Source organism: Hemicordylus capensis, chromosome 4, assembly GCF_027244095.1.
Source record: "Hemicordylus capensis ecotype Gifberg chromosome 4, rHemCap1.1.pri, whole genome shotgun sequence".
NCBI classification, from domain to species: domain Eukaryota; kingdom Metazoa; phylum Chordata; class Lepidosauria; order Squamata; family Cordylidae; genus Hemicordylus; species Hemicordylus capensis.
In genome coordinates this window covers 79,943,332-80,085,667 of record NC_069660.1, presented here as the reverse complement: position 1 = coordinate 80,085,667, position 142,336 = coordinate 79,943,332, and the positions used below count along the sequence as shown (strand labels likewise).

At 45.2% G+C, this 142,336-nt stretch overlaps 5 protein-coding genes across 9 annotated transcripts; 1 reads left to right on the top strand and 4 right to left on the bottom strand.

Moving 5' to 3' along the window:
* Positions 1-685: 685 nt before the first annotated feature.
* Positions 686-36,991, top strand: EPS8L3 (EPS8 like 3). Its single transcript, XM_053248300.1, has 20 exons — positions 686-791; positions 4,624-4,681; positions 5,823-5,887; positions 6,913-6,977; positions 9,051-9,209; positions 10,112-10,261; positions 10,900-10,976; positions 11,421-11,614; positions 17,290-17,378; positions 19,991-20,111; positions 23,255-23,319; positions 26,229-26,303; positions 27,359-27,507; positions 29,601-29,703; positions 30,658-30,692; positions 31,106-31,199; positions 31,834-31,956; positions 33,127-33,212; positions 34,879-35,010; positions 36,620-36,991. Exons 2-19 carry the CDS (start codon positions 4,641-4,643, stop codon positions 34,994-34,996), a joined length of 1,809 nt encoding a protein of 602 aa, XP_053104275.1. The 5' UTR covers positions 686-791; positions 4,624-4,640; the 3' UTR covers positions 34,997-35,010; positions 36,620-36,991.
* A 2,640-nt stretch (positions 36,992-39,631) lies between these two features.
* On the bottom strand, positions 39,632-52,048 carry LOC128324538 (glutathione S-transferase Mu 5-like). The gene is made up of 8 exons (XM_053249226.1): positions 51,892-52,048; positions 46,965-47,040; positions 44,389-44,453; positions 44,069-44,150; positions 43,876-43,976; positions 41,374-41,469; positions 41,175-41,285; positions 39,632-39,886 (listed from the first exon to the last, which is right to left on the bottom strand). The coding sequence occupies exons 1-8, from the start codon at positions 51,925-51,927 to the stop codon at positions 39,791-39,793; spliced, it is 663 nt and encodes a 220-aa protein (XP_053105201.1). The 5' UTR covers positions 51,928-52,048; the 3' UTR covers positions 39,632-39,790.
* Positions 52,049-59,031: 6,983 nt separating this feature from the next.
* LOC128322972 (glutathione S-transferase Mu 1-like) lies at positions 59,032-72,338 on the bottom strand. 2 transcript variants are annotated; one of them, XM_053245356.1, is made up of 8 exons: positions 72,182-72,338; positions 70,754-70,829; positions 64,355-64,419; positions 64,035-64,116; positions 63,842-63,942; positions 62,955-63,050; positions 62,756-62,866; positions 59,032-59,528 (listed from the first exon to the last, which is right to left on the bottom strand). In XM_053245356.1, the coding sequence occupies exons 1-8, from the start codon at positions 72,215-72,217 to the stop codon at positions 59,433-59,435; spliced, it is 663 nt and encodes a 220-aa protein (XP_053101331.1). In that variant the 5' UTR covers positions 72,218-72,338; the 3' UTR covers positions 59,032-59,432. The 2 variants fall into 2 exon arrangements, with proteins under 2 accessions (XP_053101331.1, XP_053101333.1); XM_053245358.1 differs by having other exon boundaries at positions 64,355-64,413.
* A 4,701-nt stretch (positions 72,339-77,039) lies between these two features.
* Positions 77,040-91,645, bottom strand: LOC128322973 (glutathione S-transferase Mu 4-like). Its single transcript, XM_053245359.1, has 8 exons — positions 91,498-91,645; positions 90,239-90,314; positions 86,747-86,811; positions 86,427-86,508; positions 86,234-86,334; positions 85,336-85,431; positions 85,148-85,258; positions 77,040-77,983 (listed from the first exon to the last, which is right to left on the bottom strand). Exons 1-8 carry the CDS (start codon positions 91,531-91,533, stop codon positions 77,888-77,890), a joined length of 663 nt encoding a protein of 220 aa, XP_053101334.1. The 5' UTR covers positions 91,534-91,645; the 3' UTR covers positions 77,040-77,887.
* A 2,550-nt stretch (positions 91,646-94,195) lies between these two features.
* Positions 94,196-125,979, bottom strand: LOC128323394 (glutathione S-transferase 2-like). Of its 4 annotated transcripts, XM_053246433.1 has the most exons (10): positions 122,871-122,980; positions 122,047-122,089; positions 116,871-116,946; positions 115,264-115,318; positions 113,348-113,412; positions 103,834-103,915; positions 103,624-103,724; positions 103,236-103,331; positions 103,026-103,136; positions 94,196-99,245 (listed from the first exon to the last, which is right to left on the bottom strand). In XM_053246433.1, exons 3-10 carry the CDS (start codon positions 116,898-116,900, stop codon positions 99,150-99,152), a joined length of 636 nt encoding a protein of 211 aa, XP_053102408.1. In that variant the 5' UTR covers positions 116,901-116,946; positions 122,047-122,089; positions 122,871-122,980; the 3' UTR covers positions 94,196-99,149. The 4 variants fall into 4 exon arrangements, with proteins under 4 accessions (XP_053102408.1, XP_053102409.1, XP_053102407.1 ...); XM_053246434.1 differs by lacking the exons at positions 122,047-122,089; positions 122,871-122,980 and adding an exon at positions 125,863-125,979; XM_053246432.1 differs by lacking the exon at positions 122,047-122,089 and having other exon boundaries at positions 122,871-123,024.
* Positions 125,980-142,336: the final 16,357 nt, after the last annotated feature.

Below are 142,336 nucleotides of genomic sequence, written 5' to 3'. Positions count from 1 at the left end.
GCTAGATCGGTGGCACGAGGGGCAGGGCTGGTGCTCAGAGAGGTGGCCAGCAAGAATTGCTACAGCCCTGGAGTGGCTGTGATCCCCGCTGCATCTGCACCACTGCCTCTATGATTGTGTTTTGAAAACTGGCACTAAACTGTGGTTATGGCGGCCTCAGCAGTGCACCTTTGTGCCAAGTGAAGTTTCAACTGAGTTTGGTGAGGCAAACTGCAGGTTGCTTTTGCCACAAAACGACACTTTCATGAATTCAGACATACTGGAGTTCCAACCTCTGCCATGTTTAACTCCAGTTTCGTGCGATGTCTGAATTTGGCTGAAGAGTGCAGTGCTCAAACTCCTGTGTCTGAGCCTAGAGGAACAATGCAGGGTAACTAATGGAACACTAGTCTTTCCAAAGACGGTGCGGTTCTAGCATAAGCAGGGTGCGTATCTGTGGAACTGTAATGGTTTGAGGTGCCTGTAGGTTAAGTGAAGTATGTGGCACCGGCGGCACTGAAAGTGGATGGATCATTTCTTTGTGCTAGGAAAGAGCAAAGAGCAAAAGGTGTGGTCGCTGCATCACGCAGCATTTAGGCTCTGATGAATATTAATTGCCCCATGTCTTTCAGACCACCTCCCTTCTGTTTGCTTATTAAAGCTTCCTTGAGCAGAGGGGGCAAAGTCTGGACTTGGAGCTGTGTATCAGACACAGGCACAGCTAGTTCCTTGGCCTTCATTCTAACCCTGGGCCCATTAGAGGATGGGCCTGTAACTGTCTGACAGAAGCTATCGCCACCACAACTCGGAAGGTAAGTTGCTTCTCCATTTCCTAGCCCCCAGCTGATGGAAACTTAGCACTGCTCTTCCAGACCTGCCAGTTCATAAATAATCCAGCAGCCAAGCCCAGTTCCAGGGCATTCTGGCCTCTACAATGATTTCATTCTTCGGCAGCAAACTCTTCAGGAAGTGGGGTAAAAATGAGAGGGTGGGAGGGAAGAGATGAGGACATTTGTATTCAGGGGCGCAAAACTGGAATATTCAGGGAGGTGGGACTTAAAATTATGTTCACATAACAAAGAGAGCTCCTGGTGGCTCAGAAATGGGATAAATGACACTTTAAAAACATAATTCAACTCCTGGGTGCTTTCCAGACTGTGAGCTTGAGTGAGGGAGAAAGTGGTATAAAATCCTACACTAACACTAACTGGCTACAAAACAATAAACTGATTGTGGCCTGAGATTTCTGAGGCTTTGAGGGGAGAGAGCAAGAGAAAGGAGGAGTGAAGGAAACAACCTCTAAATGTGAAGCAAATCAGAGAGGGAGATTGCAAAAGCTGAGGAGTTGTGGTGGGGTGGCAGGGGGAGAAGAGAATGAGGGGGGGAGGGGAGAGAATGGGTGACATGACAGCTTTCCCACGCCTCCTTTTTTGTTTTTCTCCATGAATTTGTGGTCTCCCTGGCCATCGCCAACATCCCTCTCCTGAAAAAGGCATCCACCTTGGAGAACTTGGGGACTGCCCCTTCTTCTGCTGCCCCTTTGGCAGGGTTCATGGCTGGGCTCGGGCAGAAGGAGGTGGCTCAGCAGCAGCAGCAGCAGGAGTGGTTGGGTAGTAGAGAGTGTTGGGGAGGAGATGAAGGAAAAGCAAGAGAGAGGCGAGTGGCGAGAGAGAAGGAGACACACACACACATCACGAGGAGGGAGAGAGGGAAAGGGTGTGTTGGGAAGCTGAGAGGCAGAGATTGCGGGGGAACGAATCAAGCCTACAAAGAAACAGCTAGTATTTCCTCATGTTTTATCATTGTTAAAACCTTTACGTTTTAAACCTGAAATGTCAAGATAAGATCCGATTCAGGCTGTGGCTGTGCGAATGTTCCTGGATGCAAGACAGTATCAAAACCCAGATCGTACAAATGCACACCAAGCCTATGCTCTGCAAAGTAATTTTAAGCTGTCTGGAAAGCAACCTGGTGCAAAAAGCTTTCTGGTTGAATACACTTTAAATATTGCCATTTCTTTGTGCTATTATTACTTTAAGATTACATCCCTGTTATCTGAAATATAGGGAAGAAACCAGGGCCGAGTCGGAGGCACTGAGAGGGCGGTGGAATGTATGTGAGGTACCAGGTTTTGAGCAGATTGGGTCATTAAGGGTGAGAGTATTCACTCCTGCCGAGTGCAGCGGGGCACACCGGGAATATTCCCTGTTGCCCTGTGGGCCAGTCCAAGCCTGGAAGAAACTAAAGGCTTAGCTCAGAAGAGCAGCACTGATTGCTAAAAGCTATTGTATAAATGGGAAGATGCAGTTTTATTAAACAGACAAGTGAATTTTAGCCCGTTGAAAAACGGGCGCTAGTAATGCTTTCGGCCCCCGCCGCCGAACCTCCCAGCTGCCCGATCCCACCATTTGTACAGGAAAGAGGAGCTCGCCAGCAGAGCTCCTCTTTCTGCAAAGGCTCTTCTCAAACTGGCGCTTTGAGTGGAAAGGACGCCCTTTCCGCTCAAAGCGCCAGTTTGAGAAGAGCCTTTGCAGAAAGAGGAGCTCTGCTAGCGAGCTCCTCTTTCCTGTACAAATGGTGGGATCGGGCAGCTGGGAGGGCGGTTTGGCGGCGGCATTTTTCAGGGCCAATTTGGCCCTTAGTAATTTGGCGGGGGGACGGGAATGGTGGGATCGGGCCCCAAGGTTCCCCCCCCCGCCCGGCTTTACTGGCGGCGCCAGGCCTCGGCGGCGGCTCCGCCGCCACCTCGGCCAGCTTCCCCGCCACCTCTTCCCCCGGCGCCTCTCTCCTTTATTTGCGGCGGCCGCTTCTGGCCCCGCCGCCGCCTCACCCGCACTCCCGCCGCCAGTTGCCCCGTCGCGGCCACCGCCACCTCTGGCCGTGGCCACGGCTGCGCCGCCGCCTCTCCCGCACTCTCCTCCTGGCGTAGGCGGCGGCCACTTCTCCTTCTCCCGGCCCCAACATGGCCGCCGGGTCCTGCCGTTCGTGCCTCCCTTGCCCTGTTCTGGGCATGCCCAGAACAGGCCAGGCACGAACGCACGCTTGGTGTCCGTCCACGGACGGACACCAAGCGTTTTATTAGAGAGGATATATTTGGACATTTGACAAGTTCGTCTGATACATCAGGCACAAGATGGGACCCTAAAGACTAACACATTTATTATGACAGTGAGTTTGTGTCTTAATCAGATGCATGATGTGTTGTCCACAGGTGGTATGTGTATATATGAGAAAGAGAGAGAGAGAGAGAGAGAGAGAGAGAGAAACAGAGTGTGTGTATATCAAAGTAAATCATGAGGCCAAAAGGCCAAGCACAATCTATAACATTTATCTGCAAAGCTCCAATTCATATAATTCATATCACTTAGTGTCTAAGGAAGATGTGGCACATAGCAGTCAAGGTATAAAAGGGCGGGATAAAGACATATGGAGACATTTATAAGCATATATGTGCAGCATAAAAAGAAGGCAGGATTGAGAACAATCTGATGATGTTTGTGTTTCTCCCCTTGCCAACTTTTTAATTTTATTTCATTTATTTAATTTTCTGTTCCCCTGTCCTCTCTCTTTTCAAAAATTGATTGTTTGTGTGTGAGTGTGTAGTTGAATTTGTAAAGGATTCACAACAAGAGTAGAAAAACTTTAGCAGAGAGGAAATGGTAAGGACAATGTGGGAGGTCAGGAGGGAGTTTGAGGAATTAAAAGGGGAGAGGGACAAGTGTGGTTGGGCACCTGCCAAGCCCCACGACAAAGGGCCCATTGCTGACCAGAACCCTCCCTGCTGCTCTTCCTCTTTGCCATGGCCATCCATGTGTGAGCCATCTGCAACACTGGACAGGAGGAAAAAAGAGGTCAGCAACCATTCACCTCCCGTTCTCCTTATGGGTGGTTGTGGAGACTAGTCCAGACTCGGCTGAATCTCCACTGCCATCCAGAGATATAGGCAAATGAGCAGACAGTGGAGGCAACCGCTAGCATTCACTCATGGACCTGGCAACCTCCCTCTGGGTGACAGTGAGAAATGGACCCTGTCAGGACTGGGTGAGGCAAGGGAGCTGGTGGCAGCAGCTGCTGCTTCTCCTCTCTGTCACCACAGTTGCTACTTGCTCACCCACCCACCCTCTCCAATGCTGAGTGAGCAACAACAGCTCACAATAATAGCAACGAGAAATAGTAGTAACAGCAGCAGGGAGGGGGAGCAGCCACATGCTTGCTTCTTGCTAGTTGTCCTGAGGCCCCATTGACTTACTCTTCACAGTCCAACTTCAAGGATCCACTCATCTTCAATCTAATATAGGTCACTATAAATATAGTGTAAGTATAAACAAGAGCAACAACAACAAATATTTATATACCACTTTTTAACAAAAGCGTCCGAAGCGGTTTACATAGAAAATTAATTAATTAATTAATTAGGTGGATCCCTGTCCACAAAGGGCTCACAGTCTATAAAGTAACATAAGATAGACACCAGCAACAGTCACTGGAGGGATGCTATGCTGGTGGTGGATAAGGCCAGTTACTCTCCCCCTGCTAAATAAAGAGAATCGCCACATTTAAACATACACACCAATGAAATGTTTGATTGTGTGGGCATGAGTGTTGTTTACCTCTCTGGAAAGTTGATGAATATGTAATTTACAGGATCTGGACTCAGGAAGATGGCAGATCTCTTTGGCCGGAGAGATAACATTTATCACAAGTGAGTCCCCATATCTCTTTGCAACAATCTGATACCCTCAGAGGTCTCTGTTGCCATAATACATGGTTAGCCTTTCTTTATCTGAAAATTAGAATTCTGTAAGCCCCAGTCCTTTGAGATTTTCCCATGATTTTGCTCACATTTCAGTGAGCAGCAAAAGATACGTCATTTTTTCAACCATATATGTGTGTGCATGTTTGCTTTTATTACCAGTAAGAGTAAGTTATTGGCATTTGGAGCTCTATGTTAAGCAAGACTGGTGCTACTGTAAGCAATGTTCTTCTTAGGGAGATATAATAACCGATAATACAAAATTTGGGTTTTGTCATTTCAGAAGTTCCTTTCATAAACTGTTTTCCAGCATTGTGCGTTCTATTAGAATGTACTTGCTTCTCTGCAAGGTTTGTTCTTGTAATGATGAGAATAAACTTATGCATTTTATGGATATAAAGAATAGCCACATTCATCTAAATGTGGTGCAGCAAAAACAGCAGTCTTGTAGCACCTTAAAGATGACTAGCCATATTGTGGCATGAACTTTTGTAAGCAAAGCTCTCCTCTTACACAGCAGACCCTCACTTACTTTTAAGCTCTGTCCAGAATCAGCTAGGTACTACAGAACTCTGTGTTAGTTTTGAATATCAAATCATGTTTTTAAAATGGTGCTTGAGCTATGGCATGTGAGAATATTTACCTGTGAGGACCATGGTGAGAGCATCATCTGCTCATAATATCACACTGCCTAAGCAGAAAGGTTTTAAAAGATAGCTTCAAACCCAGGCCATAAAGAGATTCCATGTTTTACTCAGGACTGTGAATACAAAGTATTACATAGTTCCTATGGCAGAGTTCTTTATCTTTTCAGCATTATTAGTGGTTAATGTTTTGTTTAAAAAGCAATGTTAAAGCCACCAAAAGCCCCCCTCCATCAAGAGGTCCTGATGCTGCTTCTGTATCATGTCTGAAACCTGATTTAGATTGATAAGGCCACCCTACCTAATGAAAACCATGCTTAGTCCCCAAGGCTGTAAGGAGCAGCACTGAGGGGCTGAGGGGATTTATGGTGAGGGGTGAATGACTTAAGGAATGTTGAAAACTGGGAGGCAATTTGGGCCCATGAATCTCTTTGCTTTCTTCGCAGTGAAACTGAGACCACCATCCCCAGAGCCAACAGTATGTCCAGGCCAAGTGGAAAGGCCATCTACCGTAAGGACAGCCTGAAAAGCCTGCTCTACACTCTTTCAACATCTCCAGCATAGCCAGATGACTTATTTGGAATCCTCATCCCAGACTCTGGCAACTCTCAGTTTGTGCTCAGACCTCTCAGATTTGTGGATGGGTTGGTGCAGGGAGAAAACCCCAGACGTAGTTGCCACCTGCACCGTCTCTCCTCTGTCTCTCACAGTGGCTCCATAAGCCACCTTACTTCAAGAAAATGCCTCAGAGGAATAGAGTTGCCACATTCCTTCCAGATAGTTTCCCTTTCTCACTCCAGGCAGCAATGCCAATGAACCTGAACATATTAGAGATGTGCACAAAATGAATTTTTCAATTCATTTTGAATTCGGATCAGAGTCAAATTCAGTCTGAAAATTCAATTAGAATTTGAATCGATTCAAGCCTGTTTTGGTGCCTTTTTAATCAATTAGGGGCCTGAATGGTTTTTTTAAAGTGCCAAATGGCTTTCAAATCAAACTCAAATTGAATCTCAAAAATTTGTTTCAAATTTGAATCAAATTGCCCTTTTAAGGAGTGATTCGATTTGAATTCAAATCACTCGAATCACCCCGATTTGCGTCTAAATGATTCAAATTTGAATTGATTTGCACATCCCTAGAACATAGCATCTCTCCTTCACACATAAACTAGTTTAGCTGAGTAGAATGTCCAACCCCCTTCCCTGTTGTCTTTATTCTCCCTCCTTGAAAGAAAGGAAAAAAACCCTCAGGAATTCTCCCTCATTTACACAGCAAACCACCCATGATTAGAACAGCAACAGCAGAACAGTGGACTCTTGTTCTCCCACTTCTGTGCTTGCCAAGCTGAAGTCCTAATGAATTTTTGGAGCCAAAGCTAGAATGAACCTGCATTTTTTTAATATTTGCATACAAGGATCCAAAAGTTATCTTACAGAGGTCTTTGGTTCTTGCAGCTATGAAACTGTTATTGCCCATCTGGCCACACTGAATATCCCTCCTTCACTCTCTCTGCTTTCTTTCTCTCTCTGACAGGCCAGCGGAAGGAATATGCTGAACTGATGGCAAAGCAGCAAAATGAATTCCAGTACCGGGTGGAGGTGGGAGAGGCCTGAGGGGGAACCAGAGAGTGTTCAATTCCATCCCATCTCATCCAACCAGCAGCCGAGTATTTAGAGTGCATGTGGTAGAATAACACATGGGAAGCTTTCCTACAGTCAGTGTATCCCATGCAAGGATCCATCAGCCCAGTAATGTTGTGTGCACACAACTTATGTAGATTAGACAGATGACATTGCACAAGAGCAAGCCCACTGGAAAACAAGGGACTTACTCTTGTGTAACATCATTTGTGCAATTTTTGCATTTGCCCAACTTGCATAATTTGCACAACTTACATGCGAGCAACATTCCTGGGCTGACATCCCCTTGCATGGCATGTTAGCCATAGCCTGCCTTCACATTCCCCTGCCAGACTGCTGTCCACTGGTGGCTTCAAACACTCCCACGGGACATCTGGGCAAAGATCTCACCACCATGTCCTACTCTTCCATACTTGAAAGTAACTCTGAGACCCAGCATTTGGAGACTATGGCTGACAAGATGTGCAAGGGTAACAGAGCCTGAAGACATCGGCTTCATTGCTGTTGCATACATGGAAGCAACAGCTCTGCTGTCTTGACTGGTGGTTCAACAGGCTGCCCCCCGCCCAGGGTATCCCCCATTCACTACAATGGGAGAAATGGCTGAGATGCAGGTTGCACATCCACCAGTTGGGAGAGCAGCAACACTGTGCTGCTGATGTCTTCTGGCTCTGTATTCCTTGCGCATCATGTGAGTCCCTATCTGTCAACTGATTTAAAGAATCTTTAGTAGATTGTGCATTTATTTATTTAACATATTTTTATACTGCCCAAAACATAGGTCTCTGTGCGGTTTACGTTTAACCTCGGAATAGGGATTTTACACTGATTAAAGCTATTCAGCTAGCTTTTCAGGTAGCTTTTGTTTTTAATAGGCATGTTATCAATCATTGTAAGAAGAAAAGGCCATCTTAAGTCTTTTCATTTTTCATGCATATTCATTTTAAAAATGTATAATTTATTCTTTCATTTTAAGAAAATGATTTCACTTTTACTTTTTTTTTGAAAGCTTGAGGCAGCTTACAAAAAAAAGTGATCAACTGAAACAATAAAAGAACAATTAAACAATACAAGGCATATCAAGAACAGACATGGGGACAAGTAACAGTCTAACTTGCAATATCAAACAGCCAGCACCTAGAGTCCTAGAGGGCAAATGCCTGTTTTAAAAGGAAGGCTTTTGCCTGGTGGTGTTTGTAATAATACCATTATTAATTTGTAATAATAATAGTGACAGTGGGAGACCAACAAAAGTTCATGGCAAGTCTCCCTTGGAGAATTCCGCAGCCAAGGCATGGCGTTCTGACCCCAATGAAACAGCCCAGTAGGACATGGACAAAGGCCTCCATTAAAATCTTAACAGGCAGGCAGGCTCCTATGGGAGAAGGTGGTTCCCTACAGTAGGAACATAGGAAGCTGCCTTATACCAAGTCAGACCATTGCTCCATCTAGCTCTGAATTGTCCATGCTGATTGGAAGCGGCTTCTCCAGGGGTTCAGGCAGGAATCTCTCCCATCCCTACCTGGAGATGCCAGGGAGCGAAGCTGGGACCTCCAGCATGCAAAACAGATGCTCTGCCATAACACATAACCGTGTCAATAAGAATTGCCCCTTGCTGATTAAAATTTCCTCCGCCAGTTAATCAGCTGACGTTTTGGTTGCTTCATCTACTGATTAAACCAATACAAGTTTGCTGCCCTTATGAAGACCCTTACCATTTCATGAGAATGCTACAGTTTAACACACCTCAACACAGCAGATAAGTGTTATGGTCTGAAGGCATATGATGAAGCAGCTTTGCTGAAACTAAGTAGGTCTCTGTCTGGTCAGTGCCTGGATGGAACTACCTGGGGTCTTATGCATGCTGTCGTGAGTCCCATGATGAAAGAAAGATAGGGTATAAATGTACTGAAATACATAAAAAGAAATGAAAGTATGCTGCATTTCCTGTCCCTGTGCTTCTTGGGGAGGCCTAGGCGGAGGGGCTCAGTTTACTTGCTATGTCTGCTGAACACTGTCTTCTCTCCCCAGCACCTTTTTACTGGCTATGTGGATGGCAAGGACATTTGCAACACAGAGAGCTGTATTAGTCAGCTAAAGATGATGGATGCCCAAGGCCAGGTGTGGGGCCAAGATATGCTTTTGAATGTGAAAAATCACAAGTTGCTGCTGACTGACACTGAAGCAGAGGTGAGCAGAGCTGTATTGCTCATTTTGCACTCTGCTTATGCCCATGGAGTGACATGGGGTGACATGACTGTGATTTTTTAAAATCATAAAAATATGATAGATAGAGAGATAGATAGATAGATAGATAGATAGAATGATGGATAGATAGAATGATGGATAGAGTAGCTAGACACACCTCTTGATTGGACCCTTTGGTTCTAAACATGTTTTATGTGTTGTCAAGGAGGTCATAATGAATCTTCCCCTCATTGGTTGACTCCATCCCATCCTGTTCAGATATGAGCCCTGCAGGGGTGATTCTATCATGAGGCAAAGGGAGGCGACAGCTTCAGGCGGAGAGTGTGCTGTGGGGCAATGAGTCTGGGCATCACCCCACCTGCCTGTTGCAGGTGCACTGCTGCCACCCCTCCTCCTCTCCACTGCCCCTCTTCCTGGCTCTTTCTCCCCACACCCTCCTCCCAAGGCATGTACTGCCCACCTCACCAGCCTTGACTCCTGGGCCAGAGTCTGCAGACTCTACCCACCCGCTTCCCTCCTCCTTTTCTCTTGCCACCCCTATTTCTCTCCCTCCCCCCCCGCCACCACCCAGTTCCTGCCATTTTGCCTGTTGCCGGGGCTGTTGTCGCCACTGCTCAAGGAGCACTAGACCACTCATTGGCTTGCCGTCCATCCATTGCTTTCTCTGTGCATCTCCCCAGTGCTGCAGCTCTCCACTTAATCTCCTCCATTTAAGCATCCCACAGAAGAGTCATTTCCTTAAAGGGGGAAAAAAGTGCAAGCATCTTTCATGTTTGCACTTCCTCCGGGGGGTGGGGGGGAGGTACTTGAATGGAGGAGAAGCAGACAGCTGTGGTGGCCCACCTACCTCTCGGCCCCCTGCTGATTACTTTCTTTCCCTACAGGAGGAGCTGGATTGCTATCCCCTGGAATCCATCCAAGAATGCACCTGCATCCTTGACAGCTGCATCTACAACTCCATCTTGGCCATCACTGTGAAAGAAATGAGACCACACCGGACTAGCATCATGCTCTTTCAGTGCGAGCAGATTGGAGTAAGGGACTCTACCCCTCCCCTGGAAACTCCTCCAGAAGGGGCGAGGCAGGGAGCTCTTGTGGGAGGCTTCTTGTGTGGTGGGGGGAGCAAATATGAGAATTACAGCATTATTTCAGACTGCTGTAGTCAGAATGACTCAGATATGCATCTCACAGCCTGTACAGCTCATAGGAGCAGGGCTGGCATCAGGGGTCAGAATCACTGGGCAGCTGTCGAGGGCCAGGCCTTCAGAAAGGCTCACAGTTGATCTTGGCACCAGCTCCATAGCCTGCATGTGGGTGGAGTGACTCTCTTGAGTCCTACCCAGGAAGGTGAGGGCCTAGAGAGGGTAATTTGCCAAGCCCCCACCCCCATCCCGAAACCTGGAGCTGGTCCTGCCAGTGAGCTTCTGTAACTCTGCTCCTCCTCCCAAGAAGATGAAATGTGTGGGTGATCAGGAGAAAGCATCCATTCTTGCTCTCTTCGAAATGGAGGGTGTTCTGTGTACGGTACAGGAACAGGGTGCTTGACTGACTATTCCCATCTTGGAGTGTGCCTGAGGCTGGGGACAGAAAGGCCTTTGCTGGGGAATATGGGTAGAACTTGATGAATAGAAGGGAAAGGGGAAAGACCTGCAGTACCTTTACTTTCCTCTAGGCAGAGCTGTTGAAAACCAAAGTGGAGAAGGCCATTGAGGAGTGGAGAGGCGAACAGCAGAGTCAGGATTTCTTCAGGTAATAGGATAATTAGGAGCCTGTTCTACTGACACTCTTTCTCCTAAGGAGACCTCACTGATTTGAATGCATACATAATGCTTCCCATCCCAGTGCAGAATTCCTGGGTGCAGAGAGACTTCTCCAGTCCTGAAGTCTCATGAAGAACTAATATGCTCAACCACAGAGGATGGCTTACTTTCTGCTTGCTGCCACCTTGAAATTCTCCCTCTCTTGAATCCCCCCCCCAAACTCTTCTTTGATAAAGCATGTCAGGACATGGCATCTCTCTCTCTCTCTCTCTCTCTCTTCACCACATCTTCAATCTAGCCAAATTCTTCAAAATAAAACCCACACTGTTGTGCTCTCCTAGTCCTGCTAGGTTAAAGTTTAGAGCTGGCTTAACTCAAGGGGTTCCCTCTATTAAAACTGGATTAAAGCTCTTATTCTTGATTCCCTGGTCAGGAACAACCTGGAGAATATGTTGTCTCAGCACAGCAGGCCATCAATCAATGGTAAACCTCCACGGCTTTCCCAGGACAGAAGGGCTCCAGGGCCAATGGGAATGGACCATGCTCCCTCTCCAGCACCAGCACCTTGGCAGCAGCAGGAAGAGCATCCTTGGAAAGCTAGCCCAGTCCCCCTGGACTACAGAAGAGGTGACCAAATATTTGCCTTACGGTTCCCCTTGGTAAAGTACCAATGTGTTCTCTTTTTCCTGCATATCCCATTGGGATGGGGCATTGGGAAAGTCAGGGTCCCAAGATACTCTGTATCTCCTCAAGCAGGGGCAATGTCAGCACTGCTCAGGACACCATGCAGATGCTGCCACATTGGTTGCATCTGTCTGCAGCCTGGATCTCACAGCAGCACTGGTTGCATGTGTCGGCTGGAACGCAGACCAAACTGCTGCACTGGTAGTAGTACCTGCATAGTGTGTGACTTTAAAGCCAGATGGCCTCATTGCCCAAGGTGTGAGCCTGCTTTGGCATCACTTAGGCAGAGGTGATTCAACTTATGCTGGCTATAGCCGCCAATCCAGATGGGTGTATACTTCCATCAGAATCAGGTGCTAGGGAGCCCCAGGGCAAGAGGGGGCAGTGTCCTTCTGTTCCCCATGAGCTTTCCCAGACAGCAGGCTTACCGCACGTTTGCTGTGAGAATTTACTGAAAGTTCGAATTTGCCCCCAAAAAAACTCAGCACAAAAAGTATATATATATTTTTACCCCAGACAGGGGTAATCTCCAACAGGCAATGAAAAACCCAAATAACATGTGAAGTGCTTCCCCAATATCTCACATGGACTTTGACGTGAATCTGGCTGATATGCGGACGCACACTCTCCATTCTGAGCTAAAAGCCCCATCTGGGGAAGCTCCATGTGTGGGCTTCCCAAGTGCACCTAGTTGGCTGCTGTGTAAGGCAGAATGCTGGACTGGATGGGCCTTTAGCCTGATCTAGCAGGGCTTTTCTCGTGTCCTTATGGTTCATCTACTCAGCTAAAAGGGATTGTTGCAGGACCAACCATTGCATCTTCATGGCTGGCTTCCTGTGCCCATCATGGAGCTTAGGAAATACCTTTTCTGGTGCTTCCAGTTCTGCACCGCAGTGCCAAACTGGGAGCTGAAGAAGCTGTCACATAATAAAAATCAATCAATCAATCAATCAGTCATCAATCATCAGTCATCATCATCATCTGTTAGCTGCCCCATAACAAATTGTTCACATATAGTGGACTCACTCTTGAGAGTATTGCACAAGGAAGGAAGAGTGCAGAATTGCGGTTACTAATTGAGGTCTGACTGTTTGAGGTCTACTACTGTATTGAGGTTACTATTTGAGGTCTGACTATATGGAATTGCTGTTCCATAAGTTCCTTTTCCTAAAATGATTATTATTTGTTTATATTATTATTCACATTGACATTTCTTCCTATGAGGAGCTCATGACAGCACACATAGACAATATCCCATATTTATCTTCATAACAACTTTGTAAGGCAGGCTAGTGTAGAATCCAGAGGAAAGAGTTGTGGTATGCAAGGACAAGACAGTGGAGTTGAATCAGGAATATTAACGGTTTAATGAGACATATATTATCTACAGGGAGGCAAGTGCTGTCTGCCTTCGGTGCTCTTGCTTTGTTAGCCCTGGCTCTATTCCAGAACTGGAATAAAAGTAACTAAAGCACCATTCAAAAGCTGGCCTGGATCAAGGAATGGATTAACCAAAAACACCACAGCTAGGATGAAAGGGTGAGTGGGCCAACATCACCCAGTGAGCTTCATAGCTCAGTGGGGGTTTGAACCCAGTTCTCCTTGGTCTATGTCCAGCTCACTAACCAATGCATCACACTAGCTGTTTGGGTTCTGGTGATTCTTTGTGACTCTTAGTACCAAAAGTAGATAAAGGGCCAGAAGACCTCAGGATAGATGGGGCTAGAAAATGGCAGCGCATTCATACAAGGATGTTGGATTGCGGCCAAACCCATTCTACACAGAAGACTTATCACTAATCTTGAGAGTGGCTTTTTCAAAACTGAAATGTAACTGGGGAGCAGGGGCAGAGCCACCATTGGGCGAACGGGTTCAAAGAACCCGAACCACCACCAATCAGGGGCCATGAGTGCAGCCTCAGACACGCCTTCCGCATCTGACGTCAGATGTGGGAGCGTTATTACGGACTCGTTGGGAGCTGAAATCGGCCCACATGGCATTGGCAGCATGGCCGGAGTGACTTTCCCTGCCTTAAAGGCAGGGAGAGCCACGCCTGGTCTCGCTGCCAACGCAGTGGGGCCGATTGATCTCCCTCACAAATGGAGCCGTGCGGCCCCATTTAGGAGAGACATCGGTCCACGCTGCATTGACAGCGTGGCCGGAACAGACAGCATCGCTCCGGCCCACGCTTCTCAATGCAGCGCAGGCCGATCTCCTCTCCAAACAGGGTCGTGCAGCCCCGTTTGGAAGGGAGACCACACCACCACATCAGATGCAGGGGTGTGGCTAGCCTGGCCCCTGAGTCTGATGTTACATGTTAGGGGCGGGGCCAGGGGGCCGTGGTGGCAGCCGCACATGGGCCACAGTTAGCCTCGCTCTGCTCCTGCTGGGGAGGGATGATGGTCAATTTGTTAGGCACAGTTGTGGGGCAGGTGATTAACTTCCACTCCCCCGCTGCCATTTTCCTTATCAAAGTGCCCCCACCCTGCTGTAGGTCATAGAAAGGTAAAGTATTTTCCCTCTACAGGGCAAACAGCAGCTTGAGAACAGTGTGGGGAAGAGAGGGGCTCCATACACTTTTCGTGCTACTGGCACAAACCAGGAGATGGGGCCATAATCCAGTGGTAGAGCATCTGCTTTGCATACAACTTCCATCCCTAGCATCTCCAGGAGGCTTTACAGACAGGACTTTTATTTCAAATCCACTCCAGATTGCAGTGTGCCGGTCCACATATTAGCTGGATTTAGCCCAAAGTCCCTGCAGGCTATCAGGGACCAGGACAGACAGGACTTTGTCCCCCCCCCCCAAATGGAGGCTGCACATTCTGGCTTAGTCCAGAGTATGTCCAGCTTTTTAAAAAATCCTCTAGTTTCAGAGGCTTGGGGTGGGTGGGGGAAACTGGTGTTTTTGTTTTGCCCCGTAGTTTCTCTGTTATATGTGGGGTGGTCATACCAGTAAACCAGCATTTTTCAAAACTTCGTGAAGGGGAGTTTGTCGGCTGTTTGGGGTATGGTTTGCTCTAAGTGATTTGCAATTGCAAGTGCTGGCAGGGGTGGGGGAGGTGTTGTTGCAGATTGGTGATACTCTGTTGAGGGAGACTAGAAGGGGAGGGGAGAGGAGAAATCCCTGAGTTAAACACAAGTGCAAACTGCAGAATGTGTGTCTTCCTATATTTCACAAAGGCTTTAGATATGCAGAATGGATGTAACCTGAACCCCTTTTTTGTCTGAGCTGATTCTGTTAGGTGGGGGGGGGGGACCATGAGGTGATGAAGGCAGCCACTCACAAAGGCAAGGGTTAAGCATCCTGCTGTTTGATCCAGTTGGCAACTCATCATGCTGTCTTTCCACTCTTAGCTGTCAAACTAAAACAAAAAAACCACCACTCTCTTACCTCTTCCTTTGTGGTGTGATTTGTGATTGGTTGGAGAAAAAATCCAGAGCAAGTAGGTGGGAATGCACAGGGGAAAGATCTGCCAGGGAGTGCGGGGAGGAGCCGATGGCTATGTGAACTGTCCAGTTAATCTCCCAAATTAAACATCTTGCGAATCTGCTGCGAAGCAGATTCGCTCTTCAGTTACCCCGCAGCATGAAGCCATATGTGAATTATTCCCAGGTAGGGCTGGGAGAGACTCCTGCCTGAAACACTGAAGAGACGCTGCCGGTCAGTGTGAAGTATAATTCTTTGGTCAGTGTGGAGTATAAGTGGATAAACAGTCACAGCTCTCCTGAATAATGTGGAGTCTGGCCTTGATACAGTATCAGTGTAATAGATACTGGCCCTTTGTGAAGTTTTGATACTAAGAATCACTATGGATCTCCCACATAAACTGTAGTGTAGTCCAAATCCAAGGCTGAACATATAATTACCCTTTTATCTGACCATCTTGTCCTACAACTTCTAATTTGCACTGGATTTGAAGTACCCTGTATTTTGTTTTTTTACACAGTAGTGAGCTCTCTTGGAGGGAGGGAGATGGGGAAGGCTGACACCAGGCTGGGTGGGCAGATGTGCATTTCTGCACCCTTTTGGTTTAATCCCGAAAGGAAAACCAGGCAGAAAGGAGGCTTGCCTCGTACTATGAGCACTGGGGAGCACTGGGAAGAAAATCTGCGGGACAGCACCAAGGCGCTTTCCAGATTAGACCCTGCAACGGGGTCACATTGTATCTTGGAAGTGTGCTTCCACACTTCCTCAGTCGTGACACCACAGCCCGTACATGGACAGCAGAGTGCTGTTTACATTTCCAGTGCCTTGTCTTGAATTTAATCACTGAGAAATAGAGCTAGGAGCCTGGAAAAGCAAGCCTGATTTGAGTAGAAGAAATTGTTCAGCCTCTAACGGACCAAATTGATTGTACTTTTAGGCTCCATGTTGGCAAAGAGTTCTGGCTTGCTTATATCCCACAGATTTCAGCAGGACCAAAGTAACCGTAACTGTGCACTGGGTTGGGCCTGCTTGCAAACTCCAGCTCTGCTGATTCCTACACCATCTCCCATGTAATCACAAGCAATTTAATTGTGATTAAATTGCCATCATTGACACTGACCTGCAGTAAGCTAGGACTATGGATAAAAGATAAAGATAAAATTGCATGATAACATGAATGTTCATTGTTCCATGACTGCAGCATGATGATTTCCATGCTTAAAACAAAGCTTGTCATATAACTGCCCTAATGAGCTTTCCTATCACTTCATCACACACACCATACTTTTCTCTGCTGATCATTCATATATTGGGCTGCAAGTTATCAAGTGGTAAGTCCCAAAGCAATGTACATTTGCCACCGGATGACTCATCAACAGAGCCACATCAATCTAGTGTTATCCAGTTTTATCTCTGCCTACTGCAAAAAAAAAAAGGTTTTAATTTGTGGATGATTTTTAAACAGTTAAATTGTTTTAAGTTTTTGTATATATTTTAACTTGTTTTATGCTATTGTTAACCGCCCAGAGATGAAAGTTTGGGGCGGTGAACAAATGTGATAGATAGATAGATAGATAGATAGATAGATAGATAGATAGATAGATAGATAGATAGATGTGCCAGTCATCAAGATTTATATATCCACTCTCTCTGCCCCCCAAATCAATAGTTTGTGCTCACACAGTGGTGGGGCATACAAGAAAGTGAAAGCAGTACTCAGCCACCATTGAGTGCAACCCAACTAGAAGAAAGCAGGGCTTTGCTAGTAATGGCATGGCAAACCTTCCCTGCCCGCCCACCCCTAGTAGTTGCAGTATTGCCTTCAGGGCCCTCTCACATGTTGGCTGACAGACTGTGCAATGTTCCATCTGCCTGGTAATGAAATGCAGGTGCAGTTTCACAAGAGCACAGTTGTGCCATATGCAAGCACTGTGCAAACGCAATTGTGCCATGGACAGCCATTATTTGTGCAATTCTTGCATCACTGCACAAGTGCTCTTGCACATCTGCCCACATGTTCCATTACAAGGCAGACGGAACATTGCAGAGTATGTCAGCGCCACTGCCACTGTTTGGACTTTGGGCTCAGAGCCAACTGGATCATGTACCAATGAGGCAGGGAGTTCTAATGGAAACCCTTGCTTGTGTGGCATAACCGATACTGATCTCGGTGCTTTGATCATTGCAGAAACTGAACAGGCGCTTGGTCGGCAGCAGAAAGATGAGCCCGCAAGGGAGGAGTCTGAGCTTCAAATGAAGCAGGACGAAAGGAATGTTGTAAGTGTTTTGGTTGCTTTGCAGAGGCCAGCATTTACTAGCCCCAAATCAAGCACCTTTCCCTATTGTGTTTCTAAACTATGGGAGCCAAGAGTCCCAAAGCAAAAGGCTCAGCATTTGAAGGAGTAGGGCAGGAAAGCAGCATGGTTTGGGAGGCTGGCTGGGGGATGTAAAGTAATGCTTATTGGGTGCAGTCATGAATGCAGCTACTTTGAAGACCATGCATGTGGAGGAGTCAGCTCAAAAGGTGATTTGGAAGAGATAAAGGCCAAACTATACAATGAGGCTATTCACATGTGCAAGCAAAACTGGGCTAAGGGAGCCCAACCCAGTTTTGCACGCCCAGGTGAACCGCTGGGATCAGGCCTGATCCTAGTGGCTACACAGCGGCAAACCCGCCTAAGTAGCCTCCCTTTAAAATGAGGTTAAAGGAGCAAGCACTCCCTTAACCTCATTTATTTGCTCGTGTGTCAGCTGCAGTTGCTTGCAGCCGCGGCTGGCACACTCGGTGGGGGTGTGTGTGTCCCAATAAAGCACCGCACACTTGCTCCAGGGGGCAGAGCAACACATGGTGGCGCATCCCAGGCTGGCACCCTGACCCTCAGAGCTGCAGTGCAGGGAGCAGCCGCCAGTCGTCTGGGTGGGTGATCCGCCCACCCAGGGAAGGAAGGACGATCATCTGCAGGGAGAGTAAGGGTAACCCACTCTCTTTGCAGACCACCCCAGAGTTCTTCTCACTGATCATGAGAATAGCTCCAATACGTTGCAGCCATCATTAGCATGGACTAGCTTAATTTTTCTTTTTTAAATAAGCAGCCAGATCAAGGCCTTGGTAGGAATAATGGCTTTAACTCCACCCTTCTACCATAGTCTAGATCAGGGCTGCATAACTTCAGCCCTCCAGCCTATCTTGGACTACAGCTCCCATAATCCCCAAACACAGGGGCTAATACGATGATGGGAGTTGTAGTTCAACTTCTACTATGGCGACTACTAAGGACATTTATATAACGCTCTTCAACCAAAGTTCTCAAAACAGTTTACATAGAAAAATAAATAATACATCAAGAAGATGGTCCCCTGTCCCCAAAAGGCTCACAATCTGAGAAGAAACATAGGGCAGATACCAGCAACAGCCACTGGAGGGATGCTGTGCTGTGGTTGGATAGAACCAGTTGCTCTCCCCCTGTGAAATATAAGAGAATCACCACTTTAAAATGTGTCTCTCTGCTTGGTTAGCAGGGGTAATCTGCAGGCAGGCCAAAGTTGTGCAGCCCTGGTCTAGATCAAGGCCATGCGGCTACAAGTTGACATGGAAAAAAGAGCTCCAATTGATATTAATGGAAGCTGCCTCCCCAAGTAGTCCCTTCGCTCTCTTGCCAAGTAGTGGCTGCAGCAGAATGGGGGAAGTGAATCCAGAATGGGAGCAGAGCAGGGGCAGAATTAAAGCCCTCTCCCACCCACCCACCTCTGTTCCAGTATAGCTGCTATTTTCAAAAGAAGAGTCAAGTGCCAAAGCATGAATGACAGGCTGGAAGTAGCACATCGTTTAGCCCTAAGACAACCAGGAAGACGGGCAGTTAGGAGCCAAACGTACAGATACACAGAACTGTGTAAGGACTGCTAGAAACCCTTTGGTCTATGGACTACTCCTGAAACTGGAGCAGTGATGAGCAACATCCTAGCAAGGTCTCTGTAATACTGGCTTACCTGTCACCTCCTTGAGACAGGCTGGAGAGCAAATGAAGCAAAAGGGACAGCAGATCAGCCAGTAGAAAACACTGGCTTACAGTACATACTGTGCAGCATCCTGCCCATGGAAGACCAGGGCGCACATGCTGGTTCTGTGCTGCTGCAAAGCTCATCGATGCTGATGCTACTACTATTACCATCAATATTTATGTACTGCTTATGCCAAAAGTTCCCCAAGTGGTTCACACATAAGAATAAATAAAACAATGTGGTCCCCTGTCCCCAAAGGGCTCACCATCTAAAAGGGATGACAAGGTAGAAACCACAGGTAGGATACTGTGCTGGGGGTGAATTGGGCCATTTGCTCCCCCCCCTCCGTTAAATATAAGAGAATCAGGGGCATAGCTAGGGGAGAGGGGACCCGTGTTCACCTCTCTCCCTTATGGCCCCTCAGAGTGAGGGAGATAATGAAGAAAATAGGGAGGGGTGGAGTTGGGGGGCCCCTCTACAGCTCGGGTTCTTTGAACCCATCCACTCAATTATAGCTACACCCCTGATGAGAACCATCACTTTAAAAGGTGCCCTTTTTTGCTCAGTTAGCATTGGGACCGATGGGCAAATGAGTGTTGCAGCTCTGACACAATCCTTAGGAGCCACGGAGGCTCTCCATGCTTGCTAGCAGCCTCAACAGGCTTTGCAGCTGTGCAGAATGAACCCGCTTGTGTGGCCCATTCTTCCACGGCAGGGTGTTGCACAGTATGCCAGCCATCTGCATCTGCAATGCTACATCCCTTTTGCTGGCTGATGGAAAATGAATTCCAACCCAGCCTCTGCAGAGGTTCCTTCAGAAGGGCCTTGAGCAAGACACCCTTGATGCAGTGGCTGATTCTGTATCGATTATATTCTTCTCGCTGGCACAGGAGATCCTGAACCATGTTCTGAGTGACATTGAAGTCTTTGCGGAGAAGGTGCAGAGGGCCAGTGGCTCCCTGAGTAACAAGAAGAAAAAGAATCAGAAGAAGAAAAATCAGGGGAATGAGGGTGAGTCAGGGTGGGGTAGAGGCCATCCTGGCTTCTGAAGGGGAGCCTCTTGGAGAACAGTTGGAACTGGCCTTAGGGAGCTGCCCGAGGCCTGCTGTTGATCCGTGTGCCCAGGTCACTCCTCCCAGCCATTCCACCTGCAAATAGACATTTCCCTCAAAGGCTCTGCCATCAGTTTCAGGGGCCTCTGGGAGGAAAGTCCCACTTGAGGATGGGAAGGGTGCCTGGAGAAGAAGAAGGAGGACTCTCTGGTGCTCTGGTGCTGCAATAGGGGCATGGAGGAAGAGCTTTGCTGCCACCGCTGCTTATGATGGTTGGGGAGATCTCCGGTCCTCCACCACCAAGGGAACCCACAAATCTAGGCGGCATTGAGCACAGAGGACACTTTGCCAAGGGCCACCTCAGGCCTAAGGCTGACTCACAGGACAGTCTCATCGAGGACTACCAGGAGAAGGGGAGTGCTGCATGGGATGGACATGAAAGGACAATCTAGAGCTAGGTTTCCCAACCTTGGTTCCCCAGACATTCTTGGATCACAATTTCCATCATCTCCAGCTACCATGGCAGTGGGCTGTTGTGGCTAGGGATGATGGAAGTTGTAGTACAACAACATCTGGGGACCTTAGGTTTGGGCCTTTGCTCTAGAGGAAGAAGTTGAGGCTGTTCTTGATGAAGTTCTCCAAGGCAAGGGCATGTACATGAGATCAGGGCATTTCCTGCAACCTGAGACTAGTATGGGCAGTTGCTGGAGGTGATTGTAGCAGGCATGGGGTGGATCAGCTTTTACAGCATCATGAGCCAGAGGCCCGTTGCTAAGCTACACTCTGCCTTATCCACATTTTGCAACATTTACAGACCTTGATTGTATCAGCTAATGAGTGGGTGGCCTCCCTGTACCAGGCACACTTGGAGGAGTGAGATGGATGCTGGATGAATTTCATAGACTTGTAGATAACTGGATTTTTAAGCAGGATTGATAGCCTTGCTAGTTTGTTTATCCTAGGATTAATCATATGGATTTCGGAGCATTTGAAAAATGGACATTTCAGTAGTAAAATGGCCTAGCCATTCTCCTCTCTTCTCTTCCAGCCTAGTTCCAGGGGCGTATCTAGGGTAGGGCAGGCAGGGCACGTGCCCCAGGCGCCACTTGAAGGAAGGCACCATTTTTGAAAATTAAAAAATAAATAAATAAATAAAAAACAGCCACCAAAAACAAAATGGCCACCGTGCATGCTCAAATGGCCTCTGTGAGGCCCTAGGCCATGCCAGGACTCGCAGAAGCCATTTGAGCATGTGTGGAGGCCATCTTGTTTTCAGCGGCCATTTTTTTAAAAAAAGTTATTTTTAAAAATGGCCACCGCACATGCTCAAATGGTCCCTGTGAGGCCCTAGAGGCCAGTGGCGGGAGGGGGAACCTTTGCAGACCCCCTCACGGCCCTTAGGAAGCCCCCCAAAGGGGCTACAGGTTTAAAAAAATTAAAAAAATTTAATATAATATAAGTCACTGTACACATATTCAGATTGGCACTATGTACAGAGAATCCAGGCTTGTGAATACTGAGCTGAAGCTTATGAGCTAGGATTGTATTCATTTGCTCTTATTTTGCTTCTTGTGATAAATGAATTAAATGTGATGTCTTAATAATATGGCTATTAATGGTGAGTTTGTCTTTGAATCAGTATGAAATCCTTAGTATTAAGCCCCACTGGGAGTTTCTTGCTCTCTTTCTCTCATTTTAACTGTCTTTCTGAAAGACTAGAATATATTCCAAGCAGTGACACAGTTTACTCTGCATATCCTTTAATTATTTTCAGAGTATCTGGGAAAAGTCAAATTCTCCATTTATTTTTAAAACTTATGTAATAGTGATGCTACAATGCATAGTAGAGAATTAGACAGGCACTTCTGTTTAGTTTTCCAAGTACACCTCCACAGAGTATTTGGGTATTTCATGAGCCCCAGCATACTGAAATTTGTAGTTTCCCAGCATTTTTTTGGTCTGGCTACATCCACTGCTAAATAGTTTTTGAAAGATTAAAAGATTGACGAGCTTGACTTGTATTTTTCAGCTGATATTATGGTAAAGTTATCTGAAAGATGGGTGTCAGAAGTTTGGACAGGGGGCGCAATTTCAGTGCTTGCCCTAGGCTCTATTTTCCCTAGATACGCCTCTGCCTAGTTCCATTGGCTGCTGACAACATCCTGACTGATGAAGCTGCACATAAGGAGAGACTGTGGAGATGCACCAGCTCCCTGTGTGCATACTGAGAGAGTTGCACAAGGGCTCCCTCCTGGCACACACCCAAAGTCCCTCCTTATTTGCAGCTTCCTTAGTCAGAATGTCAGCTTCTTATTTGGTCTTGGCCAACTTACATCGGATAACCCAAGCCACAAAGCAGAAGCCTCTCAGATCCATTCTGGACATCGGTAGGGATGTGCACCGAACCAGCCATGGCCGGTTCGATGGTGGGTGGGTTACCTTTAAGGAGCAAGGAGAGTGCTCTCTCCACCCCCTCCACCCACATTTCTGCCGGCACTGTGCTGATGGTCATTCAAAAACGGCTAGAGGGCCAGGTTTGCCCACCCCTAGTCTAAGGGCACACAATACAGCCACCTTGTAGAAGTTAAGCAGGACTTAGTGTGGTGAGTGCTTGGATGGCAGACATGTGTATTCTAACTTGAGGGTGGGGGCCAAAGCTCAGTGGCAGAACATCTGCTTTGCATGCAGAAGGCCCCTGATTCAGTCCCTGGCATCTCCAGGTAAGGCTGGGGGGGGGGGGAGGGACAGAAAACCTGGAGAAGCTGCTGCCAGTCAGTGTACAGTAGACAATACTGAGCTGGATGGACCAATGATCTGACTCTGTATAACACAGCTTCCTTCCTATGTTCCTATGGCTGGAACTGACTTTCAAACTTGCTTTGTGGCTTGCTCCAAGGATAGCAGAAATACCTATGAAACTGCTAAGACAATTGGTTTTTAAGCCACATGAATTTGAGATTTCTATTCTTGATACTGAGACCCAAACAGAGTCTCTGCACAACAGTGTTATCAGCTGACAGGATGAGCTAACCTATCTGCATTCCTTTTGTCTATCTGGGCAAGCTGATAGGCTGACATCTAACCTTCTCTCTGGTTCTGCAGCACTGCCTCTACAGCCTGAATTCAAGGAGTGCTTCCAGAAAATCAAATACAGCTTCAATCTGCTGGTAGGTCTGCGACTTGTGCCACCACATTGGCAGACAATTCTTTGGCCCCAGCAGAGCTGGCTGCATTTCTGAGAGGAAAGACCCTCCTCAGTCTCCATTGCACAGAACATCTAGGACAGCAGGATACAGGGCTCTATTGTGTCCAGCTGCAACTGCTCATTTATCATGGAGCGGCTAATGAGTTGGGTTTGGAAATATTTTGGCTCATGCCAAAATAATCAGAGCTGGAGAGGGAATGTGAGGGCAGAGAAAGTGCATCATGCAGTGTACTTGCATGTGAATGACACATGGAACTGAATGAAGGATCTAATGCAGTCTTTTTGTTTATGTGTTTCTTATATTTTTATCTCACCTTTCAGACAAAAATTATCTCTCATAGCAACTGACAGCTGTTCACATTCAATATTCAAGTACTCAAAGTGTTATATATGAAATAAAATAAGATGCACCCACCCCTGCCAAGTTTACAGTCTAAGGTTTGAAAAACACACACACTTTAGAGCAGTTGCCTAGGCTGCAGCCTCTGACAAGAGACTGGCAGGGCATCTCAGTCCTTTTCTTTCTGTTGATCTTCCACCTCCAAAAGAACTGGGGGCCCTTTGAAGGGAGAAAGCCAGTCAAGAGGAAAGGCCCCTCTTCTCTCCACCCTTGCTACACGGGCACTGCAACCTGGGCAGGTTTCTAAAGGAAGGAAGGAAGTGTCAAGAGAAAACTATACATGCTAGGCATCAAGTGTAATTTTAAACTTTAAAAACCTCAAGACACACAAGGGATGAGAGGTGGAAGGGGAAAGCAGAGGAGGGAGACCAGTTGGCCAATGCAAGAACAGAGAGAGGAGTTCTTGACAGGCATCGATTGTGGTTCTGAAAGGATGTACCTTGCTCTGGGGTCATTGATAAAGGGCAGTATAGAGATGCAAAACTAAATAACAGAGGCGATTCTCATGATCACCCAAAAGCGGGCTAAGGGAGCCTTGCCCGCTTCTGGGTGATCGTGTGCTGCAACGGGGGCCACGCAGCTCCCGGAAGCTAACCACCCTAAATACCCCTCCCCTAAGATGAGGTTAACGGAGCGAGCGCTCAATTAACCTCCTCTTTTTGCTCATGTGTTGCTGCGCCATATGGCAACACATGAGTAGACCCCCGACCGCGGGCTCAAGGGTCTCTCCAGAAGGCCCCGCACACTCACGCGGGACATCCTGAAACTTACTGGGGCTGCGCGGCCCCTGATCCCCGCAGCCCTCGCTAGTTCTGTGATGGAGCTGGCAGTTGTGTGTGGGGCCGTTTGGGCCACCCAGGGCTGCAGGCTTGATCGACTGCGGGGAGAGCGGGCCTGCTCTCTCTGCAGACCTGACTTAAGCTCTTCTCACTGATCGTGAGAAGAGCTTCATAATGCTTTAACTAGGATTGTGCAAATCAGCCCTCATTCAATTGAAGGGGTGCTTTGGAGTAGCCCTCAATTTAATCTAAGGCTTAGGACTGGCAAAGCTGTTCAGTTTGGGCTGAACCACTTCAGCCAGCTTCGGCAGCCTTCCCCCAAGTTCCTCTCCCAGCCCCTTTACTTACAGGCAGGAGACAAGCACAGCTGCAGTGACACAGTTTCAGTCTGGAAAAGGCAGCCAAAGGAGCTCTTTCTTTCCTCTCCCACAGTCCTAGGAAAGGCACAAGGCATTTGGGCAACAGGCACAGCACTGGAAGAGACTACAGTTCCCTCCACGCCTTGCCCTTTTCAAACTGAAACTGTGCCTGTCTCCTGCCTGTAAGCAAAAGGGGTCAGTGGGGAGGACTCCAAAGCAGCCTGGAGGGAAGTGGGCTCAATTTGATCCACATTGGCCAGTGGTGTGATTTGGGTCAAGAAATTGGACTCAGCCAAAGCTTGCCACTTTATTTTATTTATTTATTTATTTATTTATTTATTTATTTATTTATTGAATTTATATACCGCCTTGAGCATATAAATTGGCTTTAGATAGGCAACCTTGGCTCTCCAGCCATTGCTGAACTGAAATTCCCATCATCCCCAGCTGTAATGTATTGTGGCTGGGGATGGTGGGAGTTGTAGTTTGGCAGCAGCTGGAGGAAAGCCAAGGTTGCCTATCCCTGCTTTAGAGCCATATACTGGCCCAAAGCTTTGCAGAGCATTTATGAGGCCAGGCTGATCTTTCCTTGCTGGGATGGAGATTGTACAACTGCCTAGAAGCCCTGGGCCCTCTGGCCGTTGGCAAGGGCTGGAGTGCCCTTCCCATTTGTCATGTGACTGCAGCTGACAGCTGGAACAGGTTTCCTGCAGCTGTTCAGTCTCTGGTCAATGACTGGGACCAGACTGATCATCTAGCTAGCTAGCTATCAAATTTGTATGCTGCCTCAAACTTCCATGTCTGGGCGGCTCTCTTCTGTGAGAATCAGACACATGGTCAGCCCCAAGCACCGCCATGGTTGGGCACAGGGCCATAGGTTTTTGGAAGACTCACCAAACTGAAGAGCAATTCCTAATCTGCCTCCCCTGCTGCTCTGCTGCAGAAGGTGGATTAAGGTTAATAGAATTCAGTAAACCGCATGCACTTGTGGGAGGGGCAAATCTTTTACCAGGGCAGGGGTGAGATCACTACAGGTCTGCTGCTCAGGAACTAGCCAAAACATAGCTCTATCCCCTACTTCCCAACCCCTCAAACTGGCCTAAGTAATGTAGCCATAGGTTCTTGGGCAGTTTGCTTCCCTACCTCATCTGTGCATTAATTACAACTACCTGGGCTGGGCACAGAACATCTACGCCTGCGGCTGGGCCACCAACCATTAGTGCCTTCCCCCCACCCCCACTGGCCTGCCCAATAGCAGGATTCTTGCTATCCTGTAGGGAGGCTGAGCCAAGACAGAGAACAGCAGTGGCTTTACTCCTTGTTTTCCCTGCAGGCGAAGCTCGAACATACCATGCAACAGCCAAGTGCTCCTGAAATGATCCATCTCATCTTTTCTACATTGTCCACTGTGAGTATTCTGACCAAGCAAGGACTTCTGGAGATCTGAGTTTGGTGATACGCTCTCTCTCTCTCTCTCTCTCTCTCTCTCTCTCTCTCTCTCTCTCCTTTGCTTTGTGCTATCATATTATAAAAGCAAAAATACAGGGGACCCTAATTATCCATGGTTTCACAGATCGCAGTTTCATATATCCACGGATGAGTTGCAGAGACATAGTTTCTTTATCTGCAGCATGAAATATAGGCAATTTTTGCCTGTCCTCATTTCCTGAGTGGCCAGAAATGACTTCTGAGGTTATTTCCGGCCACCATTTTAAAGTGCAGAACCAATTTGTGACTCATTGTTTTTTTAAAATTAAAACAAAAAATAAGAGGATTTGGGGGATTTAGGAGGCATACCTGGAGAATGCTACTATGCTTTTCTACCCTTATTTCTGCCCCTCCCTGATTTTTTAGTGTTTTTTTTTAAGCTCAAGGAACCTAACTCCACCCCCAGTCCTCATTGGGTTAAGGTCTCTTTATTCACAATTTCATTATATGCGGGAATTGGCGGGAACAGAACCCACGTGATAATGAGGGCTACCTGTACTCATTTTTTCCACAAGAGTATATACTCCTAAAGATGAAGCTCAGAAAATCCCCTAGCAATCCAACTCCCCAAAGTTCTGAGGTTCAGGCTGCATGCATTTCATTTCTGGCTTTGCTCCTACTTAATCTGTGACTGATCACGGCAGTATACCGCACTTTCTTCATATGTGAAATAGAAGGGGGCAATCAAAGGGCAGTTGTGAAGAAAATTCCTAAAAATCTTGAGATAAGGCATGAGAGAGACGAGTAGTGTTACCATTAGTCATCTCTCTACAGCCAGATTTCAGTACTGAAGTGAGTGCTGGTTCCAGCAAAAATAGAAATTTGCATTGAGAGCAATGGCTGTGAGCTGTTCTGCGACCTATAAGCCAGATCCTGGTGACCAAAGGGTAGGCTGCCTTCCTGAAGGCTTGACTACAGTGGGCTGGGATGAAGAAGTGGTTGGTTGGGGTTGAACTGTGCTCTGTTGATCTGCAGATTTTGTCCAATTGCCCTTGGGCTGAACTGGCACCTGCGGTGGCCTTACCTTTGCTGATTCCTTCAGCTATTGACCTGCTAAGCCGCTCCTTGGATTCAGCTGAGCAGCTTACTTGGAGGAGCTTGGGAGCTGCTTGGAATCTGTCTAGGTAAGGATGATGCCTGCCAGGAAGATAACAATAAAAAAGATGACAAGGGAATGGATGCAAATGAGTTCAGAACAGTAGAGAGGAAATGGTTTTTTTCAGTCGCATACCTTGGTGCAATATGCAACTGGTATTCAAGAGAGACTGGTCTTTGAGCTAACGTCACAATGGAGCATGGTCTTCTTGTTCAAGAGTCAAGGGCACTTGCCCTTCTTACAAACATCACTCAACTCAGGTCAGAAGTGAACAGGGAGTAAAAGAACTTGGGTCTCCCAACTGTATTTAGCAGTTGACCAGAGGTGGGTAGCTAGTTGCAATTCTAAATTTTGTGTTGATGGCAGCAGAAGGGGTCTTCTGCTTACTTAAAATGGCAGCAGTGCTTTATCCAACAGATAAGAAGGGCACTTTTCCAGGCAGTGCGGATTTTCAAGAGTTCATCCATTCATGACGCCCACAAGTTTCACAGGCACAGTTATCAGGACCATTAGGAGTCAAACAGGAGCACAATTCAAGAGACAGTAGCAGAACAAAACCACACTAGTAGATATCTCTGTCTTGAAGTACTTTCCCCCACCTCCACTTATAACCACGTCAATAAATTGAGTGGCTACTGTGACATTTCAATCACACAGCCTCAAACTAAGCTTGCTTTTATCTGCCTGGGCGCTTTCCAGACCAGCTGCTCATTAGCAGCAAAATGCCTCTGTTCAGGCAAGTCACATTTGGGCTGTAAACCGCAGGGGGAGCAGTCTCGCAGCGATTAACAACCCGAAAAAACAGCAACTTTTTCATGCTGGATTGTATATGCAATGTCCTTGCTCTGTATCTCAGCGATTAAATTCACAAGGCATTGGAAATGTGAACGGCACCCTGTTGTCTGCGTAGGGACTGCGGTGTCACGACACAGGATGTGTGGAAGCACACTTCTGAGATCTGTCCTGACCCCATTGTAGGCTCTAGTCTGGAAAGTGCCCTGGTAATCAGGCCCTGTGGTTCTGCTTCAGAATGACCAGACTATTTGCTATGAGCTATAAGAAAATCCATAGAACTCTTCGCAGGTGCACCGGTGATTTGTGCTTATGTTGTGATGAAGCACTGATTGGCAGATCCACCAAACCAGCTCACTATGTATCGTCAGTCTAGACAGATGTACAGCGGCATATATAGGACACTGGAAAGTGGCTGTGAGCCTCTTTTGCATCATTTATGTCCTGTTTGAATGTTGTTAGTGCAGTAGAAGACACTTAGTGCAGTAGAAAAATAGAATGGATTCTGACAAGCGTAGATTTGACATTTACATTATGAACTTTTAAAAAGGCATGTATAAAAGCATCCAAAATTGGAATAGCCTGAGAAACAAACCCTTTAGTGGCTCTTGGCCATGACAGCTAAACACCTCTGGCTATCTAGATGCTGGGGACCAAGCAGCCTGAAAGGGCTGTTGCTTTTCTGTTTGTAAATTTCCCAGGATCATCTGGCTGGCCATGTTTCGAAACAGAATGCTGGGCCTTTGGTCTGACCTATCAAGGTCAAGATGTTCTTGCTTTGCAGTTGTATTATGTTGGTTTTTTAAAAAAATCAACACAAAGATTACTTGGTGCTTCCTCCCTGGGTAGCCCAAGGTGTTTTTTTTAAGTCAGGCTTTTACCTGGGTAAAGGGGTGCACATGTGCCCTTTTTATCCAGGTCTGGGGTCGTGTGTCTGCTTGGGCTGCAGGCAGCTGGAGCAAATACAGAGCCAGGTGCCTAGACATGGTGCATTAAGAGATCTCTGGAGGCTGGACTTCATTTTCCCGGCCTCCAGAGATCCATGCTGCTCATAGCAGTGCGGATCGTGTGGGCACGTGAGTCATGTGCCACCCAGTGCATCAGTGATTGTCTGGAGAAAATTGTCTGGAGGGAAGGCAGGTTCAACTCTGCCTGCCCGCCCCAGTCTGAAAGGGAAACAGGAAAGTTTGAAGAAGTCATGGTGAATACATCCTACAATCCTAAAGATGTCATTCATTCTACATGGACATCTAGATGTGCTAGATGCAGCTAGACCCATCTCTTCATTTTGGAAGCCCTGTACTATAAAATGCTCTTGTTTCCTCTCAGGGCAGAGCATCCAGATGGACAATCCATCCCTCCATATAAACCCACATTCTCAGATGGATGGGTACTTCCTGAGCCCATTCAGAAGCATAATTCCATGGATCTGGTGAGTCTCTCCTGAAAGGCAGACAGCCACCACAAGAGCAGAAGCAGACCCCACTATAGCATTCAACCTAACTATGGACAGCAGGTTTCTGGCCAAGGGTTTCTGAAGCCAAATCGACACCTTGCATGTTCCACTTAGGGGAAAGACAGAGACTACTAGAGACACAATTCTTACACTGTTTCATCAATTATCTAAGGACAATGCTAATTCTCCTGGAAGTACTCATTTAGGGCCATTAAGAGAATAGCAAACTACCCCACATGAAAAAAGGGGATTACAGTGGTTCTACTCCATAATGCTACTGAGAGAGAAAAGCTGTTGCCCCCATGGTTTACCAAAGGGAAATAGTGGTCTTTCTGCACAGCTAGCAATTACAAATATTACTCTTGTCTTATTACCAAAGGTGCAAAACCCATTGCCACACAAGTGCATGCACCTGTCTCTAGAATAACACAGAACAATCTCCAACGGTAAAATCCCCATGCCGAATGCATGTAGATGTTTGTGGTGGGGACTTTACTACAGTTGCCAAAGAGAAAAGTCCTATTCACACATTATGTTTGTACACTCTGTGCACAGTAGCCACAGGTTATATGCAGGTACAGTTATCCACATGCTGTGTTGAACGTAGACACAGTAGCATACTTCCTATCTGTATCTTGCATTTCAGGAGGCCTATACTCAGATTCATTTTTTAAAGGAATGCATGTACAGTCATTCACACAAAAACGTGTGCATGTACAGACATCTGAATGCAGGTACAACACAATGTCTCAACATGGCTAGAGATTCTTGTGTCATTCAGAAATGTAGGTCTGGAGTTCCAAATCATTGTATATCAAAGATACACATGGCACAGCATGTAAGCCATGGATTTCTTTCAGTATTAGTATCAATGGTTTTCACATTCACAGTAATCTTTTGTGCCAATGCATATATTGTTTTTTCTTACAGACCTACAGTGGAAACCAGAATACCTTCTCAGACAGGTGTGTTCTCTTAGACTGGCTCAACTTAGTCCTAATGTGACAGCAAATATTCCTAGAGGATGAAGTTTATACAAAATCCCATTAAATCCAGCTGCAAAATGACACATCCAAAAAGCTCCATGCTCTGCAGTGGAGTCAGGCTATCATGCTCCACATAGTCATATCTCAGTTGCACACTCAGTTTATACTAGTATAAATGAAAGTTAAGAATATCCACCAACTTTCAGGAGGAAGTTTAACAAGATCTACATAGAAGTGTTGTTGACCAAACTGCTGTTATGTCTTTATGTGGAAGCAAAGTGAGAGTTGCTACTCAGGTTCTACGCAGCATGCTTGCTGGGAATCTGCAAAAGAGAGCAGGCCAGAGGTTTCCCAATCTCCTGCTAGCATGTGTGATCTCTTCCCTTTTTCAGGGCATCTGATCCTCCCCAGGTCATGCAAGCCATGTATGAGTTTCATGCAAGAAATTCTAGGGAGCTCACTGTAAGGAAAGGAGATCTGTTGGAGGTAAGACAGAAACGTTTTAACTTTTGGCAAGTCAAACAATACGTTATGTTACAGATATACTTGATGCAACATTTAATTTGACCCCAACTCTTGGTCAGAAGAGCACTCACTTCAAGACCAAACCATCAACAAATGTTTTGCTGTGCGTGTATGCTCATACATCAACTCTTTCCCTGTGTTAGGAATTCCTGTACCAAAAGCATTCCCCAACAGATGTCTGTCCAGCACTTTCTGAAAGTTGCTAACAGTGTTCCCTCTAACTGGAATTCCCAGATGTTGTTGACTACAACTCCCAACATCCCCGGCTGCAATAGCCTTTGCTTGGGGATTATTGGAGTTGTAGTCAACATCTAGGAATCCCTCTTAGAGGGAACACTGGTTGCCAATGGTATCTTATTCTGTTGTAGAATCCTTTTAGGTAGGCTTTTTTCTAGCATCAAACCTTCTGTACTGCCATATAAAATAAGAATCTGAAATGTAGGTAGGACAGCTTTTGGCATACAAATGTCACTGATATATCTTCTTTTGTGATGATATACCACATTACTAGAACTCTGGTTATGGATCCGTATCAATTTTTCATAGTGCTTTAGAGCCATCAGGTTGTCACAAAACATGCACTCTCTTTGTTTAGGTTTTGGACCAACGGAAAAAATGGTGGCTTGCTAGGAATACCTCAGGGGAGAAGGGCTATATCCCTAACAACATCCTGGAACCTCTGGAGCAGAAACCGCCCAAGGGAGATGCCATGGAGCAAGTAGGTCCAACTCTTTACCGGAACAGGCAGAACTGCAGAGGCACAGACACTGGATGATAGGAGGCTGTCAAATTCTGCAGTACATTAGTTGGGCACTATAACTTAGGGATTAGACACATTCATAGAATATATTGCAGATCTATCAATGGTTATTACCCATCACAGCTGTATAAGAACCTCCATGTTCAGAGGCAGCATACTTCTGAATAGTTGCTCCCCAGCGAGGGGCTCTTGCTTTAATGTCCTGCTTGTAGGCTCCCCAAAGGCATCTGGTTAGGCATAGTGGTGGGGAACAGGACGCTGAACAAAATGCACTGGTAACTGGGTTTGTTTGCACAACTGAAAGCACAAAGAGTGTTCCAGAGAAAAGGCAGCTAACTTCTCTGGTTCTGAGATATTTCTGCATGCACTGCTGGAAGCTGGCTAGGCATCAGCCTCCACTATTCTCAACCAGCCATGCACATCAGTGAGGGAAGAGTAACACTAAATCCTCAGTAGTGTATCCCAATTGTGGGCAGAGCTTGAGTTCTGCACAGTCAAATTATGGAAGTTCAGCATACTTGCATGCATTTACTTGCTTTTCATAATAGTGCTCCTGTGGCTTATAGGGAGGCATAAAGAGTTACACAGGACATCGAAGTCTTGTCACTTAACCACTACCTGTTCCTTCCCAACTTCTGATATTTTGCCAGACGTCAGCCACAAACCTAATGACTAGCCGTTTGGCAGGGGATGGGGTTAAACGAAGGTAGAGGTTCTCAGGCTGCTGGATTCTGTGTCTGTGGGGGAATAGGCTTAGCACTCATTGGGGGTAATCAGAAATGCTGAAACAGCACAAGCACATGAGATCAATCTGCAGGTGCTTTTAGCTAGTTAGTAATCAGTTTGGTAGGCATTAGAGCAAGGACTGTCTGGACTTCATCCTCCCCGCAAGTGAACCACAAGATCTCCCTCTCTCTCTTCATGGTCTTCTCAGGTTGTGGGTGGCAAGGTGGCCAGCAAAAACCATAGACTGCAGTACACAGAATTGTGGATGACAAGATAAAAACCCAATTACTGAAGCTTACAGCCACACATGAGTTTGAAACTCTGGTCACCGGCTAAGAGGGTGATTTACTTGGTATCCTCATTTACACAAAACATCTTTCCCCCTGGTGTCTCTATATTCAGGTCTCAAGAGGCTTTCCTGATCTCCAGCCAAGTTCCACACCAGCAGAGGTCACACTTTGGCTCAGATCAAAAGGTTTCTCCAAGATGTATGTATTATACTTACGGACCTAGGAAACCTTCCCTCCACTCTTTGCCCTACCCCCAAACATTGTACTAGCTGCTTGACAACCTGTGTGCACTGTCTTCAAATACATTGACTTCCTATCCATTTGTAAGATCATAATGGTATGATGGTGGGCTGTAGCTCATTGTCAGTTTCTCTTGTTTCTTTATTGGCCTGCCCTTTTCACAGCTGTCATGCATGTATGCCTTAGTCATCCTGTTGTCTGCTATACTATGCAATTTTTTTTTTAAATTCCAAACTCCATAACAGATAACCCAGCCCTTGAAATCAAGTAGGCAACTGTTTACCTGCTCTTGCTTGTCTTGCACAAATTATTCTGCATCCAAATATAGGAATTTTTGGCAAGTAGCAAAACAGAAGGGGAGTATGGAGATAAGTGGATTGTAGACCTGAAAGCATCACCATGGGAGAAAGAGCTGTGCAAAGCTATGAAGCTCTATCCTTCTGCCAGCTCTGCTCAGCTTCCACAGAGTTTCTGAACATAGGGAACTACCTTTATCAGACCACTGGCCTATGTAGCTTAGCACTGACTGACAGTAGCCCTCCAGCGTCCAGGATTTCAGACAAGGTTCTTTCCCACTCCTAGCTAGAAGTACTAGGGATTGACCTAGCATGCAAAGAAACCTGATTAGGGATTGACCTAGTATTATTATTATTATTATTTAGCATTAGCAATAGCAATAGCACTTACATTTATATACCGCTTTATAGCCGGAGCTCTCTAAGCAGTTTACAATGATTTAGCATATTGCCCCCAACATTCTGGGTACTCATTTTACCGACCTCGGAAGGATGGAAGGCTGAGTCAACCTTGAGCCCCTGGTCAGGATCGAACTTGTAACATTCTGGTTACAGGGCGGCAGTTTTACCACTGCGCCACCAGGGGCTCATTTAGTTGGGATTTCTGACTACAGACAGACAAACATCTGCCACACAGTACACCAGATATAACTGTAGTCGGGAAGAAAGAAAAACAAGTTAAAATAATCGGCATAGCAATACCAAGGGATAGCAGAATAGAAGAAACAGAAATAGAAAAAACAACAAAATACAAAGATCTACAAATTGAAATTGAAAAGCTGTGGCAGAAGAAGACCAAAATAATCCCAGTGGTAATTGGTACCCTAGGTACAATTCCATAACAACCTGAAGAGCACCTCAATACCATAGCAGCCACAGAAATCACCATCAGCCAATTACAAAAAGCAACTTTACTGGTAACAGACTATATTCTGCAACAATATCTATAATAATAACAGCAACAACACTGACAATAAAATTCAGCCATCCCAGGTCCTTGGGAAGGACTCGATGTCTGTATAAAACAAACCAGTCAATAACACCTATCTTCCTGTGTCAACAACAACAACAATAATAATAATAGTATAGGGTCTGCTATTGAGCTACAGCCTCTTCTATAGCCTAAAGTTTGAGCAAACAGTATTAAAATGATCCTAGAACTTTAAAAAAATGAAATGAAATAAAAGGTTACTGCAGTGTTAAGCTCCATATGAAATAGTAGATCCTATGCTTGGGCAGACAGGCAAAGACAAGAGTACAGGATGTCAAACTTGTGCCAGATACTTCATCCACACTGTCTTCCTCCCCCCACCCCCTGCCCCAAACAGCACAGTTAAGTCTCTTGGCATCCTTAACGGAAGACAGCTTCTATCAATGAGCCAAGAAGAGTTGAAAACAGTCTGCCCAGAAGAAGGGAGAAGAGTTTTTCTCATGCTTATGACATGAAAGCAACACTAGAGGTAAGATGCTTTTAGAACGAATAATTCTGCATGTCATAAGAGTAAGGAACTGCTAGAGGGGATCTTGGACTGGATGAAGAGCCACACTGCATGCTTGACTCTTTCATAGGCTAGTCTGCCTCCCCCAATCTCCATGGTATGAATGGATGTGGGTACTGCGAAGTATGAAACTTACACTGAATATTGCACTGGCCTGAGTCCAGCTACTGTAGGCATAGCTTTACTGGATTCTTGCATTAGCTTGACAAAACACAAGAACCCACATGTATATATCTGTCTAAATAATAATATTTAGAAATATATCTATAACATACCCATAATAAAATACATTTTATTATGGTTATGTTATGGGTATTATCTCTTAAATGTACCCATCACTAATCCCATGTGTGGCAGCTCTCATGAGAGTTCACCAGCCAGATAGTGACGGGGACAAATGGGCTGGCTGTGGGGAGAAACCAGTGACGGGGGTGGGTAGGCAGGCGGGCAGGCGAGAAGGGCCAGCCACTGATGGGAAAAAGTGGTGGCGGCGGGCAGGAAGAAAATGGCGGCTGGGGAGGAACCAGTGATGGGGTGCAGGTGGGGGAGAAAACAGTAACAGGGGTGGGTGGGCAGCCAGTGGGGGAAGAAGATAGAGGCTGTAGCAAACTAGAGGCGCAGCTGCTCTGCATCCAGCCCAGCTAGTTTCTAAATAATGTTTTTATACATGTGGGTTGTTTTGTCTTGGTATATGTAAACCCTGTCACAGGTCTTCTTGCATTAGCATCTCACTCACTGTCCAAGCCAACAGAGGCTTCCTGCAAGGATCAATAATCCATTCACATAGTGAGCAGGCTGTATACAAGCTTGCCCCACTCAGAATCCAGAGCTTGACAAGTCCTAGGAGCCATAGTGCCTAGAAATTCAACCTTGGTGTCTAGACTAGGATATGCAGAAGCAGAATTATTTAAAAAAATCTTTATTTGTCCCAGGAAGCCCTATTTTTGTTCTAAGTATATTATTCATACAGGGGATAAAGAGAAGTCCATTTATGCTCCATAAAGCCCATCACAAATTCTGGATCATTTTGACAAGTGACCATTGTCTGGTTCCTAAATTTTTGGGCTGGCTCCTAGATCCGAAGAAAACTTGTACACATCACAAACAGCCCACATCATCCCCTGCTAGTTTAACAAGAGCAGACTTTTATAGGATTTTTGGAGGTTGTCATTCTGCAGTTAAATTGGAGGACTATTACTTGCCACCATTATAAAGATGCCTAGGTAGTACACCTCAACACACAACCTACAGAAATGCACATGGACACAACAGCTAGACTTGGAGCAGAGTTCAGATTCCCCACTCAAGTATGATATTCACTGTATTTACCTGAGTCCAAGACTAGGTTTTTTCCAAGTTCTTTAATGTTAGAAATCAGAGGGTCATCTTAATCTGTCAATTTCTAAATACAGAATTGGTACCCTTGAGCAAGTCACTCTTAAGCCCAATCATTATAAGGTCACTGTGAGAATTAATGCCCCAGTTGATATGTTACCCTTCTTGGTGGATACAAGTATGAAAATAATTAGTACAGTTTAACCTAAACTCAGTTACTTCTCTTTCCCCCCAGTATGGTCCTCTGGAGTAACCTGCTGAAAGTTGGCTATATAGCAGCTAAGAGATCACAGCACAATGGGTGGCTATTTAAAATCCAAACTGCTTCAAGAACATATCACCCAATGCATTGTATCCATGGTGAATATTTGTACACACAGAAGGAAGTTGTACATAGTGGAGCCAGAAGACCATGAAATGCAAGAAGTATGCAACGTTCAGATGTACACAAGTCCAGTGGCAATTTACAACAGCAGTAACTGATAATAAATCTTTCTAGTTTTAGTATGCCAGCTGTAAACACTTGTGTAAGAGGACTTCGGTCTCAATTAGAAATCAATAAATTGATTTCTGATTTCTTGCCAATAAACTCCTATTCAGCAATTTCACACAAGCCTCTTGAGTTTGTGGAAGAAGGACCACATCAGAGAGTACCAGATGATCAGCAGCAGAATATCCTGGGAACTGGTTTCTGAACATTGCCCTTTTTGTCAGGCTTGTGTCTGCTAGAACCATCTAAGATGTCATAAGACTCTTGTTTTTGCGTTAACATGAGTAATACAGCTAAGGAGGCTGTTTTCACACATGCAGCCTAACCTAGGCTAGGGAAGCCAGCCTGGGTTAAGCTGTGCATGAGAAATGCCAGGATTGGGCCTGATCCTGGTGGGGCAGTGCCACCTAGCCCAGCTTTTAGCCTGGGTTAATAGCATTAGCATGCTGTTAATCCAGGCTCTGGGGCAGTGTGCCTCCTCAGGCTAAACACAGAGATGGGTGCCTAGAATGCCTATCTCCTGGGGAAATCCTGCAATGCACTGTGCTGAGGGCACAGTGCCTTGTGGGATACCCAAAGGCCAGGATGTGTCATCCCAGCCTCTGGAGCTCCATGCTACCTGGGGTAGCAGCAGACCGTCTGGGAGCATGGTCCACACTCCCAGTAACATTTAATGGATTGGGGAGCTAAGATTTCCACGCCCTTCTCTCCACCCGTGTGAATGGCCCAAAAGATTTGTCAAGATCATTTGAGTACATATATCATCCTTTGCTCCTCTGCTAAGACCCCAAAGGTTTCTGGTAGGGCTGTGCAGTCATATTGGTCCAACAAGAATCTCAGGCTGATATATCCACTACTGGCATTACTGGAAGTATTTCCAATAAGACAGCAGGGAGCCCCAATAGAATTCCAACTAAAACTCCTGTTATCCTATCAGATATCCTACTTCCAATAGCAATATTAGAACAAAACTGGCCTGGGATTTGGAGAATGTGTCTCCAAGCCAGTTCCCAAACTGGGTTTTTAATTACTGCACCCCTGAAATTGAAGGGAAGAGGCAAAAAACAGTTGGGCCAGTAGATGCTTTCTGGAGGGTGAACTTCCCTCCCATCCCTTGATTTGGGGGTACAGTTCTTAAAGACCAAGTCTGCAGCTGGCTTGGAGTCAATTAGGATTATTGGTAAAATATTGAGTCAATGAAACTCAATACTGATAGTGTTAGAGGCCATTGTTGCCTCCCTGATTTTGCAAGTAGTTTGGTGGTGCACAGCCCTAATTTCTTGTATATATAGAAAACCATAGGCATGGTCTGCTGCTTAAGGTCTCCATTATAGCATTAGCACTGTTTTCCAAAAGGTATGAGCTTCTTCCACATCCAACAGCTTTGTAATACTCCAGGCAGAGAACTGGTAACGGCTCTCCAAGCTCTTCCCAGTGCTTTAGCTAAAGCCACTGCAACAGAACCAAGGCCCTTTTGCATGGGAGGCCTGTGCTTGACCACTGGATGCCTCAGGACTAGCTTGTCTAGGGTCACTTCTGTCTCTGCTATTTGCGTTTTGGAAAAGAGCTACTACTCCAGCCCTGCCCATGATTAGATACATGTATTAGTTAAGACACAGGGGTTCCCAGCCTTTAATAAGTGTACTCCTTCTGTCAAACTGTCAGCTCAGGTACCACACAGAGCTTTTCCCAAGGGATTACCCAAGCATGTGCGTGCAAATGCTACAGTTTGCTACAGTTCTAAGACAGGCTATTCTAGCCACTGGCTTATAGTCAGACTAAAGTTACTCATGAGTACTTACACATTTACTTGTACCTATTCATTTCAATGGAAGTACCAAGTGCTAGCTTTCTGAAGCCTCTCAGTCAGGCTGAGCAGGGAGGAGTATGCCAAACTTCAGCACATAGCCAGCCAATCAGAAACAGAGGAGGGCCTTTACTCTCTTCCTCCCTCTCCCCTTTTGCAGCAGACACGTGGCTGAGGATAAGTCAGCTTCAAGCTGATGAGCCTCCTATGGGAAACAAGTAGGGTGGACCCCGAGTACTCCTTGGGAGCCCCCTGTTGGGAACCCTTTCTTCCCCATCTAAAAAGGTCATTTATTCCATGAATCTGGGCATGAAAAGATGTAGAGTTTTTAGGTGCTTCTCTGTTCATGTTTAAGTAGCAGCTTTTACAATGCAACACTGTTTTATGTATAAAAGAAGTGGGAGAGCCACCTCTAGACAAGATTTGAGTCCACGAAAGGGGATGTGGAGCATGGCAGTAAACTAGTTTAAGTGTAAAGTTAATCTAAGTTACTCAGTGATAGACCACAAATGATCAAAGGGATGTTAATTTAGGAGAAATTCTCAAAATGCAAATGGATCTTTGCTTGACATATCAAAAGATGTGTTAACTGCACAAGTCAAATTTGTGCTTCCACGAGACAGAATGAATTCTACTAAATGTGTTGTAAAGCAGTCAACTGGCAACAGAAGGACATGTTATGAAGTACTAGAGAACCATCAATCCTTTCACACTTGTGGCCTGTAAAAATGAGAAATTCAGATGTCTGGAAAGTGGCTGGAGCAATATGGGAGATATGGAGAGAGAGAAATAAGTAGTTAGCTGCCAGGATTTCCCCGACTAGAACACCACTGTTATTGAGGCCAATAGCAACTCAACCCTAAGAATCATCTGAAGTCTCATATAACCACTTTTGATTCAACAATAAAGGCAACACTCATGAGCCAAACGTGATAGAATGTACACAGTCATGATTCCAAGATTCTTTATTGGCTACTGAAGCCTTCAAGCAAGATACAGAAACCTTAATAATCATTCTACAGAAAGAACAGAGACTAGAAAATAGTCTTTAATCTACCCATCCAATTCCAGCTAAGGCAGCCACCAACAAGGCTTTTTTTATCCTTCCTCTATTCTTTCTTGTTGTTCCATTTGGCCATCTTGTTATTGATGGGAGTCTTCATAAAGCGGCTAGAGCGCATGTAGGCAGCAATCTTCTCCAGAGCCTGAGGACACAGAGAAGGAGGTATACAGAGGGAGCTCTGTGAAAATGGTTACAACCATTCTAACCAGATTCTTAGGAACCTAGAAACCTGCCATATGCCGAGTCAGACCATTGGTCTATCTAGCTCAGTACTGTCTTTACAGACTGGCAGTGGCTTCTCCAAGGTTACAGGCAGGAATCTCTCTCAACCCTATCTTGGAGATGCCAGGTAGGGAACCTGAAACCTTCTGCTCTTCCCAGAGAGACTCCATGCTCTAAGGGGAATATCTTACAGTGCTCACACTTCTAGTCTCCCTTTCATAGGCAACCAGGGCAGACCCTGCTTAGTTAAGGGGACAAGTCATGCTTGCTACCACAAGACCAGCTCTCCTCTCCAATTAGAGTTGCTGATTTTTTGCCAATGCCAAGTTATGGCCTATGGTTTCCATTTCAAGTTGTTCCTTTGTTCAATCTCTCATTGATGGTAGACCAGAAGTTATGTTTTGTTTGCTGCTTGTCCTATCCTCTGCTTTCACTACCTCTATAGATATCCTTAGAGGTTCAGCAGCTGACATGGCTGGGCCTTCTCTGTAGCTGCCCCAAGGCTTTGGAATGCACTCCTTGTTAAAATAAGAGCTTCTCCATCTCCAATTGCTTTTAGAAAGACACTTAAGACAAATTTTCTCAGGCTTTAAATTAAACTTGAAACTGTTTAACACAATTTCACAGAGTAAAATGTTGTTTAATAAAGATGTGAGCATATCCTTTTAAGAGCCAAGGCAGCAACAGTCATTCTCTACCTATTGGGCAGGTCTGTTCCCAGCCATGTCACACACAAAATAATGTCCTCCAAGCAACCTGGCCAAGGCTGACCCACCCAGTGCAGAAAAGAGAAGACTCTACAGAATGCCCTCTTATTTCCTATAGAAAAGGCCACCTGCCATATCTGTAAAGCAGCATGGGGAGAAGTAAGGGCCAGCAGTTTTAGAGGGGCAGGGGCCAAGAACATAGGCATCCACATATACCAGCCAAGGTTTTACAACTGGCAGTATAACTAGTAAATCCCTGCCCTGCCAGCAAGCACTTTGTAGTAGAGAGAACAGTGACCCAATGACCTTAAAGCAAAGCCAACATCAGCATTTTGGACACTTCAAAGAGATCATGCTTCTCATGTATTCTTATCTGGCTGGTTTAGCCAGTTTGGAACCTTGGAGTCGGTTATGTGGCTTCTTGCCAGAAATTAATGAGCCAAGTCAAAAGGTCTTTACACAAGGAGCTGCAAGTCAGCACATCCCCAGACTACTACAAACCTCAAAGCGGGCAAGGAAATCCTGGAGATTCTTGAACTGATCGAGACACTTCGGTTCAAACATGCGGTTTTGGTCGAGGACATCATACATGAGGAAGTCTACAAATGTGATCTGGAAAGAGGGGGGGAAACCCCTGAACAATGAGACTACCAAGATGAGGGCTGCCCCTACCCACCCAAATATGCAACTATGCTTGTACCTTGTCCCCAACAAACCACTTTCTCTCCCCTAAGAACTGGGAGAACTGCTTCAGCTTTGCTGGTAGCTGCTCCAGGTACCCCGGCTTTAGTTTCTCCTGAAAAAGAGAGAAGAGTCTGTTGTAATCACGGCTAGAGTTCACCAGCACAATGGAGTTCAGTGCTGTCAGTACAACAGCAGACACACATTACGCTGCAACTGCCAAAACATCATCATGCCCCAAGGCAGTGCTAATATAGCAGATGTACCAAATAGCTTCCCTCAAGACTGACACAGACAAGCAGTTGCTAGGCCTGACCTAGGACAGCCTTGTGTCACAAAAGAATCCTGATTTAAACTTTTCACCACTATAGTAACATGCAGCAAATGATCTCCCATGGGTAGCTCCATATATACACATACAACACACTCATTTGTGCATACCGGGGCATTTCAGGAAGCAAAACAAGAAGTTGATGACATACAGGTGAAACTCGAAAAATTAGAATATCGTGCAAAAGTTCATTAATTTCAGTAATGCAAATTAAAAGGTGAAACTGATATATGAGACAGACACATTACATGCAAAGTGAGATAAGTCAAGCCTTAATTTGTTATAATTGTGATGATCATGGCGTACAGCTCATGAGAACCCCAAATCCACAATCCCAGAAAATTAGAATATTGTGAAAAGGTTCAACAGTCTAGGCTCCAGGTGTCCCACTCCAATCAGCTAATCAATCCATAACACCTGCAAAGCGTTCCTGAGCCTTTAAATGGTCTCTCAGTCTGGTTCATTAGGAATCACAATCATGGGAAAGACTGCTGACTTGACAGTTGTGCAGAAAACCATCATTGACACCCTCCATGAGGAGGGAAAGCCTCAAAAGGTAATTGCAAAAGAAGTTGGATGTTCCCAAAGTGCTGTATCAAAGCACATTAATAGAAAGTTATGTGGAAGGGGAAAGTGTGGAAGAAAAAGGTGCACAAGCAGCAGGGATGACCGCAGCCTGGGGAGGACTGTCAGGAAAAGGCCATTCAAAAGTGTTGGGGACTTTCACAAGGAGTGGACTGAGGCTGGAGTTAGTGCATCAAGAGCCACCACACACAGACGGATCCTGGACATGGGCTTCAAATGTCGTATTCCTCTTGTCAAGCCGCTCCTGAACAACAAACAACGTCAGAAGCGTCTTACCTGGGCTCAAGAAAAAAAAGAACTGGTCTGTTGCTCAGTGGTCCAAAGTCCTCTTTTCTGATGAGAGCAACTTTTGCATCTCATTTGGAAACCAAGGACCCAGAGTCTGGAGGAAGAATGGAGAGGCACACAATGCAAGATGCTTGAAGTCCAGTGTGAAGTTTCCACAGTCTGTGTTGATTTGGGGAGCCATGTCATCTGCTGGTGTTGGTCCACTGTGCTTCATTAAGTCCAGGGTCAACGCAGCCGTCTATCAGGAGATTTTGGAGCACTTCATGCTTCCTTCTGCAGACGAGCTGTATGGGGATGCTGACTTCATTTTCCAGCAGGACTTGGCACCTGCCCACACTGCCAAAAGTACCAAAACCTGGTTCAATGACCATGGGATTACTGTGCTTGATTGGCCAGCAAACTCGCCTGACCTGAACCCCATGAGAATCTACGGGGCATTGCCAAGAGAAGGATGAGAGACATGAGACCAAACATTGCAGAAGAGCTGAAGGCCGCTATTGAAGCATCCTGGTCTTCCATAACACCTCAGCAGTGCCACAGGCTGATAGCATCCATGCCACGCCACACTGAGGCAGTAATTGCTGCAAAAGGGGCCCAAACCAAGTACTGAATACATATGCATGCTTATACTTTTCAGAGGTCCGATATTGTTCTATTTACAATCCTTGTTTTATTGGTTTCAGGTAATATTCTAATTTTCTGGGATTGTGGATTTGGGGTTCTCATGAGCTGTACGCCATGATCATCACAATTATAACAAATTAAGGCTTGACTTCTCGCTTTGCATGTAATGCCTCTATCTCATATATCAGTTTCACCTTTTAATTTGCATTACTGAAATTAATGAACTTTTGCACGATATTCTAATTTTTCAAGTTTCACCTGTACAGGAACACCTGAGTACTCCAAGAATCTTGATCCAATCAGGTCAACAACAATCAAGCACTGAATGTCATCCACATGTTTACCCAGTAGGCTTGATTCAAGAGTATACACTAAGGCTCCTTACAGAGTGTGGTGTAGTAGTTAGAGTGCCTGACTAGGACTGGGGAGTCTGATTCAAATCCCACATGGCCAGGAAGCTCACTGAGTGGCCTTGGACCAGTCATGCTATCTCACAGGGTTGTTGTGAGACTAAGGGGAAAGACCACCACGTGCACCAACCTAAGTTGGAGGAAGGGCATGATACAAGTGAAGAGTTGCTGTCATTTTGTGACCTCTGGATATCTCAACCCCAAACCTCCACTAGGCCAAGCTGACAGAAGGTGGGAATAAGGCAATTTCATGGATCTTCGAGGAGGAGGAAGACGAACTCACAAAGTCAGGATTGTAGCAGACCATCACAAGACTCATGCGGAAGTCCATCACCTGATTCTCTAGCATATCCACTCTGATAATCTCCTCCTCAGTCTCTCCACCTGAAACCAATGCATGAGAAATCCTGGGCACATAGAAGTAACTCAACAACCAGACAGCCAACCCAGGCCTAGAAGAGCTCAGGAATACTCACACATCTTGTGCTTGCGTGCAATGTACCGGAGAATGGCATTGCTCTGTGTAAACTTGGTCTTGCCATCAATTAGGTAAGGAAGCTGAAAAGGACACAAGATGCCAGCCACTTAAGGCCAAGTCTGTCTTGCAACTTCATGTTATTCCAATTGTCCTAGTCATTACCCACAGAACTGCTCCTCAGCCATTACGTCTCACCCCATATCCCACAAATGAATACTTCCAAGAGGAGCATGTTTGGCCACATTCCCAATACACATGAGCCACCTAAATACATTATTCTCCCCACCCACCATACTCTGGAGAAAGACTGTTACATACATTAGGGAAATCCAGTCCCAACTTCTCCTTTTCACTGATCCATTGGCTCTTATCATAGTCAGGAGCTTGAAAAGAAGAACAGAAGTTTAGTTTCATGCACAAAATATAGGCTCGACCAAAATTAGCTCTCTTGTCACCCTGGCAATCATGTGTGTCCAAATCCCCATGCCTTTTTTCTAGACAATACTGCATTCCTAAGGCCCAATGAATTCAGTGAGATGCACAACTGAGTAAGCCTGGTCAGACTTTGACAAATACAGGGAGAGATGTTTGCAGCCAAGCTGTGAATGAAATCTTGACCCTGCTGTTGAGTTACAATGAGCACCATTGAAACCAATGCCACAGGTTTATGTGAGCTTTCTCGACCTTGTTAAGCAGCAAAGTAATTATTTTCCTATTACAGTGTCACCTCGGCACATTGCATTCAGAGGCACATCCCTAGGGTATTTGGAGATGTTAAGTAGCCCTATTTTGTATCTAACACTCCAGGGGCATTCCACAGCTTTCAAAAGATTGCTTGGCAAGATGAATACATATGAAGAAGCATTAGACAGGCAAAATCAGAACTGTGACAATTATGGACAAAGCCTCCATTGTGCTCTCTCCATTGTCCCCTCCATTTGGGGCTTTTCTGGACAATAGTCTTTAGCAGATTTTTAGATGCTGTCCTTCAAGACAGTGTTTCTGCTACACCGCCATCTTGCTTTCTCAGACTCTAGTGTTTTACTGTTGGAGAGATGTTACCCTACTCCACAGAATCCAAAGGCCACAAGGAATGTGGCTATCACAGGTTATGACAACTACCGACAGCCTCTGCCAGCATGCAGTTCATACTTTAGTTACCACTGGGGACTCTGCACTCCCGTGGTGTTCTACAAGAGTGAATTAAAGAGAAGCACCAGGACTCTCTAGCCCCCTCCTGATTCTTCCTGGCATGTCAAGAACCTTTAAAATGAACTGGGGCAACTTGTAACAAACAGTGTGCTAGTTGTTCCTTCCCACACTGTGCAAAGCAACCTTGTTGCACTTTTGCAAGAGGTCCTTTTTGAAGCCCTCATCTAACAAAGCACTCATTGTCTTGCAAAGCCGCTATGGTTCCACTGTTAAACAGTTCCTAGAGTTAGGAAGTTCCTCCCAGCATCCAGCTTGAAGCCACTTCCTTGGCTGACCCTGCAGCAAAGCCTGAAGTTTCTGCCAGCCAAGACCCTGCCTCTTTCTGGGTACTTGCCAGAGAGAAGGGACGTCCAAGGAGATATGCATAGGATAGCACTGTCGGGCCTTGACCTTCCACTGCACTACACATAAGATCAGAGACAACCCCCTGCGCCACTCCCATAGCTACGGGTCTGGAGCTGGAAAGAAAGGCTGGTGGGTTCGCACTGGGTTTTCAAGGATCTCTGAAGCCCCATGCTGTTGCGGTGCCGAAACAAGCCCCTGCCTGTCCCCTTCTCCAGTTCCAAGCCTGGAGATGTACGAGGGGTGCAGAGGCTTGATTTGGTCCAGTTAAGGTGCCTGGAGTACCTCTGCAGCCCAGCACCCAGATGGCCGACCCCAGCCTTCTTCTCCAGAGTGGCTTGTTCTGGCACAGCGTTGGAAAGGCATTCCAGGTAACTCTACTGGCACTGGGCAGCAGAGGCACCTGGGATGCCTTGTCCTCTCTGTGCCAAGACAAGCCCAGTGCCATGACAGAAAGTCCCAGCTTCTCTCCCACTGGCCCACAGCCACAGGGATCCACCAGTTACACTGCACTCTCCAAAGCCCAGTCCCACTTCAGGGGCTGGCTCCCTGCATCACCCTCAGAAAGGACTGCATGCCTCACCTTGTTTATGAGACACTAAGAAAATACTGCCCCCGCTCTTCTCTTCACAACCTTCTGTGATATATTTTAACCCCACTTCTCTTTCCAGGAGCTCAGGCTGACCCCTCACCCACTGCAACCACAGGAGGTAGGAGCCATTGGCCAAAGGTCACCATGGAGTTTGATGGCTACAGAATTGGCTTCCCCCATCCTTCTCTTACACTCACTGCTAACTCTACACCAGAGTGCCTCCAAATGTTCCTGAACTACAACCCCCAGCATCCCCCGCCAATTAGTTGTAGCTGGGGATGACGGGAGTTGTAGATCATACACATCTGGAAGGCCACAGGTGGGGAAGCCCTGCTCTACACCATATTGGCTACAAGTTTGCTTTTCTTTCTAAAAATGGGAAAGATTCCACCAGAGATTCTTAGTATTTATGAATTCTGCTCTCTCCCTGCTCTCATCAGGACATTCCCTTTCAAACACCAACACTTAGCTTCCAAGTGGCATGTATCTCTGTTGTAGGGAGGTGTAGAACCCACCTACTGCAGCTTTCCCATAGCTGCAGGAGCCATCAGTACACAATATGGATTCCTAGAGCAAACTTTGGACATTATAACCAAATGGGGCAAAATAAAACACAGGGAAAATGCTTTATTGACCTACACTTCTTTAGAACGTGTCAAGATTGCTGATGGATTGGAGGCATCCTAGCAGCATTTAAGCAACCTGTGTTCATAAAGAAGAAGAATTGTGCATGTATTGAAGTGCCCACCTTCACCACAGCTGTAGAGCTTCTCTTCATAAGGTGTTCCTGTATATTCCAGTAGTAATCGGATGCTGTGAGCAAGCTGAGAAGAAAGGGATTGTTAGACCGAAAAAGGAAACCAGTCTCATTGGGATTGTTTCACACCTGTCTTCTGCACAAGACCACAGGTTGAGAACCAGTTTTAGTTGAAGCCATTCCATTCTTCTTATAACCCTGTTCTTATCCTATTCTTATCCTCCTTGCTAACTGAGCAAAGAGGCATCTTTTCAAAATAGTGATTCTCTTTATTTAGTAGGGGGAGAGCCAGGGACGTAGCAAGGTTGTATTGGGCCCAGAGACAAGAATTTAAAATGCCCCCCCCCCTCACTGAAGCTCAGCTCATAGAGTAAAGAAATCTTAAATGAGGCTGAATAGTGGTAACAAAAAGCATAGTAAAATGTCATTTAATGGTACTAGAGAAGGACATGCTGTTCTGGTAACTCCAGGTCTTCACACTCACATCAATTTTGGAGGATGAATACAAGTGAAGGAAGCCCGGGCGGGTGCGCGGCTGGGGGAGTCAGTCATGTGACTTGCCTCGGGGGGGGGCCAAGGCAGTGGGCCCCCAGACAACTGTCTCCCCTTGCCCTATTATAGTTACACCCCTGGGGAGAGCAACTGGCCCTATCCAACCCTAGCACAGCATCTCTCCAGTGGCTGTTGCCGATTGTCATAGTTCATGCCTGTGAACTGCTTCACAGAAGCAGTTTCACATCTTTGATAACTGAAGGCAAGTTTCACAACAATTTGCAAACATACAATGTTTAATACCCATGAATGCAGGTGAGTTGTCAAGTCTGGTGCTTAAACAGTTATGGAAACTTCAGTAAACAGAACCAACAGCATGATAAGCCAGGGAGTTTTTCACACAATGCTTTTAAACCTCTTTAGCTCGCATCTCCTCCAAAATGGAGGTTGTGCATTCACATATCGGGCAGATTAATTGTCCCTGCAAGCTATCGGGGAGCACTTCACACACAATTCAGATCTTTCACTGTGTGTTAGAGAGCAGCTCGATTTATGTCCTGGGTTTAAAAAAAAAATCCACTTTTTGCTTTGTGGTTATGTGTGTTTTTTTGGGGGGGAGGGGTTGGACAACTTTGAGTTAACAGTGAAGCCTCACAGAAAACCCACAGTAAAGCCTGTTGTGTGAAGAACTCCATGGCCCAATACAATAAATGAGGCATTCTAAACCAGGACAAATATACACCAATGTTTACTCGAGTGATTATTTTACTTCTCCGTTTTAAATTGAGTAAAGTCTTACCAAGTTAAGGACAACTAGCCGACCCAGCACAGAGCATCTGTGCACTCTTTGGGGCTGGCGGTTACTTCTCCCCCCACCCTTCTACCCCAGTCTCTGCTTCCGGGCCCAGCCACCTCTCCTCCCCACTGCCACTTCTGCCCCCCTGCCACTTTCTCCCCCCCCACCCCCGGGCCTTGCCTCCCCGGTCGGGCCTGCAACCTCTGGCCTCCATGGCTGGGCCGCCGCCACGGCAACCAATCCTCCTGGGTGCGCCTCAGCCAATCAGGCACGTCTGCCGCCCAGCCAATCAGCTGGGCTCTGGGACGCACATTCCAAGGCATACCCAGGAGAATTAATATAATAGTAGATATATAGATAGAATTGCTTTTTAAAATAAAAAATTAAAAAATCCAATACATAATATCTTTTCCACCATTACTGTACTTCTTGTAATAAGTGTCAAAACAACAAAGTGGTATATCAACAGGTTCTCTCCACTGTGATGACTACTTTTGTTCAAGTCTCTAGATTAACTGAAGAACAAGCTGCCTTATATTCCCCATGCCTGGGTCACCAAGAAGTGACAGAGGAAAGGAGATTAGTCATTATAGTAAAGAGAACTTGGTTCATGGAGTGACAACTGATGCTAACCAAAAAACAGGAGGTGTGCACTGTGTAATCTATAGACTCCAACTCAACTCATTTATTGAGCCACTGGTTAAGTTTGGGAGAGGTTGTACTGCATCTGGTCAATAATCTATCACCAACAAACTGTTCACTTGTACTCTGGATGCGCAATTTCTTCTTTCCTTTATTAGCAATTTTCAGGTCTTTTATTTGCATATTCTCCATTGCGGATTTCTTTTTAAAAAACCACTCCATTGTCATTTGCTGATATTTTACTGATCTCTGATGTTTTAAGTTATCGCTTAAATAAATATTGTATATAATTTGTTCCCATTTAAAGTGCTTTGAAACTTCAATGTACAACAAAGCAAAGACATGCTGGCTTCATGGAATCATACTGCCAGTTACTCATTGCAGTATATGCTTTTTTCCACCAAGAAGTTAACATGCCAAAAGCAAATGCTAACAAGTTCTTATGGACAGACAAAATAGTGATATTTAGAGTTATTTTACAAAGCTTGATAACTATAAGCTATGCAAGTTTGTTTTCAGGTTAGTTTCCCAAACTTCTCAAAGAATCCACTATTTCCTCTTATACCCACAGCTAGTGTGCTTGGTGTCGCTCTTCGTTATCCAAGTTACTGCAACATATTCACTAGGTTTCCCTCATGTAATTTCCCCTATCACTTCAAATGCTTCTGGCCAAGTTACTCCCCCTTTTCTCTACTGTAAGAACCACCATGCTGCTTTCCCTCCTAAAACCCACTACACACTGCCTCTCCATTCTACTCCAACTTTAGGGCACACAGAGAGTCACCTCCCATGTAAACTTCTTCGGGGTGCCAGGGCTCACACCCTACTCCAGATTTCCGGGGGGGGGAGGCAATGCCCCCCACTTGACTGCCAGGTAGCATCAGCAAGTTATCATGTTCAAGTTCATCAGTCACTTGAACAACACTGACTGTGTTGCCTTTGTAGCAACTCAGCAAGTTCTCAGGAGGCACAGCTGTCTCTCAGGGCCCTTTCATTCTATAATCCTCTGATTAGAAGTAGTATAACAAGGAGAAAAGCTAGTGCTGCTCTATGCATGCAGGTGTTCTGCTCAGAGTGACCCCATCCCCTAAGGGGAATATCTGACTGTGCTCACATGTAACAGTCTCCCATTCAAATGCAAATTAGGGTTGACTCTCTAAGAAAAGGAGAGAATTCATGCTTGCTACTACAAGATCTCTCCTCCCATATGCCCTATCCCCCTCCCCAGAAACTGAGAAGTCTACACCCCTGCCCCCCACACCCACCACTGAATTTCTATTACCACACATCCATGGGCCAGGAAAAGCATAATCAGATGCCTAATGCACCAAGAACTGGACACTCCATCTGCAATTCACTCAGCTGGCAGGAAGGAAACATCTGAGAAATCAGGATAAGCCCTCCTTTTTCAGAATGCATCCTCCAGTTTTGCTTACACAGATCAACACACACCTGAAACACCTGTCTCCACTGTGCATATCCTCAAGACAGCCACAGTTAGGACCTCCTTTTTGAAAACAAAGGTGCTATTTAGTTTGCAGAAGTTATGCCAAGTTCTGTTAAGGAGACATTCCCAACCTTGAGCCCCCAGTTGCTGTTTGTCTACAACTCCCATCAGCCACAGCAGATCTTTGCCCTAGGGCTATCACAAAGAACTAGGTTACAGAAACTCTGTTAGGCAGTCCACTTTTCCCTCAACAGACAGCATCTCTCCCCTTCTAGACAAGAAGGCTCACATTCACTCCCTAGTTTTCATCCACACACTCTTTGTAAGGACTTTGAAAAAGGCAGCGAGCCCACTGAGATGCTCCAAAAAGGTACATTTTCCCATCATCCTACGTAAGTATGGGGGCGGGGGGAGAGAGAGATAATCACAAGCTTGCACAACCTTTAGCCAAATAAACCCTAGTTAAAATTTGAAAGCCATTAGAATCGCCATTCCAGGGATATGAACAGAGAGAGAGGGAGCCGTGATCTACCTCCAGTTATTCCAGTCTATGAAAAAAACAACGGTTAAGTGCAGTGACTTGCACGACATCGCCTACATCAAAGCAGCAGCCAGAATTACTGCAAAAGGAGGAAATGCGCGCACAGTCCAGGGCATGATTACTCTGGAGCAGGGATTCTCAACGTTGGGTCCCCAGATGTTATTGGACTTCAACTCCCATAATCCCCAACCAAAGGCCTCTGGGGTTGGGGATTATGGGAGTTGAAGGCCAATAACATCTGGGGACCCAACATTGAGAATCCCTGCTCTGGAGGACCAGAGTCCCACTGCATTCAGTGAAGTTCACTCCCGCTCATGGGTCTGCTGCAACCTAGAAGTGCAAGTCTGGAGAGCGAGCAGGAGGCCGGAGCTGGCAGCCACTGCAAGCCGGAAAGCAGCGGGGTTGCAGCGCACAGTCAGCTCCAAGCGCAGCAGCTTAGAGCCTGGCGCTTGGCTGGAGAAGGGAGTACCATGGGAACATAACGGCTTATTGTTCCTAGATAGAAGCCCAGTGCACCAGCGGCGCCGCGAAGGGAACCTGAGGAGCAGGAGGAGGCCCGCTAGAGTTCGCGGGCACCGCTCCGGACAGGTTGAAGTGGCCTCCGCAAACACCGCAAGCTGAAGACTGCGAGTAGAGACAGACCCTGCTCCGAGCACGAGGAGCAGCCCACACGGAGACAGAGACGATCTCGGATCCCAGCCGAGCCGCCCGCTCTCGAGCTCTCCAGGGAAGAGCTTTGGCGAACTTCTCCCTCGCCTTGCAAGCCCCTCCCGCGCACGCCCCAGGCCCACGCAAGCCAGAGCGCTACACTCTTCCCCGCGGCCGGAGACCGAGACAAGAGGGGGACTTTGCACATGGCCATTGGCCGCCTTGCGGGCGCCTCTCGGCACGACTCCACCCTCGAAGCCCAGAGAGCAGATCGAGCCCAAGTTGGGACCCCGGAGAAGGCAGAAGCCCGCGTCCGGCGAGGCAAGAGACTCCTCCTTCGTGACGGACTCACCCCTCTAATATCCCAGTAGCCCAAAATCATCGTCATGTTGTCGCCCTGCACTCCGTCTCTTCTCTCGCCACCTCGTTCTCCTTCACGCCCACTAGCCTCTTGGGAGGAAGCGAGGGACAAATAAAGCCTAGCCGAGGGGCGTCTGTTTCTCTCCAGTCCTTAAAGGCGCAGTGCTGATTTTGCAAGGAGGAAGCAGAATGCAGGAACGGGCCTTTCAGCGTTGCATTTATTAACACGCAGGGCTGATCATCGGCAAACGACACAACGGGGAGATATTTCTGTTTCCATTTTTGGCCAGTTGGAAAGACACTTAGAATCTCTAGAATCATAAAACTTCAATCGGACTGGGGAAGTACTGGATTCGGACGATCAAGAAGCACCAAAGTGGAACTTTGATTCTCTTTCGTTCTCTCTTTCTTATCAAAATCGATCAAGCAATTAAACAAGATGCATTTGTGGTGACATTAAATGTCTCTTAAGTTGTTAAAACACCAAGAGAAGAGAACACTTTGGAAGCCACTAACTAGATACAGGAGACTGAGGATAGGGCTCCACCACTTTCCAGATTAACCCCTACCACAGTGTCACTACGGATCTCCTAAGTGTGCTTCCATACTTCCTGTGGACTTGTGACACCACAGTCCCTGCGGTGACAGCAAGGTGCCATTCACATTTCCGATGCTTTATTGTGGATGTAATCTTTGCGATATAGTGCTACAACACTGCAAGTCTGTTTCAGACACTAGCTGCTCAACAGCAGCAAAAAGCCTCCGTTCAGGCAAGTCGCATTCGAAACATAGACAGCAGGGGGAGCACTCTCGGAAACTAACAACCAGAAAAAACAGCAACTTACTTTCGCTGGATATACAACATCCTACCTCTATTAGATTGTGAGCCCCTTGGGGATAGGGATTCATCTTATTTTATTTATTATGTGTAAACTGCCCTGAGCCATTTTTGGAAGGGAAATTGAAATAGAAATTGAAATAATAATAATAATAAAATAATAATAATATCGCAGAAATTAAATTCGAAACAAGGCATTGGAAATGTGAACCGCACCCTGCTGTCCGTGTAGGGACTGCAGTGTCACAATGCAGGAATTGTGGAGTGGAAGCACAATTCCAAGATACGGCGTGACTCCGTTGCATGGTCTAATCTGGAAAGCACCTACGTAGAGATTCTGGGGATCATTTTCAATATGATCCTGCGAAGTTGAAGAATTTTACCCGTTTAGTGTGTAATTTGGAAAGCACCATGCAATTTAAGAAGTATTGGCGCCCTGGGCCTCAGTTGCATTTGGGCCAAACACTTTACAAAATCCAAAGGGGAAAATGTGATTCCTCAGAAAGGGTGTGTGTGTGTGTGTGTGTGCACTGGCACTTACTCCAGATAAAGCAGCTGGAGCATCACTTAATCATCACATGATCCCTTCAATTAAGCCTGGCTAGTGACCACAGAGGTACTGGTGGTATCAAGTGAAAATCAAGTACATGGTTCAGAGTTCCCAACTGACTGAAGCGTTTCCTGAGATTCCCTCCCTCCAGCATTTTCCAGTATTTCTCATAATATCCATCCATTAAAATCTCATGGACTGCTTTCAGTAGTCCCTTAGAAATGGCTGCTGATTCTTTAAAAGTCCAGGCCAAACCTGGAATGGTGGCAGCTTTAGGATCAGTAGAGGAGTTTTACTGCTATGGATGGGACCAAAGCATTTTTAAATGAGGGGGGCTTACAGAATCCTCCCTATCCAAGATTCTTTCCAACTTTTTGTGGCTCCCAGTGTCTTTGGTCTTGTTTGTTGGCAGAGCAGCAGCAATTTGTTAAGCAATTCCTGTTCTTCCACTTTTTATTTCTGAACTTTGTACAGAACAGTGAGCACATGCAGTTTGCTACCAATAATCTGAAAACAAAAAGGCACATGAATTTGTTGTATTTGTTGTATTGTTTTTATGCCTTTTTAAATATGTTTTTATACTTTTAACATGATGTTTTAATTGTCTTTTTATTGTATGTTTTTAACTTTTGTAAACCGCCTTGGGGTTATCTTTTTAACGAAAGGCGGTATATAAATGCAAAAATAAATAAATAAATAAATAAAAATAAACAAAACACTTTGCCTAGCCATGCATGCACCACTTTCACCAACTGCATAATCTGAAACAGTTTCACCAATTTCATAATTAACTGTAGGAAATTTCCAGGTTAAACTGGAAGGGAGGCAAAACAGAATGCAGGGCGTGGAGAATTCATGGAACGGATACATTAGCTTTCAGGCCATGTTTTCTCAAAATCTTTTGTTTTTTCCAGGTAAATCTGTCAGTCACATAAGGAATTTTAAGTATAGGTTAAGCAAGCCAGATGTTGCAGGTCTAATCCCTGTTGGTATGTTTCCCAGACTATGGGAAACACCTATATTGGGCAGCAGCGATATAGGAAGATGTTGAAAGGTATCATCTCATACTGCACGGGAGATGGCAGTGGTAAACTCCTCCTGTATTCTACCAAAGACAACCATGGCGGTCTGTGGTCGCCAGGAGTCAACACTGACTTGATGGCACACTTTACTTTGCTTTTACCCTTCCTCAAATTTTGTTCTTTTGAATTGCTCCTTTGGGAGTTTATAATTGTTTCTTCTAACTAATTCTTCAGCTTTCCTCCTAGAAAACTCTACCTGTTAAAAAGGTATAAGGTATATCTGGCAGACATGCAACATAATAAAAACTGATTGAAACCCTGGGCATGGGCAAAGCATATGAAAGAAAATCATGAGGGAAGAATTTTACAAAGATGTTTATTTTGGCTATTGAAGGGAATACAGTAAAGTGTTAAAAGAGGCCCTGTGTATTGAATAGCTGCAACCAACCATTAATGTTAGGGAAGAAATGAAAAAGGCAATGAAATTTATTGGTCTGTAAAAGGGTTAAAATTCTGTTCTGTAGTCATCTCCTCCTCCCTTCTTTCTCCTGTTCAGGGATTGGTTATTTAGCTTCAGTTGCTGTATTTAATTTGAAGGGTCTCCAGCTGTTTGAGACAGAGTATTGACAATGGTGTTTTAACACTGAAAAGTGTTTGTAAGATCTTTGTTTTTGTTTTATCTATACATTAAAAGAGGTCTTAAAAGATTGTCTGTTAGTTGTCTTTGTTTTGTTTCTTGCTTTTAATTGTTGGTTCTTAAGCTTGCAAACTGCCTAGAGATCATTGAATTAGGTGGTATAGAAATGTAATGAATAATAAATTATACAATCACTATTTACTTACTTATTGTGTGGAACTCAGGAGATGATTTTGATCTGTCAGTTCTGGATGGGCTCACACCTCCCCAGAAGGAACAGCCAGGTATGCAGTCTGGGGGTGCTTCTGGACACAAACCTCTCCCTGGTATCCCAGGTTGAGGCAGTGGCCAGAAGTGCCTTTTATCAGCTTTGGCCGATACACCAGCTGTGTCCATTTCTTGAGATAAATGACCTCAGAAGAGTAGTACATTTACTGGTCACCTTCAGACTTGATTACTGCAATGTGCTTTATGTGGGGCTGCCTTTGTATGTAGTCTGGAAAGTGCAGTTGGTCCAGAATGTGGCAGCTAGGTTGGTCTCTCTCTGGGTCATCTCAGAGACACCGTATCTTTCCTATCTTAGAAGATCTACACTGGTTGCCAATATGTTTCCAGGCAAAATACAAGGTTTTTGTTATAACCTATAAAGCCCTAAACAGCTTGGGCCCTGCATAGGTGAAACTAGAGGGGGGCAGACAGGGCATGTGCCTTAAGTGCCACTTGGGGGGGGGGCGCTAGTGCCATGCCGCTCCCCACCCCCTCCCCAATTTGCGGATTTTTTTAAAAAATTAAAATATTTTTTAACCTATAGCCCCTTCAGGGGGCTTCCTAAGGGCCACGGGGGGGTGTCTGCAAAGGTTCCCCCTCCCCCCGCTGGCCTCTTAAATCACTGCCACAGCCTGTCCCGGGCTGATTTTCAGGCCTGTTTGCGCCTACAAAGATCACTGCAGCAGCCATTTTGGAAGTCACTGCACATGCTCAAAAAGCCTCAGCAAGGCATAGGACCTCGCAGGGACCATTTGAGCATGTGCGGTGGCCAAACAAAAATGGCCACCGCACATGTTCAAATAGCATCTGCAAGACCCAAGTCTAGATTTTTCCTTGATCTAGGGAGTCAGAAGAATGTAAAGTTGTTGGCAAGGGACCCGAGCATTTAAAAAGCAGATATAAATGGCGCAAAAGTAACTGGATAAAACATCCCTTAAAGAGACAATGTTAGTTTAATACCTTGTAAGCTGGCAAAACTGATGGGTGGGCGGGAGAGGCAAGGAATAAAATGGAAATATTCACTTGCATGCTGTTTATTTCTCTATACAGAGTTCTACTTTATCTGAATATTTGTCAAGCAATCTGATTATAAGGTTTGTGGGATTTCAAACTTGGAAAGTGCCTGCCTTTAACTTGTGTGGTGCTTAAAAAAACAAAAAAAAACCCCAAACACTGCTGTAAGAATTCACACCCAGAAATGTTGCATTTACAATGTATTGCCATCCCTGTGTTGTGCAGTCTCACCATACTGATAAATGGTTTGTCTTTTAAAATAAGTGGCTAAAGTGCTGCAAATTATTCCCTTCAATTTAGCTGAGTTGTTGTTGTTGTTATGTTGACAACATATGCTGATTGAGGTATTTTGCAATATAGAAGGATCCCTTTTTGGCAGCACAGGTTAGCATGCTGTGCACCCATGACTACTTGGTAAGCTAAGTGGTTGTTTGTATTCATGGCGAGACACTACCTTCTCTGAACATCCTCTACAACAGTACTGAAGAAGAGCTGCTCTAGACATTGCATAGTAGCAAACATGTAGCATAACTGCATGTACGCATACGCAGGGAATGCCAATCTCGGCTCATCCGTGTTCTCATACCTACAAGGGGGAAGAGTATGTGAGTGTCTCATACATGTGTATGTATGTATACTCTAAATGTGTGGTCACTGATATAGAATATTTTGTATACATACATTAATAATGCAATTTATGAACCCTAGATGTTAAACAACTCGAGTTGAACCTGTTTTTAACCATTCCTTGAAGATTTGTTTTGCTCACTTAACAGCTTGGCCAACAACAGAACTGGATCTTTGCTCTCTCAAAGACTTCTAAGCTACCTCTAAGGACGTCCCAGTTTATGATTCAAAAGGTGCACATTTCTTGTGCAGAGTCTTCACATCTTTGCACAAGGCTGTGCTTTGGTTGCAGGGATATCACCTTTTGCCAGCAATCTAAAGTGCAATATTTTGGGACCAGGAAGAGACAATGGTCCAGTTAGTATACTCATTGCTGGGCCTTTGTGGTAGGATATCTCTGATATGGATATCAGGATGCTAATGGGGATATCTGAGACTGGAAATAATTCCAATTTGATTTTTAGAATCATATTTGATCAGAAGTATAGGAATCACTATCCTAATTTTTTTTTTAAAAAGTATTTTGTTTTTAATATGACAATACATAAACATCAATAGTAAAAATGATACATAATGACATCCATTAACCATCCTTCCAGATATGTAAATAATTAGATGGAGAAAAATGACGAAAATTATCTTGATTGTAAACAGAATAAAATCTGACCATATCATGAAAAAATTGTTAGAATTAGCTTGACCTACTCAAAGACAAATAATATGGGTCAGTTTTTCAGATATGGCAATATGCCACATAGACGGATACCAAGATGTCAAAGACATGATTTTATGCTTCCAGTATTGTGCAATAGATATTCTAGCCACAGTTAACATGAAAACTATAAGATCCTTAGACAATAATGCCAAATTAGCTCCCAAAAATACATTTAATAGAGCCAAACCTGGTCTCATATCTATACTCTGTTGTGTAATTTTACCCATTTCTAAAAATGCCTCTGTCCAAAAGCAGAAAATACTGGGAACAGACCACCATAAATGGAAGTAAATTCCCCTATTTCCACAGCCATTCCGGCACAGTGAGGACAAACTGTTATTAATGTGGGATAATCTAGAAGGGGTCAAATACCACTTGTGAAAGAGCTTAACAAAATTCTCTCTAATTTGGGAAGAGGTAGAAAACACCGGCCCTAATGTTTAAAAATAAGAATATCTGAAGACAAAATGGTGTCAGAAATACAAAATGGCATCGGCATCTTTTGGCAGTTAGAGCAATTCTTTTTGATGACCATTTGAAAAATGGCTGCAGGCTTCTGGCATCTACCAGCCTACCTGTGCATTTACCCATGTCCGAGAACATGGAATATCTTCTCCTCTCAAGTAGCAGCAGCAGGGATTATTGTTCCTCCAAACGTTTTCTAATGTTTTATAAGGGGTTCTTGTGAAAGAACACCTTGCCAAACCATTAGGATAATTTTTTTAAAAATCAGAAAAAGATCCCCGTATCTGCCTATGAGAAGAAATAAAAAATTGGAAGTGGCTCTGAAATTTGGCACACATGTAGTTCAGAATGACAGGACTGTTTATTGAATTGCTCTATATTGGTTCATCCACTGATTTCTAAAGATCCATTTGATAAGGTGTTCATGCCTCACAAACTACTTTATTGTTTTAATTCAGGTTATATGGATGCCATTTACTCTTCTTTTCTTTCTTTTTTAGAGCCCCAATGCACATACTGTAGTACAGTGGCTGGTATACTGTGCAAGGGTACATCAGCCTCATAGCACTGCATGCATGCAACTATTACACAGGAAAACCTGGTTGCTCTTATCGTGTCAGACGTTTGTGTGTTCATGCAACTTGCACCCATGCAGTGTTCCTGGGCTGACATATCCTTGCACGGTATGTCAGCTACTCTGTCACTGGATTCATTGCATATCTTTATTGGGGGCACGGGGAAGAGACAGGTTGGTGGAATTATCACAGAGCGGCTAAAAGGCATTTGGGCCAGCATTTCACCAGTCATATATAATGGTCCTACCAATAAAGGAGCAGTTCAGTACTATCCAGCCATCCAAATTAGACCCGCAATGCACTTTCCCAGAGTCAGTGAGGGGATGTCCCTAGGAAAGGCAGATGTTTTTCACATCATGGAGTGATGCCTAATGAGCACTTGGAAACATTTAATTGATTCCCAGGTAAAGGTAGCCTCTAGCCAGTTTTGCAACCAGCATTTAATCATAATTTTAAAGTACAGAAAACATTCAAAAATTAACAAGGGTAGTTTATGCCCACTTGGAGTAGAGACTAAGGATTCATGACAGTGTTTTAGTACTCAAAGACTTTTATTGGCTAGCAGCTTGGAAGCAAAAAGATATTGGCTATCAAGAGTCACCACATAAAAAACAATTTAAAAGCGGGGGAGCAACGGCGGGGGAGCAGGCAACCCCTCACCTCCTGCATGTGGGCTTCTCAGAGGCATCTGATGGGCCACTGTGTGAAACAGGATACTGGACTAGATGGGCCTTGAGCCTGATCCAGAAGGGCTGTTCTTATGCATGAAAGCATTCAAGATTCCCTCAATATATATTCTTGTGCATACAAGGCATTTTTTCCTCTACTCTTTTTTATTGCCCCACTTGGCAATTTTCATGAAGATGGGGGTCTTAATGAAGCGGCTGGAATTCATGTAGGCAGAAATCTTCTCCAAGGCCTGCAGAGAAAGCCAGAACAAGGATCTTTACCAGCAAAGTCATTTCATGTTGCAGTAGTCTGCACCAGTCAAGAAGAACAATGCGAACAGCTTTTATTTATTTATTTTTATTCAACTCATTTTTATACTGCACAAAACTTGCATCTCTGGGTGGTTTACAACAAAACAAACAGAAAAAATGTAACAAATTAGTTAAAAAATTACAATTTAAAATTTTAAGACAATGTTGTAAAATCATGCTAAAACTATAAAAACAGTATTTAATTAAAAGCCTGAGTGAACAGATGCATCTTTACATATTTTTTAAAAAAATGTCAGAGATGGGGAGGCTCTTATTTAAGCAGGGAGAACATTCCAAAGCTCCAGGGCAGCAGGGGAGAAGACCCGTCCCCCAAGTAGCCACCAGATGAGCTGGTGGAAACTGCAGACGGCCGTCTCCTGATGATCTCAATGGGCGGTGTGGTTCATAGCAAAGAAGACATTCTCTTAAATACCCAGGGCTCAAGCAGTTTATGGCTTTATAGGTTATAATCAACACCTTGTATTTTGCCCCGAAACGTATCGGAAGCAAGTATAGCTCTTTCAATACAGGAGTAATATGGTCTCTCCGAGATGACCCAGAGACCAACCTGGCTGCCACATTCTGAACCAGATGTAGTTTCTGGACTACATACGAAGGCAGCCTTACATACAGCACATTGTAGTAATCCAGGATTTTAAAATGCTCAGCATTTGGGGATAATAATGTTGAGCATTTCAGTAGGGGTGTGTGTGTGTGTGTGTGTGTGTGTGTGTGTGGTGCTTCACATATGTTATCTTGATGCTATCTTTATAACAACCCTGTAAGGTAGAGATTTACCCCTCATTGTAGCTGAGGAGCCGAAAAAAAATGGCTTGGCTTGCTTAAAGTCACCTGGCGAGTACTTGGCAGAGGTGAGCTTCCAACCAGGAATATTTAAATCGGCAGATCAGTCTCTTAGCCACAGCAACCTACACCAGCTTCCCTGTGCTCTAAATGCTTAAAATCTCTTCTGAATTAGCCATCATTATGGTGAGGAGGTATATGGCTTCTGGATCTTTATTATGTATAATGCCATCGAGATTTTTTTCTCCCATTTTATCCCAGGATAAAATGGTTAAAGCTTTTCACTGTGTGCAGCAAGATTTATTTTTACATTTTATATCCTGCTCCTACTCCAAGGAACCCAGAGCGGTGTAATACATACTTAAGTAGCATTCAGAGCTTTGTGGTTCTGGCTGCCCCACTACTGTAGGTTGAGAAATGTCTATTCGATGGCATCTTAGCACACACTAGCCATGTTTCCACACTGCTGCCGACAAGAGCTAAATAAAGCAGTAGTGAGTAGAGCAGCAGCAGAAACACAGTCTAACAATGATTTCTAATGATCTGGTTAAACACGTTTACATCTTCATGCAATTCCAAACATTCCCTCAACATACATCTCCCTTCTATATTTGCTGGGATTATGAGGAATAATCCTTAAACACACACACACAAAACCAAACCCAAGTCAAGTGCTGAGATACAAGAGAGGGAAAGCACAGTCTCTAAAAACTGAAATACAGTTGCTTGTGAGGGAAAGAAAGCAAACACGCTTCAGAAGTAAAAAGCAGTCAAGCCACTTGGTTAATGTTGAGCCAACTTTACTGCCCTTTACCTCACAGGGCAAGTAAGTTTGATTTACGCATTAATCAAACATTCCTCAAGCCCACATCTATAAAAGCTAGTGCAGCAGCTTAACACACACACACACACACACACACACACACACACAAACAAACACAAACACCTGTTCATCAGCCCCTGCCAAGGCCTTGCTGCAGGAGAACAGTGTTGCCCACTACCTTGCTGGTGATTACTATGTTCAGATATATGGCTAGGTAAGCATTCTTGCACTAGAGTTTGGGAGTGCAGTTGTCAATTATTTTGGCTTATATTCCACAATGTGAGTCATACACCCCAAAGAGGTGGGAGATTGCTGGCTCCACGGCACTCACCAATGCATGGTGCTCCTTCTGACACCAGGGGAGGCTCCAGGCATCCAAAGTGCTGCATCAGAGCAGCTGTGAGCAGCTCCCACAACTCCCAATGGAAGCAGGTTGCAACCACTCTAATGCAGTGCTTAGGATGCACGGAGTCTCCAGTAGGGTCCCCATGCACTGGTGAGTGGTGAAGAGCCAGAAAGTCCTCCTCCCTTTGGGGTGTGTGGCTCACTATTCAGAATGTAAGCATTTAGAGCCAAAGGAACCAAAACAGAATAGGTATGTGGGATGCAGGGGGAGAAGGGTTTTGTCCCTTTGCCAACCAAAGATTGTAAGCAATGGTCAACAGGTGCCCATAATACTTTGTTTTGTTTTATTCTGTGAACTGCTTGTTTGTATTTATTCATTGTATCTATATACCACCCAATTTTATTTATATGTCCATATCTAGGCAGTGTACATAATCCAAATTAAACATAAACATAAAATAAAGATGGGAGCATATCCTTTTAAGATACAAGGCAGCAACAGTCATTCTCTTCCTACTGGGCAGGACTGTTCCCTGCAGTGTTCCCTCTAACAGGGATTCCCAGATATTGTTGACTACAACCCCCTTAATCCACAAGCAAAGGCTGTTGAATCTGGGGATGCTGGGAGTTGTAGTCAACATCTGGGTATCCCTGTTAGAGGGAACTCTGGTTCCCATCCATGTTGCTCCCAAAATAATGTTCTCCAAACTGGTGACATAATAAATCTAAGCAATCTGGCCCCGGTGGGGTGGGTTCTACACCCAGGGCAAAAAAATAAAAGAGACCGAAGACTCTATAGAGCACCCTCTTATTTCCTATAGGAAAGGCCACCTGCCATATCTGTAGCATGGGGAGAAGAAAGGGCCAGCAGTTTTAAAGGAGCAGGGATCAAGAACATTGGCATCCACATATACCAGCCAAGGTTTTACAACTGGCAGGGTAGCAAGTAAATCCCTGCCCTGGCAGCAAGCACTTTGAAGTAGAGAGGATAGTGACCCCATGCCCTTCAAAAAAAGCAGACTTCAGTATTTTGGAACTATCAAAGAGAACATGCATCATGTATTCTTATCTCGTGGGTTTAGCCAGTTTGGAACCTTGGAGTTGGTTTTGTGGCTTCTTGCCAGAAACTAATGAGCCAAGCCAAAAGGTCTTTACACAAGGAGCTGCAAGTCAGCACATCCCCAGACTACTAACCTCAAAGCGGGCAAGGAAATCCTGGAGATTCTTGAACTGATCGAGACACTTCGGTTCAAACATGCGGTTTTGGTCAAGGACATCATACACGAGGAAGTCTACAAATGTGATCTGGAAAGAGGGGGGGAAACCCCTGAACAATGAGACTACCAAGATGAGGGCTGTCCCCAGACACCCAAATATGCAACTATGCTTGTACCTTGTCCCCAACAAACCACTTTCTCTCCCCTAAGAACTGGGAGAAATGTTTCAGCTTTGCTGGTAGCTGCTCCAGGTAGCCCGGCTTTAGTTTCTCCTGAAAAAGAGAGACGAGTCCATTGTAATCATGGCTAGAGTTCACCAACACAATGGAGTTCAATGCTGTCAGTACAACAGCAGACACATACACTGCGCTGCAACAGCCAACACACATCATGCCCCAAGGCAGTGCTAATATAGCAGATGTACCAAATAGCTTCCTTCAAGACAGATACAGACAAGCAGTTGCTAGGCCTGACCTAGGACAGCCTTGTGTCACAAAAGAACCCTTATTTAAACTTTTCACCACTATAGTAACATGCAGCAAATGCTCTCCCATGGGTAGCTCCATATATACACATACAACACACTCATTTGTGCATACAGGGGCATTTCTGGAAGCCAAACAAGATGTTGATGACATACAAGAACATCTGGGTACTCCAAGAATCTTGGTCCAATCAGGTCAACAACAATCAAGCACAGAATGTCATTCACATGTTTACCCAGTAGGCATACATGAGTATACACGAAGGCTCCTTACAGAGTGTGGTGTAGTAGTTAGAGTGCCTGACTAGGGCTGGGGAGTCCCATCCCACATGGCCAGGATGCTCACTGAGTGGCTTTGGACCAGACATGCTATCTCACAGGGTTGCTGTGAGACTAAGGAGGAAGACCACCATGTGTACCAACCTAAGTTCCATGGAAGAAGGGAAGGATATAAATGAAGAGTTGCTGTCATTTGTGACCTCTGGATATCTCAACCCCAACCCTCCAGTAGCCCAAGCTGACAGAAGGTGGGGATAAGGTAATTTCATGGATCTTCTAGAAGGAGGAAGATGAACTCACAAAATCAGGATTGTAGCAGACCATGCCAAGGCTTATGCGGAAGTCCATCACCTGATTCTCTAGCATATCCACTCTGATAATCTCCTCCTCAGTTTCTCCACCTGAAACCAAAGCATGGGAAATCCTGGGCACATAGAAGTAACTCAACAACCAGACAGCCAACCCAGGCCTAGTAAAGCTCAGGAATACTCACACATCTTGTGCTTGCGTGCAATGTACCGGAGAATGGCATTACTCTGTGTAAACTTGGTCTTGCCATCAATTAGGTAAGGAAGCTGAAAAGGACACAAGATGCCAGCCACTTAAGGCCAAGTCTGTCTTGCGACTTCATGTTATTGCAATTGTCCTAGTCATTACCCACAGAACTGCTCCTCAGCCATTACGTCTCACCCCATATTCCACAAATGAATACTTCCAAGAGGAGCATGTTTGGCCATATTCCCAATACACATGAGCCACCTAAATACATTATTCTCCCCACCCACCATACTCTGGAGAAAGACTGTTACATACATTAGGGAAATCCAGTCCCAACTTCTCCTTTTCACTGGTCCATTGGCTCCTATCATAGTCTGGAGCTTGAAAAGAACAGAAGTTTAGTTTCATGCACAAATTATAGGCTCAACCAAAATTAGCTCTCTTGTCACCCTGGCAATCATGTGTGTCCAAATCCCCATGCCTTTTTTCTAGACAATACTGCAGTCCTAAGGCCCACTGAATTCAGTGAGATGCACATCTGAGTAAGCCTGGTCAGACTTTGGCAAATACAGGGAGAGATATTTGCAGCAAAGAGAACTTGACCCTGCTGTTGAGTTACAATGAGCACCATTCAAACCAATGCCACAAGTTTATGCAAACTTTCCAGACCCCTGTTAAGAAAAGTAATTATTTTCCTATTACAGTGTCAACTTGGCACATTGCATTCAGAGGCACATCCCTAGGGTATTTGGAGCTGTTAAGCTGCCCAATTTTGCATCTAACACTCCAGAGGCATCCCACAGCTTTCAAGAGATTGCTTGGCAAGATGAATACATATGAAGAAGCATTAGACAGGATGTCCCTGTCTAATGTGAACTTTTTCAAGATCACACCCAATGAGTTAAGATGATGAGGATTCTGTTTTGAAAGTTACAAAGCAATTTCACATATGTATTCATTTGCAAATAGTAGATCAGAACTGTGATAATTAAGGACAAAGTTTCCATTGTACTCTCCTATAGGGACATTTGGAGCTTTTCCGGACAATAGCCTTTAGCAGATTTTTAGATGCTGTCCCTCAAGACAGTGATTCTGCTACACCTCCATCTTGCTTTCTCAGACTCTAGTGTTTTACTGTTGGAGAGATGTTACCCTACTCCACAGAATCCGAAGGCCACAAGGAACGTGGCTATCACAGGTTATGACAACTACCGACAGCCTCTGCCAGCATGCAGTTCGTACTTTAGTTACCACTGGGGACTCTGCACTCCCGTGGTGTTCTACAAGAGTGAATTAAAGAGAAGTATCAGGACTCTCCCCCCCCCGCTTCTTCCCAGCATGTCAGGAACCTTTAAAATGAACTTTGTACAACTTGTAACAAACAGTGTGCTAGTTGTTCCTTCCCACACTGTGCAAATCTACAACTGAAGCATTCATTCAGCTTTTCTTTGAGAAATGTTGCACTGTTATCCCCTGCAGCTATCTCAAAGCAAAGCTAGACATACACCCAATACACATGAGAATAGGATCTCACACTAATGGTCCTGGACAGGACATAACTTAGAATTTTAAGCGTTGTAAAGGGGCCTTGGAGATCTTATAGCCTGGTCTCCTGCTCAGTATAAGGCAAGAATACTCTTCCTCATTACCTTTAAGTTGTTACAAGCTACTTTGATAACCAATCTTGGCTGAAAAGCATAATGTGCTTAACAAAACAAACTTTGAATAGAAGCTGTTCACTGCAGCACAGAGTATGGCAAATCCTCCAGATGCTTAGCTATGAGCTAACTTATGCTATCCCCCTGCCTTTAAAAAATAAAATAAAAATATTGTTCCAGCTGTGTAACAAAGTCTTCACTCTTTCCTCTGCTTTGAAGTGAGGTGACCCCATTCCCATGGGAATAGCAGGAAGAGAAGACTGGACAGACAACCTCAGGCAGAGGAAAACTGGTCCTCTGGCAGCACCTGATGCAACACTGGACCAGCTTGGCAACAAGCCAAGTCTTCTTTCTGCCAGTGCTCCATTTATTCTGCATGCATTGCACACCTAGCACTAGTGCTATGGCTACTGATGTCAAACTTGACTTTGCAATAACAATTTGTTGTTACTGCAAAGTACAGCCGTGAGCTGTATTACAAGAGGAGTAAGACAAGTTCTGATCTAGCACATAGTGATTTCTGGGCAAATTCCTTCAGCAGCCATCCCTGCTCCTTCACTAAGCACTGTAGCCAGTCACTAAATCACAGATTTGTTTCTGGAAGAAGCAAGTGGGTACCCTCTGAGCAATCAGACCCACAGTCATCCCTATCAGTTACAAGGACAAGCAAGGAAAGTCTACAGACTGAACTCTGGTGCCCTGAGGACTGCAACAGTTGACTAGGCTGCATAAGTACATCCTAATCCTGACAGAAACATGAACTGTAGCAAGTGTGAATTCAGAGTTTAGGTTAATACCTAAAGGTACAGGAGGCCCTCTACTATTGTGGGGGTTATGTTCTCCACTACCATTGCATAGTGACCAGCCTCCCCTCCCTCTAAAGAATGAACAGGAAGTAAACCCTTGTATTGACTGACACTCTGGTGAATTCCAGAGCTCAACCAATCAGTATGCCAGGTGGGTGGGACCTAGAGAGCTGTTGCTGGGAATTCTGGGATGAAGAAAGCAAGTTCTGAGCTGGAGGAGTACAGGAGAACATGCAGCAATGGAGCATTGTTGCAGCAGGACAACTGTAGATCCCAGGGACACAGGATTGCAGAAGGCTTGATTCTCATCAAGAACTTGGTGAGTTCAAGGAGAAAGAAAGTCAAGGTTAGTGGCTTCAGAAGTGGAGGGCAGGAGAAAGTGTTTTAGTAAGAATTTCTGTTTCTTTTGTGTGTGCTTTGCATTTGCTAAATATCTGTTATTTGCAACTAAGTAACTAAGATTTTACTGTATACTGCCCCAGTATCACTCAGGGTGCTGCTGAAGTATTTTTGTAACCAACTAAGTATTAAGTCTACCTAACCAACCAAAAGCCTCAGATAGAACCAGTCTGTAGTAACTGAAGAGGACTCTGTAACCATTTAAGCATTCTCAAATGCAACCTAAAACTGAAGCTTAAGACAACCTTTGTAGCCTTTTAAATAAAAGTTTTTTCCTCCTTTGTTCTTGTATTGCCACCTGTCAGCAATCTGGCCACCCAGAAGGGAAGTCCAGGAAGATAGTCCACAATACAAACTGGGCTGCAGAAACGAAACACGGCTCGGAATAGTTCTCTATATCAGGCTCAGGCTGAAAGCTGTCGACATGAGGGTTGACAAATGTTGTCTTCCAGCAGCTAAACAGAAAGCTGTTGACGTGCTTTATAGTCCAAGCTGATAGCTCTCAGCTGGCAGGGATTCAAGGCTTATCAGCCCTCTGCAAGAGGCATTTATTCCCCCTGATAGTTTCCAGCTGTGCTCTTCGCCTTGTGACACCCCGTTGCTGTGGAGTCAGTGGGGGTTGCCTATACAGCTCATCCTCTAGTCTGTCCGTTGCTGTCTCTGCTGTCCCAGACTGCTGTGCCTGCTCTGAAACGCCAGCCGGACCCTCCTCAGCCGTCTCTTGGGAACTGACAGCTGGGCTCTGCCCCTCAGGCACCCCTGCATCGGCTGAAAGGCTGTCAGCTTCCCCTTCCTCCTTGCTATCTGAGACCGAGGGTGTGACACCACCAGTGGCCAGCCGGTATGCAAAGGGTTGTTTAGGATTCACAGGCAATAGGCTCAAACTAGTGTTGAATGCTAACAGAGGTTTTATTAAGCAAAGCTCAATAACAGTTTAAAGAGGATTACAGATGAAATGAAACTAAGTAATAGTCAAAAGAGGATCACAGAATAAAGAGAAGATTACAGGTCAAAGAGCAGCCCTACGTCCCTGGTCCTTCAAAGACCTCGTCCACGGGGAGCCCATTCTCGCTGGACAGACATAACCCCATAGTGCCCCTCTAGTGTGCAGCACTGGCCCGGGCCTCCTCGGCCTACACGGAACTCCAACTTTAGGGTGTCTATGTGTCTCCTTACATACCTTTAAACAGCATTCAGAGAAGGCTGTGCCCCCACCCCACCCCACCCCATCAACTGTGTGTGTGTAAAATTTTGGTACTTTATTCCTTTCATCTAACAGGGGATGAAGGGAGTGATGGGCTTTCTTATCAGCAAGTGTGTGATCAGATGCCAAGTGCATTCCAATCCTGGGCACAGCCCGATTCATCTTCCCCAGATGCTTTGGGAAGCGCTATCTGTGTCTCAGGCAAAGTCTCTCATCCTTCCCAATTATTTTGGGAAGCATTGCCAGTGCCTAGCTGTGCCAACTGGCAAGATATATCAAGTCTGCACCTGGTCTGGGAGGGCCAGGATCATTCATAGTTCATTTCTTCTAGAAAAGGCCCAAGCAGAAAGGCCTGAAATTAACATTCTATATGCAGCAATGTATGATTATAAGTAGCATACAATTATTAGCATGTGTAGAGGGCAGGAATGGGTTTCACCACTAAAACTCCTTGCCAATCTTCTGCGGTGCCACTACAGTTCTTCACCTGTTTCAAGCCTCCCAGTGTGGTTACTGACCAAGCAGAAGGAAGCGGGGGGTATTTTCTCTGGTGCAAAACATGTCTCAATGAGAGCTTGGCCAAATTAACAATTCATCTCCACGTGCAGGCAGCAGACCTGGGAGAACAATTGGATTTATACACTTGCTTGTCAGTTAGGAGGAAAAGACGAATTGGAGTCTTTGATCACGCCAATTCCCATTCAGAGTAGCCCATAGGAGAGATCTGGTGGCAGCATTTTAAATCTACCAGAAATACAGAATAGTTTTATGAGAAGCCCACCCAGGCAGCTCACAAGGAATTATCCTGCATTTCCCCCCTCACCTGAGCTGCTCTGAGACAAAGGCTGTAATCCTTACACATTGCAAGTGCCAAAACCACGATAATTGAAACTTTGGGTATGGTGGGGTTAGGTCCCTCAGTACGTAAACAAATGCTTTAAAATGGGGGGGGGCGGAGGAGAGGAGTGCAGCACTATACTTTGGCTCCTCCAGTAATGGCCCTCTAAGCCCCCTGAATTCCACCAAAATATACTTCAAATTCTAGGGGGGGGGGGGGGAGTCCCAAAATGGCTACATGTTATCCTATGCATACCTACTTGGGAGTCCCTTCTCTCCAGCAAGTACCCAGAAGCGGGCAGGGTGGTGGCTGGCAGAAAGCTTCTAATCCACCCACAATCTTGACACATTCTAAAGGAGTGTGGGCTTCTTTAGGCTTTGCTGCAGAGGTCTCCTGCTTGGAAGCCAGATGGGTGGCTTAAGTATCTTTCTGGTGGTATGGGCTGCATTAGCCTCCAAAGAGATATGCACAGGATAACACTCGCTGGCCTTGACCTTACACTGCACTACACATTAAGATGAGAGACAACCCCCTGCTCCACTCCCATAGCTAAGAGTTTGGAGCTGGAAAGAAAGGGTGGTGGGTTGGCACTGGGTTTTCAAGGACCTCTGAAGCCCAATGCCACTGCCAAAACAAGCCCCTGCCGGTCCCCTTCTCCGGTTCCAAGCCTGGAGATGTACGAGGGGTGCAGAGGCTTGATCTGGTCCAGTTAAGGTGCCTGGAGTGCCTCTGCAGCCCAGCACCCAGATGGCTGACCCCAGCCTTCTTCTCCAGAGCCGCAGGGACCTGTTCTGGCACAGAGTGGACAAGGCATTCCAGGTGCCTCTGCTGGCATTGGGCCACAGAAGCACCTGGGATGTCTTGTCCTCTCTGTGCCAAGACAAGCCCAGTGCCACGACAGAAAGCCCCAGCTTCTCTCCCACTGGCCCAGAGCCACAGAGATCCATCAGTTATACTGCACTCTCCAAAGCCCAGTCCCACTTCAGGAATTCTCCTGACCCCATCGCCAAGGGCGCTGGTTCCATGCCTCACCATCAGAAAGGACTGAACGAGAAGGATACCAGACCCCGCGCTCTGCTTATGAGACACAGACAAAATACTGCCCACACACTTCTCTTTACAACCTTCTGTGATATATTTTAACCCCGCCTCTCTTTCCAGGAGCTCAGGCTGTCCCCTCACCCACTGCAACCACAGGAGGTAGGAGCCACTGGCCAAAGGTCACCATGGATGGCTACAGGATTGGTTTCACCCATCCTTCTCTTACACTCACTGCTACTCTACGCCAGAGGTCCTCCAAATGTTCCCGAACTACAACCCCTAGCACCCCCAGACACAATAAGTTGTAGCTGGGGATGACGGGAGTTATAGTTCATACACATCTGGAGGACCACAGGTGGGGAAGCCCTGCTCTACACCATACTGGCTACAAGTTTGCTTTGCCTTCTAAAAATGGGAAAGATTCCAGCAGAGATTTTCAGTATTCATGCATTCTGCTCTCTCCCTGCTCTCATCAGGACATTCCCTTCCAAACACCAACACTTAGCTTCCAAGTGGCATGTAGAGAAGTGTTTCCAGCTTTCCCAAAGTTTAGCATAGCTGCAAGAGCCATCAGTACAAAATATGGATTCCTAGAGCAAACTTTGGACATTATAAACAAATGGGCCAAAATAAACACAAGGAAAATGCTTTATTGACCCACACTTCTTTAGAATGTGTCAAGATTGGTGATGGATTGCAGGCATCCTAGCAGCATATAAGCAACTTGTATTCATAAAGAGGAACTGTGCATGGTATTGAAGTCCCCACCTTCACCACAGCTGTAGAGCTTCTCTTCATAAGGTGTCCCTGTATATTCCAGTAGTAATCGGATGCTGTGAGCAAGCTGAGAAGAAAGGGATTGTTAGACCTAGAAAGGAAACCAGTCTCCTGGGGATTGTTTCAGATCTGTCTTCTGCACAATACATTAGAATTCCTCTGTGTTGCTGAACTACAGCTCCCATCATCCTAAATAAATTGGAGCTGGTGATGATGGAAGCTGTAGTTCAATAACATCTGGAATACCACAAGTTGAGAACCTGTTCTAGTTGAAACCATTCCATTCTTCATGCCTGTGAAATCCAAGTTTCACAGAAGCAGTTTCATATCCTTGATAACTGTAGGCAAGTTTCACAACTATTTGCAAACATACAATGTTTAACACCCATGAATGCAGGTGAGTTGTCAAGTCTGGTGCTTAAACAGTTGTAGAACCTCAGTATTCATAACCAACAGCATGATAAGCCAGTGTATTTTTTACACAGCGCTTTTAAACCTCTTTAGCTCACATCTCCTCTGGAATGGTGGTTGTGCATTGACATATCAGGCAGATTTCCCCCCAAAGTTCCTGCAAGCTATCCGGGAGCACTTCACACACAATTCGGGTTTTTCACTGTGTGTTAAAGAGCAACCTGACAGATATCCTGGGTTTAAAAATTCCACTTTTTGCATCAGTTTTCTTGGAGAGTTTTGAAAGCCCGGGGGTAAGAGCTCCTCTTACTTGAGGGGAGGGGGTGTCTCTGAACCGGTCTGCTCAATTTTAGCTATGCCTCTGGTACCTTAATGGCTCATTGCTCCTGCTAGACAGGTGCCCTTTGCACCAGCCAGGGGCATAGCTATAATTGAGTGGAAGGGCTCAAAGAAAATGGCCCCCAGCTGCTGAGGGCTCTCCAGTTCCATCCCTCCCTATTTTCCTCATTATCTCCCTCACTCTGGGGGGTCATCAGAGAGAGGGGTGAACACAGCCCCCTCTCCCCTAGGTACGCCCCTGCACCAGGCAAGGCACGCCACGGCTCAGGACAGGTTGAAGTGGCCTCCGCAAGCTGAAGACTGCGAGCAGAGACAGACCCTGCTCCGAGCACGAGGAGCAGCCCACACCGAGACAGAGACGATCTCGGATCCCAGCCGAGCCGCCCGCTCTCGAGCTCGCCAGGGAAGAGCTTGGGCGAACTTCTCCCTCGCCTTGCAAGCCCCCTCCGCGCACGCCCCAGGCCCACGCAAGCCAGGGCGCTACACTCTTCCCCGCGGCCGGAGACCGAGACAAGAGGGGGACTTTGCACATAGCCGCCTTGCGGGCGCCTCTCGGCACGACTCCACCCTCAAAGCCCAGAGAGCAGATCGAGCCCAAGTTGGGACCCCGGAGAAGGCAGAAGCCCGCGTCCGGAGAGGCAAGAGACTCCTCCTTCGTGACGGACTCACCCCTCTAATATCCCAGTAGCCCAAAATCATCGTCATGTTGTCGCCCTGCACTCCGTCTCTTCTCTCGCCACCTCGTTCTCCTTCACGCCCACTAGCCTCTTGGGAGGAAGCGAGGGACTAATAAAGCCTAGCCGAGGGGCGTCTGTTTCTCTCCAGTCCTTAAAGGCGCAGTGCTGATTTTGCAAGGAGGAAGCAGAATGCGGGAACGGGCCTTTCAGCAATGGATTTATTAACACGCACGGCTGATCATCGGCAAACGACACAAGGGGAGATATTTCTGTTTCCATTTTTGCCCAGCTGGAAAGACACTTAGAATCTCTAGAATCATAAAACTTCAGTCGGACTGGCCTGGGGAAGTACTGGATTCGGACGATCAAGAAGCACTAAAATGGAACTTGGATTCTCTTTCGTTCTTTCTTTTTTTCTCAAAATCGATCAAACAATTAAACAAGATGCATTTGTGATGACATTTAATGTGTCTTAAATTGTTAAAGAACACAAAGAGAAGAGAACACTTTGGAAGCCACTAGATACAGGAGACTGAGGATAGGGCTCCACTTTCCAGATTAACCCCTACCACAGTGTCACTACAGATCTCCTAAGTGTGCTTCCATACTTCCTGTGGACTTGTGACACCACAGTCCCTGCGGTGACAGCAAGGTGCCATTCACATTTCCGATGCTTCATTTTGGATGTAATCTTTGCGATATAGTGCTACAACATTGCAAGTCCGTTGCAGAGACTAGTTGCTCAACAGCAGCAAAGATGCCTCCATTCAGGCAAGTCACATTAGAAACATAGACAGCAGGGGGAGCACTCTCACGGAAACTAACAACCAGAAAAAACAGCAACTTCTTTATGATGGATATACAACATTCTAGTGCTATAGTTCAGCAATCAAATTCGAAAAAGACATTGGAAATGTGAACGGCACCCTGCTGTCCATGTAGGGGCTGCGGTGTCACAATGCAGGAATTGTGGAGTGGAAGCACAATTTCGAGATACGATGTGACCCCGTTGCAGGGTCTAATCTGGAAAGCACCTACGTAGAGATTCTGGGGATCATTTTCGATACGATGCTGCCAAGTTGAAGCATTTTGCTCCGGTTTAGTGTGTAATCTGGAAAGCACAGTGCGATTTAAGAAGTACTGGCGCCCTGGCCTCGGTTGCATTCGGGTTACACACTTAACAAAATCCAAAGGGGAAAATGTGATCCCCAGAAAGGAGTGTTTGCGTGCACACTGACACTTATTCCAGACAAAGCAGCTGGAGCATCACTTAATCATCACATGATCCCTTCAGTTAAGCCTGGCTAGTGACCACAGAGGTACTGGTGGTATCAAGTGAAAATCAAGTACATGGTTCAGAGTTCCCAACTGACTGAAGCGTTTCCTGAGATTCCCTCCCTCCAGCATTTTCCAGTATTTCTTACAATATCAGTCTATTAAAATCTCATGGACTGCTTTCCGTAGTCCCTTGGAAATCGCTGCTGATTCTTCGAAACTCCAGGCCAAACCTGGAACGGTGGCAGCTTTAGGATCAGTAGAGGAGTTTTACTGCTATGGATGGGACCAAAGCATTTTTAAATGAGGGGGGCTTACAGAATCCTCCCTATCCAAGATTCTTTCCAACTTTTTGTGGCTCCCAGTGTCTTTGGTCTTGTTTGTTGGCAGAGCAGCAGCAATTTGTTAAGCAATTCCTGTTATCCACTTTTTATTTCTGAACTTTGTACAGAGCAGTGAGCACATGTGGTTTGCTACAAGCTTTCAGTTCTTCTGCAGCCTTTGTTTTCCATCTAGGTTTATCCATACACACTAGTGTTTGTGTGAATTAATGAAACACAACACAAACAAAGATCTTGATGCAATGGTGAGCATGATAAGATTTCTTTCTTTTCTTTTTCTTCCATGTATTTATTTATTTATTTAGCTGTATTTCATCAGTATGTACACGCTCTTATGTGCACCAATAATCTGAAAACTAAAAGGCGCGTGAACAAAACACTTTGCCTAGCCATGCATGCACCACTTTCACCAACTGCATAATCTGAAACAGTTTCACCAATTTCATAATTAACTGTAGGAAATTTTCAGGTTAAACTGGAAGGGAGGCAAAACAGAATGCAGGGCGTGGAGAATTCAAGGAACGGATCCATTTAGCTTTCAGGCCATGTTTTCTCAAAATCTTTTGTGTTTTCCAGGTAAATCTCTCAGTCACATAAGGAATTTTAAGTATAGGTTAAGCAAGCCAGAGGTTGCCGATTCTAATCCCTGCTGGTATGTTTCCCAGACTATGGGAAAGTTTCCCAGACTATGGGAAACACCTATATCGGGCAGCAGCAATATAGGAAAGATGCTGAAAGGCATCATCTCATACTGCACGGGAGATGGCAATGGTAAACTCCTCCTGTATTCTACCAAAGACAACCACGGGGTTCTGTGGTTGCCAGAAGTCGACACTGACTTGATGGCACACTTTACTTTGCTTTGACCCTTCCTCAAATTTTCTTCTCTTGAATTGCTCCTTTGGGAGTTTGTAATTGTTCCTTCTAACTAATTCTTCAGCTTTCCTCCTGGAAAACTACACCTGTTAAAAAGGTATAAGGTGTATTTGGCAGACTTGCAACATAATAAAAACTGATTGAAACCCTGGACAAAGCATATGAAAGAAAATCATGAGGGAAGAATTTTACAAAGATGTTTGTTTTGCTGTTGAAGGGAATACAGCAAAGTGTAAAAAGAGGCCCTGTGTATTGAATAGCTGCAACCAAACATTAATGTTAGGGAAGAAATGAAAAAGGCAATGAAATTTATTGGTCTGTAAAAGGGTTAAAATTCTGTTCTGTAGTCATCTCCTCCTCCCTCCTTTCTCCTGTTCAGGGATTGGTTATTTAGCTTCAGTTGCTGTATTTAATTTGAAGAGTCTCCAGCTGTTTGAGACAGAGTATTGACAATGGTGTTTTAATACTGAAAAGTATTTGTAAGATCTTTGTTTTTGTTTTATCTATGCATTAAAAGAGGTCTTAAGAGATTGTCTGTTAGTTGTCTTTGTTTTGTTTCTTGCTTTTAATTGTTGGTTTTTACACTTGCAAACTGCCTAGAGATCACTGAATTAGGTGGTATAGAAATGTAATGAATAATAAATTATACAATCAGTATTTACTTACTTATTGTGTGGAACTCAGGAGATGAGTTTGATCTGCCTGTTCTGAATGGGGTAACACTTCCCTAGAAGGAAGAGGTACGCAGTCTGGGGGTGCTTCTGGACACAAACCTCTCCTGGTGTCCCAGGTTGAGGCAGTGGCCAGAAGTGCCTTTTATCAGCTTCGGCTGATACACCAGCTGCATTCATTTCTTGAGATAAATGACCTCAGAACAGTAGTACATTTGCTGGTCACCTTCAGCCTTGATTACTGCAATGTGCTTTATGTGGGGCTGCCTTTGTATGTAGTCTGGAAAGAGCTTCCAATAAGAAAATAAGGAAAAAAAAGCCGTAGATCTGCCAAACTCACAGCCGTGGACTTCTCGGAGATTTATAAGGAAAAATAAAAGGAATAGAGCAGGTCGTCCATAGTTAGGCGATGGACAGCCTCTCTTCATTCGGTCCGATGATTGCAAATCGGTCTCTCCAGATGATCATCCAGGTTTTTCCAGACTTTTTAAGGTCTGAAGACCCCCTAGACTCCCACCTCTAGGAGGACCACTGAGCCCCACACACATACTGACCTCCATCAGGCCTATGAGAGGTGATAAGACCAAATGATTGATGAAAGCCCTGTCAGCTGGATTAATCAGGAGTTTTCCTTCCGGATGCCATATTGCTTCTCCCATATTTAGAATCTTATATTTGATCAGAAGTATTGGAATCACTATCCTAATGTTTAAAAATCAGAATATCTGAAGACAAAATGGTGTCAGAAACACAAAATGGCATTGGCATCTTTTGGCAGTTAGAGCAATTGTGTTTTTGATGACTATCTGAAAAATGGCTGCAGGCTTCTGACATCTACCAGCCTACCTGTGCATTTACCCATGTCCCAGAATTCTCCTCTCAAATAGCAGCAGCAGGAATTATTGTTCCCCCAATTTTTTTCTGATGTTTTATAAGGGGTTCTTGTGCAAGAACACCTTGCCAAACCATTAGGATTAAAAAAAAAAATCAGAAAAAGATCCCCATATCTGTCTATGAGAAGAAAGAAAGGGAAGTGGCTCTGAAATTTGGCACATATGTAGTTCAGGATGACAGGACTGTGCATTGAATTGCTCTATTTGTTCATCCATTGATTTCTAAAGATTCATTTGATAAGGTGTTCATACCTCACAAACTATTTTATAAACATTTATTGTTTTAATTCAGGTTATTTGGATGCCGCATTCTTTTCCCTCCGAGCCTCAACACACATAGTACAGTGGCTGGTATACTGTGCAAGGGTACATCAGCCTCATAGCACTGCATGCATGCAACTATTACACAGGAAAACCTGGTTGCTCTTATCGTGTCAGACGTTTGTGTGTTCATGCAACTTGCACACATGCAGTGTTACTGGGCTGACATATCCTTGCATGGCATATCAGCTACTCTGTCACTGGATTCATTGCATATCTTTATTGGGGGTGTGGGGTTGGTGGCATTATCACAGAGCAGCTAAAAAGCATTTGGGCCAGCATTTCACCAATCATATATAACGGCTCTACCAATAAAGGAGCAGTTCAGTACTATCCAGCCATCCAAATTAGACCTGTGATGCGCTTTCCCAGAGTCAGTGAGGGGATGTCCCTAGGAAAGGCAGATGTTTTTCACATCATAGAGCGATGCCTAACGAGCACTTGGAAACATTTAATTGATTCCCACGTAAAGGTAGCCTCTAGCCAGTTTTGCAACCAGCATTTAATCATAGTTTTAAAGTACAGAAAACATTCAAAAATTAACAAGGGTAGTTTATGCCCACTGGAGTGGAGACTAAGACAATGTTTTAGTACTCAAAGAGGCTATTTCCACGATCAGCCGAAATCGGGTTAGGGGAGCCTAGACCAATTTAGGATGATCGTGGGAGCCACTGGGCTCGCAGCCGAGCCTGGTTGCCTCCCGGCGGTTAAACCACCTAAGTACCCCTCCCCTTTTCTGATCATGTGTATCCATGGCGTGGCTCCGTGCCACAGCTACTCATGAGTTTACCCCCAGAGGGGAGGCGAAAGGCCACCTCCCGGCTCCAGGGGTCTCTTCAGCTCCATACTTGAGCTCCCGAGGGCTGCGTGGCCCTCAAACTCCCCAGCCCCCACCAGCTCCCATCACAGAGCCGGCAATCATGTGGGCGGCCGATCCAGCCGCCCAGGGCTCCTGCCCTGCTTGTGTGTGGGAAGAGCAGGCTTAGCCAGCTCTCCCTGCTTCCCTTCCCAAACTGGGTTTCACTGATCATGAGACCCAGCTCAAAGGCTTTTATTGGCTAGCAACTTGGAAGCATAAAGATATTGGCTATCAAGATTCACCACATAAACAATTTAAAGGCAGGGAAGTAATGGCAGGGGAGCAGGCAACCCCTCATCTCGTGCATGTGGACTTCTCGGAGGCATCTGATGGGCCACTGTGTGAAACAGGATACTGGACTAGATGGGCCTTGAGCCTGATCCAGCAGGGCTTTTCTTATGTATGAAAGGATTCAAGATTCCCTCAGTACTATCTTCTTGTGCATACAAGGCATCTTCTCCTCTACTCTTTTTTATTGCCCCACTTGGCGATTCTAGTGTAGATGGGAGTCTTAATGAAGTGGCTGGAATTCATGTAGGCAGAAATCTTCTCCAAGGCCTGCAGAGAAAGTCAGAAGAAGGATCTTTATCAGCAAAGTCATTTCATGTTGCAGTAGTCTGCACCAGTCATGAAGAACAATGTGAACAGCTGATTTGTTTGTTTGTTTTTATTCTGCCCAAAATTTGTTTATTTTTATACTGCCCAAAATGGGCAGTTTACAACAAAACAAACTATACAGAAAAAATGTAGCACCTTATTTAAAACAAAAAAATTAAAGCATTACAATTTAAAGTTTTAAGACAATGTTGTAAAACAATGTTAAAACTATTGAAATAATATTTAATTAAAAGCCTGGGTGAATAGTGCATCTTTAAATATTTTTTTAAAAAATTCAGAGATGGGGAAGCTTTTATTCAGCAGGAAGCACATTCCAAAGCTCCAGGGCAGCAGCGGAGAAGGCCCATCTCCAAGTATCCACCAGATGAGCTGGTGGCAACAGCAGACAGACCTCTCCTGATGATCTCAATGGGCACGGTGTGGTTCATAGCAAAGAAGATGTTCTCTTAAATACCCAGGGCTCAAGCAGTTTATGGCTTTATAGGTTATAACCAACACCTTGTATTTTGCCCAGAAATTTATCGTGTGTGTGTGTGTGTGTGTGTGTGTGTGTGTGTGTGTGTGTGTGTGAGTGAAGTGCTTCACATGTGTTATCTTGATGCTATCCTTATAACAGCCCTGTAGGGTAGAGATTTGCCCCACATTGTAGCTGGGGAGCTGAAAAAGGTTTGGTTTGCTTAAGGTCACCTAGCGGGTACTTGGCAGAGGTGAGCTTCCAGCCAGGAATGTTCAAATCTGCAGTTCAGTCTCTTAGCCACAGCAACCTACACCAGCTTCCCTGTGTCCTAAATGCTTAGAACTTCTTCTGAACGAGCCATCATTATTTATGGTGAGGTGGTATATGGCTTCTGTATCTTTATGATGTATAATGCCATCAAGATTTTTTTCCTCCCATTTTATCCCAGGATAAAATGATTAAAGCTTTGCACTGTGTGCAGGAAAATCTGTTTGGCTAGAAATCAGACAGAGCTTTGTGGTTCTGGCTGCCATACATACCACTGTAGGTTGAGAGATGTCTATTCCATAGGTGAATCTAGGGTGGGTCAGCCAGGGCATGTACACTAGGCGCCACTTGGGGGGATGCCAATGCCATGCTGCTCCACACCCCCTCACCAATTCATGATTTTTTTTTAAAAAAAATTAACCTGTAGCCGCTTCAGGGGGCTTCCTAACGGCCATGGGGGGTGGGCGGGTCTGCAACGGTTCCCCCTCCCCCCGCCAGCTGCTTAGATCACCGCCACAGCCTGTCCCGGTCTGATTTTCAGGCCCATTCAGGCCTACAAAGATCAGTGCGGTGGCCATTTTGGAGGTCGCTGCACATGCTCAAAAGGCCTCTGTGAGGCCTGCCAAGGCCTAGAACCTTTCAGGGACCATTTGAGCGTGTGCCATGGCCATTTTTTTAAATTTAAAAAATGGCCACAACCGATGCTCAAATAGCCTCTATGAGGCCCTTATCTAGTTTTCCCCCGATCTAGAGAGTTGGAAGAATGCAAACCTGAACTTGGCAATGGACCTGAGCATTTAAAAAGCAGATATAAATGGCACAAATGTAGGTGGACAAAACATCCCTTAGAAAGACAGTGTTGGTTTAATACCTTGTAAGCTGGCAAAACTGAAGTCGGGGGTGGTGGGGGGGAGAGGCAAGGAATAAAATTGCAAGATGCACTCATATGCTGTTTAATTCTCTATACAGAGCTCTATCTTAATCTGCATATTTGTCAAGTAATCTGATTATAAGGTTTGTGGGATTTCAAACTTCGAAAGTGCCTGCCTTTAACTTGTGTGGTGCTTAAAAAAAAAACAAACCAAAAACAACACTGCTGTAAGAATTCACAAACAGAAATGTTGCATTTGCAATGTATTGCCATCCCTGTGTTGTGTAGTCTCACCATACTGATAAAGGGTTTGTCTTTTAAAATAAGTGGTTAATGTGCTGCAAATTATTCCCTTCAATTTAGCTGAGTTGTATTCAGGTTTTTATTGCCTGTGCATCCCAAGTAGATTTGCTCAAGTTTCCTTGCTTTCTTCAAAAAAATCAATGCAATTCCCTTTTTACTTTGAACACAATTGTTTTTAAAAGATAAATTGAATTGTCATGCTGTGATTCTGGCACATAGAACCACAGCAATAAACATGCTTTCAGCTGATTAAAGGAGAGCAATGCCTCAGCTGTGCTAAAGACCCCTGTGGAAGGGGCCAAAGATAACAAGGATCCAGTCTGCTGCAGACATCCATTTCTTCTTAAAGGTTATTTAGTATTAATTATAGTTCTTCATTGCACTTGATAGAATCCAGCACATGTAGGACAAGGGTTGTGGAATTACATAGGAACTGATGTAAAAACTCAAAGCAAGCATGACTCTTTTATTGCAGTGCTTTGAAATAATCATGCCTTCCACCTCAAATTTAACAAAACATTGTAGAATAGTTTGTTTTACTGGCAGACACCTTATGAATTCCCTTATGAAAAGAAGAAAATCAGCAAATAAAAATGCAAGAATGAGAGGCTTTGCCTACTGAATTTCTACCTGTTGCTTAGGTTTAAGAAGTACAGCAGCATAATGTACAGGTCCCTTTGGAATATATGGAATTGATCAAGCTGGCTTCTTGCCAAAGAGACAATTAAGAGATAATGTGAGAACAGTTTTGAATGTATTGGAGTATTATGAAAAACACAATGACAAACAGATGGCTATGATTTTTCTGGATGCAGAGAAAGCTTTTGATAATATTTCCTGGCAATTTATGTGGAGGTTATTAGATGCAATGGGTGCTGGCAACAATTTTATTAGGGCTATCAAGACAATTTATTCGGAGCAATATGCTAAGATTATTGTAAATGGAGAATTATCAGATAATTGTAAAATACAAAAAGGGACTAGACAAGGATTTCCACTCTCCCCATTACTTTTCATATTAGTTTTAGAAATGCTCTGTAGAAATATTAGAGAAGATGATCAAATACAAGGCCCAAAAATTGGGAAACAAGAGTATAAACTAAGAGCCTTTGCGGATGATGTTGTGTTCTTCTTAGAAAATCCACTGGACAAGATTGGAAGACTCTTGGGAAAAAATACAACAATTTGGCCAATTGGCTGGGTTTTATATAAATAAGACTAAAATGAAGGTGTTGACTAAAAATATGGATCAGAAATCTAAGGACAGATTCTTTGAAATAAGTGAGTTGAAAGTGGAGAAGAAAATTAAATATCTGGGTGTTTGGTTGACAAATAATAATTCTTTGTTGTTCTCAAATAATTATATTAAAATACAGTAAAAACTGATTTACACGATGGTCCAATATGAATTTATCTTTAATGGGAAGAATTTCAGTGGTGAAAATGAATGTCTTGCCTAAAATGGTATTTCTTTTTCAGACTATTCCTATAATTAATACTTTAACTTGTTTCAGTACCATCAGCTAAATGAAGTTTATAAGAAGGATCTTAAAGTTGGATTTGAGGATCAGATGTCGAGATTTGAGAAGGAGCTGTGTGAAAATGATGAAAAATTAGTTTCTAAAATGTACAAGCTCTTGCTTTTGGAGGAGACAAGAGACAAAGTGGTTAAAACGACTATGGTAATATGGGCTCAAGATGTGGGGTGTAATATAGAAATGGCAGCTTGGGGAAAATTATGGAAAACTGATTTAAATTTCACTGCATGTTATGTTCTAAAAGAAAATTATTATAAAATGATGTATAGGTGGTATTTGACACCAAAAATACTGGCATTAATGTATAAAAATGTTTCAAACAAATGTTGGAAATGTGGACACTCTGAAGGAAGCTTTTTTCATATGTAGTGGACTTGTAGGAAGGCTAAGGCCTTTTGGGACATGATATATAATGAGTTAAAGAAAATATTCAAAATGACATTTCCTAAGAAGCCAGAATCCTTCCTGCTGGGAATAACACAAGAAGTGTTTTCTACAACTAATTTAACATTCTTTATGTATGCTACCACGTCGGCCAGAATAATATATGCACAGAAATGGAAGAGCAATGAACAGCCTTCAAAAGAAGATTGGCTGATAAAAATTTTCGGAATATGCGGAGATGGCAAAACTTACAGTACTGATAAGAGACCAAAATTTAGAATGCTTTAAAGAAGATTGGAAACCATTCTTATTATAGTTAAAGAATTATTTTCCTAACATTGATTTTACAACAGGGTTTGAAATCTAGTAGTATTAGCAGGTTGGGTAAATCAAAATTGTGTTTGTAAGGTTTAGATTTATGTTTTGAATTACTATTATAGCAAGGCTTAATTCTATAGTTGGTGATTCACGAGGAGGTGTGAGCGGGAAGTCCATATTTGTTTAATGTATTGTGTATGTTAAGATATCGTTTAAATTAATAAAAGTTTAATTTTAAAAAAAGAGTATATATGAGTGCATAGCAAAGAAATTGATACAAATGCCATGTATAAGCACTACAGTTCTGTATGTAATTGTTAAAACGGGGGGAAATGTAGGGCTGCTAACTAGATTTTTAAGTGATTTTAAATAAAGTTACAATTCTCCATAATGTCAATCTAGGTACTAGCATAGTACCTAGATACTTGGTACTATCATCAGGAGTCCCCTTTACTCACAGACTCACTGATAAAAATTTGCCATCACTAGTTAAAATTAGCTCTCATAATTAATCTACTTAAACCTACTGAAGCCCTAACAATACTTGGAGGATGAGGGTGATTCTCACAATCACAAGGATTCAGATTATAGAATTAATAATTCTTTACAATATTGTTGTAAAGTTAAGAATTGTTTTTGTTACCTCATCAGTTTATTTGACATTAATTGAAAAGACATTTTTTCAGAAAGATGCGTGTCAGATGTTGGGGCCGGGAGGGTGCAATTTCAGTGCTTGCCCTAGCCACCATTTTCCCTAGTTATGCCCCTGGTCTATTCCATCGCATGTTGGCACACTCTAGCCATGTTTCCACATAGCTGCCCACAAAAGCTAAATAAAGCACTAGTGAGTAGACCAGCAGCAGAAACACAGTTCAATAATGCTCTCTAATGATCGGGTTAAAGACGTTTCCATCCTTATGCAATTCCCAACATTCCCTAATAATGCATCTCCCTTCTATATTTGCTGGGATTATGAGGGATAATCCTTAACAAACACACACACACGCAAACCTAAGTGTAGTGCTGGGATACACATTTCCCAAGAGAGGGAAAGCACAGTGTCTAAAAACTGAAATACAGACATTTGTGAGGGAAAGAAAGCAAACAAGCTGCAGAAGAAAGAAGCAGTCAAGCCACTTGGTTAATTATTATTATTATTATTATTATTATTATTTTACATTTATATCCCGCTCTTCCTCCAAGGAGCCCAGAGTGGTGTACTACATACTTGAGTTTCTCTTTCACAACAACCCTGTGAAGTAGGTTAGGCTGAGAGAGAAGTGACTGCCCAGAGTCACCCAGCTAGTTTCATGGCTGAATGGGGATTTGAACCCGGGTCTCCCCGGTCCTAGTCCAGCACTCTAACCACTACACCACGCTGGCTATCACTACACCATGCTGGTTAATGTTGAGTCAACTTTACTGCCCTTTGCCTCACAGGGCAAATAAATTTGATTTACGCATTAATCAAACATTCCTCAAGCCCACATCTATAAAAGCTAGTGCAGCAGCTTAACACACACACACACACACACACACCCCTGTTCATCAGCCCCTGACAAGGCATTGCTGCAGGAGAACAGTGTTGACCACTACCTTGCAGGTGATTACTATGTTCAGATATATGGCTAGGTAAGCATTCTTGCACTGGAGTTTGGGAGTGCAATTGTCAATTATTTTGGCTTATATTCCACAATGTGAGTCATACACCCCAAAGAGGTGGGAGATTGCTGGCTCCACGGCACTCACCAATGCATGGTGCTCCTTCTGACACCAGGGGAGGCTCCAGGCATCCAAAGTGCTGCATCAGAGCAGCTGTGAACGGCTACTCCCATAACTCCCAATGGAAGCAGGTTGCAACCACTCTAACACAGTGCTTAGGATGCACAGAGTCTCCGGTAGGGTCCCCATGCACTGGTGAGTGGTGAAGAGCCAGAAAGTCCTCATCCCTTTTGGGTGTGTGGCTCACTATTCAGAATGTAAGCATTTAGCGCCAAAGGAACCAAAACAGAATAGGTATGTGGGATGCAGGGGGAGAAGAGTTTTGTGCTTTTGCCAACCAAAGATTGTAAGCAATGGTCAACAGGTGCCCATAATGCTTCAATTTGTTTTATTCTGTGAACTGCTTGTTTGTATTTATTCATTGTATCTATATACCACCCAATTTTATTTATATGTCTATATGCATATCTAGGCAGTGTACATAATCCAAATTAAACATAAACATAAAATAAAGATGGGAGCATATCCTTTTAAGATACAAGGCAGCAACAGTCATTCTCTTCCTACTGGGCAGGACTGTTCCCTGCAGTGTTCCCTCTAACAGGGATTCCCAGATATTGTTGACTACAACCCCCATAATCCACAAGCAAAGGCTGTTGCATCTGGGGATGCTGGGAGTTGTAGTCAACAACATCTGCGCATCCCTGTTAGAGGGAACTCTGGTTCCCAGCCACATCGCTCCCAAAATAATGTCCTCCAAACTGGTGACATCTTATATCTAAGCAATCTGGCCGAGGCTGGGGGGGGTTCTACACCCAGTGAAAGAAAATAAAAAAAGAGACTATATAGAGCACCCTCTTATTTCTTATAGGAAAGGCCACTTGCCATATCTGTAGCATGGGGAGAAGAAAGGGCCAGCAGTTTTAAAGGAGCAGGGGTCAAGAACATAGGCATCCACATATACCAGCCAAGGTTTTACAACTGGCAGGGTAGCAAGTAAATCCCTGCCCTGGGAGCAAGCACTTTGAAGTAGAGAGGATAGTGACCCCATGCCCTTCAAAAAAAGCAGACTTCAGCATTTTGGAACTATCAAAGAGAACGTGCTTCATGTATTCTTATCTGGCTGGTTTAGCCAGATGGGAACCTTGGAGTCGGTTTTGTGGCTTCTTGCCAGAAACTAATGAGCCAAGCCAAAAGGTCTTTACACAAGGAGCTGCAAGTCAGCACATCCCCAGACTACTAACCTCAAAGCGGGCAAGGAAATCCTGGAGATTCTTGAACTGATTGAGACACTTCGGTTCAAACGTGCGGTTTATGTCGAGGACATCGTACGTGAGGAAGTCGACATATGTGATCTGGAAAAACCACGAACAATGAGACTACCAAGATGAGGGCTGCCCCTAGACACCCAAATATGCAACTATTCTTGTACCTTGTCCCCAACAAACCACTTTCTCTCCCCTAAGAACTGGGAGAACTGTTTCAGCTTTGCTGGTAGCTGCTCCAGGTACCCCGGCTTTAGTTTCTCCTGAAAAAGAGAGACGAGTCAGTTGTAGTCATGGCTAGAATTCACCAACAGAATGGAGTTCAGTGCTGTCAGTACAACAGCAGAAGCACACTATGCTGCAACAGCCAAAACATCATCATGCCCCAAAGCAGTGCTAATATAGCAGACGACGTACCAAATAGCTTCCTTCAAGACAGATACAGACAAGCAGTTGCTAGGCCTGAACTAGGAACTGTTCACAAAATAACCCTTATTAAAACTTTTCACCACAACAGCAACATACAGCAAATGCTCTCCCATGGGTAGCTCCATATATACAAACAGCACACTCATTTGTGCATACCAGGGCATTTCTGGAAGCAGAACAAGATGTTGATGACATACAGGAACTTCTGGGTACTCCAAGAATCTTGGTCCAATCAGGTCAACAACAATCAAGCACTGAATGTCATTCAAATTTTTACCCAGTAAGCATAACTCAAGAGTATACACTAAGGCTCCTTACAGAGTGTGGTGTGGTATAGTAGCTAGAGTGCCTGACTAGGGTTGTGGAGTCTTAGATTAAAATCCCACATGGCCAGGAAGCTCACTGAGTGGTCTTGGACCAGACATGCTATCTCACAGGGTTGTTGTGAGACTAAGGGGAAAGACCACCACGTGCAACAACCAAAGTTCCGTGGAAGAAGGGCAGGATACAAGTGAAGAGTTGCTGTCATTTTGTGACCTCTGGATATCTCAACCCCAACCCTCCACTAAGCCAAGCTGACAGAAGGTGGGAATAGGCAATTTCAGGGATCTTCTAAAAGGAGGAAGGTGAACTCACAAAATCAGGATCGTAGCAGACCATCGCAAGGCTCATGGAGAAGTCCATCACCTGATTCTCTAGCATATCCACTCTGATAATCTCCTCCTCAGTCTCTCCACCTGAAACCAACACATGAAAAATCCTGGGCACATAGAAGTGACTCAACAACCAGACAGCCAACCCAGGCCTAGAAGAGCTCAGGAATACTCACACATCTTGTGCTTGCGTGCAATGTACCGGAGAATGGCATTACTCTGTGTAAACTTGGTCTTGCCATCAATTAGGTAAGGAAGCTGAAAAGGAAGCAAGATGCCAACCACTTAAGGCCAAGTCTGTCTTGCAGCTTCATGTTATTACAATTGTCCTAGTCACTCCCCACAGAACTGCTCCTCACCCATTACATCTCACTCCATATCCCACAAATGAATACTTCCAAGAGGAGCATGTTTGGCCACATTCCCAAAACACATGAGCCACCTAAATACATTATTCTCCCCACCCACCATACTCTGGAGAAAGACTGTTACATACATTAGGGAAATCCAGTCCCAACTTCTCCTTTTCACTGGTCCATTGGCTCCTATCATAGTCAGGAGCTTGAAAAGAAGAACAGAATGTTTAGTTTCATGCACAAAATATAGGCTCAACCAAAATTTGCTCCCTTGCCACCCTGGCAATCATGTGTGTCCAAATCCCCATGCCCTTTTTCTAGACAATACTGCATTCCTAAGGCCCACTGAATTCAGTGAGATGCACATCTGAGTAAGCCTGGTGAGATTTCTGCAAAAATGGGGAGAGATATTTGCAACCAAGCTGGTAATGAGATCTTGACCCTGCTGGTGGGTTACAATGAGCACCATTCAAACCAGTGCCATAAGTTTATGCAAACTTTCTCAACCCCATTAAGCAGCAAAGTAATTATTTTCCTATTACAGTGTCACCTTGTCACATTGCTTTCAGAGGTGCATCCCTAGGGTAGTTGGAGCTGTTAAGTAGCCCAATTTTGTATCTAACACAACAGGGGCATTCCACAGCTCTCAAGAGATTGCTTGGCAAGATGAAGAGATATGAAGAAGCATTAGACAGGAAAAATCAGAACTGTGATCCGCCATCTTGCTTTCTCAGACTCTAGTGTTTTCCTGTTTGAGAGATTTTACCCTAGTCCACAGAATCCAAAGGCCACAAGGAATGTGGCTATCTACACATTCTACACATATCTGTGGTTATGACAAATACAGCCTCTGCCACCATGCAGTTCGTACTTTAGTTACCACTGGGGACTCTGCACTCCTGTGCTGTTCTACGAGAGTGGATTAAAGAGGAAATAGAAGAAGCAGGACTCTCTAGCCCCCTCCTGCTTCATCCCAGCACATCAGGAACCTTAAACATGAACTGGGACAACTTGTAACAAACAGTGTGCTAGTTGTTCCTTTCCACTGTGCAATGCACTGTTGCAAGAGGTCCTTTTTGAAGCACTCATCTAGCAAAGTGCTCATCGTCTTGCAAAGCCGCTCTGGTTCCACTGTGAAACAGTTCCTACAGTTAGAAAGTTCCTCCCAGCATCCAGCTTGAAGCCACTTCCTTGGCTGACCCTGCAACAAAGCCTGAAGTTTCTGCCAGCCAAGAGCATGCCCCCTTCTGGATACCTGCCAGAGAGAAGGGACTTCCAAGTAGATATGCATAGGATAGCACTGTCTGGCCTTGACCTTCCATTGCACTACACGTAAGATCAGAGACAACCCCCTGCGCCACTCCCATAGCTAAGAGTCTGGAGCTGGAAAGAAAGGCTGGTGGGTTGGCACTTGGTTTTCAAGGATCTCTGAAGCCCCATGCTGTTGCGGTTCCAAAACAAGCCCCTGCCTGTCCCCTTCTCCAGTTCCAAGCCTGGAGATGTACAAGGGGTGCAGAGGCTTGATCTGGTCCAGTTAAGATGCCTGGAGTACCTCTGCAGCCCAGCACCCAGATGGCTGACCCCAGCCTTCTTCTCCAGAGCCGGAGGGACCTGTTCTGGCACAGAGTGGACAAGGCATTCCAGGTAACTCTATTGGCACTGGGCAGCAGAGGCACCTGGGATGCCTTGTCCTCTGTGCCAAGACAAGCCCAGTGCCATGACAGAAAGCCCCAGCTTCTCTCCCACTAGCCCACAGCCACAGAGATCCATCAGTTACACTGCACTCTCCAAAGCCCAGTCCCACTCAGATACCAAACTCTTCCGGGTAGTGAAATCCCAAATGGATTGTGAGCAGCTCCAAAAGGATCTCTCCAAACTGGGGGAGTGGGCGACAAAATGGCAAATGTGGTTCAATGTTAGCAAGTGTAAAGTGATGCACATTGGGACAAATAACCCCAACTTCAAGTATATGCTGATGGGATCCGAGCTGTCGGTGACGGACCAGGAGAGGGATCTTGGGGTTGTGGTGGACAGCTCGTTGAAAGTGTCGACTCAGTGTGCGGCAGGTGTGAAAAAGGCAAATTCCATGCTAGGGATCATTAGAAAGGGGATTGAAAATAAAATGGCTAACATTATAATGCCCTTATACAAAACTATGGTGCGACCACACTTGGAGTACTGCGTACAATTCTGGTCATCACATCTTAAAAAGGACATTGTTGAACTGGAGAAGGTACAGAAGAGGGCAACCAAGATGATCAGGTGCCTAGAGCACCTTTCTTATGTGGCAAGACTACAACACCTGGGGCTTTTTAGTTTAGAAAAAAGACGACTGCGGGAGACATGATAGAGGTCTATAAAATCATGCAAGGCGTGGAGAAAGTGGAGAGAGAGAGATTCTTTTCCCTCTCACACAACACTAGAACCAGGGGTCACTCCATGAAATTGATTGCCAGGAGGTCTAGGACCAACAAGCGGAAGTACTTTTTCACACAACGCGTGATCCACTTGTGGAACTCTCTGCCACAGGATGTGGTGACAGACAACAATCTGGATGGCTTTAAGAGGGGTTTGGATGACTTCATAGAGGAGAGGTCTATCAATGGCTACTAGTCAGAGGGCTGTGGGCCACCTCCAGCCTCAAAGGCAGGGTGCCTCTGAGTACCAGTTGCAGGGGAGTAATGGCAGGAGAGAGGGCACGCCCTGAACTCCTGTCCGTGGCTTCCAGCGGCATTTGGTGGGCCACTGTGCAAAACAGGATGCTGGACTAGATGGGCCATGAGCCTGATCCAGCAGGGTTGTTCTTATGTTCACTTCAGGGGCTGGCTCCCTGTGTCACCGTCAGAAAGGACTCCACACACCACCTTATTTATGAGACACTAAGAAAATACTGCCCCCGCACTTCTCTTCACAACCTTCTGTGATATATTTTAACCCCACCTCTCTTTCCAGGAGCTCAGGCTGTGCCCTCATCCACTACAACCATGGGAGGTAGGAGCCACTGGCCAAAGGTCACCATGGAGTTTGATGGCTACAGGATTGGTTTCCCCCATCCTTGTCTTACACTCACTGCTCCTCTTCACCAGTGGTCCTTCAAATGTTGCCAAACTACAGCCCCCAGCATCCCCAGACACAATAAGTTGTAGTGGGGGTGACGGGAGTTGTAGTTCATAAACATATGGAGGACCACAGATGGGGAAGCCCTGCTCTATACCATATTGGCTACAAGTTTACTTTCCCTTCTAATAAGAGAGAAAGATTCCAGCAGAGATTCTTAGTATTCATGCATTCTGCTCTCTCCCTGCTGTCATCAGGACATTCGCTTCCAAACACCAACACTTAGCTTCCAAGTGGCATGTATCTCTGTTGTAGGAAGGTGTAGAACCCACCTACTGCTGCTTTCCCAAAGTTTAGCATAGCTGCAGTAGCCATCAGTACACAATATGGATTCCTAGAGCAAACTTTGGACATTATAAACAAATGGGCCAAAATAAAACACAGGGGAAATGCTTTATTGACCCACACTTCTTTAGAATGTGTCAAGATTGCTGATGGATAGGAGGCATCCTAGCAGCATATAAACAACTTGTATTCATAAAGAAGAGGAACTGTGCATGTATTGAAGTGCCCACCTTCACCAAATCTGTAGAGCTTCTCTTCATAAGGTGTCCCTGTATATTCCAGTAGTAATCGGATGCTGTGAGCAAGCTGAAAAGAAAGGGATTGTTAGACCTAGAAAGGAAACCAGTCTCCTGGGGATTGTTTCAGACCTTTCTTCAGCACAAGACATTAGAATTCCTGTGTTGCTCAACTACAGCTCCCATTATCCTAAATAAATTGGAGCTGGTGGTGATGGGAGCTGTAGTTCAATAACATCTGGGAAGCCACAAGCTGAGAACCTGTTCTAGTTGAAGCCATTCCATTCTTCATGCCTGTGAAATCCAAGTTTCACAGAAGCAGTTTCATATCCTTGATAACTGTAGGCAAGTTTCACAACTATTTGCAAACATACAATGTTTAACACCCATGAATGCAGGTGAGTTGTCAAGTCTGGTGCTTAAACAGTTGTAGAACCTCAGTATTCATAACCAACAGCATGATAAGCCAGTGTATTTTTTACACAGCGCTTTTAAACCTCTTTAGCTCACATCTCCTCTGGAATGGCGGTTGTGCATTGACATATCAGGCAGATTTCCCCCCATAGTCCCTGCAAGCTATCGGGGAGCAATTCACACACAATTCGGGTGTTACACTGTGTGAAAGAGCAGCCCGATTTATAGCCTGGGTTAAAAAATACCACTTTTTGCATCGGATTTCATGGACAGTTTTGGACGTCCAGGGGTAAAAGACCCTCTGACTTGGGGGGCCGGGGGTGTGTCTTTGAACCCGTCTGTTCAATTCTAGCTACGTCTCTGACACCTTAATGGTACCTCCAGCTAGATAGGAGCCCTTTACACCAGGCAAGGCACGTCACCACTCAGGACAGGTTGAAGTGGCCTCCGCAAACACCGCAAGCTGAAGACTGCGAGCAGAGACAGACCCTGCTCCGAGCACGAGGAGCAGCCCACACCGAGACAGAGACGATCTCGGATCCCAGCCGAGCCGCCCGCTCTCGAGCTCGCCAGGGAAGAGCTTGGGCGAACTTCTCCCTCGCCTTGCAAGCCCCCTCCGCGCACGCCCCAGGCCCACGCAAGCCAGGGCGCTACACTCTTCCCCGCGGCCGGAGACCGAGACAAGAGGGGAACTTTGCACATGGCCGCCTTGCGGGCGCCTCTCGGCACGACTCCACCCTCGAAGCCCAGAGAGCAGATCGAGCCCAAGTTGGGACCCCGGAGAAGGCAGAAGCCCGCGTCCGGCGAGGCAAGAGACTCCTCCTTCGTGACGGACTCACCCCTCTAATATCCCAGTAGCCCAAAATCATCGTCATGTTGTCGCCCTCCGCTCCTTCTCGACTCTCACCACCTCGTTCTCCCGCACACCCACGAGTCTCTTGGGAGGAAGCGAGGGACTAATAAAGCCTAGCCGAGGGGCGTCTGTTTCTCTCCAGTCCTTAAAGGCGCGGTGCTGATTTTGCAAGGAGGAAGCAGAATGCGGGAACGGGCCTTTCAGCAATGGATTTATTAACACGCACGGCTGATCATCGGCAAACGACACAAGGGGGGGGGGGATATTTCTGTTTCCATTTTTGCCCACCTGGAAAGACACTCAGGATCTCTAGAATCAAAACTTCAGTCGGACTGGGGAAGTACTGGATTCGGACGATCAAGACGCACTAAAGTGGAACGTTGATTCTCTTTCGTTCTTCCTCAAAATCGATCAAGCAATTAAACAAGACACATTTTTGGTGACATTAAATGTGTCTTAAATTTGTTAAAGAAGACCAAGAGAAGAGAACACTTTGGAAGCCACTAGATACAGGAGACTGAGGATAGGGCTCCACTTTCCAGATTAACCCCTACCACAGTGTCCAGAGGCGTAACTAGGGGGGGGGGCAGGGGGGCACGTGCCCAGGGCGCCATCTTTTCTGGTCACGTGGGGGGCGCCACCATGACAAAAAATTTTTTTTTAATTTTTAAAAAATTTTTTGTTAATATAAAAGTTTCCTGCTCAGTGTAGCAGCGCTGCAGCAGTCAAGGGAGCACGTCGGCGCCCCCTCCCCCACGAGCGGTCCCTTCCGCGCCGCCCACGCCCCCCCATTGCTTTGCTGGCGCCTGGTGGCCAGTCAGTGGCCTGGCTTGGCGGCGGGCGCTTGTGAGGAAAAACCTAAGTATAATGTAGTATGTTGGGCGGGGCGGGGGCGCGGGGGGGCATTTCAGTGCTTGCCCCGGGCGCCGTTTTCCCTAGTTATGCCTCTGACAGTGTCACTACGGATCTCCTAAGTGTGCTTCCATACTTCCTGTGGACTTGTGACACCACAGTCCCTACGGTGACAGCAAGGTGCCATTCACATTTCTGATGCTTTATTTTGTATGGAATCTTTGCGATATAGTGCTACAACATTGCAAGTCTGTTTCAGACACTAGTTGCTCAACAGCAGCAAAACGCCTCCGTTCAGGCAAGTCGCATTCGAAACATAGACAGCAGAAGGGTCATTCTCATCGAAACTGGGAAATGTGATTCCCCAGAAAGGAGTGTGTGTGTAGTGTGTGTGCACACCACTGGCACTTACTCCAGATAAAGCAGCTCGAGCATCACGTAATCATCACATGATCCCTTCATTTAAGCCTGGCTAGTGACCACAGAGGTGGTATCAAGTGAAAATCGAGTACATGGTTCAGAGTTCCCAACTGACTGAAGCTTTTCCTGAGATTCCCTCCCTCCAGCATTTTCCAGTATTTCTCACAATATCCATCCACATGGATTGCTCACAGTAGTCACCTAGAAATGGCTGCTGATTCTTCGAAATTCCAGGCTAAACCTCGAGAGTTGGCAGCTCCAAGCTCAGTAGAGGAGTCTTACTGCCATGGATGGGACCAAAGCATTTTTAAATGAGTGGGGCTTACAGAATCCTCCCTATCCAAGATTCTTTCCAACTTTTTGTGGCTCCCAATGTCTTTGGTCTTGTTTGTTGGCAGAGCAGCACCAATTTGTTAAGCAATTTCTGTTCTTTCACTTCTTATTTCTGAACTTTGTACGGAGCAGTGAGCACATGTGGTTTGCTACAAGCTTTCAGCTTCTGCAACCTTTGTTTTCCATCTAGTTTTATCCATACACACCAGTATTTGTGTGCATTAATGAAACACAACACAAGAAAAGATCTTGATGCAATGGTGAGCATGATACGATTTCTTTCTTTTCTTTTTCTTCCATTTATTTTTTGGCTATATTTCATCAGTATGTACAAGCTCTTATGTGCACCAATAATCTGAAAACAAAAATGCACATAGACAAAACACTTTGCCTAGCCATGCATGCACCACTTCCACCAACTGCATAATTTGAAACAGTTTCACCAATTTCATAATAAACCGTAGGAAATTTCCAGGTTAAACTGGAAGGGAGGCAAAACAGAATGCAGGGCGTGGAGAATTCAAGGAACAGATCCATTTAGCTTTCAGGCCATGTTTTCTCAAAATCTTTTGTGTTTTCCAGGTAAATCTGTCCATCACATAAGCAATTCTAAGTATAGGTAATGACTTGATTAGCAAGCCAGATGTTGCTGGTTTTAATCCCTGCTGGTATGTTTCCCAGACTATGGGAAAGTTTCCCAGACTATGGGAAACACCTATATTGGGCAGCAGTGATTTAGGAAAGATGTTGAACGGCATCATCTCATACTGCACGGAAGGAGGCAATGGTAAACTCCTCCTGTATTCCACCAAAGACAACCACAGGGTACTGTGGTCGCCAGAAGCCAACACTGACTTGATGGCACACTTTACTTTGCTTTGACCCTTCCTCAAATTTTGTTCTCTTGAATTGCTCCTTGGGGAGTTTATAATTGTACCTTCTAACTAATTCTTCAACTTTCCTCCTGGAAAACTCCACCTGTTAAAAAGGTATAAGGTATATTTGGTAGACTTGCAACATAATAAAAACTGATTGAAACCCTGGGCATGGGCAAAGCATATGAAAGAAAATCATGAGGGAAGAATTTTACAAAGATGTTTATTTTGGCTATTGAAGGGAATACAGTAAAGTCACTGTGTAAAAAAGAGGCCCTGTGTATTGAATAGCTGCAACCAACCATTAATGTTAGGGAAGAAATGAAAAAGGCAATGAAATTTATTGGTCTGTAAAAGGGTTAAAATTCTGTTCTGTAGTCATCTCCTCCTCCCTCCTTTCTCCTGTTCATGGATTGGTTATTTAGCTTCAGTTGCTGTAATTAATTTGAAGAGTGTGCTCCAGCTGTTTGAGACAGAGTATGGACTATGGTGTTTTAACACTGAAAAGTGTTTGTAAGATCTTTGTTTTTGTTTTATCTGTGCATTAAAAGCTTGTCTGTAGTTGTCTTTGTTTTGTTTCTTACTTTTAATTGTTGGTTCTTAAGCTTTTAAACTGCCTAGAGATCACTGAATTAGGTGGTATAGAAATGTAATTGTTAATATAATTAAACCCTAAGGTACCTGCGTCCGTGTCTCTTGCGGGTGTTCTGCGCATGCATGGCGCACGTGTAAAGGCGTCCGGCGAGGAGGCGGCGGGGAAGCCAGGCGAGGCGGCGGTGGGCCCGGCCGGAGCCACGGGCAACTCTTCTAGCGCCCGTTAATGTAACGGGCCTAATGTCGACTAGTGAATAATAAATTATACAATCAGTATTTACTTACTTATTGTGTGGAACTCAGGAGATGATTTTGATCTGTCAGTTCTGGATGGGCTCACACTTCCCCAGAAGGAACAGGTACACATTCTGGGGGTGCTTCTGGACACAAACCTCTCCTGGTGTCCCAGGTTGAGGCAGTGGCCAGAAGTGTCTTTTATCAGCTTTGGCCGATACACCAGCTGTGTCCATTTCTTGAGATAAATGACCTCAGAAGAGTAGTACATTTGCTGGTCACCTTCAGACTTGATTACTGCAATGTGCTTTATGTGGGGCTGCCTTTGTATGTAGTCTGGAAAGTGCAGTTGGTCCAGAATGTGGCAGCTAGGTTGGGCTCTGGGTCATCTCAGAGAGACCATATGGCTCCTATCTCAAAAGATCTACAGTACACTGGTTGCCAATATGTTTCCAGGCAAAATACAAGGTTTTTGTTATATCCTATAAAGCCCTAAACAGCTTGGGCCCTGGGTTCTTAAGAGAATGCCTTCTTCACTATGAATCTCACCACACATTGAGATCATCTGCAGAGGTTTGTCTGTAGTTGCCACCAGCTCGTCTGGTGCAGGGGCATAGCTATAATTGAGCAAAAGGGTTCAAAGAACATGGGCCCCCAGCTCCTGAGGGCCTTCCAGCTCCATCCCTCCCTATTTTCTCCATTGTCTCCCTCAATCTGAGGGGCTGCCAGAGAGAGGGATGAACACGGGCCCCCTCTTCCCTAGCTACGCCCCTGGTCTGGTGGCTACTCAGAGACGGGTCTTCTCTGTTGCTGCCCCAAGGCTTTGGAACCCACTTCCTGCTGAAATAAGAGCCTCCCCATCTCTTACAACTTTTTAAAAGGCAGCCAAGATGCATTTGTTCACCCAGGATTTTAATTAGATACTGTTTTAATGGTGTTTTCAATAGTTTTAGCATTTTAAATTTTAATTGTTGTAATGTGTTAATCTTTTTATCTGTTTTTATTGTTTTGTTGTAAACCGCCCAGAGACTTGCATTTGGGGTGGCATATACATGTTTTAAATAAAATAAATACATTTCAATAGGGAAACAAGGTCTTTAAAAGACAGACTCTTGCATGAGAAGCTGGAAGCAATTTGACATAGTCTGAACCCTCCCTTGGTTGTCCAGGACAGGGGCAGAAGGCCAGCCAGGGACTGCTGGGCCAAGCAGCAGAGAAGCAGAGAACAGCACCCACTCGCTCACAGGAGGACGGCATGGGCAGCAGGGAGGGAGGCCAGCAGCAGGCCCAAATAAAAACCAGAAAGTAACCAATCCAAACATTTTGAAAAGGAAGAGAACTGAAAAAATTAAAATAAAAATGGCATCTGAGAGGAATGGTATATAATGCCCTCCTCTGAGAATTCCTTGCTTTTGCTTTTGTTTGTATGTCTATCACATCCCACAAATTAATGACATTTAAATTACAGAAAATTTAAATCAGAGAGAGAAAAAGCCTCTCTGTAACTATGGTGTGGTGGCAGCAGGCAGGCAGCTTCAAAGCCAGGCACAGCCTTAAATTAAATTTAACTAAATTTTTTAAAAAAAATTAAATCCATGGGAGGGAAGAATTCATGGGAGGTTTGTATTCATGGTGAGACACTCCTTTCTCTGAACATCCTCTACAACAACAGTAGTGAAGAAGATCCGCTCTAGACATTGCATAGTTGCAGACATGTAGCATAACTGCATGTACGCATGCGCAGGGCATGCCAATCTCGGCTCATCAGTGTTCCCATATCTACAAGGGGGAAGAGTGTGTGTGTCTCATTCGTGTGTGTGTGTGTGTGTGTGTATACTCTAAATGTGTGGTTACTGACACAGAATATTTTGTACATGTGTATTAATAATGCAATGTATGAACCCTAGATGTTAAGCAGCTGGAGCTGAACCTGTTTGTAATCATCCTTTGAAGATCTGTTTTGATCACTTAACTGCTTGGCCAACAACAGAACTGGATTTTTGCTCTCTCTAAAACCTCTAAGCTACCTCTAAGGATGTCCCAGTTTATTATTCAAAAGGTGCACATTTCTTGTGCAGTCTTCACATCTTTTAACAAGGCTGTTTTTTTGTTGCAGGGATATCACCTTTTGCCAGCAATCTAAAGTGCAATATTTTGGAACCAGGAAGAGACAATGGTCCAGCTAGTATACTCATTGCTGGGCCTTTGTGGTAGGATCTCTCTGATATGGATATCAGGATGCTAATGGGAATATCTGAGATTGGAAATAATTCCAATTTGATATTTAGAACCTTAGATTTGATCAGGATTATTGGAATTATCAAAAAAATCAAGTAAAATATCATTATAGCTATCTGAAGACAAAGTGATGTCAGAAATACAAAACGGCATCAGCATCTTTTGGCAGTGAGAGCAATTGTTTTTTGTTGGCCGTTTGAAAAATGGCTGCAGTCTTCTGCTGTCTGCCAGCCTACCTGTGCATTTACCCATGTCCCAGAACATGGAATAGTTTCTCCTCTCAAATAGATGCAGCAGGGATTATTGTTCCCCCAAACAATTTTTAAAGGGGTTCTTGGGCCAGAACACCTTGCCAATCCATTAGCATTAATCAGTTGGGGGGGTGGGGGTCCCCATACATGTCTATGAAAAGAAGAAAAAAATTGGAAGTGGCTGGGCAGAGAGCTCTGAAATTTGAAACACGTCTAGTTCAGGATTGACAGGACTGTTTATTGAATTTTAAGTCAATCGGTTCATCCATTTATTTTTAAAGATTTGTTTGATAAGGTGTTCTTGCCTCACACACTATTTTATCAAGTTATTTTTAGATTTAGGTTATTTGGATGCCATTTTTTGTTTTTACTGTAGAGCCTGATGCACATAGTACAGTGGCTGACATACTGTGCAAGCGTACACCAGCCTCATAGTGCTGCATGCATGCAACTATTACATATTGCGTTGGAAATAATTTATTTATTTATTTATTTATTCATTACATTCATATCCCGCTCTTCCTCCAAGGAGCCCAGAGCGGTGTACTACATACTTAAGTTTCTCCTCACAACAACCCTGTGAAGTAGGTTAGGCTGAGAGAGAAGTGACTGGCCCAGAGTCACCCAGCTAGTATCATGGCTGAATGGGGATTTGACCTCGGGTCTCCCCAGTCCTAGTGAAGCACTCTAACCACTACACCACGCTGGCTCTCTTAATAATGGTTAATAATAATGGTTGCTTAATGGTGTAAGGTATTTGTGCAGTTTGTGTGTTCATGCAATTTGAACGCATGCAGTGTTACTGGGCTCAGATATAATAATATATCACATATCCTTGGACACTATGTGAGCTAGTCTCTCACATGCCTCGTTGCATATCTTTATTGTAGTGTGTGGGGGGCTTGGGGAGACAGCTTGGTGGTGACACTATCACAGAAAGGCTAAAAAACATTTGGGCCAGTATTTCACCAATCATGTTTAATGGCCCTACCAATGACTGAGAGGAGCAGTTCAGTACTATCCATCCATACAAATTAGACCTGTGATGCTTCGTGCTCCACTGGTCCCTGCTAGTCAATCTGGCACAAAATGGGCATGTTAGTAATGCACTTTGCCGCTGTCAGTGAAGGGATGTCCCCGGGAAAGGCTGATGTTTCACACATCATAGAGTGATGCCTAAGGGGCGCTTGGAAACATTTAATGAGGCTGTTCTCATGCACAGACTAACCCAAGCTAGGGATGACCAGCCTGGGTTAGGCTGTGCATGAGAACCACTAGGATCAGGCCTGATCCTGGCGAGACAGCATCCGCCTAGCCCAGCTGCTAGCCGAGGTTAAAGGAGTGAGCTCCTCCTTAACCTCCACTTGCTGCTCATGTGCAAGCCGGGCTGCTTCCAGCCCAGCTGCACACAGGGACAGTTTCCTAGAGTGCCTGTCTCTTAGGAGAATCTCCTGATGCACCACGCATGTCACATGGTGCATTGTGGGATTCCCGGAGACCTGGATGCATCATCTGGCCTCTGGAGCTGCACAGTGTAGCACGGCTTGTACGGGAGTGAGGTTCAAGCTATCAAAACAAGAGCTCACTTGTCTGGGCTGGTGAGTTTACCCAGCCTCCCCACTCGCCCGCATGAACAACCTCAATTTATTCCCATGGAAAGCTAGCCAGTAGCCAGGCTTGCAAACAGCATGTGACCCTAATTTTAAAGTGTGATAAACTTTCAAGAATTAACAAGGGTAGTTTATGGCCACAGGAGTCACTGCATAAAACAGTTTAAAGGCATGAAGGGATTCAAGATTCCCTCAATAATATATTCTTGTGCATACAAGGAATTTTCTCCTCTACTCTTTTTTATTGCCCCACTTGGCGATCCTCCAAAAGGTGGGAGTCTTCATGAAGCGGCTGGAATTCATGTAGGCAGAAATCTTCTCTAAGGCCTGCAGAGAAAGCCAGAAGAAGAATCTTTATCAGCAAAGTCATTTCATGTTGCAGTAGTCTGAACCAGTCATGAAGAACAATGAAAACAGCTGTTTTAGGATAATGACGCTGAGCATTTCAGTAGCACTGTGTGTGTGAAGTGCTTCACATATTGATGCCCTAACCCTGTAAGGGAGATATTTTCCCCACATTGTAGCTGGTGAGCTGAAAAAGAATGGCTTGGCTTGCTTAAGGTCACCTAGCGAGTACATGGCAAAGGTAAACTTCCAACCAGGAATGTTCAAATCGGCAGCTCAGTCTCTTAGCCACAGCAACCAACACCAGCTTTCCTGTGTCCTGAATGCTTCAAACCTCTTCTGAATTAACCATCATTATGGTGAGGAGGTATATGGCTTTTGGATCTTTATGATGTATAATGCCATCAAGATTCTTTCTCCCATTTTATCCCAGGATAAATTGGTTAAAGCTTTTCACTGCGTGCAGCAAGATCCGTTTGGCTGGAGAGCAGACAGAGCTTTGTGGTTCTGGCTGCCCCACTACTGTAGGTTGAGAAATATCTATTCCATGGCATGTTGGCACACACTGGAGCCACTTTTCTACATAGCTGTGCACAAGAGCTAAATAAAGCACTAGTGAGTAGACCAGCAGAAGAAACACAGTCCAACAATGCTCTCTAATGGTTGGGTTAAACTCATTTTCATCTTCATTCAATTCCCAGCATTCCCTCATAATGCATCTGCCTTCTATACTTGCTGGGATTATGAGGAATAGCCATACAGTACTTCTATTCATCTCTTAAAAACACACACACACAAAACCAAACCTAAGTCTAATGCCAGGACACACATTTCCCAAGAGAGGGAAAACACAGTCTCTAAAAAGTGAAATTTTTACGTGTATTTGGTTAATGTTGAGTCAACTTCACTTTACTGCCCTTTGCCTCATAGGGCAAGTAAGTTTTATTTTTGTTTTATTTATTCAGTTTCTATAGCACCCCTCCAAAAATGGCTCAGGGTGGATTACACAGACAAATAATAAATAAGTAAGCAAGTAAGTAAGTAAGAAAGATGGCTCCCCGTCCCCAAAGGGCTCACAATCTAAAAATAAACACAAGGCAGATACCAGCAACAGTCACTGGAGGTCCTGTGCTTGGGGTGGATAGGGCCAGTTACTCTCCCCCTGCTAAATAAAGACCATCACCACATTAAAAGGTGCCTCTTTGCCAAGTTAGCAGGGGTAAATTTAAACCACAAAAGGAAAAAAATATTTAGCAATAATCAGCATTTAGTATATTCAGTTACAATTATATTGACAATAGTACACTGGATTTAATTTCAAAAGGGAATAATTATTCTGTACAAACTAGCCTGTCAACTTGGATTAAGTGCCAGGCAGCCAAAAGTAGCTGAGCAGTCAAGTTTCTGCTGTGAATTACACCACCGTGTTAAGCCTATCTGAAATGGAGGCCACTTCCCAGGATTACCTTTCTCTACCTTCATGTTGAAGTATGTGTAGGAAACTAACTACAGATGCATAAGCCTCTGCAATGCATAAAATGCAAAATGGTCTGACAAGCCTGGCATATTTCAACACTTATCTACAGCTCATACTTTTCACACATTACAGAGACATCCCATCTGCAGTTGCTTCCATGCACATGCTTCAGTACTACTAGTAGGAAAAACAGTTGCTGTAAAAATCATCAGTAGATGACCTTGAAAGAATAACAAAGTTGCAGCAGATGTACATTAGGCCTGTGGCAAAATAGTTGCCCAAAGATTCATTCATGCACAATAAAATGTTTAAGTCACATGATTTGCCCTGGAATTCTTTGAAACTAAAAACTAGGGTATTTTTTCATCTTAATTATGAAGCACAAAAACAATCACCAATATTGCTCCAACTTGTATACGTTCTCATTCAATCCATACTTAACAGAGTAGCAAAGCCTCATCATCGCCTGTCTCATTTTTCAGTGTTGCTTCTAAGCAAGAGTCAGGTATCTGGGCGGTATGTACAATCCCACAGAGCTCACATAGGCCATCTCGGTTACAAAACTGTACTCCATTATGTGTTGCAGTGTAAGGCTGTCTAAGTCCTTGTCCTTGGTCAGATGTGAGATCAAGTAGAAGCCTTGAACAGTCATTCACATCAAAGCCTGACACTACATCAGAAACTGGAATTAGCATTTCAACATCATCATCTTCGTCTCTTCCTCCACCCACTCCATTATCAAGCTGTCTTAAAGGATTTTGGTTCTGATTTACTGGACTTGCTCTCCCTAAAGCGAAGCGTACTCATCGTAACTTTTGAGTCAGATGACTTAGCCCACTAGAGAACTGATGGTGTCCCGGACTGGAACTTGGGGGTTCTGTGCTTGTTGCTTCTCGTCCGTTATCTGTGCTACGAGTGGTATTCTGAACTGATGAAGTTCCACAAACTACAGTTGCTTCTACCACTGTTGCAGGAGGGACCTTTTGATTTAAGCATTAAGCAAATATACTCCAAGCCCACATCTATAAAAGCTAGTGCAGCACCTTTAAAAAAACACAAAAAAACCAATCTTCATCAACTCCTGCCAAGGCCTTGCTGCAGGAGAACTGTTTGCTCATTACCTTGCAGGTGCTTACTATGTTCAGATATATGGCTATGTAAGCATTCTTGCACTGGAATTTAAGAGTGCAGTTGTCAATTATTTTGGCTTATATTTCACACAGGGGTGGGAGCTTGCTGGCTCCATGGCACTCACCAATGCATGGTGCTCCTTCTGACACCAGGGGAGGCTCCAGGCATTCTAAGTGCTGCATCAGACCAGCTGTGAACGGCTACTCCCATAACTCCCAATGGAAGCAGGTTGCAACCACTCTAATACAGTGCTTAGGATGCATGGAGTTTCCCATGCCCATGCACTAGTGAGTGATGCATCGTAGCCAGCAAGTGCTCATCCCTTTGGGGTGTGTGGCTCACTATTCAGAATGTAAGCATTTAGGGCCAAAGGCATCAAAACAGAATAGGTATTTGGGATGCAGGGGGAGAAGAGTTTTGTGCCTTTGCCAACAAAACATTGTAAGCAATATTTACCCACAATGCTCATGCAATCAAATAGCCAGCTGAATAGCAATGATTATGCTTTGTCAAGATGGAACAAACAGTTTCTCAGAAACAACAACAAAAAATGCTATTTTAGTGCTGGTTGAATGGCCACAATCCAACACTTACGGGATTGTGGCCACTACCACTGTAATGGACACATAACCCTAAAGATTAGATTTGAGCTATGTGCTACTCAGTTGCTCCTCATTTATTGCACAAACAATAGATCTCCAAGAAGAATCTTCTTTCAGCAGCCCCCGCCCCTGGCCTAATAGCAGCCTCCGGAATATTCTGTCATGATAGAAAGTGCACTAGGAACCTTAACTCTACCATTGAGTGCAGTTTGGCAGTGAGAGGAAGAAGGTGTTTTGGGTGTGTACAGATGCTCAAGCAGAAGAATTCTAGAACTGGGGCCCAAGCTGTTCAAGTCCTGTATGGTTATGACAGATACACTCCTGGCAAGCAGGAAATGAAATCCGATACTACACTCCATGAGGAAGGACTAAGAAGCAGAATCTTACTTGCTTGAAATCAGAGATTATGATATCAAGTGACAGAGTGGAAGGTTATCCCATTTGGGAAATATTAACTGGGGCAAGAAACATTCCTTTTGCTGTAGATATCAGAACAGCTCTCTTTAGTGGCCCATGTCTGAGGATTTATGTATAAATCATGATAGTACTCACCTCAAAACGATCAAAAAAATCCCTCAGGTTTGTGAACTGATCCAAGCATTTTGGCTCAAACATTTGCTGATGATCCAAGAAATCATATATAATGAAATCTACATAGGTGATCTGCAAAACAAAGATTGGAGACAGGCATTTTAAAACTGAACCACCCAATTTGAGAGATTTTGGTCTTATTACATAACCACTCACACGGAGCACATGTACCTTATTTCCAATAAACCATTCCCTGTCACCCAGGAAGCGGGAGAAGAGCCTAAGTATCCCTGGCAACTGTTCCAAGTACTCGGGTTTCAGTTTTTCCTGAGAGAGAGAGAGAGAATTGAATTCCATATTCAGGCTTACTTCCAACTTTGCTTTTGTGAAGCCTTGAACTGAACTCCCCATTGCTGGACCTCTTTTTTCCTTTTGTTAAATCTAAACACAGAACTTTTGTTCCCCTCCCAACCCCAGGAGTGCAGAAAGAATCATTTATTAAGCCTTATGTAAGTGCCACCTTCCCACCCAGTCCCTGATCCTTATATTGCTGATCTTCAAGTGATCTGTTGAATTCCAGTTCTGACCCAGTTTGCAAGAAAAGCACAAAGCAACTCACAAAATCTGGGTTGTAGCACAATCTTGCAAAGCTCATTCGGAGATCCATGAGATGGTTCTCAAGCATATCCATTTTGATAATTTCTTCTTCACTCTCACCATCTAAGGCAGAACATATGGAAAAGGCAAGGATCAGCCTCCAGTCAACTGCTCCGCAACACTATTTGTCAGTTTTAAGCCAGCAAACATCATGGGTGCCAATATCACTCACACATGTTGTACTTCCGTGCAAGGTACCGCAGGATGGCATTACTCTGGGTAATCTTGGTCTCCCCATCAATCAGGTAAGGGAGCTGTGGAAGGGAGAAGGAAGTTAATGATGCTAGAAAAGGTATGAGACTACTACTACGAATATTTATATATATATGGCTTTTCAACAAAAGTTCTCAAGGCAGTTTACACAGATAAATATATCCCTTGCCTCAAAAGGGCTCACAGTCTAAAGAAAAATATAAAGTAGACACCAGCCACAGTCATTGGCAGGATGCTGTGCTGGGGTTAGATAGTGGGCCAATTGTTCTCCTCCCACTACTGTAAGTAAGAACCATTACTACTACACTACTACAACTACAAATATTTATATACCACTTTTCAACAACAGTTTGAGAACTCCCAAGAGTCAGCAACATTTTCCCTCTCTTCCAGAGAGCTCCCAGAGCATTGGCAAGTGAGGACAGTTTGCTTGTGCAATGGCATGCATTAGGGACCGGGTTTTTTGAACACAGGCTCCAGTCACACCCCTGCAGTTTCCCTCTATGTACACACTTCATTAGTCAGGATGTCTGCCAGAGGGCTTGGGGGGAAGAGTCAGTGGGTTCACACAAAAGTAGTTTGTCAGAGTTGTTTTTAGTCATCTGTTCTTAGCAGTTCTTGCACTAGTATCTGCTTGGTATCCATGCCAAGGCGTGAATTGTGGCTTGTGGTCCCTCCCTGTAGCTCACACTTTCACCATCCCCTGGGGTACTAATGTGTGCAAACACAGAAAGGAACATGTTTTACTATTGTTCTTACATGTGTTGCTGAAGGGTAGAGCACATTTGGTTGACTGAACTTCTGCAGCATCCCACCCCATCACTGTCATGCTTTTCTCAAAACTCCTGTGGAGCTTGGATTGGAAGAAAGAAAGCATTCTCCTTGTTCTCTGGACTTGATTGTGGAGGTCTTAATAAATCTCTTCTCAAAAATCTGCTTAATTGTTTCCCTTTCCTCCTGTCAGGAACATCTCCAGATAGTTCAGAATGGAGGGTGTTTGTTCACATATCAGCCGGATTCACGCCGAACTCTGTGTGAGATTTCACACATGATTCAGGGTTTTCATTGTGCATTGGAACCTAGCCAGAATTATGTCTTGGGGCAAAAAAATCCACTTCTTGCATAGGTTTTTGGGGACAAATTCAAACTCACAGTAAAGCCTCGCAGTAAACTCATGGCAAAACCTGCTCTGTGGGAAAGCTCCTGATCTTCCCCTGCTAACAACTTGGCTTGAGTCTCTGATAAATGTTTTCCTGGGAGTGAATTCCACTGAAGTTAATGGGGACTTACTTCTGAGTAAACATGCCTCAATTGTGCTGCTGAGACTACAATTTCATCCCTATTTTAAACAATCTTAAACTGCTGCTCTTTCAGTTACTGGGCAGCAGGGGAGAAAATAAGTCCTATAATGTAAATACGGGGGGGAGGAGTAGGGAGCAAAGGAGAAGAGGGGACAATTAGTTGTTGCAGGGGTGTACCATCAATAAGACAAAGGGAGACAAATGTCTCCTGTCCCACAGCCTATGAGGGGCCCCCAAGGCCAGTCCTTGCCCTCTCTCCAATCCCATGGCCAGGAGTGTGGGCAATAGTGAGCCTTGCCACCTCAAAGGGTTCTCTCCCCTTCCCAGCTGAGCTGCAGCCCCCGCAAGCAGGTTCTCTGTGACTTGCAATTTCTCTGTTGTCAGTCAGGAGGAGAGCAGTTGCAGCAGCAGAGAAAGGAAAGGCTTAAAGCAGCCCTGTCTTTCCCCAGCAGCAGCAGCAGCCACCATCTCTGATTGGTCTGCCTCATCTTGAGCTCCTCCCCTGCTCAGCAACTGACTGTAGTTCCTGAACTAAGGACAGAGCTTAGATGGGAGCTAGCAGTTCAAGTGGAAAGGAAAGTCAAACAACCCACCCTCATCTTTGTGTTTTAGGTGTGTGCTTTGTTTCCCCCCGCCCTGCTTCCCATATTTATGGAGTGTGTGTGAGAGAGAGTGATTCTATCCCCAATTGAAAGTCTCCCTTTATGTGTCTGTGTTCCCCACCCCTCCCAAACCCTTGTTTGTGCCTGGGCTATTTTAACTTTTTAAAAATGATTTTTAAATGACTGGGTTCTTTCCTCTAAGCCCAGACCCATGTGGTCTTCCCATCGGAACTTGCAATGAGTCATTTTCCTCTATGTGGAAAGAAAAGAGGGGATGGTGGCAGGGGGTTTATTGGCGGTTCTTGAAAATGTATTCAATTGTTATTTAACCAAACAAGTTCTCAAAAAGTGTTCCTTGTTCCCAGAATGCTCACAACACTTGAGGGTTGGGGAAGAGTGGAGCTAGCCTAGCATTCTGGATTGTTTGCTAACTTTAAACTGGTTTGCCTGGGTGTTGTTTTTTTTTAAAGTCCCGCCATGTTACAGACCTGACAAAAATTGTTAAGCTTGGAACAGAGGCTTCCCTTGGAACGTACAGAAGGGAAGGAGAGTTGGTCTTGTGGTAGCAAGCATGAATTGCTCCCTTGTATTTCACAAAGCTGATACTGTTGCATTATTTGGTTCTGCTGCTGTTTACACCTTGTAACTGCAGTCTCCTGTCCTCTGTTAATCTGCTACACTATATTACATGTATCCTTAATGTTCTTCTGCAGCAGAGACATGGGGCCAAGAGAAGGAGGCAGCGAGGGGCCCATTTTAAAATCTTGTCTTTGGGCCCATTCCAACCTTGGTATGCCCCTGAGTTGTTGTGAGCCAAGGAAGAAGGCACAGAGGCTGCTACACAAGGGATAGGGCTGTCCTCACCCCTTTGGGCTACAGCTAGAATGGGAAATCAGAGCCCATTTATTTATTTCTGACCCTTGTGAACCAGATAGCTCAAAGAATTTTGATCCAACCATGTTTGAAGCTTTATTTTGGGCCATTTAAAGTTGTCTTCCCAATTCCTGAGGAGAGAGAAGCAAATAATGTTTCAGACATACAATCCTTTGACGTAGCTGAGAGACTGCCATCCACTTCCGTGCAACACTGTATCAAGAGCAACAGCAACAATCATTTGGAAGAACACAACATAGAGAGAGGGGACCAGGTAAGGGGAGGAGAAAGCTTCTCTCTATAAAGCCTAAATAAGAGCATTATTGTGCAAAAACAGTAATAGAAAGTGGCCTGAGAGTGGAGGGAAATTGGATCACACAAGGCAAGAACTGGAAGAAAGTGCACCCAGGTGCGGAAATGTGCAGGGCATACCATCTGGAAATCAACCCTAGTGTATATCACCATCTAGTGTACATCACCTTTGCCCAGTTAGCCCCCTGCTAACTGGGCAAAGAGGCACCTTTTTAATGTGGTGATTCTCTTTATTTAGCAGGGGGAGAGTAACTGGCCCTATCCACCCACAGCACAGTACCTGCAGTGACTGTTGCTGGTGTCTGTCTTATGTTTCTTTTTAGATTGTGAGCCCTTTGGGGACAGGGAGCCATCTTTTTTATTTATTATTTCTCCGTATAAACCGCCCTGAGCCATTTTTGGAAGGGCAGTATAGAAATCAAATAATAATAATAATAAGTATTATTATTATTATTATTATTATTAGATCACCTTCTATGCAGGTAAGTATTCCTCTTCGGGTTGCACCATGGCCATCCATATATCTCCCCCACCCCCACATTTTGCAGTGTGCACTAATGTTAGAAAAAAGGTAATATTGGGGGAAACCCACATTCCCCACGCATTAATTGGATGGCTAAAAAAATGATTAAAAAATTCAGGAGGGGGCTGCATCTCATCTGAACCACCCCCCACTCCCAGAAACATTGCCTGCAGGAACCAGCAAAAAAGAACGACTATTTCACAGTCTAGAAAGAACCCTTCACTGGACAACTTTCCACTTACTTAAGATAAACACTATTCAAGAAGCACATAAGAACAGCCCTGCTGGATCAGGCCCAAGGCCCATCTAGTCCAGCATCCTCTTTCACACAGTGGCTCACAAGATGCTGCTGCAAGCCTACAGGCAGGAGTTGAGGGCATGCCCTTACTCCTGTTGTTACTCCCCTACAACTGGTACTCAGAGGCATCCTGCCTTTGAGGCTGGAGGTGGCTATAGCCCTCCATCTAGTAGCCGTTGATAGACCTCTCCTCCATGAAGTTATCCATACCCCTGTCAAAGCCATCCAGGTTGTTGGACGTCACCACATCTTGTGGCAGAGAATTCCACAAATTGATTATGTGTTGTGTGAAAAAGTACCTCTGTTTGCTTGTCCTAAATTTCCTGGCAATCAATTTAATAGGATGACCCCTGGTTCTAGTGTTATGTGAGAAGGAGAAGAATTTCTCTCTATCCACTGTCTCCACACCATGCATGATTTTATAGACCTCTATCATGTCTCCCCGCAGTCGCCTTTTTTCTAAACTAAATAGCCCCAGGTGTTGTAGCCTTGCCTCATAAGAAAGGTGCTCTAGGCCACTGATCATCTTGGTTGCCCTCTTCTGCAACTTTTCCAGTTCTACAATGTCCTTTTTTAGATGTGGTGACCAGAACTGTATGCAGTACTCCTGGTGTGGCTGCACCATCGTTTTGTATAAGGGCATTATAATATTAGAAGTTTTATTTTCAATCCCCTTCCTAATGATCCCTAGCATGGAATTGGCCTTCTTCAAAGCTGCTGCACATTGAGTTGACACTTTCAACGAGCTGTCCACCATGACCCCAAGATCCCTCTCCTGGTCAGTCAACGACAGCTCAGATCCCATCAACGTATACTTGGTTTGGGTTTTTCGTCCCAATGTGCATCACTTTACACTTGCCAACATTGAACCGCATTTGCCATTTTGTCACCCACTCCCCCAGTTTGGAGAGATCCTTTTGGAGCTCCTCAAAATCTGTTTTGGATTTCACTACCTGTAAGAGTTTGGTATCATCTGCAAATCTGGCCACCTCGCTGCTTACCCCTACTTCTGGACCATTTATGAATAAATTAAAAAGCACTGGTCCCAGTACAGATCCCCGGGGGACCCCACTTCTTACTTCCCTCCATTGTGAAAACTCTCCATTTATCCCTACCCTCTGTTTCCTATCCTTCAACCAGTTAGCAATCCACACATGTACTTGTCCCCTTATCCCATGACTGCTAAGTTTTCTCAGGAGTTTTTGATGAGGAACTTTGTCGAAATTTTTTTTGGAAGTCCAGGTATACTATGTCCACTGGACCACCTTTATCTACACACTTGTCGACACTCAAAAAGGTCTGTGAGGCAATATTTACCTTGGCAGAAGCCATGCTGGTTCACTCCTAGCAGGGCCTTTTTTTCTATGCGCTTTACAATTTTATCCTTGAGGATACTTTCCATCAATTTGCCTAGAACGGACATTAAGCTAACTTGCCAGTAATTTCCCAGATTGCCCCTGGATCCCTTTTTGAAAATTGGTGTTACATTTGCTAATTTCCAGTCCTCCAGTACAGAGCCTGATTGCAGGGATAAGTTATATATTTTAGCAAGGAGGCCGGCAATTTCACATTTGAGTTCTTTGAGGACTCTGGGATGGATGCTATCCGGCCCTGAAAATTTGCTAGTTTTCAGTTTTTCCAGACAGTTTAAAACATCATATTCTGTCACTTCTATCTGATTCAGTTCTTTAGCCTCCATCCCTGAAAATCCTGGTTCAGGAACAGGTATATGCTCAGTATCCTCTGCCGTGAAGACGGACGCAAATAACTCATTTAACTTCTCTACAACCTCCATATCCTCCTTAATAATTCCTTTCACTCTCTCATTGTCTAATGGCCCAACTGCCTCTCTTGCAGTTTTCCTGCATCTGATGTATTTAAAGAAGTTTTTGTTATTCCCCTTGATGTTTTTAGCTAAATGTTCCTCAAACTCTCTTTTTGCCTCCCTTATTGTCACCTTGCATTTCTTTTGCCAGAGTTTGTGTTCCTTTCTGTTCTCTTCATTTGGACAGGCTTTCCAATTTCAGAAGGAACTCTTCTTCCCTTTTATGGCTTCCTTGACTTTACCTGTTAGCCACGCTGGCATCTTCCTGGACTTAGTGGTATCTTTCCTCCTTTTGGGTATACAGTCTAACAGGGCTTCTAGTATTGTGGTTTTGAGTAAACTCCATGCATTCTGGAGCAAAGTGACTCCCCTGATTTTCCCTTTCAGCTTTCTTTTCACCATACTCCTCATTTTGGAGAAGTTTCCTCTTCTGAAATTCAAGATGTCTGTATTAGACTTCCTTGGTCATTCTCTCCCCGCATTTATGCTGAATTTGGTCACACTATAGTCACTGTTATCTAAAGGGTTGATGATGACACTGACATCACGCACCAGGTCCTGGGTGCCACTCAGAATTAAGTCCAAGGTCGCCTTCTCTCTAGTTGGTTCCAAGACCAACTGTTCTAGGGCACAGTCATTCAGCATATCTAGAAATTTGACTTCTTTGTCATTACCTGGCTGTGAATCTACACAGTCTATGTGTGGGTAATTGAAGTCACCCATTATTACTGCCCTGCCTCTCCTTGATGCCTCTCTGATTTCCTCCTGCAGCACTGTCAGCATTTTGATCCGGAGGGTGATAGCACATCCCCAGAAGCACATTTCCTTTCAGGCCTTGTACTGTCACCCACAGGGTTTCTGTGGAGGACTCCAATCCTCCTAGGTTTTCTACCTTGTTAGATTCTATTCCTTCTTTAACGTACAGTGCTACTCCACCTCCAAGGTGCCCCTCCCTGTCCTTTCTATAGAGTTTATATCCAGGGATAACAGTGTCCCACTGGTTCTCACTGTTCCACCATGTTTCTGTTTTGCCTTGCCCGCTATATCTATTTCTGTTTTATCAGCCAAGCACTCCAGCTCACCCATCTTGGCTCGGAGGCTTCTGGCACTGGCATAAAAGCACCTATATGCTGAATCTCTTACCTGGTGTATGCTATCTTTCTTTTGACTCTTTGACCAGCTGCCACAGCCTTCTCTCTGCTCTTAATGTGGTTCTGCTCTGTCCCCTTCTGTTTCATCTGAATCCTTTGCACCCTCACACTTTAAAGAATGGCATTTGCCAAACTGGATACTGTCCAGCTCCTGTTGGCTATTCCCCAGGCGTCATTTCAAAAGGTGCTCTGCAACCTTTTTGATTTTTTTGGAACCACAGTCTGGTTCCATCTTGGTTCAAGCGCAGCCCATCCCTTTTGTACAGGCCTTGCTTGCCCCCAGATGTATCCCAGTTCCTAACACATCTAAACCCTTCCTCCCGGCACCAATGTCTCATCCACGCATTGAAACCCCTCAGTTCTGCCTGTCTCACTGTACCTGCGCATGGAACAGGTAGCATTTCTAAGAATGCTACTTTGGGGGTTCTGGACTTCAATACACTATCAGCCTAAATTTGGCTTCCAGGACCTCCCAACTACAATTCTCCACATCGTTGGTGCTGACGTGCACCACGACAGCTGTCTCCTCCCCAGCAGGACTGCCTAACATTCTATCTAGATGCTGTGTGATGTCCGCAACCTTCGCACCAGGCAGGCAAGTCACCATGCGGTCAACACGTGGGTCACAAACCCATAATGACTGAATCGCCCACTACAAGGAGGCCCCCACCCCCCAGAGGAGTATCCCTTGTGCAAGAGGATATGGGCTCATCTTCCACAGCAGGGGTCCCTTCTAAAGGAGCATTTCACTCTTCCTCAGACCAATGTCCTCCTTCCCCGAGACCTTTATTCTCCCTGACTCCAGAGGAGCGATAAGCCCTGGAGTGGGATGCCTCTACCACGTCCCTGAAGGTCTCGTCTGCATGCCTCTCTGTCTCTTTGAGCTTCTCCAGATCCGCCACCTTGGTCTCGAGGGAACGAACCTGTTCCCTTCATCCCTCAGGGGATGAAGTCGCTCTGGGAAGAGCAGAAGGTTTCAAGTTCCCTCCCTGGCTTCTCCAAGAAAGGGCTGAGAGAGATTCCTGCCTGCAACCTTGGAGAAGCCGCTGCCAGTCTGTGAAGACAATAGTGAGCTAGATAGACCAATGGTCTGACTCAGTATATGGCAGCTTCCTATGTTCCTATGTTCCTAGCTCCTTGCACTGAGCACACACACACAACTTCTACCCATGGAGCAAATAGTCATACATGTGACACTCTGTGCAATACACTGGGAAATGCCCCCTCCCCTCAGAAAGGGGTGATCATTGTTAATCTGCCAGCTGAAGATTTTCCCTACTGGAAATGGCCTGCAGAAAGTATTCTGCTGGCTGCAGAAGCCATTAGCTAAAAGCCAGAGCTCACATGTTCTGCAACATAACACAGGCACTGCAGATCTGCTTGCACAACTGCAGGGTTCTAACACGTGCAGGCTCGGACTGGCTCACTGAGCAGCAAGGCATTTTCCTGGTGCACCCTCGCCTGGTGCACCCTCCTGCGCTCGCTGGGCTCTCCCCGTGCCAGCTGCCTGGCTCCCCTTTCCCCCTCTCCCTGTCCGGAGAGCCCCACCTCCTCTCCTTCCGATTGGTCGTGAGAAGTAGGCTCAGACTGCCCTTAGGGCAACAGGGCATCTTCCCGGTGTGCCCCACCTGCCCCACCCCACCTGCTGCACCCCACCCCACCTGGTGTGCCCCGCCCCACCCCTGCGCCCCAACTCCCACCCTTAATTACCCATTCTGCTTAAAACCTGCCCCCTCCCCACATATATTCCACCACCCTCTCAGTGCCCCCAGTCCGGCCCTGAACATGTGGTGACAGTGCTGTGCAAGAGGGAAGCATCAGAACTACAGACGTCTTGTACTGTCTCATGTTGTGTGTTACTTCCATTGTTCTCAATGGGAAGGAGTGTATGACGTGCAGTTGCACAAGAGGTCAGTAGTTCTGGTAGAGCCTTCTTGTGCAGCACCCTCACCACAGGTTAGTGGCACAGGCAGTTCTGCAGTGCCTGCCTTACGCTGCAGCGCATGTATGCCAATGACCACACCAGCTTGGCACAGAATTTGACAATGGTCAAACTCCTCCAGTCTCCGTTACTTGCAGGTGGGATTGGGCAAATAGCAGGACCCAGTGGTTGGCATCCTGCCCAACGATGCCATTGCAGGAGGACATTGAGTCAAGTCTGGAGCTTGCCTTCAAGACCAATGCTGCACTACTGCATGTCATGTTTACTGCAGGATCGACAGGGTCCTGCTCTTTTTTCAAAGCTCATGTGCCTTCCAGGCACAGTGGTTAGTTTTTCGTTTCTTGCCCTTCTCCATTTCTAGTCTTTGCTGGAGCAAGAGGCCAGGAAGGTAGAGATGCCAAGCTTGCTCCTGTGCACTGCTTTAGACTTTACACACAGTCCATTTCCAACTGGGTTGGAATCTCTATTTGAAACAGAGCAGAGCTAAGCAGAGTCAGGCAAGATGGTTAATACGGCATGAGCGCCTTTGCAACAATGCAGGACCCTGCCCTAGTTTTCCTTATCCATCTCAAAGGGATCAGGAGGCACTGTGCCTCCCTTCAGCCCACAGTGACACATTGCTGGTTATGCCACCGCTGCTACATACATTTGGGAAGTCCAAGCCCAACGTCTCTTTCACAGAAGTCCACTGACTGGTGTCAAAATCAGGACCTGCAAAAACAGATGTGAATAGTAAATGCTAAACCCATGCACATACATGCAATTCCCACATCTATACCTGCCCAGGGTTATATTCTCTTTCATATCTAGATCTCTTAACACGTCTGGCTCATTTCTAAGGGGTTGTGTTTTATGCATGGATCCTAGGAACAAAACCAGATTTTTTTTCCCCCTAGTTAGAGTGAGATTTTTCCAGACCTCTCTTGCACAGAATTCTGCTGGCTAAAAGTTCAAAATACAGATAATATCCTTCAACAGGTAGCAACACAATTTGACATCTTTCTGATGGCAGACATCAAAATGATCATGGTTTGCATTGCTCTGACTACAGGGGTGTAATTATAACTGGATAAGTGGGAGAAATGTCCCTGGGGCCTGTAGGGAGGGAGCAGTGGCTGGATGACAGCTCACTCTTTGCTCTCCTCCTCCCAGCTAACTGGGAGAAATAATCTTTACTTCTAGCAAAATGAATCCTCTCCAGGAGGTGAGGGGAGAAGTGTCAAGCAGCATTCCTTCTGACTGAGTAGCTAGGTGCTCAGGCTCAGCATCACCCTGTCAATCAAAGAGAGGAGGGAGGGATGCTGCCTGATGGTAAACTCTTCCCCCTCCCCCCCTCAAACTGAGATAGAACTGAGAAGGTCTCCAAAGGTCTATCAACTAAAAGAGCTTAAGGACCCTTTCCTGAATGCTGCCATTGTTAATAAGGAGCAGAAAAAACCCATAATATTCCTTTTCTCTGCTTGCCTCCTGATATTCCTTAGCAACTGTGTTCAGTTTACCCCTAAACCCAGGGGCAAAATCTGTGGGGCAGTTTCTGACCGGTATGTGTGAGTGAGTGAGAGAATGTGCAAATAAAACAAGGCAGAAGCACTGCTGATATTCGATTAACATGAGGCGACTTATATAGTAAAAGATTTTTAATTTCAAGAGAGTGTGGATGCACAAGAGAGAGGAAGTGTCTGTGTATATGGGGAGTGTGTGATATTATTATTTGTACAGGAATGAGAAAGGGCATGCCAAAAGAGAAGAGAACGTGTTTCTCCCCCGCTCCCAATTCCTTACTGTTCTTCTGCAGCACAGGCACATGAGGGAGGAGAAGGCGGAGGGGAAGGTCCAGAGGCAGGGACCCATCTGCGCTTCTGGTCCCAGGGCCCACTCCAACCTTCCTATTCCCCCATTTGACTGACACACAAAGAAGGGTGATCTGAACATAGAGAATTAGTCGAATGCTTACACAAGTAGTTCTTCATTGGCGCCAGATTAGCAGGGATGGAGCCGGATGTTTTACTTTTGTTTTATGTTACTATTATTTAACAGTGCAAAATTACTAGAAGCAGTTTTAGCTTCTAGAGCTTAACTGACCACTGTCTAATATGTTGGAAGTGAAGGACTCTGCACTGTCTCATGTCTCAATGACAGAGGGGGACAGACTAGTGAGTCAGAGGGCTAGAATGGTCAAGGCATTGGTCATTCCTCCTCTCTACTGCTCTGATACTATCCCTAGGATATGGAGATTGCTACTCTTAGGGACTTCCTTCCTGCCACTTCTTCTTCCTCTTTCCCTCTCTTCTCCCTTGCAACACACACGCTCCTCTCTCCCTGCACCATGTGTGCAGAGATGCAGAAACCATCCCTCTGCATCCAGCTGGCTAGCTAGATTAGAGATCCTATCTCTCCACTTTACTATCTAGAAAGGAGTTCACCAATAAAGACTCCTTATACTGATTTCAAACTATGAACTGGCTCCAAGTTTCTCTTACTCTCAGCATACAAACATGCCTAGGCAGACTCCACTGTGCTGTGCCTCAGTGCACTCTGCTGCAGTAGAAAGGTATCTCTTACCAGAGAGAATTCCCAACATAATACTCAGCCAGCATTTTCCAAGAGGCAATAGTATCTAGAAACAAGATCCAAGACCGAGGATTACTGGATCATCTGTTCCAAACCCTGTCACAGAAACTTTGCACCAAACCTGTAAAGAACAGGGGTGGGCTGACAAGATTTGTGTGGTCCACTTTCAGACACACTAGAACTAGAATCTCCATGGCCCACCAATACATTTTAAATTTACAAAGCAAGAGGGCATTCTCATGGTATAGCACTAGTTAAACCATGTCAAGTCACCCCAAATATGTATGCACTCTTGCTTAAGAATACAAGTAGTAATAATAATGAACTGTATTTGTTAGCTGCCCCACAACAAATTGTTCTCAAAGCCAACAAGTAGTGGCTTGTTGGATCAGAACAAGGGTCATGTAGTTAAGCATTTTCTGCAAGAATCCCAGCAACCAGCAGGTACTAAGTAGCCAACCAGAAATTGGCCATAGCCTACCTGCTGCCCACACCAGTGCAGAAGATCAGAGCCAGCAGTTACATGAGGAATTAATTTAACTGGAGAGGAGTTGAACTAAGAACATGAAACTTTTAAAATGTTACCTATCTGGATCAAGGTGATTTTGGAGATCCCCCCGCTTATCTGCTCTCCCAATGTAGTCCCCAACATTTCTATAAATAAGTTACAACTCACTAAACAAGATAAAAGAGGAAAGAACAATAATCTCAACAGCTGCAGGGAGTAATTCTTGTTCAAAGATGTTCCCACATCACTTCTGTACCATGGGCAAGGTCAGTGATAAGAGATGGCAGAGGTTCACAACCATTGCAGAAGAGAGACTGCACCAAGTTCCTATATAACAAGATGGCAGAGCGAGAGAGCGGAGAAGAGGGCTTTGCAAGAGCGTCCTATTAATTCTCAGCTTTGGAAGGCAGTAAAGGCATTCTGTTTCCCAGAAGACACTGGAATATTGGACCGTTTCCCTATTTGTGACACTGAAAATCAAGAGAGAGTGCTTAAGGAGACATAAATCATCATGTCTGATGTGAAGGAGCTACCACAACAGTGTCAAAATACCACAGATGTCAAGCACCACACTACGTTCTGCACAACAGAGGCTTGTGTTTTAGCCACTGTTGTTATTTTTTAATTGTTACCACAGTTCCTCCTATGCAAATCTTTCATTCATGAGCAGAGGAAGAAACATCACAGCCCTCCAACATTGCCACTTGGGTTACACCAATATAAAAATGGGGCAGGTTAAGTTTTGTTAACTGTTATATAAAACTTTTGTGCAAGAGGCAATTGCCATGTTAGACATTTTATATAGATATAGATATAGATATAGATATAGATATATAGAGAGAGTACTGTGCCTTAGGGCCAGTCTGTGGAGATCTGCTAAGCCCAGACACATCCAACAGTTCACCAGACAGACTGCAGGACTGCCTTTATAGACTAGAAAAGGACATGGAGTGAGTCTAGCACTCTGATTTCAGCGAAACCAAGTGCCCCAAGGAAAATTCATGAGCAGGCCATGAAGGTTATATTGTCCCCTACATCTAGTCAAAAGGTAAGCTACATTTGAACCAGGAAATTCGTTTTAGCTCCTTACCTTCTCCACCACTATACTGTTTGTCCTCATATGGAGTTTCTGTGTATTCTAGCAGAAGTCTGATAGCATGGGCAAGCTGCAGGCAGAAAGGGAGGAAGTAAGAAGTAAACGGCCACCAATATTAAAAGCAACAAATTTAATTTGCTCCAGACAAAACCAGTTACCATCTAAAAGAAATGATGTTGGCTCTGAGCTTCTTATATCCACTGTGAGAAGAGAAAAATACATTTGCCAATATGCCATTGGAGAGTGTCCCTCACCAAAGTTGTTTTCAGACAAGAGTATTTCCCAGACCTACCTGGAGATACCATGGATTGAACCTGGAACCTTTTGCATGTAAAGCATGTGAGCTATGATCCCATCCCCATGTGGTGACAGGCTTTTGTCACCTGTTGTTTTAGCATTTTGTTTGGTTAAAATTGTTAGATTGAACTGAGTGTGAATGAGGGCAACCAGGAATATGTATTTTTTGCAGACAAATTCTCTCATATTCAAGCCGATCTGGATACTATAGTCAATGCAGAGTCTATTATGGAGGTGTCCAGCAGCCCCTCCTGTGTGGTTAGATTAGATCAGTTTCAGTGTGTGACTCCCAAGGGCAAAGACAAGTTGCTGAAAGCAGTACACCTTACCATCTGTCCTCTTGATCCCTGCCTGACCTGGCTTATAGGACCTAGCAGAGAGGTTATTGGAGAGGGTCTGGTTAATATCATTAATGCCTCTCTAAGAGAGGGCAGGATGCCTCCTTGTCTCAAGGCAGCAATTTTTAGACCACTTTAAGAAAGAAAGAAAGAAAGAAAGAAAGAAAGAAAGAAAGAAAGAAAGAAAGAAAGAACCTGTATTAGACCCTTTGAGATTTCCAACCTCCCTTGGTTGGGCAAGGTGACTGAGAGGTTTGTGGCTTCTCAATGTCAGAGGAAGCAGTCTTGGAGGAAGCAGATTATCTGGACCCATTTCAAACAGATTACCTGGACCAATTTCTGGATGGACTATACTTGCTCCTACTTTGTTCAACATCTATGTTAATTCTGTGGTTGTTTGTTTGTCCACCCTTTCTATTCATCCACTAAAGTTAGCCTATAGGCATGTCTCCATATTATTATATGCGGATGACATGGCTATTATGTCGCAGACACCTGTAGGCCTTAAGCGTGCCCTAAGACTGTTTTCATCGTTTTGTAACCAAGACTCTATTGAAATAAACTATAGTAAAACTAAAGTCTTATTGTTCGCCAAGCAAGCTAGGCGTTATAATTGGTCCATTCAAGGACACAAGATTGAGCAGGTTAATTCCTTTAAATATCTAGGAATTACGTTTCACTCTGTTGGCTCTAGAAATGCCCATTTTAACTCCATCAGGCAGTCTGCTCAATTGGTTGTAAATAAGATCAAATCTTATCATTTTACACATGGTGCTGCTTTTATACCTGCGACAGTGAGACTTTATACAGCCAAAGTACTGCCTTTGCTCTTATATGGAGCCCAACTGGGACCTGCAAGTATTTTTGCCCTACTGGAGGCTATCCAGGCTAAGTTTGTTAGATGCATTTTGAGGTACCGTGTTGTGCTCCGCATGCTGTCATCAGAAGAGACGGTGGGCTTATTAGGCTAGAATCTTTATAATGGTGCTATATTTTTCGATTTTGGTTAAAATTGAGTTTTGGACAGGCGGGTTTAGCCTCTTTGGCTATGAATGATGGTTTTAATTCGAGCTGGAAACGAGCTGTGTTGAGTAAATTTTCTTTTTTTGGCCTCTCCGTAGAGGATTTGCATACTGTAGGAATTAAGCAAGCCAGGAAGTTAGTTAAGCAACATGTCCTGGATATACAAGCTCAACAAGAAGGCGCATGGATCAAGCAGGGTTTATACTTAGGGAGTCAAGCTACTAATCTTAAACCAGCTAAGTACTTTGATGTGGTGCTTGTCCCTAAATTTAGATGAGCCCTTACTTTAGCATGTTTAAATGTTCTTCCTACAGCTGTATTGGCTGGCAGGTTTAAGGGAGTTCCGCTATTTTTACGACTTTGCCCATGTGGCAAAGGGGTTATAGAATCCACCTCGCATGTTATTCTTCATTGTGATTTTTATAGTGGACCCCGTTTAAGACTTATATCTCCTATGTTAGATAATTTGCCTGGCTGGTCTAATGAATTTTATTTAAATTATCTTTTAACTAATGTGGGCATTATCTCTGTTAGGGACAGGTTATGTTATATTATTTGTAAAATTCGTACTGGTTTATTGTAAATGTTTGCTGGTCAATGACCGAATAAACTTATATCTATGTATAAGGATGGACTATAAGGTGGAGATAGTCTTGGTCAGCCTGTTAGATGATCTCCAATTCTTCCATTGTGGATAAATGCAAGTTATGAACCATGAAGTCATAGGAACACAGGGACGTAGGAATCTGCCATATACTGAATCAGACCATTGGTCCATCTAGCTCAGTATTGTCTTCACAGACTGGCAGCAGCTTCTCCAAAGATGCAGGCAGGAATCTCTCTCAGCCCTATCTTGGAAAAGCCATGGAGGGAACTTGGAACCTTCTGCTCTTCCCAGAGCAGCTCCATTCCCTGAGGGGAATATCTTACAGTGCTCACACTTCTAGTCTCCCATTCATATGCAACCAGGGCAGACCCCGTTGAGCTAAGGGGATAAGTCATGCTTGCTACCACCAGACCAGCTCTCCTCTCAAGTCCCCTGTTGAGACATCATCTCTGCAGGGAACTTGTTATATCACCTTAGAGAAGCCACCCCCTCTTGGCCTCAGCACCCCCATAACCTCACCCATCACAACAGGAAGAGGAGAATGCTGCCCTCTGCTTACAGGGTTGTGGTAAGAATTACTGAGGTGATGTATGTGAAGCATTTGGAACACTCAGAAGTGTTGTATCAATGTTAAGGTTTCTTATTAATCCAATGAATGCAGCAAAATAGTTTATTATATCTGGGGAAACCTAACATGGTATTACTATGCAACATCAGCCAGTGAGCTTATCCCACAGGGACCCCATCAGCACAGTTATTGGCCCCATAGCCTTAATCACACATTATGTTCAAGGTAAGCACAATCTATGTATTATATATATATATATATATATATATATATATATATATATATATATATACACACACACACACACACACACACACACACACACAGAGAGAGAGAGTAGTATATTTCCTAACTGCACCTTGCTTCACTTTTAAAATGAACACACGTACAGACATTCACAGAATGAATGTACAGACACTTGTACATACTTATAACATCTGAATAGGGCTTATTTTACACAAAGAACTATAGCCAAGAGCAGATGCTGTGAAAGTGATATGTGTCAAATGCAATTATTCAAAGATAAGAGAAAAAGAAAACCCTGATTTACCAAACTAAGTTTACTTAGAGCAACAATTACTCTCTCCACCAAGTTTCCCCACTGGCATCAACTTCTAGACAGAAGTTTACACCACATCTCCAACAATCAAGGCTGCAAGAAACATGGAAGCAGGTAGCAACTCAAAAGGAAATTGATAGTTGTTCTTCAATATGATTCAATCCTATATTAAAGTTGGGAGACAAAGTCTTTTTGTGAGAAATCTGGGCACAGCTCAGCATATAAAACCTGGGAGATATTACCAGTGATAGTTCCCCACGTGTTTTTGAAGCATTGCAAGATAAATATTCTTCACCATACAAGGAAAAATTGCATTACTTACAACTTACGGGTCTACTGATACACTTTGGACCAAATGTGAAGAGGCACCAGTTAAAGTAAGTGGCCATTCATAGCAAGGGAACACAAATTATGGTCCCTAACCAACTCCAACACAGCACCCCTTCAGTGGTTGTAGCCAACATCTACTTTATGCTTCTTTTTGTTAGAGATGCAGCTCCTGATGGCATCTTAGCACCAACAACCCTATTGACCACTAGGGGTAGAGATAGCCAGTAAGGGCATTCCCCTCCTGACTATGCTTTTTCTACTCTGATTCCTCTTTGTTAGACTGATAGTCTCAGGTTTCATTCTCTCACCTGAGGGAGAGACTTCCTTCTTCTCCCTTCCTGTATGTAGCTAGCAATGCGGCATGTAAGTCTCAATCTATCTCCCTAATGGGTTTCCTAAATAAATTACTGTATTTATAATTTTAACTCCATCTCTCTAGACAATATTAATTAGCAGTGCTCTCCTTACCTGTACACTTCTGCTACAGCTGGGGTAGATAAAGAAATCTTCCCTTCAACTCTCTAACACTTTTTAGGATGTGAGCCCTTCTGAGTCAAGGGAACATATTTATTTATTTATTTCCTCATGTAAACTGCTTTGAGAACTTTGTTGAAAAGCTGTATGTAAATATTCATAGTAGTAATTTTGGAGACTTCATCAGAGGGCCTTGTACTACAATGCTATTTCAGTATAACCTAATCTCTATAGATATTCCTAAACAGCATTAGCTAGAAACTCTTGGACTAGAGAATAGCACAACAGCTTGGAATCAGAACCCTAATGGAGTTACTAATCCTAATCAGTTAAGGTGAATATTGCTGATGATTAAGAACATTTAATATAAGATTGCTATCAAAAGAGCCTAAAATTTACCCACAGAGCTTACTGGATGTCTCAGAGATTAGCAAGCAGAGAGCTAAGTTCCCCATCAGCATCCTGGAAATGCTCTGTGTGGAATACTCATTTTGTACATATGCTATGGTCAAAGAAGTCACAGAATGTACAGTATTAATAGGACTTCAAGTGCAGCACTAGACTTTAATTTTAAACACCCCATATGTTGATATTTACCCAAGGTGTGGTCCCTCTCCAGAAGAGGAGACGACTGGATCATTAGGGCTGCTCAAACACCTAGATGACTATTTTTGAGAGCACAGAAAGAGCAAAATGCACTCACAATCCAGACAGGCTGCCACTGTGCAATTGGCAGATCTGGTAAGGAGAAAAAAGTTGATGTGGTTTGTGAGAAGAGGGTAAATGAGAAGCATATTTTGGGAACGAGTCAATTTCTGAATTATTTTGCAATAAGAGAAGTAATCCTTAATCAAAAGGCTCATAAGTGCAATGCTTATTTTGTAATTTTTGTGTGTGCTTTGATTCAATTATCTTGACTTTAACACATACATCATAATCTATCTTTAATAGCAATGTATTTATGTAGTAGGTACCTGTTTGTTTTTAAAGTTTGCCTTCTTAGGGTTGGTGGGGGAACTGTAAGAATATGGAAAGTTACTGGTGTTACTTGATGTTAACCAAATGTATCATTGCTGCAAATGGGGAGGAGAGCAGGGCGCTTTTCAATGTACTCACTCAACAGCGATAAAATGCTTCGGCATTGGGCAGAGTGCATTGAAACCGCTGTTAAACCTCTTTAGCTCACATCTCCTCCAGAATGGAGGTTGTGCATTCACATATCGGGCAGATTTTCCCTAAAGTCCCTGCAAGCTATCCGGGAGCACTTCACACACAATTCGGGTGTTTCACTGTGTGTTAAAGAGCAGCCCGATTTATAGCCTGGCTTTAAAAATACCACTTTTTGCATCGGATTTCTTGGACAGTTTTGGACGACCAGAGGTAAGAACCCCTCTGACTTGGCGGGCCAGTGTGGGGTCTTTGAACCCGTCTGCTCCATTCTAGCTACGTCTCTGATACCTTAACGGTACCTCCTGCTAAATAGGAGCCCTTTGCACCTGGCAAGGCACGTTACCGCTCCGGACAGATTGAAGTGGCCTCCATAAACACAGCAAGCTGAAGACTGCGAGTAGAGCCAGACCCTGCTCCGAGCACGAGGAGCAGCCCACACGGAGACAGAGAAGATCTCGGATCCCAGCCGAGCCGGCCGCTCTCGAGCTCGCCAGGGAAGAGCTTGGGCGAACTTCTCCCTCGCCTTGCAAGCCCCTTCCGCGCACGCCCCAGGCCCACGCAAGCCAGAACGTTGCACTCTTCCCCGCGACCGGAGAGACAAGAGACTCCTCCTTCATGACAGACTCACCCCTCTAATATTCCAGTAGCCCAAAATCATCGCCATGCTGTTGCCCTGCGCTCTACTCCTTCTCTTCTCTCGTCCCCACGACCTCGTTCTCCTTCACGGCACGCCCACTAGCCCCTTGGGAGGGACTTAATAAACCCTAGCCGAGGGGCGTCTGTTTCTCTCAAGTCCTTAAAGGCGCAGTGCTGATTTTGCAAGGAGGAAGCAGAATGCGGGAACGGGCCTTTCAGCAATGGATTTATTAACACGCAGGGCTGATCATTGGCAAACGAAACAACGGGGAGATATTTCTGTTTCCATTTTTGCCCAGCTGGAAAGACACTCAGGATCTCTATAATCATAAAACTTCAGTCGGACTGCGGAAGTACTGGATTCGGACGATCAAGACGCACTAAAGTGGAACTTTGATTCTCTTTCGTTTGTTCTTTCTTTCCTGCCTTTTTTCTTTCTTTCTCAAAATCGATCAAGCAATCAAACAAGACACATTTTTGATGACATTAAGTGTTTCTTAAGTTGTTAAAGAACACCAAGAGAAGAGAACAATTTGGAAGCCACTAGATACAGGAGACTGAGGATAGGGCTCCACTTTCCAGATTAACCCCTACCACCGTGTCACTACGGATCTCCTAAGTGTGCTTCCATACTTCCTGTGGACTTGTGACACCACAGTAACAGCGGTGACAGCAAGGTGCCATTCACATTTCCGATGCTTTATTTTGGATGTAATCTTTGTGATATAGTGCTACAACATTACAAGTCCGTTGCAGAGACTAGTTGCTCAACAGCAGCAAAATGCCTCCGTTCAGGCAAGTTGCATTCAAAACAGACAGCAGGAGGGTCATTCTCATGGTACTAGAGAAAGACTTGCTGTTCTGGTCGCTCCAGGTCTTAACACTCACATCAATTCCAGAGGATGAATACAACTGAAGGAAGCCCGGCTGGGTGCATGGCTGGGGGAGTCAGTCATGTGACTTGCCTCTGGGGGGCCCCCCAAGGCAGTGGGCCCCCAGACAACTGTCTCCCCTTGCCCTATTATAGTTACGCCCCTGAAACTGGGAAATGTGATTCTCCAGAAAGGAGTGTGTGTGTGCGTACACTACTGGCACTTACTCCAGATAAAGCAGCTCGAGCATCACGTAATCATCACATGATCAGTTCAATTAAACCTGGCTAGTGACCACAGAGGTGGTATCAAGTGAAAATCGAGTACATGGTTCAGAGTTCCCAACTGACTGAAGCGTTTCCTGAGATTCCCCCCCTCCAGCATTTTCCAGTATTTCTCACAATATCCATCCACATGGATTGCTCACAGTAGTCACTTAGAAATGGCTGCTGATTCTTCGAAACTCCAGGCTAAACCTCGAGAGTTGGCAGCTCCAAGCTCAGTAGAGGAGTCTTACTGCCATGGATGGGACCAAAGCATTTTTAAATGAGTGGGGCTTACAGAATCCTCCCTATCCAAGATTCTTTCCAACTTTTTGTGGCTCCCAATGTCTTTGGTCTTGTTTGTTGGCAGAGCAGCACCAATTTGTTAAGCAATTTCTGTTCTTTCACTTCTTATTCCTGAACTTTGTACAGAGCAGTGAGCACATGTGGTTTGCTACAAGCTTTCAGTTCTTCTGCAACCTTTGTTTTCCATCTAGTTTTATCCATACACACCAGTATTTGTGTGCATTAATGAAACACAACACAAGAAAAGATCTTGATGCAATGGTGAGCATGATAAGCTTTCTTTCTTTTCTTTTTCTTCCATTTATTTTTTGGCTATATTTCATCAGTATGTACAAGCTCTTAAGTACACCAATAATCTGAAAACAAAAATGCACATAGACAAAACACTTTGCCTAGCCATGCATGCACCACTTCCACCAACTGCATAATTTGAAACAGTTTCACCAATTTCATAATAAACCATAGGAAATTTCCAGGTTAAACTGGAAGGGAGGCAAAACAGAATGCAGGGCGTGGAGAATTCAAGGAACGGATCCATTTAGCTTTCAGGCCATGTTTTCTCAAAATCTTTTGTGTTTTCTAGGTAAATCTGTCCATCACATAAGCAATTCTAAGTATAGGTAATGACTTGATTAGCAAGCCAGATGTTGCTGCTTTTAATCCCTGCTGGTATGTTTCCCAGACTATGGGAAACACCTATATTGGGCAGCAGTGATTTAGGAAAGATGTTGAACGGCATCATCTCTTACTGCACAGGAGGAGGCAATGGTAAACTCCTCCTGTATTCTACCAAAGACAATCACGGGGTAATGTGGTCGCCAGGAGTCAACACTGACTTGATGGCACACTTTACTTTGCTTTGACCCTTCCTCAAATTTTGTTCTCTTGAATTGCTCCTTGGGGAGTTTATAATTGTACCTTCTAACTAATTCTTCAACTTTCCTCCTGGAAAACTCCACCTGTTAAAAAGGTATAAGGTATATCTGGCAGACATGCAACATAATAAAAACTGATTGAAACCCTGGGCAAAGCATATGAAAGAAAATCATGAGGGAAGAATTTTACAAAGATGTTTATTTGGGCTATTGAAGGGAATACAGTAAAGTGTAAAAAGAGGCCCTGTGTATTGAATAGCTGCAACCAACCATTAATGTTAGGGAAGAAATGAAAAAGGCAATGAAATTTATTGGTCTGTAAAAGGGTTAAAATTCTGTTCTGTAGTCATCTCCTCCTCCCTCCTTTCTCCTGCTCAGGGATTGGTTATTTAGCTTCAGTTGCTGTAATTAATTTGAAGAGTGTCCTCCAGCTGTTTGAGACAGAGTATGGACTATGGTGTTTTAACACTGAAAAGTGTTTGTAAGATCTTTGTTTTTGTTTTATCTGTGCATTAAAAGAGGTCTTAAAAGCTTGTCTGTTAGTTGTCTTTGTTTTGTTTCTTGCTTTTAATTGTTGGTTCTTAAGCTTGCAAACTGCCTTGAGATCATTCAGTTAGGTGGTATAGAAATGTAATGAATAATAAATTATACAATCAGTATTTACTTACTTATTGTGTGGAACTCAGGAGATGATTTTGATCTGTCAGTTCTGGATGGGCTCACACCTCCCCAGAAGGAACAGCCAGGTATGCAGTCTGGGGGTGCTTCTGGACACAAACCTCTCCCTGGTATCCCAGGTTGAGGCAGTGGCCAGAAGTGCCTTTTATCAGCTTTGGCTAATACACCAGCTGTGTCCATTTCTTGAGATAAATGACCTCAGAAGAGTAGTACATTTGCTGGTCACCTTCAGACTTGATTACTGCAATGTGCTTTATGTGGGGCTGCCTTTGTATGTAGTCTGGAAAGTGCAGTTGGTCCAGAATGTGGCAGCTAGTTTGGGCTCTGGGTCATCTCAGAGAGACCATATGGCTCGTATCTCAAAAGATCTACACTGGTTGCCAATACGTTTCCAGCAAAATACAAGGTTATTGTTATATCCTATAAAGCCCTAAACAGCTTGGGCCCTGGGTTCTTAAGAGAATGCCTTCTTTGCTATGAACCACACCACACATTGAGATCATCTGCAGAGGTTTGTCTGTAGATGCCACCAGCTCGTCTGGTGGCTACTCAGAGACGGGCCTTCTCTGTTGTTGCCCCGAGGCTTTGGAACCCACTTCCTGCTGAAATAAGAGCCTCCCCATCTCTTACAACTTTTTAAAAGGCAGCCAAGATGCATTTGTTCACCCAGGATTTTAATTAGATACTGTTTTAATGGTGTTTTCAATAGTTTTAGCATTTTAAATTTTAATTGTTGTAATGTGTTAATCTTTTTATCTGTTTTTATTGTTTTGTTGTAAACCGCCCAGAGACTTGCATTTGGGGTGGCATATACATGTTTTAAATAAAATAAATACATTTCAATAGGGAAACAAGGTCTTTAAAAGACAGACTCTTGCATGAGAAGCTGGAAGCAATTTGACATAGTCTGAACCTTCCCTTGGTTGTCCAGGACAGGGGCAGAAGGCCAGCCAGGGACTGATGGGCCAAGCAGCAGAGGAGCAGAGAACAGCACCCACTCGCTCACAGGAGGACGGCATGGGCAGCAGGGAGGGAAGCCAGCAGCAGGCCCAGGGGCGTAACGAGGCTGGAGCGGGCCCAGAGACAAAATTTTAAAATGGGCCCCTCGCTGATACACACACACATTCACTTCACATGTGACTTGCCTCTGGGGGGCCCCTCGAGGCGTGGGGGGCCCCAGGCAGCCGCCTCCCCTTGCCTAATAGTAGTTACGCCCCTGAGCAGGCCCAAATATAAACCAGAAAGTAACCAATCCAAAAATTTTGAAAAGGAAGAGAACTGAAAAAATTAAAATTAAAATGGCATCTGAGAGGAATGGTATATAATGCCCTCCTCTGAGAATTCCTTGCTTTTGCTTTTTTGTATGTCTATCACATCCCACAAATTAATGACATTTAAATTACAGAAAATTTAAATCAGAGAGAGAAAAAGCCTCTCTGTAACTATGGTGTGGTGGCAGCAGGCAGGCAGCTTCAAAGCCAGGCACAGCCTTAAATTAAATTTAATGAAATTTTTTTAAAAAAATTAAATCCATGGGAGGGAAGATTTCATGGGAGGTTTGTATTCATGGTGAGACACTCCTTTCTCTGAACATCCTCTACAACAACAGTACTGAAGAAGAGCCGCTCTAGACAATGCATAGTTGCAGACATGTAGCATAACTGCATGTACGCATGCGCAGGGCATGCCAATCTCGGCTCATCAGTGTTCTCATACCTACAAGGGGGAAGAGTGCCTGTGTCTCATTCGTGTGTGTGTGTGTGTGTGTACTCTAAATGTGTGGTTACTGACACAGAATATTGTGTACATGTGTATTAATAATGCAGTGTATGAACCCTAGATGTTAAGCAACTCAAGCTTAACCTGTTTGTAATCATCCTTTGAAGATCTGTTTTGATCACTTAACTGCTTGGCCAACAACAGAACTGGATCTTTGCTCTCTTGAAGACCTCTAAGTTATCTCTAAGGATGTCTCAGTTTATGATTCAAAAGGTGCACATTTCTTGTGCAGAGTCTTCACATCTTTTAACAAGGCTGTTCTTTGGTTGCAAGGATATCACCTTTTGCCAGCAATCTAAAGTGCAATATTTTGGAACCAGGAAAAGACAATGGTCCAGTTACTATACTCATTGCTGGGCCTTTGTGGTAGGATCTCTCTGATATGGATATCAGGATGCTAATGGGAATATCTGAGATTGGAAATAATTCCAATTTGTATTTGTGCAGTTTGTGTGTTCATGCAACTTGAACACATGCAGTGTTACTGGGCTCATGTAACCTTGCACACTATGTGAGCTAGTCTCTCACATGCCTCGTTGCATATCTTTATTGAAGTATGTGTGGGGCTTGAGGAGACAGCTTGGTGGTGACACTATCACAGAAAGGCTAAAAAACATTTGGGCCAGTATTTCACCAATCATGTTTTGTGGCCCTACCAATGACTGAGAGGAGCAGTTCAGTACTATCCATCCATACAAATTAGACCTGTGATGCTTCGTGCTCCACTGGTCCCTGCTAGTCAATCTGGCACAAAATGGGCATGTTGGTAATGCGCTTTGCCGCAGTCAGTCAGTGAAGGGATGTCCCCGGGAAAGGCTGATGTTCCACACATCATAGAGTGATGCCTAAGGGGTGCTTGGAAACATTGAATGAGGCTGTTCTCATGCACAGACTAACCCAGGCTAGGGATGACCAGCCTGGGTTAGGCTGTGCATGAGAACCACTAGGATCAGGCCTGATCCTGGCAAGACAGCATCCGCCTAGCCCAGCTGCTAGCCGAGGTTAAAGGAGTGAGCTCTTCCTTAACCTGCACTTGCTGCTCATGTGCAAGCCAGGCTGCTTCCAGCCCAGCTGCACACAGGGACAGTTTCCTAGAGTGCCTGTCTCTTAGGAGAATCTCCTGATGCACCACGCATGTCACATGGTGCATTATGGGATTCCCGGAGACCTGGATGCATCATCTGGCCTCTGGAGCTGCACAGTGTAGCACGGCTTGTACGGGAGTGAGGTTCAAGCTATCAAAACAAGAGCTCACTTGTCTGGGCTGGTGAGTTTACCCAGCCTCCCCACTCGCCCGCATGAACAACCTCAATTTATTCCCATGGAAAGCTAGCCAGTAGCCAGGCTTGCAAACAGCATGTGACCCTAATTTTAAAGTGTGATAAACTTTCAAGAATTAACAAGGGTAGTTTATGGCCACAGGAGTCACTGCATAAAACAGTTTAAAGGCATGAAGGGATTCAAGATTCCCTCAATAATATATTCTTGTGCATACAAGGAATTTTCTCCTCTACTCTTTTTTATTGCCCCATTTGGCGATCCTCCAAAAGGTGGGAGTCTTCATGAAGTGGCTGGAATTCATGTAGGCAGAAATCTTCTCCAAGGCCTGCAGAGAAAGCCAGAAGAAGAATCTTTATCAGCAAAGTCATTTCATGTTGCAGTAGTCTGAACCAGTCATGAAGAACAATGAAAACAGCTATTTTACGATAAGCTGAGCATTTCAGTAGCACTGTGTGTGTGTGAAGTGCTTCACATATTGATGCCCTAACCCTGTAAGGGAGATATTTTCCCCACATTGTAGCTGGTGAGCTGAAAAAGAATGGCTTGGCTTGCTTAAGGTCACCTAGCGAGTACATGGCAAAGGTAAACTTCCAACCAGGAATGTTCAAATCGGCAGCTCAGTCTCTTAGCCACAGCAACCTACACCAGCTTTCCTGTGTCCTGAATGCTTCAAACCTTTTCTGAATTAACCATCATTATGGTGAGGAGGTATATGGCTTTTGGATCTTTATGATGTATAATGCCATCAAGATTCTTTCTCCCATTATATCCCAGGATAAAATGGTTAAAGCTTTTCACTGCGTGCAGCAAGATCCATTTGGCTGGAGAGCAGACAGAGCTTTGTGGTTCTGGCTGCCCCACTACTGTAGGTTGAGAAATATCTATTCCATGGCATGTTGGCACACACTGGAGCCACTTTTCTACATAGCTGTGCACAAGAGTTAGATAAAGCACAAGAGCTAAATAAAGCACTAGTGAGTAGACCAGCAGAAGAAACACAGTCCAACAATGCTCTCTAATGATTGGGTTAAACTCATTTTCATCTTCATTCAATTCCCAGCATTCCCTCATAATGCATCTCCCTTCTATACTTGCTGGGATTATGAGGAATAGCCATACAGTACTCTTAAAAACACACACACACAAAACCAAACCTAAGTCTAATGCCAGGACACACATTTCCCAAGAGAGGGAAAACACAGTCTCTAAAAAGTGAAATTTTTACGTGTATTTGGTTAATGTTGAGTCAACTTCACTTTACTGCCCTTTGCCTCATAGGGCAAGTAAGTTTTATTTTTATTTTATTTATTCAGTTTCTATAGCACCCCACCCCTCCAAAAATGGCTCAGGGTGGATTACACAGACAAATAATAAATAAGTAAGTAAGTAAGTAAGTAAGTAAGTAAGTAAGTAAGATGGCTCCCCGTCCCCAAAGGGCTCACAATCTAAAAATAAACACAAGGCAGATACCAGCAACAGTCACTGGAGGTCCTGTGCTTGGGGTGGATAGGGCCAGTTACTCTCCCCCTGCTAAATAAAGACCATCACCACATTAAAAGGTGCCTCTTTGCCAAGTTAGCAGGGGTAAATTTAAACCACAAAAGGAAAAAAATATTTAGCAATAATCAGCATTTAGTATATTCAGTTACAATTATATTGGCAATAGTACACTGGATTTAATTTCAAAAGGGAACAAATATTCTGTACAAACTAGCCTGTCAACTTGGATTAAGTGCCAGGCAGCCAAAAGTAGCTGAGCAGTCAAGTTTCTGCTGTGAGTTACACCACCGTGTTAAGCCTATCTGAAATGGAGGCCACTTCCCAGGATTACCTTTCTCTACCTGCATGTTGAAGTATGTGTAGGAAACTAACTACAGATGCATAAGCCTCTGCAATGCATAAAATGCAAAATGGTCTGACAAGCCTGGCATATTTCAACACTTATCTACAGCTCATACTTTTCACACATTACAGAGACATCCCATCTGCAGTTGCTTCCATGCACATGCTTCAGTACTACTAGTAGCAAAAACAGCTGCTGGAAAAATCATCAGTGCCCCTGAGCGGGGCTAGCCACTAGTGAGGCTGGGCAGATTTGATTTCACAAAAGACACACACACCTATTGTTAAATTGTTTGTCCTCTGACTCCTCTTGCTTGTCCGTCGTCGCTGGGCTGGCCCGGCCAAATCCTTCTTCCTTCCTCCGCTCCGTCCGCAGTCCGCTCCTTGCCCGTCCGATGCACTGCATGAGACAAAGTGCACGTGCAAGCTGGTGGCGAGCTCCCAGACCAGACACGCATGCGCGGCGTGTCCTCCTCTGTCCCGACGCATGCGCGACTGGTGGCGGGGCGGCGCGGGGTGGGGACTCGTCAGAGACCGGACTATGAAGAGGCCGCGGCGCCCAGAGCTGAGCAATGGGGGGGGGCCGCCGGGACCGGGACCGCTGCGCAAAAAAAAATTATTTATTTTTTTTGCAAGGGCAGGGGATCAGCGGGGGCACTTTTTGGCACCCCCTGCCAAGTGGCGCCCAGGGCACATGCCCCCCCTGCCCCCCTATCGTTATGCCTCTGAGGGGACAGGTTCATGTGTGGATCGGTAACTGGTTGAAGGACAAGAAACAGAGTAGGAAAAAATGGACAGTTTTCACAATGGAAGGAGGTAGGAAGTGGGGTCCCCCAGGGATCGGTACTGGGACAAGTACTCTCTAACTTGTTCATAAAAGATCTAGAAGTTGGGGTGACCAGTGAATTGGCCAAATTTGAAGATAACACTAAACTATTTAGGGCAGTGAAATCCACAGCAGTTGTGAGGAACTCCAAAAGGATCTCTCCAAACTGAGGGACTGGGCGACAAAATGGCAAATGCGGTTCAATGTAAGCAAGTGAAAAGTGATGTACATTGGGGCAAAAAACACCAATATCACATATAGGCTGATGGGAACTGAGCTGTCGGTGACTGACCAGGAGAGAGATCTTGGAGTTGTGGTTGACAGCTCATTGGAAGTGTCGTCTCAGTGCACGGCAGCTGTGAAAAAGGCTAATTCCATGCCAGGACTCATTAGGAAGGGGATTGAAAATAAAACTACTTATATTATAATGTCCTTATACAAATCTATGGTGCGGCCACATCTGGAGTACTGTGTAGAGCTTTGGTCACCATATATTAAGTAGGATATTGTAGAACTGGAAAAGGTGCAGAAGAGGGCAACCAAAGTGATCAGGGGGCTGGAGCACCTTCCTTATGAGGCTAGGCTACAGCATCTGGGACCTTTTACCTTGGAAAAGAGTAGGGATGTGCATTTCGTTTCGGGCACAGATCGTTCTGTGCCCGAAACAGCGAATTTCGGGTGATTCGGCGCCGAGCCGAATCACCCCTGACGACCCCCGAAATTCTCTGTGCCCGATCCAAATCACCCCGATTTCGGGGTAAAAAATTTCGGGTGATTCAGACCTCCGTGGGCATGCAAGCAGCCTCCATTTTGTGGCAGCAGACTTGCCTTCTTCTTCCCCCTCCATTTTCATTCTGACAGCTCTTTGAATTTCCCGCCTTTTTTCCTCCATTGACTTCAATGCAAAAATTTCTTTCCATTCACCTCCATTGAAAAAGTTCCTACCTGCAGAGGAAAATAAATGACCATATAAGGTTTTGATAGTAAATCACACCATCCTATTGGCCAGGTAGAGTTGGAGGAAGGGTCAAGGGTGGGGGTGATTTTTGGAGGGCTTTGCAGGAGGGTATTTAAGGGGCCACCAGTAGCCATTTTCTTCCTTTCTACTGCCTTGCGTGGGAGAAGAGAGAGCTCTGCTGCCTTGCTTAGTAAGCCTTGCCTCCATTTTGATTTCTGATTTTTGTGGGTGCTGTTTTTCTGCATTTACGCCAGTGCTCTGGCTTGTTGGTTGCCTGCCTTTTCTGCTTTATTTCAGCTATTTTTCAAAGAAAGAGAGAAGAGGGGGAAAATTTTTTTTAAAGAAACCTCTTCCTTGCAGAGGCAACCTCTGCTCATTTTTTAAATCCTTGTTGGGGCTAGAAGAGGGGGGGGGATTTTTTTTTAAAGAAACCTCTGCTTTGCAGAGGCAAACCTTCACATTTTTTAGTCCTTTTTTGGGAACAAGAGAAGAGGAATAGATTTTAGAATTCTTTTAAAAAACATCTGCCTGGCTGCAAGCAACACCAGCCTGCAGCCCTTGGTGGAAAAGGAGGGGTTTTTTTTTCTACTTTTAAATCCACCCACCCTTTTTTTTGCCAAAAAACTTCTTTGGCAAATTTTTCCTGCGGAGAGCCACTGACTGCGGCCTGTCCCTGCCTGTCCCTGCCTGCCTGCCTGCCTGCCTGCACTCCAGGCCCGCCATCCTCCTGTGTGACCACCAGACCAGACCCTCAGAGGTGGACTACAGAGACCCATCGTTGGAGAAGCCTACAGCTGAGTGAGATTGGCCCAGCCATTTACATTTTACACACGCACACACACCACACACCAGACACATGGCTTTCTAATCTGTAGTCTTCCTTTAACTGTGTGTTTGGGGTTTATTATTTTATCCCTGTTTTAAGGTTTTTGGGGGTTTAACTGTTCTCTAAAAGTTTTGTGATAGTTGGAAGATTGGGTTTTAAATAAATAGTGTTTGAAATGAATAGGGTTTTAAATAAATAGGGTTTAGTGTGTGTAGCCTTCCCCGGTAGCTAGCTATTTTAGGAGGTTCAACTTCAACTTAAGAGTAGCCTGGCCTGGTAGTGCTGCAACTTTATTTCTGTTGCTAGTGCTTTTTGCAAAAATATTTTTTAAGGCCCTAGTCTGCCCACAGTTACTTTTTCATCTTCTTTTTTGCCTGTGAAATTGACACAGAGATAATTTTCGAAGTGACCACAGTCAGAGAAAGATATAACTAAACTAAACATTACTTTTACTTCTACTGACTGAGTGCACTACTGCACACTGTGTGCGCAAGGCTCCAAATAACTCCTCCACCGCCCTGCGCCTGTGCACAGCAGCTGAGCTAATATTTTAATTTTCATATTGTTCTGTGGCACAGCCTGCTTCTGTTGTATCGCACATCTAAGTAACTCCCAGTGACTGTGTGTGATACATTCATTGCATTGAAGTCACCACAGCACATCCACTGTTTTTCTGGCCCTCTAGTATACCTGCCCCCTGAGACAACTACAACACCCCTTCTTCACATTTTAAAAAGTTTTTAAAAGTTTTAAAAAGCAATGGTTGGGAGGACAGCAGGAAAACAGCTGGTCGTGGCAGGGGGCGGCCAGAGGGGCCTACTCCCCAAGTCACCCCCGGCCCTGCTTCGGCGCGCAGGCTTGACTTCTTCTCGGGTCAGCCTGGCCCTATGCCAGGGCCTGCGGCTGGGCAGAATTTGGGGGGGGGGCCCTCCCAGATTGCCAGGGAAGAAGATCTTCCTGTGGCAGCTGAGGAGGTGGTGCTGGTGGAGGAGGTTAGCAGTCCAGCCAGATCCACCTTGCGGACCCCCCAAACGGTCACTATGGGGGGTGGGCTCAGTCTGGCATCTGAGGGGGCTCAGGAGGAGGGGAGATCTTCTCCTGCCCCTGGGCCTTCCCATGCCAGCGCTGAGGGCATTGGTGGTGGTATGCCCGAGAAGGAACCAGCAAAAGTTCCACCAACAAAGTGACCTCGTGTTGCTGGGGAGTCTGGCAGTGTGGTCTGGGATCACTTTGAGCTTAGCCCTGGTGATCCCACCCATTCTGTGTGCACCCACTGCAAGGCACTGGTCAGCAGAGGCAGGGACCCTATGCACTTCACAACCCCGGGGCTGTGGTCGCACATGCGTCGGCGGCACCCAGGTGTGGAGACCTCTGCTGGCACTGGCAGTAGGCCCAGTGCCTCACCAGGTAGCAGAAGCAGTAGTAGTGACAGCAGCAGCAAGCGGCCAGCGGCTCCTGCCCACAGGCAGGAAAAGCTGACCGATCATCAGTGGGTGCAATCTCTTGGAAAGCGGTCTGATCGTCCAAAGCCTCATCTCGTGACTCGGGCCATTGGTGAGATGATCGCTCTTGATGACCAGCCGTTCTCCATTGTCGACAATGTCAGCTTCCGGCATCTGCTCCAGCTGCTTTCTCCAGAGTACAAGATCCCCTCAAGGACCACTTTCAGCAGGAGGGTGGTCCCCTCCCTGTACTGTGCGTGCAGGGGGGCCGTGTTGGCCAAGCTGCATACAGCTCGGCCAAACACCAGTGTGCATTTCACTGAGGATATCTGGACTAGCCGCAGTGGGCTGCACACTGCCTTCATGTCCCTGACAGCCCATTGGTGGGGGCATGGGGGTGAGGGGAAATCTGGCGCTGCTGGTGCTGTATCCAGTTCCTCCCATGCATGCACGCCTTCTTGGGCAGTGTTGCATGTGGAGGCGATGGACACAGACCACACTTCAGATGAGTTGGCTGCTGTCATGGAGCGGCAGGTGGGGGCATGGCTGGCCGGGGAGCCAACCCTCCGCCGAGGCTTCATGGTTACGGACAACGCAGCCAACATCACCAAGGCTGCTAGGCGGGTTTACGGTGTGAACATCGCTTGCGCTGCGCACACCTTGAACCTCGTAGTGAAGGGTGCGCTTGGCCTCAAGGAGGCGCCGAAGAAGGCCAAGGAGCACCAGCGTGTTCGGGGCTCTTCTAGTTTAGGTCAGGATCCTGCTGCTCCCGTGGCCGCCCTGGTGGAGCGTTGCCGCCAGGTAGCGGGCCACTTCCACCGGAGTGAAAAGGCAAGGCGCCAGCTCAAGGTCAGACAGATCGAGCTGGGCCTGCCTGAACACCAAATCCCCCAGGATGTTCCTACCCGGTGGAACTCCACTTTTCTCTTGCTCCGGCGCATGCATGAGCAAGAGGGAGCACTCAACAGCCTGGGGACGCGTGGTTGCTTGGATCTGTGCAAGTCTCTCTATGATGACTGGCCGGTGATCCGCGAGCTGGTCTTAGTACTAGAGCCATTCTATTCTGCTACGAACGACTTGTGTACTCAGACCGCCACGCTGAGCCTGGCTTTGCCCACTGCTATTCTCCTGGAGAAGGCAATGAGCGATCTCCAGACCACTCTGACCACTGGGGTTGCGATTGCCCTGGCAGGTAGGTTGAGGACTGGGGTAGTTGAGTGGCTTAAGACACCATGGGCCGCATCTGCATGGCATGTCCTGGCATGCATTTGTGACCCAAGGATGAAGGGCAGCGCTGTGCCTCCTGGCGAGCTGCCCAGGTGGAGGGGCCTCCTGGTCGAACACGTGAAGCGTGAAGAGGAAAGGAGGCTAGGGATAGGTGATGCAGCAGACGACCAGGAGGAGGGGTCCTGGTCGCAGGCTGGCACTGCGCATCCCACCCCCAGCAGCAGCAGCACTGCCACCACCCCCACTTCTTCCCAGTCCAGCGGCGTGGTTTCTCCAGCAGTGGGACCAGCAGAGCAGCCAGTGCGACCTCGAACCACCACCCGGTGGCTCAGGGGCTATGCTAGTCTCATGCTGGGGAGACGGGAGGAGCCTGTCCCTCGCCCCAGCCGTGCTGAGCAGACTGTTCTGCAGTACCTGGAGGAGGTGACGGAAGACGAGGAGAGTGAGCCGTTCCCCTTTTGGGCAACGCGTTGCAAAGTCTGGCCGGACTTGGCGACCGTTGCTGTCCGGTTTCTCTCTTGCCTGCCAACCAGCGTCTCGAGCGAGAGGTTGTTCTCCATGGCTGGGGACGTGGTGACTCCTCTGCGCTCACGCCTGGATGCTGAGTTGGTCGAGCAGCTCGTCTTCTTGAAGGCCAACCTCCCCCTGCTGGGCTACCCCGAACTGGCCGTGGAGGGCGAGTGACTCTCGTCACCCCACCATGCAGCGCCTCCCACGCCACGGTAGTTCATCCCGGCCAGAAGATGTGTCACAGTCCATCCCTCTAAGACCACCCTGCCACTAAAACATGCCCCTTAGTGCTGCTGGCACATCCAGACACGCATGCATACACAGGCACCGCTGCACTGTCAGCCTGGGATGGTGGACTGCCAAGTGAGTGCTCCCAGCATGAGGGAGGGGTTACCACAGATGTGGCAGAGAGAGACTACAACTCCCATTTCCCACTGTCTCGATGGCTGGCCACCATCGAGACTAGGGACAATTGGAGCTGTAGTCGCTGTCTCTGCAGAAGAAATCTGTGGTGGGGCCCCCCCCCGATGCTGGGAGCACCCACTTGCCCAGTGCTGAAGGCTGGGCCGTAGGGCAGTGCACCATCCATCCACAACCTCAGAGACAGGCTGCTGCGTGTGCGTGTGTGGGGGGCACAGTCAGGATTGGAAGAAACATCCCTGGGGGAGAGTAGTGCCTCTGTGCAATGGACCTGTGCCTCCTGGCGAGGGGGGCACACACTGTCACTGAGAGGGCTTGCTGCTAATTGCTAGCTTTTGCTTGCCTGCTAAAACTGTCATCATTGCTTCCTCCCATGAACAATTGCATTGAAGCTGAAATCTAAAAAACGACTGTCTGCTGCGTTTCTCAATGTGATGTGCTTATTTCTGATTTTGGCTTGCTGGTCAGGTGATGTTCTTTCTTAATCTTCATGCTCTCCTCTGTTCAAATCCAAAAATGTAGTTTGCCTTGGTCTACTAAGCTATAGGTTGTCGCCGCCGCTGCCGCTGAGTGAGATGGTCTGCTCTGCTGCTGCCTGCTTTTTCTGGCCACAATGGGAGTAGTACTACTGCTGTGCCAGAAGCGGCACACACACACATGCACCCCCCTCCCCTCCCCCCCAAAAGCTGTGTCGCCAATGATGAGCTTGATGCTGGTGCAGCCCTCACACAAATGTCTGTCTCACGCAGACAGAGAGAGGACACATTGCAACCTGAGGCGACACAACCCTTTCAGCCCTAACCCTCTTGCAGAGTGAGTGAGCAGCACACCCGCACACACACAGGGGAATAAAGGCATATTACTAGTCTAGACTCTAAACTAGTGGTAATGTTGTATCATGTGATTGCACACAGTCTTTCTGCCCAGTATCTGCGGTATGCATTGGGATGCAATCCGAAAAAGCCTGCCAATTCTAGCTTGCTTTGTTGCAGAGACCTCTTCGTGGTGTGTGGTGTTGTTGTGTGATGTGGTGTGGTGTGGTCGCGTGGGGCCCGGGAAAGGACAGGACAGGTGCAATTCACTGTGCCTGTGCGTGTGTGGGGAGATATATTATGTTTTCAAATGAAGATCGGGTCATGTTTGAGAGTTGATTGACAGCATTTTATTTGAAGATTGCTTGCCCATACATAGATGTGGCGATCACATGCCACAGAGTCAGACAGGTTGCGGAAAAGAAATGTCCAGAGACACGTGCGTGCTGCCATTCTCTTCTTATCTGCCATCATCATCCATGCATTACTCTTCAAAGCTGTGTGGGCTAGGAGGGGGCAACATGCCAAGCCTTGCTGCTCCACTTGCGGAGTGTTGTTGTTTTGTGTGCGTCCTCCACATGCTATGCGTGTTCCCTCATGGCTGTGCCTCTCTGTTGACTGTAGTGGGCAAAAAAAGTTTGGATGAGGTGAGGTTCAGGGCAGGGCACTGTTGCTGGACTTGGAGTGGGATATGGGGCAGAGGAGTGGGGTGGGGTGGTAGTGCCTAATGGGTGTAGGCTGCCACCCCAATTTCAGGGGGATGGGACAAAGGGCTGATTTTTTGTGAATTTCTGAGGTTTATCTTCATAAGGTGCATCAGATTGATTCATTCATTCATCATCAAGCATCATACTACTCAACTCTAAATGATCCCACACTCTCACTTTTTCACACTCTCCTTTATTACTATGACGAGTATGGGAATGAATCAATCTAGCACTCTGCACCCAAGAAAAACCTCAGAAATTCACAAAAAATCAGCCCTTTGTCCCATCCCCCTGAAATTGGGGTGGCAGCCTACACCCATTAGGCACTACCACCCCACCCAACTCTTTTGGCCCCAGGGTACTTCTTGCTGATCCAAATCGATTCGGATTCAGATTAAATCCGAATCCGAAACGAATCGGCGGTGATTCGGGTCAGCAAAATTCAGGCACAGAACAGAACAAGGGTGATTTGGCTCGGGTCCCGAGCCGAATCACCGAAAACCCGAAATGCACACCCCTAGAAAAGAGACAACGACAGAGAGATATGATAGAGCTTTATAAAATAATGCATGGAGTAGACAGAGAGAATTTTTTTCTTCTTCTCTCACAACAGTAGAATCAGGGGTCACCCCATGAAACTGAAGGGTTGGAAATTTAGGACCAGCAAAAGGAAGCACTTTTTCACACAGTGTATAATTAATCTATGGAATTCTCTGTCATAGGATGTGGTCATGGCCACTAGTTTGGATGGCTTTAAAAGGGGCTTAGACAAATACATGGAGAAAAGGCCTATCAATGGCTACTAGTCTAGTGGCTATAGGCCAGCCACCTCCAGCCTCAGAGGCAAGTTACCACTAAATATCAGTTGCAGGGGAGCAAGAGAGAGGGCATGGCCTCACCTCCTACCTGTGGGCTTCTCAGATACATCTGGCGAGCCACTGTATGAAACACAGTGCTGGACTGGATGGGCCTTGGGTGTGATCCAGCAGGGCTGTTCTTATGTACTTCCCAATTTGAGTTGCTCCCCATCCACATGGTGAGCAGGGACCTTTTGTTATTTTTAGTGTTGCCTGTCAGCCAGCTCTTACATTTTGAGAAAAACCTGCCCCTTTTCATGACCACTTTTGTGGCAACTCAACAGGGCAAAATCATGGGTTCTTTGTAGAATGCAAGAGCTGGCCAGCAGGTGATGCTGGAAAAATTGGTGTGGGTAATATCACACTTAATGTAGTCCAGAAGCCTACAGCAGCATGTGTAAGGAGAGTGAGATCATGCTTGGAACTTGCACAGAAGTGTTGAATATTCTATGCTTTATTATTGTATAGAGTGGCCAAACCCTACTAAGTGTGTCTCTGACCAGATACAAACCCAAGATAATCAACCACTTCACTCTTCCACACAAGGCAAAAGACCCCATGCCAACTGAGGGTGAGTCTTCAGCCCAGTCTAGTCCTCTAAACAGCATCATGTGACACAAGGAAGAGCCAACCTGGAACTTAATAGATGTTTTGGCCTGGCTCCTGCTGAGTTTATCTGGTCCTGACACCAACTCTGCTGCCATCTCAGTCTCCTCTGAAGCAAAAGAGATCCCTAATGTGTTTGTTTCAGAAGATCTGGAGCACCATCTTCTGGTGATTATCAATATAGCATTCTGCAGTGATGGAATGTTCTTCAAATGTTTGCTTTTGACTGCTACTGCTACAATTTCTGAAGCATTTTACAATCTCTATTATGTTTGTTGCCCCAACAAGCCAGTGGAAAGTAAATTTCCATTTTACAGTGGGGGGGGGAGCTCTAAGGATGAAAGAGAGCGCCTTGCCTAAGGTCACACATCGAGCTCATGGCATAGATGGGCTTGAATTTATAACCCTGAAGCTACATCTTTTAAAAATTAACACACACTATTTTATAACATTGTTTACATACGCAGAAAAACTAAATCACTAGGATGATCTCTCAATAGACACAGAAAGGAATTCCTGTCATCTGCAATCTTGTAGCCAAGTACGCAACTTGGGAGGAAGGGTTCCAGCCTGCTGTATTTGGAGTTCTTCCTATCCGACCAGTCCATTCCACTTACAGGGAAGTGCTAGACCTAGCATTTGATATGGCAAGCTGGCGTGGTTACAAGTAATTCCTGTCCTATAGGACCATACACTGTACTAGGCCAAGAAGGGTGGGTTGCTTGTCCCAGGAAGAAAGATGAATCCTGGGCCACCCCCATGATTTTTATGATACCCTTTAAAAAGGAAAGGAAAAACAAAAGTCATACTCATTAGCATTGTCTGAATTCAGGAACTAAACAAGGTTAAGGTTCTCTTTCTCTTTTTACAGCACTTTTACACATTACATGCTCTTGTCAGAAGAGTATGTGTGCATATATACAAATGTGTACCTGATATGTGGTAAATTCTTCATATGACTTATCAGAATGTTACACGCGACCAAGTTACTTTGGTGTGGGCTTTTTTCTCTCTGAAGCATCTCAGCTGTATGTATGGACTCTCTTAACTGAATAACACAGAGAGTCAAAATGTTTTTAATGTTGCTTATGCAGTTTTAAAAAACACAATGCGAAGTAGCATCAATAAATCTAAATGAAGCTACTTTTGTGGCAATTTGTCACCAGCTTTTTCACTTATCTTCTTGGCTAGCCAAAACTGTAGTTTCTCATCTATCCAGATCTCTCTAGAAAATGATTCAGACCAGTATTTCTGTGGGGTAATAAGAGCAGTCTTACCCAGTCTCCTTAAGTGACACAGCGGGAAAATGCTCGACTAACAAGCAGAAGGTTGCTGGATTGAATCCCCACTGGTATTATATTGGGCAGCAGTGATATAGGAAGATGCTGAAAGGCATCACCTCACATTGCGCGGGAGATGGCAATGGTAAACCTCTCCTGTATTCTACCAAAGACAACCACAGGGCTCTGTGGGTGCCAGGAGTCAAAATCAACTTGACGGTACGCTTTACCTTTACCCTTACTCCCACAGTAGCATTCCAGATCTTGTTTTAATAGGTTAATAGGCATACAAAAGTAATGCAGAAGCCATGCTTATTTTAAAAACAACAAAAAACACCACCACTCTAACCTAGCTGATTGTTTGCTCTGATGCTTCAGTGGAAAGCACCCACTGTCAAAAGTAAAACTGAGTTTAATAGGAAGTTTTTGAAATAGTGGATCATCATTGCTATATTTTGTAGGGGAGGGGAAGAGATCCTTGCACTATTTTCTTATTTAAAATAACCAAATGTTCTGATTCATATCAGTGCAGGAGTGTTTTTTAAGGGGCAGCCACACATCCTTTCATATACCATACCAGTCCTCATTCCCCATCCTCAAGGAGTTCCCAAGCTGCAGAACTACCAAGTTAACCCAGCAAAACTGGGTTGACAATAGATCACAGCTGGACATAGAAACACAAACATGAATGTGTGCATTTGGAAAAGAGACAACTCTGCAATGGAAACCAAGCTTGCAGCTGTACTTCGCTCATGTTCCCTTCAGCTTGGGAATAGTCTCCTGTTTGGCTACAGTTTTACGAGCCTATCCCATTCCTTATCTGTTTGTTCTCTCTGGTCAAAATCCATTAGTTCACATTTCCCCAGAGAGGCAATCCTAGCTGGGCATTTGTTAGATACCAACGCTATCAGTTGCTGCCGCTCCAAGCTTTCCTTCATAGTACTTCTTAGCAGGGCATGGTGCAAAGCACAAATAAACAGAATCCCTAGGTTTTATTGCTTATATAACCAGCTTATTCTGTGACTCACAATGCTGCATTTATATGTAGGAACAAGGTCCTCACTTCTGTTCCAGCATCTAAGCATCAGATA

What these genes read in the sequence shown, in the direction of transcription:
- EPS8L3 (XM_053248300.1), top strand. Translation starts at nt 4,641, where the DNA reads ATGGCAGATCTCTTTGGCCGGAGAGATAACATTTATCACAA. An exon ending in AGAGATAACATTTATCACAA is followed by an intron (nt 4,682 to 5,822) that starts GTGAGTCCCCAT and finishes CTTTCTTCGCAG; the next exon opens with TGAAACTGAGACCACCATCC. An exon ending in AGGGAGATGCCATGGAGCAA is followed by an intron (nt 31,957 to 33,126) that starts GTAGGTCCAACT and finishes CTCTATATTCAG; the next exon opens with GTCTCAAGAGGCTTTCCTGA.
- LOC128324538 (XM_053249226.1), bottom strand. Translation starts at nt 51,927, where the DNA reads ATGACGATGATTTTGGGCTACTGGGATATTAGAGGG. An exon ending in GCTACTGGGATATTAGAGGG is followed by an intron (nt 47,041 to 51,891) that starts GTGAGTCCGTCA and finishes CTTTCTTCTCAG; the next exon opens with CTTGCTCACAGCATCCGATT. An exon ending in TGGGACTGGATTTCCCTAAT is followed by an intron (nt 44,151 to 44,388) that starts GTATGTAACAGT and finishes TGTCCTTTTCAG; the next exon opens with CTTCCTTACCTAATTGATGG.
- LOC128323394 (XM_053246431.1), bottom strand. Translation starts at nt 122,906, where the DNA reads ATGGCGATGATTTTGGGCTACTGGAATATTAGAGGG. An exon ending in TGCACGGAAGTACAACATGT is followed by an intron (nt 103,725 to 103,833) that starts GTGAGTGATATT and finishes GTTCTGCCTTAG; the next exon opens with ATGGTGAGAGTGAAGAAGAA. An exon ending in TGTGCTACAACCCAGATTTT is followed by an intron (nt 103,332 to 103,623) that starts GTGAGTTGCTTT and finishes TCTCTCTCTCAG; the next exon opens with GAAAAACTGAAACCCGAGTA.
- LOC128322973 (XM_053245359.1), bottom strand. Translation starts at nt 91,533, where the DNA reads ATGACGATGATTTTGGGCTACTGGGATATTAGAGGG. An exon ending in GCTCTACAGATTTGGTGAAG is followed by an intron (nt 86,812 to 90,238) that starts GTGGGCACTTCA and finishes CTTCTTTTCAAG; the next exon opens with CTCCTGACTATGATAGGAGC. An exon ending in AGTGGTTTGTTGGGGACAAG is followed by an intron (nt 85,259 to 85,335) that starts GTACAAGAATAG and finishes TGGTTTTTCCAG; the next exon opens with ATCACATATGTCGACTTCCT.
- LOC128322972 (XM_053245356.1), bottom strand. Translation starts at nt 72,217, where the DNA reads ATGACGATGATTTTGGGCTACTGGGATATTAGAGGG. An exon ending in GCTCTACAGCTGTGGTGAAG is followed by an intron (nt 64,420 to 70,753) that starts GTGGGGACTTCA and finishes GTTCTTTTCAAG; the next exon opens with CTCCAGACTATGATAGGAGC. An exon ending in TCTGCTACAATCCTGATTTT is followed by an intron (nt 63,051 to 63,841) that starts GTGAGTTCATCT and finishes TCTCTTTTTCAG; the next exon opens with GAGAAACTAAAGCCGGGCTA.